General features: G+C 45.7%; 3 protein-coding genes and 3 long non-coding RNA genes across 10 annotated transcripts in view; 2 read left to right on the forward strand and 4 right to left on the reverse strand.

Moving 5' to 3' along the window:
* The window catches only part of LOC147996406 (uncharacterized), a 5,445-nt gene extending 374 nt beyond the window's left edge, over positions 1–5,071 (forward strand). The window contains exons 2-3 of the long non-coding RNA XR_015676502.1: positions 1,341–1,652; positions 3,977–5,071. This is a non-coding gene — a long non-coding RNA (uncharacterized LOC147996406). The remainder of the gene's footprint in view (positions 1–1,340; positions 1,653–3,976) is intronic.
* Positions 3,857–6,981, reverse strand: LOC147996407 (uncharacterized). Its single transcript, XR_015676511.1, has 3 exons — positions 6,786–6,981; positions 5,215–5,281; positions 3,857–4,216 (listed from the first exon to the last, which is right to left on the reverse strand). It is a non-coding gene; the product is annotated as an uncharacterized LOC147996407 (long non-coding RNA).
* A 17,604-nt stretch (positions 6,982–24,585) lies between these two features.
* Nrbf2l1 (nuclear receptor binding factor 2 like 1) lies at positions 24,586–28,624 on the reverse strand. 2 transcript variants are annotated; one of them, XM_087641831.1, is made up of 2 exons: positions 28,496–28,624; positions 25,799–28,410 (listed from the first exon to the last, which is right to left on the reverse strand). In XM_087641831.1, the coding sequence occupies exons 1-2, from the start codon at positions 28,575–28,577 to the stop codon at positions 27,662–27,664; spliced, it is 831 nt and encodes a 276-aa protein (XP_087497957.1). In that variant the 5' UTR covers positions 28,578–28,624; the 3' UTR covers positions 25,799–27,661. The 2 variants fall into 2 exon arrangements, with proteins under 2 accessions (XP_087497951.1, XP_087497957.1); XM_087641825.1 differs by having other exon boundaries at positions 24,586–28,624.
* Positions 28,625–33,324: 4,700 nt separating this feature from the next.
* Tuft1 (tuftelin 1) lies at positions 33,325–79,105 on the reverse strand. 2 transcript variants are annotated; one of them, XM_087628888.1, is made up of 13 exons: positions 79,001–79,105; positions 59,686–59,760; positions 59,216–59,317; positions 55,411–55,497; positions 54,702–54,791; positions 52,351–52,416; positions 47,490–47,603; positions 42,291–42,419; positions 41,652–41,746; positions 37,644–37,749; positions 36,455–36,538; positions 35,395–35,495; positions 33,326–34,894 (listed from the first exon to the last, which is right to left on the reverse strand). In XM_087628888.1, exons 1-13 carry the CDS (start codon positions 79,058–79,060, stop codon positions 34,831–34,833), a joined length of 1,173 nt encoding a protein of 390 aa, XP_087485014.1. In that variant the 5' UTR covers positions 79,061–79,105; the 3' UTR covers positions 33,326–34,830. The 2 variants fall into 2 exon arrangements, with proteins under 2 accessions (NP_001347679.1, XP_087485014.1); NM_001360750.1 differs by lacking the exon at positions 59,686–59,760 and having other exon boundaries at positions 33,325–34,894; positions 79,001–79,070.
* Positions 79,106–79,187: 82 nt separating this feature from the next.
* LOC120100872 (uncharacterized) lies at positions 79,188–97,531 on the forward strand. Its single transcript, XR_015676501.1, has 3 exons — positions 79,188–79,269; positions 79,373–79,417; positions 96,657–97,531. It is a non-coding gene; the product is annotated as an uncharacterized LOC120100872 (long non-coding RNA).
* On the reverse strand, positions 81,308–108,877 carry Cgn (cingulin). Of its 3 annotated transcripts, none has more exons than XM_087624013.1 (21): positions 108,704–108,877; positions 100,007–100,890; positions 99,226–99,326; positions 99,032–99,101; positions 98,830–98,925; positions 97,036–97,163; positions 95,879–96,011; positions 95,215–95,427; positions 94,724–94,872; positions 94,360–94,492; positions 91,111–91,320; positions 90,587–90,793; positions 89,960–90,217; positions 87,875–88,045; positions 86,803–86,964; positions 85,641–85,730; positions 84,395–84,478; positions 84,190–84,308; positions 83,772–83,880; positions 83,046–83,209; positions 81,308–82,774 (listed from the first exon to the last, which is right to left on the reverse strand). In XM_087624013.1, the coding sequence occupies exons 2-21, from the start codon at positions 100,859–100,861 to the stop codon at positions 82,633–82,635; spliced, it is 3,594 nt and encodes a 1,197-aa protein (XP_087480139.1). In that variant the 5' UTR covers positions 100,862–100,890; positions 108,704–108,877; the 3' UTR covers positions 81,308–82,632.
* Between the last annotated feature and the right edge of the window lie 33,947 nt (positions 108,878–142,824).

Genomic DNA, 142,824 nt, shown 5'->3' on the forward strand with positions numbered 1-142,824 from the left:
TATTTAACCTTTCCTTTCTACTACCTCTGGTGGGTGGTGGGCTAGAAGGGAAGTTGATGCATTTAAGAACCCTTATTAAAGTAAGTTTTGAAAAATCTAAGCCTGTGCATGTACCACACTGCCCAACTGTAGGGTACCCTTATGAAAAATAGTTTAATTTTTTAAAAAATGAAATGCATGCTCTAACAGGGTAAACCTTAAAGATGACGCAGAATGAAATTAGCCAGTTATAAAACACAATCCAAGTTACAGTATACAAATCCAAGTTATAGTATTATGTGATTATTTTTGTATGTGGCGTGGACAGAAAGTGGAATGGCAGTCACAAGCACTTGAGGAGAGAGGAACAGGAAGGAATCTTAAGAGGTACAGAGTTTGGAGTGGGAAAGGTGAAAGAACTCCAGAGATGGGTGGGGTGGGATGGTTGCACGACACTGTAGAAGTAATACCACAACCACACACTTAGAACTGGTTAAGCGGTAAGTTTTTTTGTTATATATAACTTACCATCATGAGAGACTTTATCAGAAGGCAGAGGCAGGTGGACCTCTGTGAGTTTGTGCTAGCCTGGACTACACCGCATGATTCAGGATAACCTGGACGACATAGAGAAAATAGTGAAGATACTTACAATGCAAAGCAAAAGGATTATGCTAAGCTAGAAAACTGTTACTTCATGGTTGTTTCTCATGGCCCTCTATGCTGAACTTCACCCACCCACATTTACCTGTGAATGGTAACCGTTTCCCAGCATCAGCCATTGCTTCTTCCCAGTCTTATACCTTTGTACCATCCTTCTCTCTTTCCTTGGCTCCTCAGTTAGGTTTCATGGGCTTTTAAATTTATTTTTTTTAAATATATTTACTGGTATAGTTTCTCTGTGTAGACTGGCTAGCCTGGAACTCACTGTGCAGACCAGGTTGATCTTGAACTCACATTGAACCTACTGCTTCTGGCTCTTGAGTGCCAAGATGTAGGGGTTCAAATCCCCAGAAAGTGTGTTTAATACTGGGTCCTCGCTTGGTGAAACTGCTTGGGAAGGATTAAGGGGTATTGTGTAGCTGGTCTTAGCCTCTGTGGGTCCTTCTTTCTTTCGTCCTTCTCCACCCTTCACTCCCTCACTCTAGATAAGAGAGAAGAAAGGATAGAGAGGAAAGAGATCCTTGAATCCTTAAAGTCAGGTGTCAGAAAGGGTATGACGTTATCGTTAGACGACTTCCTGCTGACTAGAAGCATCGAGTTCCTTAGAGGGAGTTTGAGGTTCACAGTCAGGACACTTACTTTTTTCTTCTTGTTGTTTTTTCTTGCACATGACCTACTAAACAAATTGTGGCCAACAGCAACTAATGCAACGCCAGCAGCCAACCAACATCGAACCATCAACCTACCGCCTCCCGGGGCCCTGGCATTTATCTACCCTCTGAAAAGTCCCCAGAATTCCAAACGTCTCCCAGTCACAGAAGCTCTCTGAAGCTGGCAAAATCACGCCCCTGCTAGAGCACGAGGCAAAGCTCGTAAGCCGGACAATCTGAAGCAGCCCCACATCCCACACCTGGGATTAAAACAAAAATACATTCTTACATTATTTCTGTGCTTTTTTAAAGAAATCAAAATACCCAAACCATCTTTACAGTACGGCCTTGTTCGGGGAGGTAAGTCACTGGGGATAAGCCATTCCCAGTTAGCTCGCTCTGTCTAGAGTTTGTGTCTTAAGATGGGAGCTCTCAGGGTTGGGGATTTAGCTCAGTGGTAGAGCGCTTGCCTAGGAAGCACAAGGCCCTGGGTTCAGTCCCCAGCTCCGGAAAAAAAGAACCAAAAAAAAAAAAAAAAAAAAAAAAAGATGGGAGCTCTCAGCTACTGCTCCAGCACCATGCCCACCTACCTGCCGCCATGCTCCCTGCCATGATGGTTATCAGCTCTAACCCTTTGAAGGAGTAAGCCTCACATAAATTATTTTATGAGTTGCCTGTGGCATGGTGTTCTGTCACAGCAGTAGAAAACCAACTGAGACATACGGATTACAATTATAGATTTATTTTATTTTTACTTATGTGTATGTGTGGGGTCTCTATGTGGATGACTACATGTGCCAATAGAGGCCAGAGGCATTAGATTTTCCTAGAGCTAGAGTTCCATGTGATTGTAAATGGCCAGGAATTGAACCCAGGTCCTCTGGAAGAATAGCCAGTGCTCTTAGCCATTGAGCCATCTCTCCAGCCCTAGGGTTGTTTATTAATGGCTTCAAATTCTTTGGCTCAAGTCACCCTCCTATCTAACTCTCCTATCTAACTCTCCCAGTTGTTGGGATTACAGGTGGGTGCTACCATGCTCAGTTACATTTCCAAAGTTGTTGTGACTAAAACTCAATTCAGGAAGCTCCCTTAAAGATTTTAAATCATCATCATCAACAACAACAACGACAACGACCCTAAAAGCACTGCCAGGGTTGTTGTTCGTAGAGTGGGGTCAACTGCCTTGTCTACTTCCAGTTCTCCTTGAAGGTCACCTGTTCATTTATTCCTTTGTTTCCTGTCCCCTTTCAACACCGCTGGCTCACCTTGTATCTATGCCAAGAGCCCTTGGGACAGGGAGGCAGAGAGGAAGTCTCCGAGCCACAGAGAAGCCCAGGCACAAAGCCTGGGTGGGTGTTGGCAGCTCTTGAAAAGTCTGTTTAAGGGGTTGGGGATTTAGCTCAGTGGTAGAGCGCTTGCCTAGGAAGCAGAAGGCCCTGGGTTCGGTCCCCAGCTCTGAAAAAAAGAACCAAAAAAAAAAAAAAAAAAAGAAAGAAAAGTCTGTTTACCAACAACTTACATGTAGTAATGTTTACAGTCCCTCAGAAGTTCGCATATGAGGCCAAGCAGTGAGAGCCATACCAAGAATAGCAGGGAGAATCTGACCCCATACCCACTCTGGGGCAGGAGGACACTCTAGATGACACTATTGAAACCCAGCCTGCGCTCCATGACCAGAGCTGAGCAAAAGGCCTGTCAGTCTCCAGTCTATGAACCTGGATTATAGATCAGCCATGTATTTCAATCTGGTAATTCCAGATGATTTTTCTAGAAAGTATCATTGACTATGGTCGTCCCAATCCCTCAAACCCAAACTCTGAAGCTCACCCACACTCTGAGCAAGCTCATCTTTGTATTTAATCTTCTGAAGTTAAAATAGGTTTCAGTCAGCATCTATCTTTGGTTCTGTATCTAGTCTTTGGTTCTGGTTTGGCTCGGCTGTCTAAAACCGTAAGTCCTAGCTAACCTGGAACTCACTATGTCAACACTAATGTGACACTTGACTTTGGTTTGTGACACAAGTTCTCATCATGTAGCCTAGGCTGGCTTGGAACACATAAACGCTGTGCCTCCCAAACGGCTGGGATTACAGATGCCTGCCACCCTACTCAGCTCCATCAGTTCTAAATGACGGACCACCCAGCGCACAGACACTCAGTTTTCTCTATTCAGCTCCTGGTGCCAGGCAAGTGCCCTAGGGCTCCCTTCAGGAGCGACTCTTTCCTTCAGTGATCCAGGGCAGTCACCTCATAGAACATCCCGCTAGTCACAGCAGAGTTCGCTACACTCCTACAATGTGGGCCCAGTACCCACAAGCCATTGGGCACTGGGCCAATACTGGGATCGGGAGACAGATAACCCCTGCCATTTAGGACTTCTCAGTTTTGGCTAGCGGCAGACAAGAGGACAAACGTACTGTGGGAGGCTACATACCAGGTGCTGAGGTAGCACTGTAGGGATGACTAACAGTGTCTGGCACCCCCTGAGGAGGGGGAAATGATTCACCAACAGGTATCAGGTGTGAGGGATTTCTTTGTTTTTGAAACATAGACCATAGCCTCAAATGTGTCCCATAGCTTGGTTTTTATGCAGTGCTAGGAATTAAGCCCAGGACTTTGTGCTCTAGGCAAGATAAACTCTACCAACTCCTGTAGCCACAGGCCTTGTTTTGTTTTGTTAAACAGGTTTTCACAAAGTGGAAATTTCTGGTTTCTTTGGAAACTCAGTTTGTCACGTGATGTTTTTCTGGAAGCTGTCAGAGAGATGTTTCCAGCCTTCGGTGGTCTTTGCTGGTCTTCACTTCCTAGAGAGAAACGCACAAAAGGACTTCTCATGGTATTCCAGCTGATTCTTGTCTCTTCCCGCTGACTCATGCCTGTTCGGTGGAGCATGGTGGCTTGCTATTGGACTAGACTGCCGGTATCCTGACAATGAAGATAAAGAACTACTTCTAAACAGGTCCACGCCCTCTTGTCCTATTAACCATTTTCCTCCCTTCCTTTGATCGGAGGTCCAGAAAGGAGGTTCAAGCGTTTAAGAACCCTAATTAAAAGGGGTTGGGGATTTAGCTCAGTGGTAGAGTGCTTGCCTAGCAAGCACAAGGCCCTGGGTTCGGTCCCCAGCTCCGAAAAAAAGAAAAAAGAAAAAAAAAAAAAGAACCCTAATTAAAGTAGGTTTTGAAAGCTCTAACCTTACAGTTTCACTAGCCTGAGCTAACCTCCAACTTAGTATGTAGCCAAAGTTAACAATAGAATCCTGATCCTAGTGTGTTCACTTCTCAAGTGCTGGGATTACAGGCGAGCAGCACTATCGAGTAGGGCTGTTTGGTTTTTTTTTAACTTTATTTATTTGTTTGTTTGTTTGTTTATTTATTTATTTATTTATTTGGGAAGGGGTGCTCTTGCCAAGAGCATCTTTGGAGGCGAGAAGGAAATGTATGTTTGGGGAGGGTTTCTCTCCCATATGGGTCCAAGGAGTTGAATTCCCATCTCCTGTCTTGGCAGCACCTTTACCTGCTGGCTACTTTGCAGGCCTAGGGTTCTGTTTGTTTAGATTATGGTGTGAGTGTGCAGGCTAAGGGACAGCTTTTAAGAGTCAGTTCTCCGGCTGGAGAGATGGCTCAGCGGTTAAGAGCACTGACTGCTCTTCCAGAGGTCCTGAGTTCAATTCCCAGCAACCACATGGTGGCTCACAACCATCTGTAAAGAGATCCGATGCCCTCTTCTGGTGTGTCTGAGGACAGCTACAGTGTACTTATATATAATAAATAAATAAATCTTAAAAAAAAAAAACTTAAAAAAAAAAAAAAGAGTCAGTTCTCGGGGTTGGGGATTTTGCTCAGTGGTAGAGCGCTTGCCTAGGAAGCGCAAGGCCCTGGGTTCGGTCCCCAGCCCCAAGGGGAAAAAAAAAAGTCAGTTCTCACCTGTCACATGGCAAATTCAGGTCACTAGCCTTGGCAACAGATTCCTTTCCCCCATCTCTCCTGGCCTCTGAATAGAGTTTGAAAGAAGACAAAAGCATAAGGCAGGGGAAAGGTGTCGCTGCGTCTCAGAAAACAACCTGCACAGAAGTCCAGTAACCAGGCTGAGGGGCAAAGGCTCAATTCAGCTGCCACATCTCCGTGGCCTGGGGGGTAGGAGAAGAAAAACCTGTTACCTCGTGAGCCAAATTATCTTTCTATGCAGCTGTCAGCCCCTTAGGTCTGTTCCGTGGGTCTCTACAGTGTAGTTGTGGACAACTTTCTGGAGTTGATTCTCTCTACTTTTAGGTGAGTTTGCTGCACTGGTCTCAGTTTCTCTTTCTGAGCAGTTGTTTATTATTTCTTCCTTTGTCTGGGAGGAGTCATGCAGATGTGGAGGGCAGGGATAAGTGATTTGACTCACTGAGCCCAACCTTGAACTCATTTTTCAAAACAAAAATTTTTTTTTAATATTTATGTGTGGGTTTAGTGTGTGAGTCTGTGTGCGTTTGTATCTGTGTGTGTGTTTGTGGGTGTCCATGAAAGCCACTCAAGGTGTTGTATTGCCTAGAGCTAAGTGACGACAGACAATTGTGAGTCACCCATGTAGATGCTGGGATTTGAACTCAGGTTCTGTAAGAACAGCATACAATCTCAACCACTGAGCAATCTCTTTGACCTGCCAACCATAATCTCTTGATTCTCGGGCCTTTGCCCGAGTATGTCTGTGTTCGCACACCCAGCTCAAGTCTTCAGGCAGCTTGTGATTATGCACAAGGTAACGATGATTGGAACCCAAAGAACCTGCCCTCTGAGAGAAGAGGGAGCTGCCAAGCCACATGCCTGGTGGGTAAGCCACCAGCAGCCAGCCCTCCTTACCACCCACACTGACCTTTCCCCTTAGAGTGCTCAGGCTGGTGACTGTCATCCAATGAACACATGACAATTCCAGTTACATCATCCTCTCTAAAACGGGTGGCTTGACAGAGCTTTCTGGAAACTCCAGGCCCAATTCTTTCATGACAGGAACTTATTTTTTATTTTTTATTTTTTTATTTTTTATTTTTTTCGGAGCTGGGGACCAAACCCAGGACCTTGAGCTTGCTAGGCAAGTGCTCTACCACTGAGCTAAATCTCCAACCGCGACAGGAACTTATTTAACAGGAGCAAAGGAACTGACATTTCTCCAGTGACCCTAAGAACCTCTTGGTTAAACACCAAGCCTTACACGTGAGATCTTTCTGTTGTTTTGAGGCAGGGTATCGTATAACCCAGGCCAGCTTCAGACATTTTGTGTAGCCGGGATGTCCTTGAATTCCACATTCTCCGGTCCCCACCCCTACTGCCTCCCAAGCGCCGGGATGACAGGCAGGGCTCTTCCTGTCTGGCTATAAACGCAATCTTAAAATCAGCTTTCATTTCACCAAAATGTTTACCCGCCTTTAAAATGTTCCCAGAGGTCTGCCTCTGGTGACACGAGCAAGCAACGAAACTAGAGCAGGGAGACATGTTCGGTTTTTTAAATAAATACTTACTTTCCTGTAATCCAATTTCTTTTTAGGCCTGGCCTTTATCCTTCTGGTGCTGGACCTAATTTGCAAAACAATCCCTCATCTCGATCTAATTCGGCTGTTGCCCTTTGCTTTAGAAAGGGGGGGAGGGGAGAGAAGGAGGAAGAGAGAGAGAGAGGGAAGGAATTTGGTATTTACATCATGAAAACTCCTGAGACCCAGGTGAGGTTTCCGGCTTGTCCTTCTGTGAAGCTCACAGTGGCCTGCCCTCTAGTGGTTGCAACCTGGGGTTGCTCGTATAGCTGAAAAGGACTTTAGTCTCACCCTCTCTCCCCACCATCATTTTTATTTATTTATTTATTTATTTTAAACAGAGAAACTGAAGCTCACAGAGGTTAAAACTTTCAGGTAAAGATACACTGATGTTAAGGTAGTAGCCAGGCAAGATGCACACACTCTTTAGAGAACCGGGGAGGGAAAATGGTCACCTCTTTGAATTTGGAAAGGCATTATGGCATTTAAGAACAGGCATCTTGGGGGATGGAGAATGGTTCGGTAGTTAAGAATGCTTCCTGCTCTTGCAGAGGACTGGAATTTGGTTCTCGCTACCCATGCGGGGGTTCACAGACATTTGTAACTCCAGCCCCAAAGAAATTTAATGCCCACTTCTGGCCTCTCCAGGCGCCTGCATTCATTCTCATTCTCTCTCTCTCTCTCTCTCTCTCTCTCTCTCTCTCTCTCTCTCTCTCTCTCAAAATAAAAAAAAAAAATACAAGTGGCAGAAGAAACAGATGGTTCAACTGTTAAGAGAACCTAGCTGCTCTTCCAAAGGACCCAGGTTCCATTCCCAGCACCCACATGGTGGTTCACAACTGTCTGTTAACTCCAGTTCTTCTGGCCCCTGAGGGCACTGCACATATGTGGTGCACAGACATACGTGAAAACAAAACTAACACACATAAAATGGAAATAAAACCTCAAAGAAAGCAATTTTAACGTGGACTCATTAGGGTTGCCGCTCAGTAGTAGAGTTCTGTCCAGAATGTGTGAGGTCTTGGGTTCAACCCTTAGCACTATGAACTGAGGTGACTTATGTGAGTCCAGAGGATCAGAAGGTCTAGTGGAGAACAGTGTCTCCCCATCACTCACTCTCTGCACCCTAATCATCTTCGTCCAAGGGAAAGTATTCTAAGTTACACCAGCTCAGGGTAGGGATTTCTCTCCAGCTTTGGGGTGGTCTTCTGAGAATGAGGACAAAACCCCTACTGTGGATCCTTTAAAGCAGCCCACCCTTGCCTAAGCCCACCCTTACCTTGTATCAGTATAAGAAATTTACACCAATGAAAACCTTAAATCTGCATCAGTCTATAACTTGCATGCCAATGTAAAATTAAAACTTCATTTGCATTAAATATAAAGACTTCTACCCATGTAAGATATGGCTATGCAATGTTTTGTTTAAGAGTAAATTTGATAACCTATCCTGATTTGTCTATTCCTCTAATTCCTATGATATTACTATATTCCCCCTTTTCTCTTCCACCCCCTTTCCTTTATCTAAGAAGGAAGGATAAAGAAGAGGAAAGGAAAGGCAGAAATCCTTGAGCCTAAGCTCCTTACTTTCCCCTGTGTCCAAAGCGACAACATTTATAAAGTATCCCTTAAATGAAAACATATCTTTAATCATAAAAGAACCAGAACCACCCAGCCCAACCTAAGGGACTTGGGCTGACGGCGCTCCATAACTTCTTCCTGCTGAATGGGGCAGTGAAAAATTCTTTAAGGGGGTAGGAAGGGGTAGGAAAGTTAGGAAATTTGGTTAGACTTAAGAAAGCTAGCTTTAGCATCTGTTATTCAGTCTCTGCATATTTTGGAAGATTTGGGGCTTGACTGAAGTTCTGACTAGATCCATCTGAAAGGTTGGATGAGGAAAGATGGCCTGGGATCCCAGGCCATCCCCAGAGCTGTTTTGGGTAGCAACTGGAAGCAGGGCGCCAAGCAGGTCAGCTCAGCATCTCTGAGGATGAATCTCACCACAGCTGTACATTCTGTGATCTATGAATCTCACAACCAGAATTTTAGTACCATTAAGATATTCGTATGGATTTGTGCAGGGTGCACACATCAGTTAAGGATGAAATTCTTCATGTTTGAGCAAGTGGAAGAAATGTTTGAAATGTTTCTGGTTCTTCAGGGGGTTTCCTCCTGTCATATCTGACCCCAATCACTCTGGGGTCCAGAGCCTGTTCTCCTTTCCTGTCAACACAAATGCAGAGTCTTCCTTCCAAAAAAATCTCAAGTCCTCAATTCCCAGCAACCACATGGTGGCTCACAACCATCTGTAATGGGATCCGATGCCCTCTTCTGGTGTGTCTGAACAGTTACAGTGTATTCATGTACATAAAATAAATAATTAAAAAAATAAACAAACCTCAAGTCCTTGGTCCAGTAACCAGAAATCATTAAACATTTAGCTGTCCTCTCTCCCGGAGAAATTTTAATATAACTACCAGACTCAAAGCCACACTCATTTTGATAAATAAAACAAATCAAAGCAAATGAAGCAATCTGAGCAAATGTTAACCAATGACAGTGTGTCTGCTGTCTCCTGCCCCGCCCTTCATGGGATCAGGGCCTAAATTATTATTTCATATCTGTCTACTTACTGTACAAGCCTAATTCCAGGCTCTATTTGTCATACCAGGCAAAAAAATCCCAGAAATTTCATGAGTAGACCATATTCAAAGACCTGAGAAATTGTCCTGCAAGACTTTTTCAGATCTTCCCTGAAGCATTTGTTCATTCAGTCTCCCTAACTTCTCCCTTCCTTCTGAGGAGCTTAATGCTTGCTGTATCTACCAACCGGCTGTATTTTGTCGTGCTGTCTCCTTCCCCTCTTCTCTCTACCATGGGAACCATGTAAATGTGACCCAGGTTCTAGTATTGTCTTGCCATGTCCTTCTAGTGTTGGGGGATTATTCTATTTTTTTTGATAGGGTAGCTTAATTCTTTTTTTTTATTAGATATATTTCTTTATTTACATTTCAAATGTTACTCTCTTTCCCAGTTTCCTGTCCATAAACACCCCATCCCCTCTCCCTCCCCCATACGGTTATTCCCCCATCCATCCCCCTTACTGCCCCCTCATATTCCTCTGCACTGGGAGTCCAGCCTTGGCAGGACCAAGGGCTTCCCCTTCCACTGGTGCCCCAACAAGACTATTCTCTGCTACCTATGCAGTTAGAGCCCTGGGTCAGTCCACGTATAGTCTTTGGGTAGTGGTTTAGTCCCTGGAAGGTCTGGTTGGTTGACATTGTTGCTCTTATGGGGTTGCAAGCTCCTTCAACTCTTTCAATCCTTCTTCTAATTCCCCCAAAGGAGGTCCTGTTGTCAGTTCAGTGTTTTGCTGCTAGCATCGATGTCGTTGTAAAAATATAAAAATAAAAAAAGTATAGTTGTCTCTTACCTCTCTAGGTCTGCACCTCAGTGTCCCAAGATATCTGCTAGATATCTTGGCAGAAACACATGCCAACCTTGCCGGCGGCGGCCCAGTGTCTCCAGTCACCACACACTTTCTTACACTCAAACCGTCACATAAAAGAACACACAACACAATAATCTTAGATCCAATTGATAAGATATAATTGCCCACTTAAACATACAAAGCCTGGTGCCACCCATCTTTTAAGAACATTGATAACATCCTGTAAATACACAGAGCAGAATCTTTACGTCAGCCTCTATTGTCCTGTCACGGCTCTCCCCCTCTCCTCCTCCTCTCTTCCTGTCTCCTCCTCTTCCTTTAAACTTCTCTCCCACCCAGCCTTCTTTCTCAGGCTTCCTTCTATCCTGTACTTGCCCCTCACCTGTATTTTACAAATTCAATGGGGAAACATTTCTGGTAAAGTCACCTGATTCCTGAGTATGTGACTAGACAACTATCCTTGGGGCAGTGGAATTAGCATCAAAATACAGATAACTCTAGGACAAACCACAACACATTGACCTCTGTATTGGACATGCTCTGGATCTGTCTCTCAGGAGAGATCTATATCCGGTCCCTTTCAGCATGCATTTTCTAGCTTCATCAATATTACCTATTTTGGTGGCTGTATATATATATGGGCCACATATGGGTCAGGCTCTGAATGTCCTTTCCTTGAGTCACTGCTCTAAACTTTGCTTCCATATCCCCTCCTATGGATATTTTTTCCCCTTTCAAGAAGGAGTGGGAGCATCCGCATTTTGGTCATCCTGTGGTCTGAGAATTGCATCTTGGGTAATTCGAGCTTTTGAGCTAATATCGACTTATCAATGAGTGCATACCAAGTATGTTTTTCTGTAATTGGGTTACCTCACTCAGGATGATATTTTCTAGTTCATTCCATTTGCCTATGAATTTCATGAAGTCATTGTTTTTGATAGCTAAATAGTACTCCATTATGTAGATGTACCACATTTTTTTAATCCATTCCTCTGTTGAAGGGCATCTGGGTTCTTTCCAACTTCTGGCTATTACAAATAAGGCTGCTATGAACATAGTGGAGCATGTGTCTTGGTTGTATGTTAGAGCATCTTTTGGGTATATGCCCAGGAGAGGTATAGCTTGGTCCTCAGGTAGTGCAATGTCCAATTTTCTGAGGAACCTCCAGACTGATTTCCAGAGTGGTTGTACCAGAATGCAATCCCACCAACAATGGAGGAGTGTTCCTCTTTCTCCACATCCTCACCAGCATCTGCTGTCACCTGAGTTTTTTATCTTAGCTATTCTGACTGGTGTGAGGTGGAATCTCAGGGTTGTTTTGATTTGCATTTCCCTGATGACTAAGGATTTTGAACATTTCTTTAGGTGCTTTTTTGGCCATTCGATAATCGTCAGCTGAGAATGTTTTTTTTAATAGGGTTATTTGGTTCTCTGGAGTCTAACTTGTTGAGTTCTTTGTATATTTTGAATATTAACCCTCTATCAGATGTACGATTGGTAAAGATCTTTTCCTAATCTGTTTGTTGCCATTTTGTCCTAATGACAATGTCTTTTACCTTACAGAAGCTTTGCAGTTTAATGAGGTCCCATTTGTCAATGAGGTCCCATTTGTCAATTCTTGATCTTAGAGCATAAGTCATTGGTGTTTTCTTCAGGAAATTTTCCCCAGTGCCCATGTGTTTGAGACTCTTCCTCACTTTTTCTTCTATTAGTTTGAGTGTGTCTGGTTTGATGTGGAGGTCCTTGATCCACTTGGACTTAAGCTTTGTACAGGGTGAAAAGAATGGTTTGATTTGCATTCTTCTATATGCAGACCTCCAGTTGAACCAGCACAATTTGTTAAAAATGCTATCTTTTTTCCATTGGATGGTTTTAGCTCCTTTGTCAAAGATCAAGTGACCATAAGTGTGTGGGTTCATTTCTGGGTCTTCAATTCTGTTCCACTGATCTATCTGCCTGTCTCTGTATCAATACCATACAGTTTTTATGACTATTGCTCTGTAATACTGCTTGAAGTCAGGGATGGTGATTCCCCCAGAAGTTCTTTCACTGTTGAGGATAGTTTTCACTATCCTGGGTTTTTTGTTATTCCAAATGAATTTGCAAATTGCTCTTTTTTTCTCTAAAAAGAATTGAGTAGGAATTTTGATGGGGATTGCATTGAATCTGTAGATTGCTTTTGGCAAAATGCCCAGTTTACTATATTAATCCTGCCAATCCATGAGCATGGGAGGTCTTTCCATCTTCTGAGATCTTCCTCAATTTCTTTCTTCAGAGACTTGAAGTTCTTGTCATACAGATCTCTCACTTGCTTGGTTAAAGTCACACCGAGGTATTTTATGATATTTGAGACAACTGTGGAGGGTGTCATTTCCCTAATTTCTTTCTCAACCTGTTTATCCTTTGAGTAAAGGAAGGCTACTGATTTGTTTGAGTTAATTTTATACCCCAACACTGCTGAAGTTGCTTATCAGGTTAAGTAGTTCTCTGGTGGAACTTTTGGGGTCACTTAAGTACACTATCATATCATCTGCAAATAGTGATATTTTGACTTCTTCCTTTCCAATTTGTATCCCTTTGACTTCCTTTTGTTGTCTGATTGCTCTGGCTAGGACTTCGAGTACTATATTGAATAAGTAGGGGGAGAGTGGGCAGCCTTGTTTAGTCCTGATTTTAGTGGGATTGCTTCAAGTTTCTCTCCATTTAGTTTGATGTTAGCTATTGGTTTGCTGTATATGACTTTTACTATGTTTAGGTATGGGCCTTGAATTCCTATTCATTCCAGTACTTTTATCATGAAGGAGTGTTGAATTTTGTCAAATGCTTTCTCAGCATCTAATGAAATGATCATGTGATTCTTATCTTTGAATTTGTTTATATAGTGGATTACATTGATGGATTTCCATATATTAAACCATCCCTGCATCCCTGGAATGAAGCCTACTTGATTATGATGGATGATAGTTTTTATGTGTTCTTGGATTCGGTTTGCAAGAATTTTATTGAGTATTTTTCATCAATATTCATAAAGGAAATTGATCTGAAGTTCTCTTTCTTTGTTGGGTCTTTGTGTGGTTTAGGTATAAGAGTAATTGTGGCTTCATAGAAGGAATTCGGTAGGGCTCCATCTGTTTCAATTTTGTGGAATAGTTTGGATAATATTGGTATGAGGTCTTCTATGAAGGTCTGATAGAATTCTGCACTAAACCCGTCTGGACCTGGGCTCTTTTTGGTTGGGAGACCTTTAATGACTGCTTCTATTTCCTTAGGAGTTATGGGGTTGTTTAACTGGTTTATCTGTTCCTGATTTAACTTCGGTACCTGGTATCTGTCTAGAAAATTGTCCATTTCCTGCAGATTCTCCAGTTTTGTTGAATATAGGCTTTTATAGTAAGATCTGATGATTTTTTTTAATGTCTTCAGATTCTGTTATGTCTCCCTTTTCATTTCTGATTTTGTTAATTTGGATACACTCTCTGTGACCTCTGGTTAGTCTGGCTAAGGGTTTATCTATCTTGTTGATTTTCTCAAAGAACCAGCTCCTGTTTTTGTTGATTCTTTGTATAGTCCTTTTCATTTCTACTTGGTTGATTTCAGCTCTGAGTTTGATTATTTCCTGCCTTCTACTCCTCCTGGGTGTATTTGCCTCTTTTTGTTCTAGAGCTTTTAGGTGTGCTGTCAAGCTGGTGGCATATGCTCTCTCCTGTTTCTTTCTGCAGGCACTCAGAGCTATGAGTTTTCCTCTTAGCACAGCTTTCATTGTGTCCCATAAGTTTGGGTATGTTGTACCTTCATTTTCATTAAATTCTAAGAAGTCTTTAATTTCTTTCTTTGCTTCTTCCTTGACCAAGTTGTCATTGAGTAGAGCATTATTCAACTTCCATGTATTTGTGGGCTTTCTGTCATTATTGTTGTTATTGAAGACCAGTCTTAGTCCATGGTGATCTGATGGGATGCATGGGATTGTCACGCCCACCTCAGCCGGCAAGGAAGACACAACATGGTCGGATTCTTCTCAACAGCCTTTATTGTAGGACCACCTCATTGCTGATACGGGGACCTCGAGCGGCAAAAGCGCTCGTCTTATATATACAACAGGCTGTGGCTATGTTAATTGTCCTTCAGGGATTGGTGGAGCACGAATCACCCCACTATCACCCCTGCTACTTGTCCTTCACGGATTGGTGGAGCATGAATCCCTCATTAGCATATTACCGTCCTGGCCAACTGACGCCAGGTGCAAAACCCGCGCATGCGCAGTACCGTTGTTCACCACAGGAGAGCGCCGGATCACCTCATTATCCTACGGCCGCCCTGGCAAGGGGACAAGCCTGCGCATTCGCAATAAGTAGTTTACTACCAGACAGGACTGGATGTCGGCACCATCTTTGTTTTACTGCGCCACTCTCTACATGGGATTATTTCTATCTTCCTGTATCTGTTGAGGCCTCTTTTGTGACCGATTATATGGTCAATTTTGGAGAAGGTACCATGAGGTGCTGAGAAGAAGGTATATCCTTTTGTTTTAGGATGGAATATTCTATAAATATCCATTAAATCCATTTGGTTCGTAACTTCTGTTAGTTTCTCTATGTCTTTGTTTAATTTCTGTTTCCATGATCTGTCCATTGATGAGAATGGACTGTTAAAATCTCCTACTTTTATTGTGTGAGGTGCAATGTGTGCTTTGAACTTTAGTAAGGTTGCTTTTATATATGTAGGGGCCCTTACATTTGGAGCATAAATATTTAGGATTGAGAATTCATCTTGGTGGATTTTTCCTTTGATGAATATGAAGTGTCCTTTCTTATCTTTTTAATGACTTTTGATTGAAAGTCAATTTTATTTGATATTAGAATGGCTACTCCAGCTTGTTTCTTCTGGCCATTTGCTTGGAAAGTTGTTTTCTAGCCTTTTACTCTGAGGTGTGTTTCCTGCATGCAGCAAAATACTGGGTCCTCTTTACATATCCAGTCTTTTAGTGTATGTCTTTTTATTGGGGAATTAAGTTCGTTGATGTTGAGAGATATTAAGGAATAGTGATTGTCACTTCCTGCTATGTCATTGTTAGAGGTGGAATTATGTTTATGTGTCTCTCTTTTGGTTTCATTGCAAGGAAATTATATTCTTGCTTTCTGTATGTGAAGTTTCTCTCCTTGTGTTGGAGTTTTTCCATCTATTGTCTTTGTAGGGCTTGATTTGTACAAAGATATTGTGTGAATTTGGTTTTGTCATGGAATATGTTGGTTTCTCCATCTATGTTAATTGAGAGTTTTGCTGGATACAGTAACCTGGGCTGGCATTTGTGTTCTCTTAGCGTCTGTATGACATCTGTCCAGGATCTTCTGGCTTTCGTAGTCTCTGGGGAGAAGTCTGGTGTAATTCTTACAGTTCTGCCTTTATATGTCACTTGACCTTTTCCCCTTACTGCTTTTAATATTCTTTCTTTGTTTTGTGCATTTGGTGTTTTAACTATTATGTGACAGAGGAGTTTCTCTTCTGGTCCAATCTATTTGAAGTTCTATAGGCTTCTTGTATGTTTATGGGCACTTCTTTCTTTAGGTTAGGGAAGTTTTCTTCTATGATTTTGTTGAAGATATTTACTGGTCCTTTGAGCTGGGAGTCTTCACTCTCTTCTATACCTATTATCCTTAGGTTTGATCTTCTCATTGTGTCCTGGATTTCCTGGGTGTTTTGGGCTAGGAGCTTTTTCTGTTTTACATTTTCTTTGACAGTTGTGTCAATATTTTCTATGGTATCTTCTACCCCCGAGATTCTCTTTTCTATCTCTTGTATTCTGTTGGTGATGCTTGTACGACTCCTTGTCTCTTCCTTAGGTTTTCAGTCTCCAGGGTTGTTTCCCTTTGTGCTTTCTTTATTGCTTCTATTTCCATTTTTAAATCTGAACAGTTTTATTCAATTCCTTCACCTCTTTGGTTGTGTTTTCCTGTAATTCTTTGAGGGATTTTTTGTGTTTCCTCTCTAAGGGCTTCTATTTGTTTACTTGTGTTTTCCTGCATTTCTTTAAAGTAGTTCTTTATGTCCTTCTTAAAGTCCTCCATCATTATCATAAAATGTGGTTTTAAATCTAAATCTTGCTTTTCTGGCGTGTTTGTATATCCAGTATTTTCTTTGGTGGGAGAACTGGGCTCTGATGATGCCAAGTAGTCTTGGTTTCTGTTGCTTAGGTTCCTGGGCTTGCCTCTAGCCATTGGGTTGTCTCTGGTGTTTGCTTGTCTTGCTGTTTCTGAGAGTGACTTGACTCTCCTGTAGACCTCTGTGTCTGCACTCCTGTAGAACTGTTTTCCTGGTTTCTTTCAGCCTTTTCTAAGAACAGGTGCTCTGATTTCATGTGTGTAGACACTGCTGGAGACTGTCTTTCAGCTCTAGGCATGGGCAGGAATCAAAGGGTCCTGCCCCTGATTGTTCCTAGGTCCTTGTACCCAGGGGGCACAGTTGGCACTAGACGATTCCCTCTTGGGTCTGGACTGTGGGCAGAGGGTAGTCTCCTCTGACTTCTCAGGAGTGTCCACACTTCTGAGGGTCCAGCTCTCTCCCCCATGGGATTTGGGTGCAGGGAGCTGTTCGGCTGGTCAGTTCAGTCCTGGGCGCAGACCAGAACTATGGGTACTGGCGACTGACTGTTCCTATACCCCTGTGCCCAGAGGCACTGTGCAGTTTCCCCTTGGACCTGGGATGTGGGCAGAGGTGTGCAGAAGTGGCACTCTGTCCTGCGGTCTCAGGATGTCTGCACTCCTGGGTGTTCAGCTCTCCGAGTATTCTATTTTTAATAGCACAAGAAGTCAGGATTTGTTTTACAAATGGTGACTGCATCCCAAAATTAGTGACACTTTACTTAATTTCCTCAGTTCTAACACGTCCACAGGTTGCCATTTGAGTTCCTGATAACCCTGTCCTGATCATCATCTGGAGGTCTTTGTTGTACACTAACCAGATAGACTAAAGTTTGTGTTCTAGTAACCTTTGATTGGTTTTCTCTAATTGTCGTGCCCACCTCGGCCGGCAAGGAAGACGCAACACGGTTGGATTCTTCTCAACAGCCTTTACTGCAGGACACCTTCATTTTTGACACGGAGATGCGAACAGCAAAAGCGCTTGCCTTATATACACAACAGTATGCTAATATTCTTTCAGGGATTGGCGGGGCATGAGTCACTCCACTATCACCCCACTGTCATCCCAGCTACTTGTCCTCCAGAGATTGGCGCGGCATGAACCTCCCATTAGCATAGTACCGCCCCAGCCAGACTGACGCCAGGTGCAAAACCCTGCGCATGCGCAGTACTGTTGTTCACCACAGAAGGGCGCTGGATCATACAGCTGCCCTGACGAGGGGACAAGCCTGCGCATGCGCAGTAAGTTGTTTACATTCAGACGGGGCTGGCTGTCGGCGCCATCTTTACTTTACCGAGCCGCTCACTACATCTCCCCCTTTTTTGTTTAAAAAAATGACTGGTCTAGATCTGGGTGTCACGTCAATCTTGTCATTGCTCCTGTCTTAGGTCGTTCCGGACGATGACTCGGCATTACCCGTCGCTGGGTTACCCTATCGCCACCGGGCCCCTTGTCTTAGGTTGGTCCGAGTTCCTCACATCGTTTATCCTCTAAGCAGGCAGGGACCATTCGCCAAAGAGGTTTTGGTCCGGGCCTAAGCTTGCAGTCTGTGGCTTCTCTATTCCACACAAAGAAAAAAAGAAACAAAATTACCAGCCTTGCCCACAAAGGATCCATAACTTTCGGTTTCTTCACAGTGGCTCTCCACCTAGGCCCATATCTTTCTTCCTCATATCTGGCTGTCTCTTCCTCTAATTCCTCCTCCTCCGACTCTGACAACTCTGATATTGTAACATCTACCTTATTTTTGATTTACTAGGTTTAGTAAATTATCCTCTAGACTCTGTTTCCAAATTTTATCTCTCTCTCTTTGCTGTTTAGTAGTCTGATGTATGAAATTCTGTGTATTTTTTTTGAGCATCTTTTCCAGTTCCTGTCTGCAACCTTTATTCTCCTCTTTCTGTTGCTTATCTTGACCTAAGGAATCCTGAACCCTTAGGTGTAGTGTTTCCTCTAGGCTGTGTTGCCCAGTCTTAAGTGTCTCTCTTATCTGTGCTCAGTCTCATCTGTGAATGTCTGCAGTTTTTTCTAGCACCTCTTCCAGAGTCTATTCTCCTTAGAGCATGAGAATCCTAATCTCAGGATCGTGAGCTCAAGCCCCACGTTAGGTAATAAGTTGTTGCAGTAAATCTCCAACCCCAATAAGCCCGTGCAAAAACACACCCTACTCAGTTACAGTATTTATAAGCTGCATGCCTAGGTGGGGCAGATCTACCTCTACACTGTTCCCCAGCCATGAGACCCCTTGATAGTTGTGGCTTCTCCAGGCCAGATGGTTCTGCTCCACCTTCCTTACACCTCCTCTTCCCCCATATTTTTCCTCCCTCCTTCCCTCTTTTCCCTCATCCTCTAAAACCTCCAGCCCTACTTTCCCTTCCTCTGCCCAATCACAGGCTCTAGCCTTTATTTGACCAGTTAAAATGGGGAGAAGGGTCACATGGAATCACCTGGGTATGTGATCCACTCCTCGTCGGGGCAGCCCCTCTTGAGGAGGCAGAATTAACAGCAGAATACAAACAGCACCAGGACAACCTACAACGATACTGTCTACTTTTGACGCAAGACTTCCTCATCTGTCAAATGGGAAATGATGATGCCTAGCTTACTATAGACACTCACTAAATGTTCTTACTAAGTACACATTATCATCTTGTGAAGGTTAGAGCATTTTGAATAACTTTTCCAACTAGCACAGATTGTAAAAAAGATACAATAAGCAACAAATCCAATGACAGCTCTCAGCTCTATGCTATGGGCTCATGACTGCTGAATGACCAAACACAAGGACAAGGGAGTATCAGATGAGGTTCTTTATTACTGATGCTGCCTTCTGACTCTTCCATAAGGAGTACACAGATGTCGCTTCTGTCTCCGACCCGCAGAAAAGAGCGCCGACACAGCGTTCTTCTCAAAGTGGTTTATTCAGAACCCTTACAACATGCAAACAGGAATCTTTCTTTTCTTCTCTCTCTCTCCAGCCCCCGAGCATACTCCCTTATATCCTCCCTCAACTCCGCCTCCTCAGTCCAGACTGCGTAATCTCAGTTCATAGGTTCATGTCACATAGCCTGATCTTGCGTCATGGTGTGCCTGCACAGCTCTCACAATGGATATGGCTAGTTTCAGGTGTGTGAGGAAGTCAGGTGCTAGTCATGAGACTTAGCTGCAGTCCCGGGCGCCATCTTGGGACTGCCGCCACACCCGCTCCCCACACACAGAGTCTACCTGCTCCCTATTTCCTGGGATCAACTAAGATAGCAGGTGAAGTGATGACTTGGTTTCTTTAAAAGCCACAGAAATATTCTAAGAATGTGCTTTCTTTCTAAGGTGTAGGCGTGAGGCTGTGTCACTGTCTGCAGCAGCTGACTATGATTTGCCTCGTGCTCTAGCAGAAGTGTGGTTTTGCCAGCTGCAGACTGCCACACCCACTCCAGTGGAGTCTGCGTGACATGAAGCTCTTGTGCTTTGTTTCTGTCCAGAACAGAGGCCTGTGCCTGGAATGGCTTGGCCTCCTGGAGGTCCTGGCAGTCTCCCTACAAAAAGATGATGACTGGGGTCCATGCTTGCGGTGGAGGTGCCTTCTGTGTTCTAGCCTTGGTGATCTTAGCAACTTTAAGCCTGTCAGCAATATCTGATTTTAAGAATATAGCAGTGTGGGAAGATGGTCATGTACTTTAGATGTCTCAGGAACTGAAAGTTCAGAGACAGAAATGGCTCACACCATCATGATCCTTATAAACTCAATGGCTGGGATGAATTCAACTGCTGTATCCATTAGTTCCCAGTAAATAGGAGAGAAGTTAATTGCAGTTACTAACAACATGACTGTTCCAGAAAAGCCTTACCCCCCTTTTGGAAAAGTTTTGTTTAGCATGATTCAAAACAGTAATGATTCTTTTAGAAAGATCATAGACAAGTTCCAACAAGTTGAACAAACTTATCAAGAGTTAACTATGGTTACAAAAGTTTCCTTACTATTCTGAGGGGCCATAAATATAGAGTTTAAACTTTATTAAAACAAAGATAAATGATGAATACATACCTGGTGCCCACGGGTCTGGCAGTATAACTGCAGTTTTCTAAACTATTGTTTGTGGCTGAGAATTGTTTCCTAGACTGTACGTTCTGCTTTCCTCCTTGCAAGGGACATTTGTTGGAGTGATGAATAAGACCTGGATGACTGCCAATTATGATGTACCTGTTCTAACTGCTTAAATCTATGCCAAGAAGTAAAGCTTTTTGCAACAGCACACACCTCGAGTTTGTGTCTGTCTGTCACGCCGAATCCGTTCTCTACCTGGAATCCAAGCCTTGGTCCCTCTGCTGACACACTCCCGTGGGTGGTCTACGACAGCAGACAGTTTCTTGAATTGTGTGATGTCTGGAATTCTGGGAACTTTTCAGAGAGTATATTAAATCCTAGAGTGGGTGGTGGTGGTGGTGGTGGTGGTGGTGGGTGGTGGTGAGTGGTGGTGGTGGTGGTGGTGGTGGTTGTGGGTGGTGGTGGGTGGTGGTGGGTGGTGGTGGTGGGTGGTGGTGGTGGTGGTGAGTGGTGGTGGTGGTGGTGAGTGGTGGTGGTGGTGGTGGGTGGTGGTGGTGGGTGGTGGTGGTGGTGGGTGGTGGTGGTGGTGGTGGGTGGTGGTGGTGGTGATGGGTGGTGGTGGTGGTGATGGGTGGTGGTGGTGGTGATGGGTGGTGATGGTGGTGGGTGGTGGTGGTGGTGGGTGGTGGTGGTGGGTGGTGGTGGTGGTGGGTGGGTGGTGGTGGTGGGTGGTGGTGGTGGTGGTGAGTGGTGGTGGTGGTGGTGATGGGTGGTGATGGTGGTGGGTGGTGGTGGTGGTGAGTGGTGGTGGTGGGTGGTGGTGGTGGGTGGTGGGTGGTGGTGGTGGGTGGTGGGTGGTGGTGGTGATGGGTGGTGGTGGTGGGTGGTGGTGGTGGGTGGTGGTGGTGGGTGGTGGTGGGTGGTGGTGGTGGTGGTGGGTGGTGGTGGTGGTGGGTGGTGGTGGTGGTGGTGGTGGTGGGTGGTGGGTGGTGGTGGTGGGTGGTGGTGGGTGGTGGTGGGTGGTGGTGGTGGTGGTGGGTGGTGGTGGTGGGTGGTGGGTGGTGGTGGGTGGTGGTGGGTGGTGGTGGTGGTGGGTGGTGGTGATGGGTGGTGGTGGGTGGTGGTGGGTGGTGGTGGGTGGTGGTGGTGGTGGGTGGTGGTGGTGGGTGGTGGTGGTGGTGGCTGTGGGTGGGTGGTGGTGGTGGTGGTGGGTGGTGGTGGTGGTGGTGGTGGTGGTGGGTGGTGGTGGTGGGTGGTGGTGGGTGGTGGTGGTGGTGGGTGGTGGTGGGTGGTGGTGGTGGTGGGTGGTGGTGGTGGGTGGTGGTGGTGGTGGCTGTGGGTGGGTGGTGGGTGGTGGTGGTGGTGGTGGTGGGTGGTGGTGGTGGTGGGTGGTGGTGGTGGGTGGTGGTGGTGGTGGGTGGTTGTGGTGGGTGGTGGTGGTGGGTGGTGGGTGGTGGTGGTGGGTGGTGGGTGGTGGTGGTGGGTGGTGGTGATGGGTGGTGGTGGGTGGTGGTGGTGGGTGGTGGTGGTGGGTGGTGGTGGGTGGTGGTGGTGGTGGTGGGTGGTGGTGGTGGTGGTGGGTGGTGGTGGTGGTGGTGGGTGGTGGTGGTGGTGGTGGTGGTGGGTGGTGGTGGGTGGTGGTGGTGGTGGGTGGTGGTGGGTGGTGGTGGGTGGTGGTGGTGGTGGCTGTGGTGGTGGTGGTGATGGGTGTTGGTTATGGGTTATGTAGGGAGGTTGGTTGCAGTTTGTTAGTAGCCATGGTCAAAGAAGAAACAATTCCTAAATTCAGGAATTTTCTTAACTCTTCTGTCTTTTCTCTCCTTGTTTCTCTCCTATCTAGTGTTAGGGAATAAAACTGGGGTGGGGAGGGGGAGATAAAGGATGGAAAAAATAACCCACAAAGTAGCAAACACCAGCTACAGGAGACAAAATTCTTTGTAATTTTAAAAATTGTAAGTGTGTGGGTATTTTGCCTACATGTGCTTCTTTTGCAAGCCTGGTTCTCTTAAAGGTCAAAAGAGGGCATCAGATCACCAGGGACTGGAACCGAATATAGTTTTAAGTCATCATGTGGGTGCTGCAAATCAAACCCAGGTCTTCTTAAAGAACAGTCAGTCATGCCTTAAACCACTCAGTCTGCCTTCAGCTAAACAAAAAAACTTTTTAAAATTATTTTAAAGTTCATTGGCACTTTGCCTGCATGTCTGTCTGTGTGAGGGTGTCAGGTTCTGTAGTGCAATACCGTGGGGTTGCTGGGTTTGAACTCAGGACCTCTGGAAGAGCAGTCAGTGCAGTCATTGCTGCAGTCCCAGAAGAGCCCTTTTTAAGACAAGGTATTTTTTGTAACTCAGGCTGTTCTCCTGCCTCAGCCTCCTAAGTGCTGGGATTTCAGAGCTGTGTTACAACGTCCAGCTGAAAAGAATTCTTTAAAAAGGAAACTGAAGCTGGTCCTGGCAGCACATGACTCTCAAAGTTAAGAGATGAAAGCAGGAAGGTGTTATGGGCAAAGCTATAATCTACATAACCAGTTCAAACACTGGGCAGCCTCTATATGAGATCCTGTCTTTAAAAAAGAAAAGTGTGGTGGTGCATACCAACAGTACTAGTACTTGGAAGGCTGAGGGACTTGAGGCCTTGCTGGGCGCACCAAAAGAGGAGAGGAGTTGGAGGAAGGGCAAGGAAGACAGAAGAAATGGTGCAGCTACCGAGGGATGGCTCAGCTGTTAGGAACACTCATGCTCTTGCAGGTGACCCAGGTTTGGTCCCTAGCACACACAGGGTGGTTGACAACTGTGTTGGATTGATTAGGTTTGTGTTTAAATGCTTGTCCCATGGGGAGTGGCCCATAGGAGGTTAAAGGAAGTGTGTCACTGTGTGGGTGGGCTTTGAGGCCTCCTAGTACTTAAGCTTCACCCAGTGTAGAAGAGAGCTTCCTCCTGGTTGCCTTTGGACCAAGACAGAACTCTCAGCTCCTTCAGTACTTCTGAAACTATAAGCCAGCCCCAATTAAATGTTTACCTTTATGTGAGTTGCCTAGGTCATGGTGTCTCTTCACAGCAAGAAACCCTAATGAAGACAACAGCCATCTGTAACTCCAGTTTTAGGGGAATCTGATGCCCTCTTCTGACCTCTACAGTCACCAGGTATGGATGTGATACACATACGGACATGCAGACAAAAACTTCATACATAACAAAAAGTAAATAAATCTTTTGAAAAACAACAAATGATGCCTTGGCACAGAAAAATACTGGTTTATTCTAAATCATTGTGTGGCTTGGCACTGTGCAGAATAAATATCCTTGGTCATTTGTTGTCTGCAGTCTAGTTAGACAAAGAAACATGAAAAGTCTGGATTATAATGCAAAATAGTGTGTTACTGTATTCTACAACAGGATGATAAAGACATTTTACATGAACTGAGTTCCAGAAAGACACAGCAGAGGTTTGAGGATTCTGGGAGGATCCTAAAGAAGAAAATCCAGGCCAGGCAAGGTGGAGCATACCTTTAATCCTAGCACTGGGGAGGCAGAGGCAAGTAGAGCTCTGTGAATTAGAGGCCAGACTGATCTACATAGTGACTTCCAGGAGAACTAGGATTACATAGAGAGACCCTGCCTAAGAACAAACAACAAAGAAGGAAGGAAGGAAGGAAGGGAGAAGGAAGGAAGGAAGAAAGATTGATCAGAACCTGGCATGGTACCACACACCTAAATTCAAGCATTCAGTAGACAGAGGTGGGTCTGTGTAAGTTTGAGGCTAGCCTGGTCTACATAGAGAGTTCCAGATTAGTCAGGGCTACACGTTGAGATTCTGTCTCAATAACAATAAAAAATTCTTTTTAAATGCCTAGGGATTGATGGGGAGGGGTGAATATGAGTGAAGATGGGTGGGTTTTGGCTTTCAGTGAGACAAGAGAACTCTGAAATGTCTTCATTTGCACTGATGTCTGCCTCAGTTTCTCATTGTTGAAGAGCTTTTGACCCAGCATACTTATAAGTTCAACTTTAGGAAATTATATTTTTATACTGTGTATAAATTTTTGGTTCATCATGTGACTTTTAATTTATACCTGTAATCTGACATACAGTGATAATTTAAATTGCTTCCTCAGACCATATACACATACACACACACACAACTAAAAATAAAACCAAAAAGAATTTCTCTGGATGGGAAAATTAAAATTGTAGAGCTATTGAATATTTATTATTTACTTGTTTTGGTAATTACGATAAATTATACTTTAATTCAATATAATCCTTTTAGAGTTGGATATAATTATTTAAAATTTCACCTGGAAAGAAAAAAAAACAGAAAACCTTAAAGACACTGGGACACACCTCATTTTGTAGAGCCTTTGCCTCAAGTGGTTTGACCACCACACAAAGTGCAAAGGAAGGCACACAAAACCCTCGGACAGAGCTTTACTGGTGGAGAGATAAGCTGGACAAGTAGACATCATGCAGCTTGCACATCAATTTAACACACTAGCTAGACATAAATAGACCCAATTTTAAATAAACACTGCAGCTTAATGGGAAAAACAGCATTTGAACAGTTGGTTAAAATTTTGGGGAAAAATATCCATTGTATGTATATGTTGAAATATTGTATGAAGTCCCATGATTGTATACAATTCTTATGTACACAGTACACAGAATTACTGTTTAGATGTCTGTGTGTATTATGTACACACAGGACCTAGCTTAACTGTACTCCTAAACAAACTCTAGGTAAGTTAATTAATCGTTATAATTAACTATAGAAAAGCTAAAAGGAAGTACAGTTACATATCAAAACTTGAAGGTAACATTAGAATGTTTATATAAAAGGTCACAAAGAGAGCTGAGGAGAGGGCTCAGCAGTTAAGAGCACTGGCTCCTCTTCCAGAGGACCAGAGTCCAATTCCCAGCACCTACATGGCAGCTCACAATGTCTGTAACTCCAGTCCTGTAACACCTTTCTTGTCTCTGTGGGTACTAGGCACATACATGGTGCACAGACATGTATGCAGGCAAAACATGCAAACACATAAAATGGTTTAAAATTTTTATCAAGATCACAAAGGAAGGGGTTGGGGAATTTAGCTCAGTGGTAGAGCGCTTGCCTAGCAAGCGCAAGGCCCTGGGTTCGGTCCCCAGCTCCAGGGGGAAAAAAAAAAAGATCACAAAGGAAAACATGCTAGCCCCAAACTATAAACTGAATTTTAAAATTATTTTTAAGTAATGAAGTTAAAAAGACAGAGATATTCAATCAGTAAACACAAACAAGCTGATAGAAACACTAAGGTCCTACTGAGTCAATGATCAGAGGTCACAGCCTTTTTTTCCTGCACATATTTATTAAGCTCCTCCCACTTTATGGAGCGCCATGCTTTTGAGGATTTTTGGAAGAAGCTGTAGCTGAAGGCAAGTGTGGTCTTGCCCCTGGGGGTCTTGTGTTAGGTGGGGCAGGTAGGAGACAATTCAGAGACGATGCCACTACAATTGGCCTGGTAGATGAAGGGTGCCTCACTGGCTCAGACAGAGATGCTTGAGGCTCAGTGACCTTCATCAGGCAACATTAGGACTGAAGAATTTCCATTTTATGCCAGGTACCCATCTTCAGTACCTGTTGGTCTCTGACTCCAGTCTCTGGAGGATAAGTACCCTGTAACGCTGACTCAGTGACCCCCACCAAAGATGGACAGCCAGGACTATCTACTTGTTACAGGACTAGCTGCCTTTGTACCTGTAACTTGCTTACACAGATACCCAAACATTGTTTTGAGTTGAGAGAACAGATTCCCTTTTAAAGGTCGTTCCCTATACCCCTCCTAGACGGCAGTCTCAAATTCGGCTCAAACACTGTTCGTCCTGCTAGAGGCTTATCAACAAATCTCTTAATTACAATAGAATCAAATCTATGGTCTTTCCCCCAGGGGTCACAAACTCTGTGACAACAGCTGAGGGGCTCACCAAAGACTCCGTTTCTTTGTACGTCTCTCAGCACAAGTTTGTTATGTGCCAATCACAGTAGCACACAATGGGAAGTACCGTGTTCAACAGTAAGGTAGAGGAGGATGCGCTGTACGGCAACAGCGTGCGTGCCAGACGAACGCCCGTTGTGAGGAGTGTACTGCATGGGGGGACGGTAGAGGAGGACACAGAATCTTTACTACAGTTCTGACAAGGGAAAAAGTTTCTAAAGAGGCTGAAGTAAACACTTGAATGTTGCCATGCTGACAAAGTTGGCGTGTACTGGCCCCTCAGGGCCCTGTCTTCGGTTTCCTCGTTTTCCCGGTGCTTTGCTTTGCTTTTCTCTTTCAGTCAGACTGTGGTCCCCATGCCCTCTCCATAGTCCCACTGGCACATTTGCAGGCATTGTCTCTTTCAACCGAACAGCCCCTCCCTTTGACCTATCAGTTCATTCAATTCTTATTTGTAATCAGGCATGGTGGTGTGTGCCTTTTTTTTTTTTTTAAACACAATTATTTTATTGATTTCTTACAATCAAATACTGCTAACTAGCATTACTTTCACACATGCATCATTCAGAACGAAGGAAGAGTTCCTCAGTATTTTCAAATGATGCATCAGATAACACAAAGTTAGAACTGAAAATGCACCCTGATTAATTATGTAAACTGGTAATTTTTTTTAAAGCGTAACTAATAATTTGGTTCCTTTCTTCATAAACTGGAAATTTAAATATTTCTCCTGATAGTCTTGAGGTTATCATTATGTTACGAGTAGTGCAAACTGTGGCACGTACAGTTCTGTCTGGAAGCGTGTATCTTACACACCATATCTCAAACAAACAAAATGTGCATGAAATGCATACAGTCAATGCATGATAGAAAGCATGTTCCAAATACAAGTGAGCCTCTCAGGCCACCATAGTTAGCTTTTGCATTATCATTTATGGCATTATAGATTAATTACACATGACATACTTTTATACATTTAACCCTGAAGATAAGAAAAATAAGTGTTTGAAAAATTATTCCAGGTAGCCATTTGGTTTGTATCATAAGAAAGCGACCTCCAAGAGTTCAGTGTCTGCCAAGTCGGAATCATGAGCTTTAGTCATGAAGAAGATAAGTGATGTTTCACAGTGACTTTCCCAGGTCCTGGCACCGCCACCTCTCCCACAACACTCCAGAGGAAGGAGCATCTCCAGCATGGCTGGCCTCCCCCGGGGCCTGGCTTTCCCTTTGTATTTTCTGCTGGATCAGCTGTGTGGCCAGCCTTCCATTCAGTCATTCATGAATCCTTTCAGAATGTCCTCCGAGAGCTCCATCAGAGGGAGTTCTGGAGACGGGAAATCCAGAGGCGGGAGGTTGGGTATTGGAATGTCCTTGGCTTTCCCCGTGTTAGCTGCAAACTTCTGCCAGGTAGAAGAGGCAGTGGCGGTGTCCGAGTGTGGCGGCAAGCCCCACAGCTCCGACTTCTCCACAAAGTCCGCATCGACGTCCAGCTCCTTCTCGGCTGGGCCCTTCAGGAGCCTGGCCTTTTCAGCCTTTAGCTGTTTATTTTCTTTCCTTAGTCTTTCGTTCTCCGCCACAAGGAACTCCACGTGCCTCTTCAACTCTGCAATCTTGGTTGCCTGCTCCTCTATAATCGTCTTATCATCTTTTGGGGCCTTGCTTCCAATACAGGGCTCTGACGGCTCATTCTTTTGCTGAAGTAAAAATAGCAACGTGTCTGGATCCCTGTCAAAGACCCCCTGCACCTCAGGGAGGTGCTTCTCTGTGGAAGGGATGTATGTCTGAGAAAGAAGAGGGCTCTGGCCTTCCGAGTCCTCAGAGGGTCTGTGAGATGCCTGCAGGTGGGGGACTCCATCCCGGTCTGTCCTCTGCTGCGCTTTCAACCGCTCCTCTCGCTTCGCTCTCTTCCACCTCTCCTGGATGAGGAGAAGCTGCTTCATGTGGCTATCCCTTTGCAGTTCCAGTGATAAGTGAGCCTGCTCAGACTGTGTCAGCTTCATGGCTTCAGAGAGATAGGCTGTCGCCTTTTTGTGACAAGAAATCGCTTCTTCGTATTTCCCAGCAGCTAACAAACGGTCTGCCCGTCGGCTCTGTTGGTGAGCAAGGTTGAGGGGTCCTTCCATCACTTCCATAGACCCCAGGGTGAGCAGCGGCCCGAGGCGGAGCGGCGGCGCCTGGGCACATGGAGGGGCAGCGAGGGCAGGGAGACGCGGCGGCTGGCAGAAGGCTCCTGGTGCGTGCCTTTAACCCCAGCACTGGGGAGGCAGAGGCAGGCAGATAGATCTCTCTGAGTTGGAGGTCAGCCTGGTCTACAGAGTGTGTTCCAGGACAGCAAGAGCTATGTAGCAAGACTGTCACAACAACAACAACAACAACAACAACAACAACAACAAGCAGAACATACTTTTAGCTGATAGAGTATTATGTAAGCCACAGTGGTGGCCCATGCCTTTAGTCCCAGCATTTTGGAGACAAAAACAAGTGGATCTCTGAGTTTAAGGCCAGCCTGGTCTATGTAGTGAGGCCCTGTCTCAAAAACAAAGATTAGGAGTCCCAGAGAGGGCCTGCCTTACTGGTCTCTTCCACCATTTCCCCAAAATGCCTGCAGCTGCTCTTCCTGTCCTCCAAATATGCTCACGGATTTCCGCTGCACACTTTCTTCCTGTCGTTTCTCCCAGCCTCATGGCTTCCAGGCCCAGTTCTAGTATCACATCCCTTCCACTGTCTCAGTGTGTTCATTGTCATCCACCCGTTCACAGTCCCCAGCAACCCAGCAGAATTCTGGAAGAAGACAGCCCTGTCCTGTGGGAGAGCTTGGCTGAACACTGTACAAATAACAGGGTGAGTTTTAAAAAATATTTATGGGCTGGAGAGATGGCTCAGTGGTTAAGAGCACCCGACTGCTCTTCCAGAGGTCATGAGTTCAATTCCCAGCAACCACGTGGTGGCTCACAACCATCTGTAAAGAGATCCGATGCCCTCTTCTGGTGTATCTGAAGACAGCTACAGTGTACTTATATATAATAAATAAATAAATCTTTAGAACACTGCTGCAGAAAGACTTGTGAGTTTGAGAGGTTGGTCTGGCTAGATAGTAAGACTATGTCTCAAAAAAATTTTTAAAAAAAAAATAAAAATAAAAAATATTTATTATATTCCTACACACACACACACACACACACACACACACACACACACACACGATGTAGCTATCTTCAGACACACCAGCAGAAGAAGGCACCAGATCGCATTTCAGATGGTTGTGAGCCACCATGTGGTTGCTGGGAATTGAACTCAGAACTCGCAGTGCTCTTAACCATTGAGCCATCTCTCCAGCCCCTAGGGGTGGTTTTTTATTCATTTTTTTCATTTCTTCCTTTGCTTCTTTTTCCTATTTCCTAACAATAACAATCTGTGTACTTTTCTTCTCTTAAAAGACTTATTTTTATTATTTTTAATTATGCATATGGCTTTGTGTACACAGAGACCAGAGGCACTGGATCCCCTTGGGCTGGAATTACAGGAAGCTGTCACCTGTCTTAGGCAAGAACTTAGTATTTTTAGACAAGATTCAAAGAAATCTGTGGTGGCTACTAGAGGTGCAGGGCAGCAAGATAGAGCTTCAGTGTGATTTCAAGCTTAAGGAGACAGGCTGAGAGCGGGCTGTGACCATGATACAGGCCACACATGAGCTATTTCAAGAGAGGAAACTGACAAGTCAACAAACCAGATATAATTAGGTTTAAAAAAAAAAAAAGGAAAGAGGAGTCAAAGATGCTGTCTGGTCTGAAGAGTTATAGTTCTAAGACAAAGCAGAGAAACTGCAACAGCTCGCACCGTTGTCTCAGCACATAGGAACCTGAGCCAGGAGAATCAAGAGCTCAGGGTTAGCCCGGGTTACAGAGTGAGAGACTGTCTCACTCAAAAGCAAAACAGAAAGGACTGGAGGGAGGGAGAGATTGTATAGGGAGTGGAATGAAGCAGGTTACAAGGATCCTGTCCCTGAGATTAAACACCCAAGGAGAGGAGTCCATTTCTAAAAAAGATTTATATATATATGCTCTATCTGCATGTACCGATACCAGGTGCAGAACAGGGCACCAGATCTCATTACAGATGGTTGTGAGCCACCATGTGGTTGCTGGGAATTGAACTCAGGACCTCTGCGAAAGCAGAGAGTGCTCTTTAACGCTCAGCCGTCTCTCCAGCCCTGAAAAGTTCATTTTTTTTATTGACTAATGTTTTGCAAAACTTCCCACCAAGTAGTATATATTTTACACAGCATGTCCGTTAAAACACAAAACCACACTGAAAGTTACAGGACAGAGAGAAGGGTGAGGCCGGGCCGGGAACCCCAGTAACAGGGAGGAAAAGGCTGACTGTGCAAAAGCTCACTCAACTCAGAGACTAAACATTTCCTTCCCTTCAGCATGCTGAGGTCCCTGTGGTTTAAGACTTGGTGACCAACACCCTGTCGGGAAATTAATTGTCCTGCCATCTACCCTCAATCCCTTCTCCCACGGGGCTCCAGGGAAAGAGATTTTAGCAAAAAGGCCACACACATTTAAGAGTCCTGAATCGGTCTCAGCAAGCCAGAAAGTACTTACCTTTAAGAACCATCTCTTTCATTCTCAGCCTGGATAAGCATTTTCCTTGGGAAAGGGGGTATATGTAGGTCTCCAATTTATGAGTTTCAAGGCCACGGTCTTATAATTGGGACAGACTAGAGGAAACAATTGCTCTTTGCAAAGCCAGAGCTCTAAATCAAAGCCTGGAAAAGAGGCCAAGGGCCCTAGGCTAACATCTGTTGTTGAGTCATAGCCTGAACAGACTTATGCCTTAGCTCAGCAGCTTGGCTCTGAGGAATGAGAGAACTCGGGGGATTACACAGGCCCCACAAAAACAGCCACCCAGAACCAGGAGCTGGCTAGAGAGGGAGCATTGCTTTTCTATCCCAGTGGGCATTATCTTCCTCCATTAAGGTATGGTGTCAAGCAGAACATCCTCCCAAAGGGGAAATGTTTCATGGAACAGTTCACGGTGAACAGTGATTTAAAATGGGGACGAGGCTAGGCATGGTGGGGTATACCTGTGGTCCCAGCACTTGGCCAGCAGAGCAGGGGGATGGTGACTTTGAGGCTGGCCTGAGCTATATGATGGGACTCCCAAGAAAGACTCAGACAGAGATCCAGAGACACAAAGAAAATGGACAGGAGAGGTTGGGGATTTCGCTCAGTGGCAAGCGCAAGGCCCTAGGTTTGGTCCCCCGCTCCGAAAAAAAAAAAAAAAATGGACAGGAGGCACCTGGCCTGGACCTCACTCTGTAGACCACGTAGACCTCAGCTCCACAGAATCAACCTGCCTCTGCCTCCCGAGGACTGGGGTTAGACGTGTGCCCCACTATGCTCTAAGTTCTTTTATTTATTTTGGCAAACTTTTATTTTGAGACAGGCTCTTACTAAGCTGACCAGGCTGCCCTTCCATTTTCAGTCCTCCTCCCTCATCACCAAAGCAGCGGAGGCTAACGACCTGCTCGTCTTAGCTGAAACAGGAGCTACCAGGCTCTTCTCTGCTTAGCGCAAGGAAAAATGAAGACACGGAGTATGGGCAGTTGTTGGGCAGGCCAGGAACAAGCACTCCTGTGAGCTTCTCTTCCAACACCAGGCATGCAGCCCAGGTTTATAGGAGGCTGACAATGATGGCTGCATGTCTGGGCAGCTCTTAATGCCCTCGTGGCAAATGTCCCAGAGAGGCAGAACTCAACCTCTCTCCAGTAGCACACAGGAGTTGGCTGAAAACACCACAAAACACAGGCAATAAAAAAAGGCAGAAGCCAGGAGTTACCATCTCCTCGATCCCATCCAATATCTCTGACTAGAAAGGCTGTCGAGATGCTGTGGCTTCCCACGCACTCTCCTGCCTCCTCCTTGGCCTTGCTCCTTTCCACAGTGTGCAGTGGCTTAGGAAGCAGATACCAGAGCTCCCCTCCTGTTTTGTCTTTTTTTTTTTTTGGATCCAAAGAATCTTTTAGAGCCTTGCTTCTGATCTCCAGAAAGTCTCCTGCCCACTTCCTATCTCCACCCCACATCTCTGCTCCTCCCATGTAGCCCAGCAGGCCCTGCTGGAGAGCCTCCCTTTCCTGCAGGGCAACACTCACTCCTGCATCCTCTAGCTGGGCCAGTCTTCTTGGCACCCTTGCCAACCCCACCCTGCTTCCACCCTGTTAATATTCTGAGACAAGCAGTCTGGATATACCTGTGCCAAGCAAGACTGCCAGTGAGAGAGAATCCCAGGAGTCAGGAGACACATCCAGATCTGGGCTGGGAGGTTTCCAGCACATTTTGATGCCTGTACTGTGAATACAGCTGAAGCAGGGGGAGAAAAGTTACATTCTCAATGGAAAGAGAAAGGGAAACCAGAGGGACCAGGCAACAGGACTGTGTTGTTTCCCATTTCCTTGGCCCAGAAGAGTTTGTGTAATTTCAGCTATGTCTTGTTTGGCCCTGTAGCCAACTAGCTTCCTGGCAGAAAGGGAGGGAAAGAAAAAAACTAGTGTACGAACAGAGATTGCCAGAAACTACTAAACCCTGGAAGAGAGTTGCAGTCAGCATTTCCAGAGCTTTTCACTTCGGCAAAGGATGTGAACTGCCCATGTGACTCTACTCTGACTGCAGCCCCTCCGTGCAAATCAGGACGCAAGGTGGCCAAACTCAGGGATCCCACGAGGTCACTACCTTAGACAGGGTCAAAGCTCGGGTTAAACCATGAGGCCTGATGGCTTGTAACTTTTCTGAATACCACAACTCCTGCACACTATGGTCTGAGAGAGCTGCAACTCACTGTTCACATGTTGACACAGGATGCCACCTTTGAGAGACATATATTAGGTGCTTTCCTTCTCCCCAAACAGTAAAAGGCTCACAGGGCAAAGAGACATGTTAGCATAATTTATTAAAGTCCCATACAAAGACTGTGTGTGTTACAGACAAGGAAAGAATTTGAAGGGACACAGAGATTACGTTCAACCCCCTCATTCCGCCTGAAGTCTCAGGAACTGTACAGACAAAGCCAGGCTCTGGGTCCAGTCCTGGCACAGAAACACACAGACTTAAGGCTTCTGGTTGTGAGCCAAGCAGATCTAAAACTGAACCTGTTCCTATGGTCCCACACTCAGATTCGTGAATACTCTCGAGGCTACTAGACCACACCACACTACAGAGAACACGACGAGCTGCAGGGTCATTCAGGGCTGGGATGGAGGTTGTTAGGGGTGGGAAGGTTCAGAGAGAGAAGAAGAACCAGCCTCCCAAACAAATCTTGACTGCCCTATTCCCCAAACAGCACACACCAGGCACGCACACGAGCCTCCTGAGTTCCAGGTCCACTCTGGAGAAAGAAGGGAAAAGCAGCAGCTAGAGGGATGGCATGAGGAATCAGTATGACACTGTGAAACCGACCAGGCCAAGCAGAATGCTTTCCCCATGTCCAGGTAAACCCAAATACCTTAGCAGAAGGCTGAAGAACACTGGCTCTAAACCAAATATAAGATGTAAGCAAAACCAGCAATAACTTAGCAAAATAAATACAGTAGCAGTTCTCAGCTCTGCGTTATACAGTAGCAGTTCTCAGCTCTGCTGTTATATAGTAGCAGTTCTCAGCTCTGCTGTTATACAGTAGCAGTTCTCAGCTGTTATACAGTAGCAGTTCTCAGCTCTGCGTTATACAGTAGCAGAGCTCAGCTCTGCGTTAGGAAGACTGAGGTGTGCCTCTCAGGACACCGCAGGGGAAAACCCACAGATGGGGAGCTTCCACAGCCCTAGAGAATCGACCTACTAAAACTGCTGCCCGAGTATACATTCCTTTGTCCCCCAAAAGGCAAGGCTATCTAGTAGGCAAGGTTCCCTGGCTAAGACCAGTTAGCCCCATTGGCTGCCTGTAAAATGCCCTGGTCAGCATGGCACAAGGGTGGAGCCAAGTGGAAAAGCAAACAGTTTGTTGCTAAGAACCGAGCTGTGTTTGCAGAAGGAACTTTGTTCCCCCAGGACACGCTCCAATCACTGTGCGTCTGTGCTTCTAGCTTTTGGGGCTGAGATGAATTTTGTCACTTCTCTGGACTTGATGAGGGCCTGGCTTTTGGGCAGCCAGATTCCAGTGCATACAGCAGGGAAGCTCTGTTGCATGGAAAAACACTAACTGAGAATAAGGATATTGCTCCGTTCCTGCTAGCAGGAGTCTGTCTTCCCAAGGTCTGCAGTGTCCGGAGACTGTGCTCCTGACCGTCTGCCAGCAAGCAGTGGAGAGGAGCCTGGGGCAGGAGCCCGAGACCTGGGGCCACCAGGGTAGTCAGGAAGTCAGAGTCAGTATCAACCGTCTCAGGGTGGAGGGCTTCTCTGCAAGACTGAGGCGACAGCAATGGCAGCATCCATCTCCTGGCAGCTCAGGTTTCCACCACGCGGATGAGAGGCAGAGGCTTAGGGCTGGGAGGCTTCGATATCCTGACACTGGAGAGAAAGGAGTAAACGCTGAGGAGAGCGGCTGTGCCCAACTCCAGAGAGCCTCCCCTCCATGGTGCCTCTGGAATACTACACTGTGGGGCTGACTTATCTCTAGAGAGCTCAGTAGTGTGGAGGACAAGCTGTGGCCTGACACTTCTCTCTGGTGTCAAGGGTGACAGACAGGAACAGTTACATATCCAAGAGGTTGGACAAAGCTGGGTTCCCCCCAAGATTTAAGGCCTTTTTTTGACTCTCTTAGAAACAAAAGACCCTTCTCTAGAAATACACGACTATATGTATAAATTTGTGATAGGGAAATATTACAACTGTATCTTACATACAATCTTTGGGGGCTCATAACTCCCAGAAGCCATGCATGGTCCTCCCAGGCTACAGGGTAGCCTGTGGAACTTGGATGGGAGATTGGGGCAGCAAGCCGGGTTTAAGTCTTCCTCAGCAAGGAGGGCTCTCCTGTTCTCCTGGGCCCACTCTGCACACGTACTTACCTGCCCAGGTTCTCTGTCTTGGCCCGGGTCTGTGTACTGAAGTTTCCATGACTGACCTGCTTCTCTATTAGATGCTCCATGCGGTCATGCATCTCTAAGTTCTGAAAAGTGAATGTGGGTTACAGCGGGTCTCTCTGGCTTGCTGCATGCCCCATCTAGCCTGCATGGATGCTCCTGTTAGACCCATGTCTACTAGCAGCCACGGGTGTCCTCTCCCTTCATCAGACGGATCATACTCTGCCTCAAGTACCTGCCCTTCAGTAACTCGGCAACACTAGTCACTCCTGGTTCCCCTCCATATACACTTCCTGGACGGGCTTCTTGTCTTCAATCAAAATCGTTTTATGTCTTTGTCAGCAGCCTAGTTTTTAAAGTATCTGTAGTTTTGTTTTTGTTTTTACTTTTTGCTTATATGTATGTCTGTGTGAGTGTATACCACATGCATACAGGTGCCTTCGGAGTCCAGAAGAAAAGTGTCAAATGCCCAGGAACTGGATATACAGGTGGGTGTGGGCAGCCAGGTGTGGGTGCTGGGAGCTGAACTCAAGTCCTCTGGAAGAGCAGCAAGCCCTTAACCTCTGAGCCACCTCTCTACCCCATATTTTTGCTTTGGCTTGATTTTTCCTGCTATTTTTATCTTTAACTCTAGACCATACTTTCTCTAAATACCCTGTCTCTTATCTGTCTCTATTACACAGTGGCTTGCAAGGGAGTCAACAGCTGTGCAAAGCAGGAATGAGACTAGGAAGTCACCTTGATAGCCGACTGCACCCATTACCAGAGCTATGAGGAGATGCCAACCATTGCACGTGCCCTCTTCCTTCAAACCACTGTCGCAAAGCTCCAATGGTTGAAATGAGCCATGGTAGTGGCTTGTACCACAATGCTCGCCCCGAATGGCAGGGATAGGTCTTACCAGTCAGCTGCTCCCTGGAAGCTCTCCACCACCAGGGAACAACGCCCCCAGATACTTCCCCCCAAGCCGCCGCTAGACAGGACCAGCGCCTCCTGCCTATGCTTAAGCGCCCAGCTCTGTGTTGGGGACTTCCAACACACAAACCTCAGCCTCCAAATAGGCAATTTTCTCCTTGAGCTCTTGAATGGTGGCATCCTTTGACTGGATCACAGCTTTTGAATTCTGGAGCTGCAAAGATGTATAGATGTAGAGTTCATTTTGCAGAGACTACCCAGGCACTCGTCAAACTCTACACTGGTTATAGGGCAGACGCCAAAAGGGCAGCTCTGCCCCCTCACCGTTTCACTGGTGTTTCTACAAATCCTTTCTTTTTTTTTTCTTTTTTCTTTCTTTCTTTTTTTTTTTTTTTTCCGGAGCTGGGGACTGAACCCAGGGCCTTGCGCTCGCTAGGCAAGCGCTCTACCGCTGAGTTAAATCCCCAACCCCTTAAATCCTTTCTTTTCATCACTAATGAACCCAGAAGCAGGAGGAGGAGAGGGGATGCCAAGCTCAAAGCCAAAGTACATAATAGGTGAAGCAAAACCCTTAGTTCTGGAAAATGTAAATTATTTATTCGTTTGTCTAGGGAGCATTTACTGAGTGCACACCACATCACAGATACCGTTCTAGACAACGAGAAATGGCAGCAAACACGACACAAGTAAAGGGAGCTGGCATGAGGGGAGGAAATGACCCCTCCCTGTCTGGGGAGGGAAACTTATGGTCTCAAAACAGTTTTGCAATTGGGGCTATTCCAAACACGTTACTCTGATGCTCAGGCAGAACAGTTAGGCAGGAGATCTGCAGGAGGGACAAATCCTCCTTCATCTTCACCGATAACCGGATTTTTTTTTTAAAAGATTTATTTATTCATTTATTATATATAAGTACACTGTAGCTGTCTTCAGATACACCAGAAGAGGGCATCGGATCTCTTTACAGATGGTTGTGAGCCACCATGTGGTTGCTGGGAATTGAACTCAGGACCTCTGGAAGAGCAGTCGGGTGCTCTTAACCGCTGAGCCATCTCTCCAGCCCGATAACCGGATTTATTATGATTCCATTACTCATTTACCAAAAAGATTTAGAGCATAAGTGAGACCATTGGAAAAGCAGAAACTCAATGTAAAATCAGTGTTAGGGAAGGACTGTGGAAAGCAATACCTAAACTCGGCTAACTGGCAGCCTTGATGCTCCCGGGACCCCCTGTTTTAAATTTAATTACCCAGGGGAATAAGTGATGGACACACAGGCTTGGGGTACACACAGGGCAGCTAAGACGGGACCCCTTTACCTGCTCTATCATCTGCCGAACTTTCCGCTGCTGGCTCTTCAGCATGTCATCCAGGTGGTGGATCTTCTCCCGAAACCCAGCCACTTCCTTTTCTAGAGAAGCAGACCTGGAGATAAAGACCAGGAAGCTGAGGTGAGGTCACACTTGCCACCAAGGGTGAGTCCCTGTGCTCCAGTGGCTTGCCCTAAAGAACAAGTTACCAGGCACTTTAAAACATCACTGACAAGAGATGGGTAAGTCATCTGCACGCCATTAGGGGGCAGCATGATTTGTTTGTTTTTCCAGCTTTTCTGTTTTAGGTGGTAGCCCCAGCTCAAAGGCCTCAACCTCAAAAGGCCTCACCTGCTAGGACTGCAGGCAGTACAATCATGCCTTGCCTAGGTCAGGGTGATTTGTTTGTTTGGTTGGTTGGTTTTGGTTTTCCAAGACAGCACTCTCTGTGTAGCCCTGGCTGCCCTGGAACAGACCAGGCTATCCTCGAACTCAGAGATCCACCTTCCTCTGCCTCCTGAATGCTGGGACTAAAGGTGTGTGCCACCACTGCCTGGCTTCTTTTTTTTTTTTTTAATATTAACATTGGTATTAAAATTTTTCAGTATTAAAGCCAGGAGAGGGCTAGACAGATGGCTCAGCAGTTAAGAGCACTGGCTGCTCTTCCAGAGGTCCTGAGTTCAATTCCCAGCAACCACATGGTGGCTCACCACCATCTATAAGGGGATCTGATGCCCTCTTCTTGCATTTAGGTGTACATTCAGATAGAGCACTCACACCTATAAAATAAATAAATCGTAAAAAAAAAAAAAAAAAAAAAAAAAAAAAAAAAAAAAAGCCAGGAGAAAGTTGGCTGCTTTGTGTGTTGTAAGTTTCTGATTACTCCAAAGATTTAGGTAGAAAGTAGGATTATTCTAATCAAACAAAGCCAACATCTTCAATAAGAAATATCTGCTCTCTGTCCTTAATTTTTTTAATTATTTATTTTTATAATTTTTAATTATTTATTTATTTTTATTCTATGTGCGTTGTTTTGCCTACACATGTATCTGTTGGATCCCCTGAAACTGGAGTAACAGAAAATTGTGAACTGCCTCATGGGTGCTGGGAATTGAACTCAGGTCCTATAGAAGAGCAGCCAATGCGTTTAACTGCTGAGCCATCTCTTCAACCCTTCTGTCCTTAATTCTTTTTTCTTTTTTAAGATTTATTTATTTTATGTTATATAAATACACTGTAGCTGTCTTCAGACACACCAGAAGAGGGCATCAGATCCCATTTCAGATGGTCCTGAGCCACCATGTGATAACTGGGATTTGAACTCAGAACCTCTGGAAGAACAGTCAGTGCTCTTAACCACTAAGCCATCTCTCCAGTCTCTGTCCTTAATTCTTAATAGAGAATTCCTCAACCCCTTGTAAATCTACAAGCACAGGAACGATGGCGATGTGTTTTACTGTATAGAATTTGGTCTTTGGGTTTCTAGCTCCTGATAAGATGTTTGGAATCTTCAGGAGGACTAAGGAGGTCTTAAGTACACAGAGGAAGTGAGTGTTGATTGGGTTGTGTAGACGACTGCAGGATGGCCTAGTTAAAAACTTATATACTTCAACCCCTCTCCAACATCTGGGGGAGAAACCAAACATGCCTGCACATTGAAACATTCCCCACATCCTGAACAAAATGTTCAAAGACCTGTCAGGACAAGAAATGCATACACATGTCAAGAGAACAACATTCACCAACTAGACCTCACCCTACACACTATTTCATTGACTGTTCACTGGATCCTTTAAGAACCTATAATATTAAAAAAAAGAAAGAGGGGTTGGGGATTTAGCTCAGTGGTAGAGCGCTTGCCTAGCAAGTGCAAGACCCTGGGTTCGGTCCCCAGCTCTGAAAAAAAAAGAAAAAGAAAAAAGAAAGAAAGGAAGAAAGAAAGAAAGAAAGAAAGAAAGAAAGGAAGGAAGGGAGGAAGGAAGGAAGGAAGAAAAAAGAACCTATAATATTGCGTTAGCAGTTCCATGAGCCACTACAATAAACTCTTGAACCTGAGGAAGCAACTGGGTAGAACTCCCCCCCACCTCCCCACAAATGGGAAAGATGCATGGGCACACTTGAGCACACTAATTGGTAGAACTGAAGCCTTGACATGTGGGGTCCACATTAGGTCTCAGACTTGAATTAGACAGCGAGACCCACAGTCAGTGTCTGGAGAGAAGCAGAAGATTGCTTTGATGCTATGATGCTGTGAGCAGAGAGCAATTTCCCTAATCGCTTTTGAGAATGCCCAGAGATTCCTGAAAAGCTCTGGTTATTCCCAGTTCTGCCTAAAAGTATCAACAAGCACGTGCTGTCAGAAAATGGTAACACCCAGGCAGTGGTGGCGCACACCATTAAGTCCAGCACTCCTGAGGCAAAGGTAGGCAGATCTGTGAGTTTGAGGTCAGCCTGGTCTACAGAGTGAGTTCCAAGACAGTCTGGCTGCACAGAAAACTCTCAAAAACAAAACAAAATAAAACAAAAGTGGGCAGTACTCAGGGTGAAGTGGTAACAATGCACTGGTGCTCCAACATCCTTCCTGAAGGTTCTAAATCCCACCCTCAGTTCTCCACATGAGGTGAGCAGTGATCAAACACTATTCCAGAGCATTAGTTTGGGATTACCTCATCTTTTGTTTCTTGTCCTCTTCCTTTTTACTCTGCCCTTAGTACCTCCCACACAGAGGAAGAGCGAGGTCTGTATGCAGTCATCCCTCAGCACCCAAAGAGGATGATTATAGAACCCCTCAATGCATTTGCACATGTCCCTCGAATGCACACCCTCCCTTACACTTTACCTAATACAATATAAATGCCACTGAAATAACCGCTTTGTTTGTCTGGGGGGCCAATGGCAACAAAATAAGACTTCAGATATTCAGTAAAGAGAGAACTTCAAATTTCCTGGTTTTGTTTGTTTCCTTTGAGGCAGGGTCTCACTCTGTAGCCCTGAATGACCTAGATCTTGCCTGTAGATTAGATTGGCCTAAAATTCATAAAGATCCACCTGCATCTACCTCATGGGTACTGGGATTAAAGGCATGAGCCACCACTCCCAGCTCCAACTGTTCTTTTAGTTACTCAGATCAAATAGAAAGGAAGGTAGAATAAAAAGATGCTGTACTTTCCTATGCCGGGAAGGTCAAACTTGGGTTGTCCTAAAGAAGAGAAAACACCCTCTGGACACAGAGGAGCAGTGGCAGACGGGTCTGCTGATCTTGGCCCTTCAAGGAATGTCTACCGAATGTGAAAAAGATCACTGATGACCAGACCCACCGTGGCTTACTGAAACTAAACGATTAAGTTGCACAGGCTGGCCTGGATCTCATGATCCTCCTCCTTCTGCCTCCTGAGTCCCTGGAATAATAGGTTCAGACTACCACTACTGCATCCAGAAAGATCGTAATCAGTTCCACTCTGTAGCACAAGCTGGCCCTGAACTCACAGCAATCCTCCTGCCTCAGCCTTCTACATGCTGGGATTATAGGCATGTGCCACCATGCTCTGTCAACGTCTTGTTTAGTCTTGAACATTCAGGAGGCAGTCTTTGCTCTGAGGAGAACTGATCTGCAGCCTCTGATCCCCTCTCCTTGGAGGAACTCTGCCAAACCCTCTAACCTGGTAGTTAATACGCTCAACAACCCCTGTAGACCTCTGAGGACGGCAGGCGGTTCTCGGTTTCCATCTGAACTGCTTAGAGCAACAAAACCTCCTGCCTTGAGAGCCGTGAAGCCCATGCTCCTCAGCTCTGCCTGACCTTATAAATCCTTTTCTTTAGGTCACTGGCCCCATGTTAAATGAACTCCCTGAAGGAGGCAGTCCTCGGAGCAGTATCTGGCTGGGTGGGGCTCCACCCTATGCAAGCACATTGAGTTAGAGCTGGAAGATCTGACATCAGCACCAGCTTCCTTCCAGAGGGCACATAGCTCGCCCTCTCTTCCCTGCACCCAGCTTTACAGTGAACAAGGGCCCTTACTTTTCTCTTTCTGCTTGACAGTCAGCGTTCTTGATCCGAAGCTCTTCTAGGGCCATGTCTCCTTCCCTGACTTTCACCAGTAAGGCCTGATGCTCCTGGGTGGGACAAAAAAAAAGGCCTGTAGCAAGAACAGACATCAACACCTTGGGGTGAAATGGGTACCTGAACAGGGGCTTGGCTGCTACTGGGGCTGGGACTGTTGCCAAAGAACAGCAGGCCAGGCTGGTTTGATGGGTGGCCTCCCCTGTCAGGGGATAGCCCTTCCCACTCTCACATACAGAGCCTTCCCAGCCTCACCCAGCGGCCTGAGGGAGAACTTGGCCCGGCATTGTGCAAGCCCACCTGCCACCTCTGGCTAATCCTGAATGAAACACTGAGTGACTGTCGGCTCTGAATCCGAGGCTGCAGAAACCCCAAGGGGCATCTATGTGAGAATAAGGCTAAGGTGGGAATAGTTTCACCTGCAGCAGAAGGAGACTGAGGCTGGATGACAGACCCTCCGTTCCTAAAGCGCTGGAAGGTATCAGAACGTGTGTGCATGGCTGCTAAGAAGGGATGCTTTGGGGGCTGTTAAGGAAAGAAGCCTTAGGCCCCATTCTGCCCCAGGGCTGAACTCTGAAGCCAGAACATCACCATTACCGCCTCCATCCCCAACAAACGGCTCTGCAGCTCCCCGATTTCTGCCGCTTTCTGTTCCACTCTGTCCTCCTCTCTCTGAAGGGCCACATTGCTCTGCTCTGCTTCTCGCTGATACCGGCTGAGTGTGACCTACAATGCAGAAGGGTGTGTTCAACGGTGAACGGGAAAAGGCAAACATAGATAAACCTTGGAAAGGGAACCTGGCTGGGGTGGCTTCAGGGAAGGCTGGACAAAGGAAGCAACCATACTGGGCACACTGTCACTTCCCATCCCCTCGGGACTGTATGGAGACTAACCGGCCCCTCCCAGACTAACTCCATCTCCAAGGTCAACTGGCACACAATTCATCAGGACCCCCCAGCTGACACCCTAGAACACCTCCAAGACACTTGTCGGGGTGACAAGCTTAACCCAATGCTGGGGCTTCTGTGCTGGTCAGAAGCAAACAACCTAGGAGACACATTCCCATCTTTGCATTTCCCCACTCTGCCACCTCCAGTCAAGCCAACAGCGTCTGCACAAGGTGCTGCGGCAGGCGGTCTGTCCTTTAGCAGCCGAATTGTTAGAATGGGAGAGTAAGGAAAGACCCTGCCTTGTTTCTCTGCTTTCATCTCGCTAACGCCTGCTTACCCTTCAGGTCCCACAGACATCCCCCCTAAGAACCCTCCCAGCCCTGGGAAGGTTCTTCTCAGGTTCCGAGCACCCATGAGCACAGTGCAAGCTCATGGCAGACAGGCCTTGGGTCCTTCCACGCTGCCAAAGAGCCGCAAAGTTCCCTGCATACAGCCATTGCTGGACAGGTCTCAGTGGAACTGGCACTCACTTGTTTTTTCCCTTCTTGCCCCTCACAAATAAAGCCAGGGAACAACGGCAGGGCCCATGCTACCACCAGGGTACTTCGCCATTTCACCGCTTCCCACTCACCCCAGACACCTGATCGCTTGGTAAAAGAGACTCCAGATGAGCTCCAGAAGGCCTATTTCTCTGCCTATTCCTAATCTCAGAATCAGGGCGGAAGAGGCCCGATGCAGGAAATGTATGAAGGGACCTGTCTGCATACCACCTGCCCTGGCCAAGCAAGTTCAATGCAAATCTCTCCTGACAGCAGGCAGAACACGAACCCATGGTTAACGACAGACGATATTTATGATAACCGTCCATCTTGCCCTTCATACCCCCAGGTTCAGAAAACCAGACCGCACAGTCTTATTCACCAGAGAGCTTAGGAGACAATGATATGTATTGGCCTCCTGAGCAGGTGCTTAGAAAAAGGGGCTCTCATTTCAGTACACAAATACCATACACAGTGAGTTAAAGCCTCGATCTAAATTTCCAATTAGAATCGGAGATGCAAAAGACAAACATAAAAACCCAACAGGCCCAAACAAACAAAGCCAGACCTCCATGTCCAGTAGACTCCCCTGTCCTGCTCACAGAAGAAGCTGACAAAAGGGCGCCTGCTGCAGGTGGGTAAAGAATAGCCCACTGTCCCAAACCATGGTGTCTGATCCCGGCCTTGTGCCTGAAGTTTACGTTCAGGCAGCTCTTCCTTAGGAGCAGCTGGTTCCACCACAGGCATCAGAAACGACCAGTGTGTCTGGAACATCACAATTTCCCAAGGCTTCCAACACCCTGACCCTGCTGGGGTTGCAGCTTTAGTCTCCTCTCCTTGTAGCTTTTGCAGAGAACAGAGGACTAGGTGGTCACTGGATTGGTACATAAATACCAGATTCTCTAAACTGTGTCATGGAAAAGGGACCGGGAACACCTTTACCAAACAGCTGCTTTGAGCACAAACTGGTCTTCAAATTGTCCCAAGTCAAACTCCAAGAAAAACAAAGCCTCGCTCCCTCTTCTCAACCCAGGGAAGACAGTGCTCACACACAGCCTCCCACAATCCAGACACGGTGTCCAACAGCTCTCGGGGAAGCTGCGTCACAGGCTCAGCTTCCCTAACCTTCAGGGCAGTTCATCATCCTCAGTGTTATTCTTCATCCTCCATCTTCCTCTCAAAACTTCTCTTGCCTAGGGTCAGTAAGACAGATGCACAAACAAAGGTGCTTGGCGTTGAGCCTGGGGACCTGGGTTTGATGCTCAGGAGCAATAGAGTGACAGGAGAGAACCCACTCCAGCAATACAGTGACAGAGAGAACCCACCCCAGCAATACAGTGATGGGGAGAACCCACCCCAGCAATACAGTGATGGGGAGAACCCACCCCAGCAATACAGTGATGGAGAGGACCCACTCCAGCAATACAGTGACAGAGAGAACCCACTCCAGCAATACAGTGATGGAGAGAACCCACTCCAACAATACAGTGACAGAGAGAACCCACCCCAGCAATACAGTGACGGAGAGGACCCACCCCAGCAATACAGTGATGGAGAGGACCCACTCCAGCAATACAGTGACGGGGAGAACCCACCCCAGCAATACAGTGATGGAGAGGACCCACTCCAGCAATACAGTGACGGGGAGAACCCACTCCAGCAATACAGTGATGGAGAGAACCCACTCTAGCAAAGAGAAACTCAACCTCCACACATGCACTTCGACACACCACCCATCCACAATGAAAAAAAAAATCTCTTTAGTTCCATAAAAAAAGAATTCAGGCTGGCTGTCCTCCTGCAAGATCCCAGTATGCCTATGAGGAAGAGAATCCAATCATAACATATTTTATTTGTGAGTGAACAATAACAGAAGGGTTATTGTTCTAACTGCACACAGAACAGACAATTGCTCAGTGCACTGTACTTAGCTTTTGCTACTCTGTGAGTTCTTCCTTCCAACATTCTCCACCCCTCTTCTTCCACCCTTTCAACCCCCTAACACTGGATAAAAGAGAAAAAAGGATAGAGAGAAAAGGAAAGAGATACCTGAATAAAGTCAGGGGTTGGAAAGGGGGCAACATTATAGTTAGACTACTTCCTGCTTGTTGGGGGTTGGTTCTAATGCTTTGAATTAAACCAGCCCCCAAAATCAGGAATCTGCATGTCCAAACGCTGAAGGTCCTTGTTCCCAATTGGTTTTTGATTGATTAATAAAGAGCCAATGGCCAATGGTGGGCAGATAGAATGAGGCATGACCTTGAGATTGGCATAGCTAGGGACTGGGATGAGGAAGAGAAAAGAATCGCCATGATTCGGAAGGAGATGGATCAGATTTAGTGCTGCAGAAGGAAAATCATCCAAATACAGGTAAGAAGGAGGAATGTGGCCCTCAGAAGGGCTGCCCAGAAGCATCTTGGATAGCAAAAACTAGGGAGTCACCCAGAAGGAGCCAGGGCAACAAAGATAAAATACAGAATTAGATGGTGTCAAACCAGGATTACAGGAGGGAAATGTATGCTAGCTGAGGGGAGGATTAGAACTGCCCAGCCTTTGAGCTAGCCAAGGGGTCGGTCGGTCGGTCGGTCTGTCTGTCTGTCTGTCTGTCTGTCTGTCTGTCTGTCTGTCATTCTTGAATCTAGATAGCTCCTGGGCAGGTGCAGGCAGCTACACCCGCTGATGAGATCCTTGGGCAAGTTTGATCTTTCCTGTCAGGATACCTAATTTCTTCTTGTTTCTTCTCTGTGTACAACTACCTAGGAAACGACAACCAACAGCAACCAACAGCCAACAACAACCCACCGTGCCTCTCAGGAGCCTAGCATTTATGCACCCCCTGAAAAGTTCCCAGAATTCCACAATTACAGAAACTAGCTGCAGCTGGAAAAATCACACTCCTGCTAGAGCACAAGACAAATCACAGTCAGTTGCTGTGAACAATCTGAAGCAGCCCCATATCCCACACCCAGATTAAAACAAAAAACATATTCTTATAATATTTCTGGTTTTTTTTTTAAACGAAAGCAAAATTCTAGAATTCCCACTACAGTACACTTCATTTTATACCCAAAGAATTTTCCATAGTGAACTGAAGATCTTGCACACTCTTAATAGATAGAGGGTTTATATTTACAGACTTTTAAAAAAATTCTTCTAAAACAATCTAGATTACTGGAGGGAAAAAAATTGGGCTAGTAAAATGGCTCAGCAGGGTACTGCCACCTAATGTGATGACCTGAGTTCAATCTCCAGGAGCCTCATGGTGGAAGGAGAGAAATGACCCCTATAAACTGTCCTCTGACCTCCATGTGCATGCCATGGAAGAGGCCCACACCCACCACACAAATAAATGAATGTAATTTTTTTTAACAAAATCAACTATAAGGCTATAAATGTAGCTTAGCTTCCTGGCCCTGTGCCGGTCTGGTGTGCATTCAATCTCCAGGACCTCCTTCTTCCCCTGCTCCCTGCCACGTACACACATAAAATCAACCAGGCATGATGCCACTGTCCTATAATACAGCACTTGGGAAGGTGGAGAATCAGGGATTCTTTCAAAGCTACATGAGACCCTGTCTCAAATACAACAGGGGCTGGAGAGGGCTCGGGGTTCCAGAGGACTCAAGCTTGACTCCCGTCACCCATGAGGCAGTCACGACCATCCAGAACTCCAGTTCCAGGAGATCGAATGCCCACTTCTGACCTTCTCAAGCACCAGGTATGGACGTGATACACATATATGCAGACAAAACAGCTATACACATAAAATAAATACAATCTAAAGATGACTATAACAATAATTAAGACACACTGCCTGTGTATCTACTGGCAGTTATTTCTTGACAAGACAGATTTATTCAATCACTGTCCACATTTACAAAATACCTACCTTATGCCATGTATTATGCCAGACTCTGGGCTTCTATGAACATGATAGCAACGGTCCCTGCCCACAAGGAACCTTTGACCCCATGATTCTTATAAGTGGGAGACAGCGATGACTTCTGAATTACCTGCTGTTCTAGACTAGAACTATACTCAGCTTCAGTGGACTAGAGAATCCAGATCTAACCTTCAAGGACTAGCCATGTTCAGTGGTAGAGCAGGGCCTAACATGCACAAGGCATGGGCTGTTCTGTCCTCAGCACTGCAGAGAAAACAAGGACATGAGCTTCACCAGATTTGGGCAGCAAACACTTAACATCTAAGGAAAGCAAAGGCAGGCAAGTTGAGTAATGCTTTGTAGCACTGCACTTCTTCTAGGCTGGCATCCACCAGAAAAATGAAGTCCATGCTGAGAAAATCACTGGCCCTTCATCCAGGAGCCAGTCCCCCAGGGCACCCTCTCTCCAGATGCCAACTCTTACCTCAAAAGCCACACGGTCTGACTGGTGTCGCTGCTCAGCCTCCCGCAGCTTGGCAAGCAACCCCTGCACAGTCTTCTTCAAGCTCTCAACATCTTCACTCATGCTGGGGTCCACCTAGAATCAGTGCAGAGACAGGAAGGGAAAGCTGCCACATCTGTGACTTAGTGAGAGGAGGTCCCTCCAAGCCACCTGCCACACTGAGATTTGGACTATCTTTGGGGACCACCCTCACAAAAAATTAGCATAACACAAGAAAGCACAACCAAACACGCAGGCATGCACACGAACATACAACACTCACATACAAAAATGCACACACACACACAGTCTCCCTTAATCCCTAAGGGACTTGTCTAGTCTCAGATAACCCAACTGTTTAGGACACAGTAACTTTTAAATACATCAAGGGAATGGTTTCTCTTCTTTTGGGGGTGTGGGGGGTGCATTCAAGACAGGGTTTCTCTGTGCAGCTCTGGCTGTTCTGGGCTGGAACTCACAATGATCCTCCTGCCTCCTCCTAAGTGCTGGGATTAAAGCCGTTCACCACTACCACTGACCAGGAATGGTTTCTTTTAAAACATTTTTACATGTATTTTATGTGTTGGGGTGGCGGTGTGTGTGACACAGAACACGTATGGAGGTCAGAAGACCACTTGCTGGAGGTAGGTCTCTCCTTCCACCTTGTGGGTGCCAAGGACAAACCCAAACTTGGCCACAGTCACTCTTACCTGATCATCTCAGTGGCTCAGTGGATGACTTCTCAGCGTGTGTGCGTGCGTGTACATGCATGGGTGTGCGTGCGTGTGCTGTCTTTATGGGCATGCCCTGCTTCCCTCTAGATTAGAACTATCTTTGCTGTTTGGACACACGTCATTCTCTAGCCCAGGCCGATCTGGGACTCATTATACATAGTCCCAGCCTGGCCTTAAATTTGTGGTCATTCATTGGCCTTTCCTGGCTCAGATTAAAGGTATGAACTACCAGTCCCAGTTTCAGATTAGAGCTGAGAAAAATGGCCTTGCCTCCCTTTAAGACTAGGCTCCCCAAGGACAGTGGCTATTTGACTCCCATCTCTCAGAGGGCAGCAGACCCAAAGCCCAAAGGCACATCTTCTGTTTTCACACCTCACAGGGGATGCATAAATAGGGCTGCTTCTGGATAGACAGGTTTAGAGCAAAGGCATGAAGACAGGGATCTGATGTGATGAAAAGGGTGTCTCACTGAGGCGACTGCTAGCTGTCCCTCCCAGACACACCCAACTGTGGGCTGGTGGTAAAGGCTGAGCAGACGTGTAGGGTCTCGCTCTCATTTTTGCTGTAAAGGCATGAAACACTGCATAACTCCCTGAGAGTCTGGCATGGACTCTGGGTTTTGCACAGTAGGCAGTGGCAAGACCTCTGCCTCAGCACAGAACCCTCAGCTGGGTGGAGAGAGGCATTTCCCAGCCTTCGTAGTCTTCTGGCTCCCGTGGGCCTCCATTTCTACATATATGAGATGGGATGGCTCCTCACCACGCCAGATCTCACAGGCTATGTCCAAAGTCGGAAAGACAATATCTGGTACAGTCTGGAGTTTGTAAGAAAATCTAGGCAGACATTGCCGTATAATTTATTACCAACAACTTATTTGCCAAATGCAGTGTTCTACGGAAAAAGAACAATCCGAGCTGCACATTTAGCATTAAGCACGTGGCTCAAACCATTCTGAAATCTGAACATTAATTAAGTCACTTGTCAGTTCCTCTCTAGTGTCACTGCAGCACCTAGGCCGAGTGGAAACACTGCAAGAGGATCCTGAATGTGTCTGTGACACATTTATTCAACGAGCCTTCTCACAAGACCCCTTTAATGACCTGACTTTTTTCATTAATTAAAATACATCAGCGTTTAAGCTAAGTAGCAGACTGTGTTTGCTGTAAGGCTTTGAGCTTTGTTCCCAGCACTACAGAGACGGGGTGGGGGAGGTTATAAAATACATGTGAGAAAAACAACTAACAAAGTAGACTTCGAACTGACATTCATCCTCCTGCCTCAGTCTCCCAGGTCCTGAGACTACAGGCAGGCGCCATCATTTGTGACTCTACAAACCAGACTTCATACAGTAATGTACATAGACCCTAAAATGTATTTTGAGAAAAAAATATTTTTAAAACAGGAAAAGAGATATAATCTAGCCATATTTAAAGTCATATAGATTAAGTATTTTATAGTTAGTGGGAAAAGAAGAAAACAGTCTGATCAGTGAGAGGCCTTGATGAACCATGACACACTGTGACTAATGAATAGGTGTGATTCAGTTCCACACTTGAAGGCCAAAACACCCAACCCCCAAAAATTGGCCTTGGGGCTGGGTGTGTGGTTTAGTGGTAGAGGCCATAATTACAGTTCTCAGCACCGAGCAAACAGAGCCCCTTAAAAACAAAACAAAAACAAAAAGCCACCCACCAAAGAAACAGGAGACAAAGAGATGTGGTGTGAGGTGCATGGATGAAAAGACACAGAAACTTCATCCGAGTGTAACTTCTCTGAAGACGAGACAGGGCAGAGAGGCAGGAAAAATGAGGGTGCTTACAGAGACACTGGCTTTCCTAAAAGGGAGTTAAATAGGATGCTAAAAGTAACAAGAGACCTCAGCTTACTTTGGGCCAAATGTTTGTAAAGGTGACCATAGTATTGCTTCTCTCTCATCCCAAATACCCAGACAACATACCTCATAAAACCACCTTCCAAGGTGATGGGATGGCTTGGTGATAAATGGGTTTGTGACCAATCATCAAGCTTGATGCCTGGAACTCACAGGGTAGGAGGGAGCCATTTCCCTTAAGCTGTCTTCTGGCTTTCACACACACGTGGGGGCATTCAAATGCTCATGCATACATATATGCACACACACCAGAGTGTATACACACACCTGAGTGTACACGCACACTTGAGTGCACACACACTTGAGTGCACACACAATAAATAGGTGCAAAACACAATGTTTTAAACCAAACTACCTGACAATTTCATTTACAAAAGGAAATTCTTTAAGACAAGAAATAGACTACCTCACGTATTTTTTTACTTAATTTTTAAAAAAGTTTTGCTTAGTCTTCAAAACATGTTGTAAATTATGTCCGTTGAACAGTGTAATTTAGAAAGCCACAAGATCACCATCCACCACTGTAAAGACACCTAGGTTGACTGCTTGTCTAGGGAAGCCTGTCCTGCCATGTGTGCTCTTTTTCCTAAGCCTCTCGATTTTCCTGATGTGCCCCCCAGTCTGAAATGTGCACAATCCTGCATCTTCCCTTCATTCTGACTGGTCCTGGAGTTATTCTGCAGGACAGTCAGGAATCTGGCTTTTCCTCCTCAGCGGCAGTCCCTCACGGAGACACAAAGTCCTTACGCTGTCTACAAGCTGCCACCACCACTGATGCTGAGACTAAAACTTTTAACATTTTCTTGGTTTACTTTCTGTGTTTCTAAATTTCCAAGATTTTCTACAGTTAGTATATCTGACTATTTAATCATATAAGGCAACAAATATCATTTTTAAAAAAGGACACCCACCATATGAAGCTCTACGAAGCAACACGATGTAAAACTCAAATAACGTTGGGCGTGATGGTGCACACCTTTAATCCCAGCACTCCGAAGGCAGAGGCAGAAGGATCTCTTGTTAGTTCCAGGCCAGCCTGGTCTACATAGTGAGTTCCAGGCCAGCCTGGTCTACAAAGTGAGTTCCAGGACAGCTGACACTACATAGAGAGACTCTGTCTTTAAAATAAAATAAAAAGGGTTGGGGAAGGGGTTGGGGGTTTAGCTCAGTGGTAGAGCGCTTGCCTAGGAAGCGCAAGGCCCTGGGTTCGGTCCCCAGCTCCGGAAAAAAAAGAAAAAAAAAACAAAACAGTAAAAAAAAAAAAAAAAAAACAAAACAGTAAAAAAGGGTTGGGGATTTAGCTCAGTGGTAGAGCACTTGCCTAGGAAGCGCAAGGCCCTGGGTTCGTCCCCAGCTCCGAAAAAAAGAACCAAAAAGAAATAATAATAAAATAAAATAAAATAAAAAGACTTAAATAAAAAGCCAGGTGTCTGGGGATGTGCCTTGGGAGTAAACGTACTTGTAGAGCATACAAGAAGGAAAATAAGGGGTTGGGGATTTAGCTCAGTGGTATAGTGCTTGCCTAGAAGCACAAGGCCCTGGGTTCAGTCCCCAGCTCCGAAAAAAAGAAAAAAAAAAAAAAAAAGAGGGAAAGTAAACAAAACTGTGCTTAACTCGACCCTCAATTATGCATGCACATATGGTGTGTTTAATAAGCACAGTATTTAAATAAGTATCTTTGCCTAGAAAACAATGGTACTAGACTTTGGATAAATATTAGAATCATTTAGAGCTCTCAAAGAGCCCTGATGCTGGCTACAGAGATGGCTTAGTAGTGAAGAGTTCTTCCTGCCCCTCCAGAGAAGGCAGGTTCAGCTCCCAGCATCTACCTGATGGTTCACAACTGTCCAAAACACTAATTCCAGGGGATCTAACACCCTCTTCCACCCTCCGTGCATGGGGCATACATGTGGTACACATATATACGCACTGGGAAAACACTCATGAACAAAAAGAAAGTCTTCATGCTCAGACCACACCTCAGAACAGTTATTCCACATCCCCCATGAGGGGACCAAGGTGTCAACTCCTTTAAAGCTCTTAGGGTTCATCCAAGGGGCAGCCAATCAGAGACACTGCTGTAGGAGGATCCACTACCAACAGTAGTTGCTTCTAAGCAGTTAGCTTAGGGTATTTTTGCCTTTTTTGTCTTTGTTGTTTACTTTTTATACCAAGTAAGTATGAGGTGGGATGGCCAGGTCTCTTCCCTGTTACCTACCTCAGGTGGGCTGCTGTAGAGAGTCATGGGACTCTGACTAAAGCCATTTGGCTTTTCTAGTACCACCTGTTTGAAGAAAAATAAAATCAGGAGTTAAAAACAATTTAACCGGGGTTGGGGATTTAGCTCAGTGGTAGAGCGCTTGCCTAGCAAGTGCAAGGCCCTGGGTTCGGTCCCCAGCTCCAAAAACAAACAAAAAAAAAAAAACCAAAAACCAATTTAACCAAGCAAATAATTTTGAAGCATTATATTTTAAGATGTCAAATGGTACAGACCAACAAGATGGCTCAGAGGCACTTGCCACCAAATCTGACAATCTGAGTTCAAGCCCCAGAAACCACCTAGCAGAGGAGAAAACTTGCTTCCTACAAGTTGTCCCTGGCATCTACATGTGTGTTGTGATGTAAGTTCATGCACATATGCATTCACATGCATGCTCATTCACATGCAAAATAAATGTGAAAACACTTTTTAATCTTATAGGGAAAGAGAGAGGGGAAAAGGAGGGAAAGAGGAGGAAGCAGGAAAGGGGTGGAATAGGGACAAACAGAAGAGAAGAGAGGAGCAAGGCAGGGAGACAGATTTCCACTGCTCCATGAGAAAACAGAAAGAGGGCTGTAAAATGGCCTTGAGGGAACTATAACCTGTGGGGTGGATCAAACAGACCTCGGGCTAAAGCTGTGTGGACTGGAAAACGTGTGAGACACATCCCACCCAGGAGTACAAGCCGTCACATGCCATATACACCACGCTCTCTTTGCAGTAGGGATCCTGACAGGTTTTGGCCAAGCATGAATCAAGAAAGGAAGAAGCTCTTCCATGATCCCATCTAACCCAAAGCCAGACCGCTCACCACGTGACAACCTGCTATTTGTGCCAACAAGAGGCCTGGACACTGTGGCCCGACTCTTGACTGAGCACAAAATGTTCTGGTGCCTCCCACCAGACAACTGGCCTCCACAGTCCTGCTTCAGCTAAAGCAAAATAAATCTGGAAATGATCACAACACAAAACCCAGTCAAGCCCACAAGGAACTGGGCTGGAGAGATGGCTCAGCAGTTAGGAGCACTGACTGCTCTTCCAGAGGTCCTGAGTTCAATTCCCAGCACCCACATGGTGGCTCACAGCCATCTGTATTGGGATCTGATGCCCTCTTCTGGTGTCTCTGAAGACAGTGACAGTGTACGTACATAAATGAAATATATAAATCTCTAAAAAAAAAAAAAAAAAAAAAAAAAGACTACAAGGAACCCATCTGGCACCAGCTACTAGGCCACTATTCCCTTCAGAACAGGGAGGGGGCTTCTGGAGAAAGACCACCTGACTCAAAGCAAAAGGCAAACAAAGGAGACAGAAGTCTGCTCTCAGGAGCCCAAGTGAAAGGTAGAGAAGACATTCCCTACTTCTGAGAACATTCCTTTCCTGGAACTTTGAAAAAGCTAGAATCCCACACTACCTTCTCAGAGATTTATACAGTATTTGCTCCTACACTATTGCTTCTGCATCCTGCATCGTAGGCCAGGCTAAGCACAGGGACAGGATGGTGGACCCCTAAGGAGTTTCCCAGCCCAGGGCTGAGACAGGACTGGATCGAGACTTTGGACTGAAGAGGGAGCAGCACTTGCAGAGGATCTGACTTTGCTTCCCAGCACCCACACGGCAGCTCATAATCATCTGTGACGTCAGTTCCGGGGATCTAACACTCTTTCGGCCTCCTGGGAAACTAGGCACATGCATGGTACATAAACACAGGCAGGGAAACACTCATACACATAAAATAAAAATAATAAATCTTAGCAGGGTGTGGTGGTGCACACCTTTAATCCCAGCACTTGAGAGGCAGAGGCTAGTGAATCTGCAAGTTACAAGCCATCATGGTTTACACAGTAAGTTCTAGGATAGCTAGGGCTACAAAGAAAGACCTTGTCTCGATAGATAATAGATGATAGATAGATAGATAGATAGATAGATAGATAGATAGATGAAATGGAATAAACACACAAGCAAAAATCCTTGTTAAAAAAGAGACTTTCGGGTTGGGGATTTAGCTCAGTGGTAGAGTGCTTGCCTAGCAAGCGCAAGGCCCTGGGTTCGGTCCCCAGCTCAAATAAATAAATAAATAAATAAATAAATAAATAAATGAATGAATGAATGAATGAATGAATGAGACTTTCATTTTACTTAGGGTCACCCAAGTTCAGCAGGATCAACTTATAAGAGTTTGGATCCATGGCTGATTGTCTCCGACTATGTGCTGGGAAGCCTGTCTCGGAGAATTCTCAGGAAACCAGATCCCTGATCCACTCTCCCTTCCTTACCATGTCCTGAGAGTCAGCACCATTCGAAAGTACCTGTATCTCCTGCTGATGCAGGGGGCCTCCTGGACTCCTGTCAAGCTTGCTACTTATATCCTCCCGGAGCTTCTGCAGGCAGTTCCTGGCCTGGGAAAAGAAGGCCAGACACTTGAGATTCAGGGCAGGGAAAGTAAACAACCTTTGGGTCACTGGCTGCAGACAGAGGAATTGTGTTCAACTGGGGTGACAACCCAACCTGTCTTGTACAAACAAGATAAATTAATCCCCTCCTCTGGCAGCACTGTCATGCTAGTTCAAAAGACATGTGATACAAAAGACAAATAAGATGTCTAGTATGGAATCCAGTGGTAAGTGCTAAGGAGAGGAAGAAGCCAGGCAGGGGCAGGGAAAGACTGAGGAAGATGGGATTAAGACCAAACAGATCACAGAGTTGGCTAGGTACAGGATACTTAATTATTTGTTGATTAATGGGTAACAAAATCAGATCTCTATGAGGTCAAGGCCAACCCAGTCTGCATAGAGTCCCAGGACAGCCACGGTTCCACAGAGAGATCCTGTCTCAAAAAACCAAGTAACAAATAGAAATATAGAACTAAATATAATTTAACACATAGGAAGGTACGGGGGCACTTCAGTGACATCAAAGGAACAGAAGGAAAAACTATCAGAACCCATAAAAGAAGGTAGCCCTGAAAATCTAAGGCTCAGGGAATCTAGGCGTTCCCTCCAAGGAAAGGGTCCACACCTCCTGGATGTACTGGACCTCACTCTTCAGCTGGTTGATGTTCTTCTCGTGGATCATCTTGTCCCCAGACCTCCCTTTCAAGTACACCTGCAGAAAGGATGACACTGCTCAGTTAAGAAACACACAGCCCGGGGGCTGGGGATTTAGCTCAGTGGTAGAGCGCTTGCCTAGCAAGGACAAGGCCCTGGGTTCAGTCCCCAGCTCTGAAAAAAAGAAGAAAAAACAAAAAAACAAACAAACAAACAAACAAAAAAAAAACCCCCCACAGCCCATACCCAGGAGGGAGGAAGGAACATACTGTCCCCACCTATTTACCTGGTGACTATTTGGTGATTTGACTTAGCAGAGCTAAAAACAGATTCCTATTACTCTGTGTGGCAGTGCCGGGGACCAAATGCAGGCCTCACTCATTCCAGACAAGTGCACCAACTGAGAGAGGGACTTACTGCTCTGCTCAGCATTTTCCAGCTGAGGAGACATCTCTGACTGTTAGAATACACCTGTGTTCAGGTAAGTATTAGATATGGTTGCAAAAGAATAAAAATAAACTCAATATCCAATGACAGGCAATTAACTCAATAAATTATAGTAGGTCTTTAATGGACTATTATGCAGCCACTAAAATGCCAGACGCAGACACAAAAGATGTTACAATGTGTCATAAGTATGGGAGAAGATGTCCCAACAGAGTATAGTTACATAATTTGATTTTCTTTTTTTTAAAAAAAGGTATACCTTTCTAGGAGGGTATAAAACAAGATGTTTACAATAATTACCCTGCTAGATTATGGGATAACACTGTCCTCTAAAGTAAGTAACGGCACTCGGTTTGGGGAGGAAGAAATGTGCCTATTTGTAGATGGCAGAACCTTCCAGAGAGAACAGCCTAAGAAGCCCTATTGATGACAACTTTAGAGTAGCAAGGCTAAAGACATGACCTCAGTGTACACCAGGCGGTCTCCCTACATTCTAGCAATTAGCAATCCAAAGATGAAATCTCATTTACAGGAGCTGGAGAGATGGTGACTCAATGGTTAAGAGCACTTCTCTGAAACCATGAGGGCTGGAGTTCAGATTCTAGCACCAAGGTGTCAAGCTGGCTTCCCCACAAGGACCTGTGACCCCAGCTCCAAGCAGGCACAGAAGGGAAGATCACCAGGGCTTGCTGGCCACCCTTAGCTGAGAACGCACAGGCCTCAGGCTTAGGGAGAGACCCCTGCCTCAAAAGAAAAGGCAGACAGTGGCACCCAATGGCTTCTTCTGGCATTTGCATATGTGTGCAGGTACAAAAGTACATGCATCTACATATGGTCACACTGACAAGCTCACACAAATAGATACATAAAATAATATGTTTCATTTACAGCTGGGTGTGGGAGCTCACACTTGTAATCCTATCACGTGGTAAGTTGAGGCAGGAGTTCTAGGCTAGTCTGAACTACAAAGTGAAATCCTATCTTAAAAGTAGATTCCAACACTGGGTATGGTGGTGCATGTCCTTAAACCCAGCACTTGGGAGGCAGAGGCTGCAGAATTAAGAGTTGAGGCCAGCATTACATAGCAAGTTCCAATCTAGCCTAGCCTATAATGTAAGACCTTACTTAAGAATACAGCAAAATGAAAAAAAAAAAAAAAAAGAATATAGCAAAAAAGGGCTAGAGAGATGGCTCAGAGGCTAAGAGCACTGACTGTTCTTCCAGAGGTCCTGAGTTCAATTCCCAGCAACCACATGGTGGCTCACAACCATCTGTAATGGGATCTGATGCCCTCTTCTGGTGTGTCTGAAGACAGCTACAGTGTACTCAAATAAATAAAATAAATAAATCTTTTTAAAAAAAAGCATATAGCAAATGAGGGGCTAGAAAGATGGACCGACAGTTAACAACACTTGTTCTTGCAGAGCAGAGGACTGAGGTTTGGTTCCCAGCACCCATATGGCAACTCACAGCCATCTGTAGCTCCAGTTGTAGGGGATCCTGATGCCCTCATCTGATATATGTGGGCACCAGGCCAGATATGCACTTGGTACACTGACATAAATTGGAACAAAACAGTTGTGCACACAGAACAAAATTAATAAATCTAAAATAAATATTTTTAAATGGTAAACGAAAGTTTTCTAATTTTGAAATTTATGAATTAGTTACTGTAAAAAAAATTAAAGAAAATCTTAAAAAAAATTAACTTCATTCTTTATCCCATCTTTTTGCACAGGAAGACTCAGATAGTTCCCTCCCAAACTGAACCACGGATTCAACCCATCTTTATTAAAACTCTAGCCAGCTCCTTTTAAGAGAGATTTACTTATTTATGTGTATAAGTGTTTTGTCTGCATGCATGTCTGTGTACCATGTGCCTATGAAGTCAGAAGAAGGCGTTGGCTCCCCTGGGACTGTGAGCCACCATGGCTTCAGGGAACTGAACCCAGGTCCTCTGCAAGAACAAACAGTTCTCTTAACCACTGAGCCTTCTCCCCATCCCCTCAAGCTGGCTTCGTTGCAAAAACTGGTAAACTGAGCTTAAAGTTTACAGAGGGATGTTAGGAACCTTGAGCATCAATCAAAAAACCTTAAAGGACAATTTCAAAATTAGCCTAATCAGGATGGCACTGTCATATGGACTGATGGGCAGATTAGAAGAACCACTGTTACAAGCAAGAAAATATGCTAAGTGCACGCATGGAAAGGTCACACTGAGTCCCATTAATTAACATATTAATTAAAAGTAGACATTTTTAAGAAGGAAACAAACTGAAGAAAATAGGTGTCACATGTTATTGATTCCATATATAGAAAAATCCAAAACGGGCAAGAATAGAAAGATATTATGCTGCAGCCAGAGCTGGAGAAATAACTGGAGATGATTCTGAACTGAAGCCAAACCTCGTGGCATACATCTCAAGCAAGATCCAGGACTCAAGAGGCTAAGGCAGAAAGGAGACTGAAAATTTGAGGCAAAAATGAATTACACGGACCTAGTCTTTAATTAAAAATAAAACAAAACCCCTGGAATTTAAAGTGATGATATTTGAACAACTCTATGGCTATACTAAAAACCACTGATTGACTATTTTAACTAAGTTCACTGTGTCACATGTAAATTATCTAACTATATATTATAAAGTTATTTTTATTTAAAAAATTATTTTTTATTTATATGCATGTTGGGGTTTTGCCAGCATGTATGTCTGTACACATGTGTCAGGTGCCCTCTGAGGCCAGAAGAGGGCATTAGATCCCCTGGAACTGGAGTTACATACAGTTGTTAGATGCCACATAGGTTCTGGGAATTAAACCCAGGTCCTTTGGAAGAGCAGCCAGTGCTCTTAACCTCAAAGCCATTTCTCTACCCACAGATTTTTTAAATTTTAGCCACATGTATATAATCTTGTGTCTGTGTAGGAGTCTGTGCACATGAGTACAGTTGCCCAGGGAGGCCAGAGGAGGGCATTAGATTCCTTGGTGCTGGAGTTACATGCAGTTTTGAGCTGTCTGACATGGGTGCTAAGAACTTAACGCAAGTCCTCTGCAAGAGCAGTAAGTGGTGAACCACTGAGCCATCTCTCCAGCCTCCTCTAAAGCTATTTATGAAAAAGAAGGAAAACTGTTCATCCCCATGCCTGGGGCCAGGTTCAGCCAAAGTCACTCACTGTAGACTCTGGATTTTGGGTGTTAAAATCCCTGAAGACGAGCAGGAGCACCCTCCCTTCTCTCCCACCTACAAGCTCTCTGTCAATCAGCAGCTCCCTCTGTGCTGCACCTGAGGGGTAAAGCAGACAGAAAAAGGGAAAGTGGCCTGGGCTCACCTTAATAATCTCTTCATGGCCATCGTGGGACTCCACCAGTTCTGAAGCCAGAGAATGACCTGAGGAGTGGCCAGACACCATGGCATAGGTCTTCTTGCCCGCCTGCCAGAGAGACAGAGAGAAGTGACTCAGAAACCACACAGCAACCAGGACCTCCTGCCCTGACCCACACGACCTACAAGAAGCTTCAGTCTGACTTCTTTCCCCTCCAAGAGCAGACAGCCACACAGCAACAAGGACACGGGACAAGGAACGTTAGTAGAAAACCTGGGTTAGCTTTCATTTTAGTGGGGGAGGGGGTCTCCCATTTCCCGAAGCATGAGGCTGAGCTAGCTGGGTGTGTCTGAAAGGAGATGCTCTCAGGCTTGCAGCAACAGAGGTGGGTGGCTCCAGGCAACACCTGGGTGAGGGATCAGCAGCAAGAAAGAACTGGCTGAGAGGCCTTGCCCTGCCCACAGACACCTTGATACCTTCTGGGCTATGTGCTCAAGTTCATCTCCTGTCAGTTCACTCTGGAGAGGCAGCCTGAGAATGTCCACGCTTTCCTAGTAATAACAACAACAGCAACAGTGACCCCTCACCTTTCAAGCCCACAAGAACAGCCAGCCCAAGTGTTCTCTTAGCAGGCCTGTCTATCCCTATCCAAAGACAGTCCTAGAGCAGTGTGCTCAGCTTGTCCAGTTTCAGGTCGCCCTGGGTAGATAGGTCTCTAACAGGTCTCTGTCCACACAAGCCCATGGATACAAGCCCATGGCTCCATGTGGCTCCTGGGTATACCTCGATTCTCAGATCACAGGAACACAGGGCATAGATTACTCTTCCTCAGTCAGTGGAGAAATTATTCCTGGACTGCCGTCTCTAAGCCAGTAATTTTTTTGTTTGGAGCTTGGGTCTCATGTTGCCCAAGATAGCCCTGAGCTGCTGATTTTCCTGTCCCCGCTTTGCCAGTGTTCAGTCTGCAGGTGCACCCTACTGTACTTGGCTCTTGACACCAGAATGTCTACTCCTGACAACCAGCCAGGAAGTTTTTGAAACCCAGGATAAACCCTAGAACCAAACAATAATGTACTAAATCCCAAGTTGGAAATGAACACACACACACACACACACACACACACACACACACACACACACACCCTATGATTTTAGCGTTTAACAGGCTGAGGCAGGAAGATCATCGATTCAAGGCCAGCCTGGAGTAACACAAGAGAGACATATCAAAAACAAAAACAAAAACAAAAACAAGGCAAGCAAACAGCAAACAAAGAAACAAAAGCCTGACTCCAACAGAGCCTCTATTAGCCATACGGAAGTTGTACAGATTACAGACCGCAGGATAATGAGTACTGATTCTGAGATCGCCTAATTTCAAAGGATGAAGGAGAGTTTCCAAACACCTGTGGGGACAACTAAAATCTCAGAGAGGAAAACAAAAGTGAGAGAAAAGTAGGCTAAAAATTTAGGATGCATGAGGGACTTAGACACTCTGAACCTCAGGTCCAATAGGAAAAAATGAGGGCTTGAACGGTCAAAGTGTGACAGCGAGAGGGTGGGAGGAGAAAATGGAAAGCCCTGTTTCCTTTCTTTCTGTTTTCCTTGCAGTGCTGGAGATGGAACCCAGACTGCCTGCCTATGTTAGCCCTCTACTACTTGACTGCATCCCAAACCTCAGAAGATGGGTGCTCTGGGCATCCAGGGATGAAAGCATCCTTGAACTAGTGTCGGAGGCACAAGCAGGTAGATCTGAGTTTGAGGTCAGATGGATCTACATAGAAAGTTCCAGGCCACAGAGCTAGCTAGAGTGAGACCCTGTCTCAAAATAAATAAATTAAATAAAGAAAAATAAAAGATATTTTAAAAAGAAACAGATTTGCAGACCCAGTAAGATTGACCAGCATATAAAGGCTCTTGTCACCGAGCATGGTGACCTAATTCAATCCCCATGATCTCCATGGTAAAAGGAGAGAACCAGTTCCTGCAAATTGTCCTCTCACCTCCATGCATGAACATACAACCCCCCACAAATACATAAATTAAAAAAAAAAAAAAGATTAGCAGAGGGGTTGGGGATTTAGCTCAGTGGTAGAGCGCTTGCCTAGCAAGCACAAGGCCCTGGGTTTGGTCCTCAGCTCCGAAAAAAAGAAAAAAAAAAAAAAGATTAGCAGAATAGATGATAGTGGTGTGTGTGTGTGTGTGTGTGTGTGTGTGTGTGTGTGTGTGTGTCTGCATGTGTGCGTGCACGCAGGAGTGCATTTGAAAGTTCAGGTAATTTCCTCAACTACTGCCCACCCCCATTTTTGGGAGTCTCACTGTGTAGTCCTAGCTGTCCTGAAACTCACTATTTAGAGCAGGCTGTCCTTGAAGTCACAGAGATCTGCCTGAGTCCCCCTTATTTTTGGGGTCAAAGGTAACTCAGTAAGCCTGGAGGTCACCTACTTGGCTAAGCTGGAAAGCCAGCAAAGCACCTCCGAATCCTCCGGTCCCCAGACTCGAGCACTGAGACTACAGGCAGGTACTGCCATCAAGAATCAAACTCGGGTTCTCCTGATTGCCTGGCAAGTATGTCTCCCCTGCTCCAAGAGGTGTTTTTTGTTTGCTTGTCTTGCTTTTAAAGATTTTTTAAAATTGTATGTGTATGAGTGCTTTCCTTCACATGTGCGTGTGCACCATCTGTGTGCAGTGCCACTGGAGGCCAGAAGAGGGCATCAGATTACCTGGAACTGAAGTTACAGAGCGTTGAGAGCCACCACGTGGGTGCTGGAAACCAAACCCAGGTCTGGTGCGAGAGCAGCCAGCGCTCTTAAACTCGAGCGTCTCTGCAGCCTCCCTGTCACAGGTTTTCTAAAATGACACATTCCCACCAGCAGTGATAACTGTGCGGCACACGCTGCCTAGTGTTAGCACACGATTAGCTGATTATCATCTCACACTAATCACATATAACAATTTTATCTGTCCTTTAGAAAAACCCGGTATGTCAGGGGTGGTAGCACTCGCCTTTTTGAGACGAGTTCCTACTATGTAGCCTAGAACCTGTTGCACAGACCAGGCTGGCCTTGAACTCACAGAAATCTGTCTTTGTGCTGGGATTAGAAGCACACACCACCAATCTCAGTCAAGGGAATTAAGACAGTTCTTTGATACACATTGATCTTACCAGTTAGTTAGAGAAAGGCAGACTTGTAAACTATAATGGCTGGTTTTAATTGTCAGCTTGACACAATCTAGAACACCTGGGAAAGGATAACAATGAGAAATTGTCTAGATTAAATGGTGGCACACGCCTTTGGCCAAAGAGTTCAGGATGCAGAGACAGGAGAATTGGAGGCCAGCCTGTCCACAATTACAGGACAGCCAAAGCTACACAGAGAAACCTTGTCTTGAAAAAAATAAAAAAAATAAAAAATAAAAAAAACCCACCAACAACATAGTATTTATGTACCGAGATATAGCTCACTTGTTAGAATGCTTGACAAGCATGGAAAAAGTCCCAGGTTCAGTTTTCAGTAATACATAAAACCTGACGTGGTGAAGGACACCTGTAATCCTCGCACCTGAGTAGTAGAGGCAGGAGGATAACAAGTTTGAGCCTGGACTACACAGTAAAATCTAGTTTTAAAGCCATCCCCCACCTGCAAGATAATGAAATGGACATTTCTAAAATCCCTGTAGCTATCAAAAGAATAAAGCAATACTATGAACAACTCTGAGCATAAACTTGATATTTAGATTAAATGAACCAATTCCTAAAAATGAGAGGAAAAACAGTAAGTAAAAACCTTCTACCATGCTTAAGAACACTGGCTGCTCTTCCAGAGGACCTGAGTTCAATTCCCAGCAACCACATGGTGGCTCACAACCAACCATCTGTAATGAGATCTGGTGCCCTCTTCTGGTGTGTCTGAAGACTGCTACAGTGCACTCATATACATAAATAACTCTTTTTTTTTAAAAAAAAAAGCCTCTACCACTATGAGCCACCCAGTCCAAAATGAGTAATGTGAGACTCTAGCTCCTGAGGACATCAGGTTATAACCTCGCCAGGCCTGGGGAGTTCTCTCCACGCCATCAGCTCATGGGCTGTTCAGGAAGTAGTGCCAGTTCTACACAATCCCACCCAGAGAGCAGGTGACAGTGCATTCATTCACTTGACGTTGTACGTATGGTGTTCTGCCTGCCCCTACATCCGTCTACCATGCTTGCATAATGACCAAGGAAGCCAGAAGAGGTCACTGCCTTGTGTGCTCGGAGTCAAACCCAGGTTCTCTGGAAGAGCTGTGCTCTGGCAGCCGAGCCATCTCTAGCCCTGTGAACTGTTAAATTCATAAATCCATTATGACAGAACCTTATTCAGCAATAAAAAGAAACAAATACTGATAGATGTACCTGAAATCTCCGGAAAGTCACAAGTATAAAAAAAAATAGAAATAGGAAGGTAGGTGTTATACAAGTCCATATATGTAATATTCTTGAATGAATGAGAAAGAAACGGAGGCACCCTCTTCCTGTAAGCAGCCTGCGATGACCTGTTGAAAATGGTTCACTACTCTCTTGATTCAGACATCTCTACAAAATTGGGCAAACCACGTGGTTTAAATCTTTGTGTTAACTTTAAGAATACTATGAAACTGTCCAGGCTATCGAAGGTTTGCATGTCCAAAAGCCATGGGAAACCGTGAAGTATCTGAAAGAGTCACTTTAAAGGGGCAATGTCTGCCACTCTGACATTACACTGCCGGAGTCAGTGGATGTGCCCAGGCTGAACAGTGGGACTGGGCAGAACTGGTGTTAAAAATACTGCTTAAGTTTTGATGCACATGCTTAAAAATGTCAGAAGTAACGCTCAACTTAAAGGTTTAGCTGTGGATTCTCTAGTCACCGAACATATCCATGTAAACAAAGCGCCCAGTGTCATAACTCATGATCTTATTAATCCATATATGAGCTGCCCTGTCACATGAGGTGACCCTTCACTGACAAGGAACAAACTGTCTCATCCAGAAGAGGAGGGTGCACAGAAGAAAGAGACTTACAGCCCAGGAATGAAGTCAGCCAAAATAAATGAGAGAGACAGAGAGACAGAGAGACAGAGACAGAGAGAGACAGAGACAGAGAGAGAGGAAGAGGGAAGATAGAGAAAAGATTACTGGGAGCTAACGGAAGGGTGGAGGCAGGGGAGCAGGCCTGACTCTGAAGCAGCAATGTAAGGGATTCTTATGGCTCAGTCAATTGGTTTCCATGTCAATACCCTGTAATACACTGTACGGAATTTGAAATGAGTAGTAGTTATAGGGGATCCAATCCTCCATTTTTGTAAAACAGGCTCTCACTTGGTGGCCCAGCTTGAACTTGTGATCCTACTACCTCAGCCAAAACTATTTTAAAAAATTTTATCATTTATTTTATGTATGTGAGTACACTGCAGCTGTCTTCAGACATATCAGAAGAAGGCATCAGATCCCATTACAAATGGTCGTGAGCCACCATGTGGTTTCTGGGATTTGAACTCAGGACCTCTGGAAGAGCAGTCAGTGCTCTTAACCACTGAGCCATCTCTCCAGCCCCAAAACTACCTTTTCTTTTTTTCGGAGCCGGAGACCGAACCCAGGGCCTTGCAAGTGCTCTACCACTGAGTTAATCCCCAACCCCCCAAAACTACTTTTAATGGTAACTAACATTCTATTATTTGTAGATAAATAAATTTACTCAAACTAACTCCTATGTAGGTTGTCAGTTTTTATTCTCTCTCTCTCTCTCTCTCTCTCTCTCTCTCTCTCTCTCTCTCCCTCTCTCTCTCATGCACATACACATTAAAAAACATCTCTGGGGCCACAAGATGGCTCAGTGGGTAAAGGTGTAAAGAGAGAAATAACTCTACAAAGCTGTCCTCTATCCTACACACACACACACACACACACACACACACACACACACACACACAATAAAACAGGCTTTAAAAGAAAATACTGTGGCTGGAGAGATGGCTCAGAGACTAAGAGCAAACTCGGGTTTGGTTCTTACATGCATGCAGCAGCTAAGAACCACCTGTAACTCCAGTTCCAGGGACCCAGTGCCTCCTTCTGTTCTCCATGAGCACTAGGCATGCACTACATGGTGCATATACATGTATATGTATAGACAAAACACTCATACAGATGATATAAAATATATGGCATTTTTTTTTTGGTTTTTTTTTTTTTTTTTCCGGAGCTGGGGACTGAACCCAGGGCCTTGCGCTTCCTAGGCAAGCGCTCTACCACTGAGCTAAACCCCCAACCCCCAGATGATATAAAATAAATAAACCTTAAAGAAAACCTTTCATTTGATAGAGAGACATGATCCATGACAGTACCCGTACCTGGATCGCTTTCCATCTCCTTGTAAAAGGAGATAGCATTTGGAAAAGGCATTTGAAAAGGCATATCATTTGGAAGAGTCCCTTGCAACTATACCCACCCCAACCCCATCTCCTTAGAGAATTCCTACTCAGCCTTCAAGGCTCAACTTGTGGGTCAGGGATATAATTCAGCTGGTAGAAAGCTTGCCTACCATGTGTGAGGCCATGGGTTTGATCCCCAGCACCACATAAACCAGGTGTAAAGCTACACACCTGTAACCAGCACTTGGGAAATAGAGACAGAGGACAATCAGGAATCTAAGGTCCTCAACTAACTACACAGTAAGTCTAAGGCTAGCCGGGGCTACTTGAGAACCTGTCTTTAAAATATAAAATAGAGTGTATAGACTGGGCCTGGTGGCACACGACTTACATTTTTTATTTAATGTGTATGGGTGTTTTGTCTGCATGTATTTACCTGTATCACATGTATACAGTGTCCAAAGAAGCCAGAAAAGGGTGTCAGATCTTCTGGAACCGTAATTACAAACACTTGTGAGCTGCTATGTGGATCCTGGGAATCAAAACCAGGTCATACGGAGCAATCTGTTTAGACTAGGGCCCAGCTTCAATCCCAGCACTTAGGAAGTGGAAGCAAACAGAGCTCTATGAGATTAAGGCCAGCCTGATCTACACAGCAAGTTCTAGGCTACCCAAGGCTGTATAGTTAAGATGGTGTCTCAAAAACAAAAATAAATAAATGAAAATAAAATAAAATAACCATGGAAGAGGCAGCAAAAAGCACATAAGCACCAGAGGATGGGGAGGAGTGCCACAAAATACTGTCTTCAGGACACGATATGCATGGCCTTTGTGCTCACGATCTCACTGCTGCTGCGGTCACCTGTTATGCGACCAAGGCAACAAGATCAGCAATCCAGGCAGCAGGCAGCGCTAATTAGGCTCACTGGGTTGAGGAAGGTATGAAAGTGGGTGAAGCGAGGCTGGAGAAATGGCTCAACAGTTAAGAGCACTGGCTGCTCTTCCCGAGGACCAGCACCCACATGGCAGCTCACAACTGTCTGTAACTCCAGTTCCAGGGGATCCCACACCCTCACACAGAGACATACACACAGGCAAAACACCAATGCACATAAAATAAACTTTAAAAAAATTAAGGAGGGGGTGTCGGAGTTAGAGGTAGACATGTTCAAGACACAATATATACATATATGAAATTGTAAAAGAATAAATAAAAAGCCCTATATGGAACGTGATGCCCCTTCCCCACCAAGGCTCACTGCAGAAAAGAAGGTGGCAACTCCACGACTGATATGACATTGCAAGCACTTGACTGTTCTTTTTTTTTTTTTTTTAGATTTATTCGTTTATTATATATAAGTACACTGTAGCTGTCTTCAGACACACCAGAAGAGGGCATCAGATTTCTTTACAGATGGTTGTGAGCAACCATGTGGTTGCTGGGAATTGAACTCAGGACCTCTGGAAGAGCAGTCGGGACTCTTAACCACTGAGTCATCTCTCCAGCCCCCTTGACTGTTCTTTTTTTTTTTTTTTTTTTTTTTTTTTGGAGCTGGGGACCGAACCCAGGGCCTTGCGCTTCCTAGGCAAGCGCTTGACTGTTCTTTTATAACCTTTCGCACATACTGTCCTCAAACTCTCAAGAGATGTACCTATCTCAGCTCCCAAGTACTGAGATTAAAGTATCCCAGTATCCCAGCATGCCTGGCTTCCTTTACAGATCCTTGAACAGTTTACTTAGCAGTGACAGGATGGAGTAGGGGCTCTGAAGACACTTGAATGAATTCTGGTGATCCACCCAGGGATCTTCCTGATGCCCCTTCTTTGAGAAATATTGAGGGTGGGGGTGGGGAGTGTTGTTTGTTTGTTTATTTGAGACAGGATTTCTCTGTGTAGCCTTGACTGTCCTTCTGAGTGAAGGGATTAAAGACATGCTCCACCACTGCCCAGCCCAGCTCTCTCATTTAGAGAAAACAGTCAGGGACACTAGATAAGGCCAACGGACAGTGGCTGAAGAATATCATGAAAAACATCAGCAAAAGCCAAAACAGGCAATCTTAAGAAGGATTACAAATGACCCATAGATACCCGAAGGATGCTCTTCTGGGACAGGCACATCAGTGAGACTCAAAACACAAAGGTGTGTGGTGGGGTGGTGATGGAGAGATGGCCCAGAGGTTAAGAGCCCTGGCTGCTCTTGGAGAAGACCTGATTCAGTTCCCAGCACCCACATGGTGGCTCACAACTGCCTATAACTCCACTTCCAGGGCATCAGACGCCCTCTTCTGGCCCCGGTGGGCACTGCAAGCACATGGGCACTGTGGTGCAGTCTGTATATACAGACAAAACACCCATATACATAAAATAAAATTTAGAAAAATTTTAAACCACAAAAACAAAACAAAAAAGTGGTTTACAGTTGTGATCCCAATCCTTGAGAAACTGGCTGACGAGAGCCTGAAGTCAGCTTGGGCTACACGTGAGTTCCAGGGAATTTGGGCTTTTAAATTAAAGAAAATAAATAGACACTAATTCCCAAAACATGGCTTTTCATTTATTTAAGTACATGAACACAGCAGTAATTGCCAACTCCTACACACGGCAATTACTATGTGTGGGTCCCTATTGGGCTCTGTTCCAAGGACTTTACATGTGCTAACTCATTTAATCCTAGCAATATCATATATAGTAGGCACCAACGTTCCAATTTTAAAAACAGGTTGAGAAGTTAAAAGTCTCATCATGCAACTAATCAGAGACAGAGCCAGGATTCAAATCTAAGACCTGCAGCTCCAGTCTGGGCTGCTAACCAAGATGCCACATGGCATTTGTGCTACATAAATACACAAGAAAAGCACCGAAGACAGACAGACAGACAGATACACACACACACACACAGTCAGGTCAGGGGAGGATCAGAAGTTCAAGGTCACGGGTTGGGGATTTAGCTCAGTGGTAGAGCGCTTGCCTAACAATCGCAAGGCCCTGGGTTCCGTCCCCAGCTCTGAAAAAAAGAAGAAGGAGGAGGAGGAGGAAGAGGAGGAAGAGGAGGAAGAAGAGGAGGAGGAGGAGGAGGAGGAGGAGAAGGAGAAGAAAGAGAAGAAGAAGAAGAAGAAGAAGAAGAAGAAGAAGAAGAAGAAGAAGAAGAAGAAGAAGAAGAAGAAGAAGAAGAAGAAGAAGAAAGAAGTTCAAGGTCATCCTGACAACACGGCAAGTCTGAGGTTAGCCCCTAGAAAGGAAGAACATCAAAGGTGAACCAAGGGAAAGAACAAGAGAGGAGGGGAGGGGTGTGAAGGGCCTTTTCTTACATATACTTCCATAGTTTCGGGTTTGTATGTGTACATGTCTGTGTGCATGTTCATGTAAGTGAGCATACCCATAAGTGTGCCTGCATGTAGAGACCAAAGGTCAACCTCAAGTGTCATTCGTCAGTAGCCATCTACATTGTTTCTTCTAAACAGGGGTCCCTCCTTGACCTGGAGCTCACAGAGTAAGCTAGACTGGCTGACAGTGAAGCTTTGGAAGCCTCCTATCTCTACCTCCCAGCATTGGGATTTCGGGGTCCTGTCACGATGCCTGGGTTTGATACACAGGGGTCCTCAGCCTACCCAGCAAGTACTCTACTGACTGAGCCACCCCCAGCCTCGTCTGGTGATATTCTATACTGTAATGGACATGTTGCCTAACACTCCTGTAATAAAAATTACAGGGGAGAGGAGAGGAGAGGTACTAAGCAGAGTCAGAAGTGGAGCATATAATTCCATCCAGCATCCACTAATCCTGCAAGCTGCTTCCTCTCTGGACCCTGTTTACAGTCTGGAGAGTGGGGGTGATTATAGCCATCCAGCTCAGTTTGAGACAGAGTAGGAGGTATGCAAGGACAGTGTGAAAGTACTCATAACCCACAGAAGTATGGCAGCAGCACTGTGCCCAAGCAGCTCAAAGGAAGCGTCATTAGCACTGTCAAAATGGCCCTGGAGAAAAGTTCAGGGCTCTCTGACAACACTACAGAGCCACGAACCTCACCCCACAACTCCAAACCAGTGTTAAGGATGGAAACCTAGGGCTCTTCTCTGCTCCATGAGCCCAGCTGTCCTCTGGGGCTAGAGTGGCTGCAGGGCTGTGCTCTGGCAGGAAAGACCTTTAGAAACACCCCAAAGTGTCTGGTTGGATGGTCCCACTGGGGCCTCTGCAAGGCTACATGGGAAGTGGAGTCTTCTCTGGGGGAGAAACAGAGGCACTAATCACAAGGTGAGCAGGCCTCTAACCTCATAAACACTCTCTGGAGAAGCCCAGCTACCTCCAATTACAACAGCCTCTCCACTGTTCAAACAAACCAGCAGCATGACTCACTCCTCAAAGCAGGGAGGGGGTAAACACATAGCTAAGGGCTTAATACATCAAGAAGCTCAGCAAGAGGTGATAGGAGATAAATAGGGAGGCCCCAGGAGTTCTCACACCACAGGCTTATTGAATGGGGAAAGATCCATGGGAACATCCCATTTCCCTAGAACCCACTCTCCAGGTTTCTAGGGAGCCACTAATACTAGGAGTGGGGAGGTCCAGGGTAGAAAGCCAGGGTCAAAAAGGTAAAGGAAATAGAAATGGTGTCTGGGTTGAAAATCTTTGAGTCACCTTCACCGTATACCCAACTTCTGGAGGCATGTGCAGTCTTACAAGCTGCTGCTGTAGTGACCACCTTAGTCACTGCCAGCCCTGTCTGTAGCTGGCCCAGCTTATGCCCACCTGATAACTGACAATGTCTACCTTCTCATAACACTGGCTCCCCGAAGGCCAGCAAGAGGAGAAGCCCCATAAAGTCACAGAAGAGGATGGGATAAAATGGGATGGCCAGATGCCCACAGTCTCCTACGGAAGGTTCCTGGTGTGACTTGTCCTCCAGAAGACAAAGACTCTCCCCTCCCCCCTCCTCCTTCCCCTCCCCCTCCCTTTCCCCTCCCCTCCCCATCCCGGCTAAACTAACAGAACAGTTTACCATTAATCTGGATGCTTACCTACAGCATGGACTAGGCAAGCACCACAACAGGGGAAATAAAATGAGAAGAGGAGACTGGGTACAACATCCTATTGAAACATCTATTTCTCATAATCTGTGGCCTGGCGGTGAGTGAGAGTATGTACATGGGGGGGGGGGGGTGTCCCAAACCCCAGCTCCAAAAAATATACCTGCAGATCTCCCACCTGCCCTCTGGGCTGCAGGAAGGAAAAACTCACTCAGACCAGATACCACCAAGAGCTGAAGCTTCTCTAGCCTCAGACACTGCCTTGTGATTTGGTTTTCCTGGTCTCATACTCTTTCATTTATCAACTCCGCACTACTCTACCCTACTCCATAGTCTCCTCTCTCTGCCTCTGCTGCCCAGGCTTAAAACTGGGCCGACAGTCTTCCTGGCACACGTCCATTCCCCCAAGTAAGCCTGCCCACCCCTAAGAAACAGGTGTTTCACAAGACTGCACCATGACCCAAAGAGGCACATGCCATAATTACCAACAGGCGGGGAAGCTCGTCCCACCCGATCTGAGCATAGGTTCTGGAACCGAAACCATCCAGTACACACCTCTCTCCACCCCAGAGAAATATGGGCAATGTTAGTGCCACATGCCTAAGGATTAAGTAATCTTCCTCCCTCATAGCCTCCCTTCCCTCCCCAGGCAAGAAACCCAAGCCCTCCCCGAATACCTGGCAGCCTTGGAGACCTCACTGAAAAGTCAGAGCTGGCAATAAAAGGGATAGGGGCCATGGTGTCAAGATAAACTTACCAGATGAGTCTGGGGCAAAGGCAGGGACAGAAACAATAGTCTCCAAACCTGAAAGATTCCTCCACCCAAGAGTTTCTTCCCCACCCAGGTGACACGGAGACTGGCCTTCAATCATTTTAGAATTCATCTCATTGGAGTAATCGCCAATGATCAAGGAGTGCCCTTACTTTGTGTTCTCTTAAGCTGGCTTCAATCTCACAATGTAGTCAACGATGAACTAATCAGCTTGCTTCTACCTCCCATGCTGGATTTATGAGGTTCTAGGAATTGAACCCAGAAACTCCGTGCACACTAGGTAAACATTCTAACAACAAAGCTATGTCCCCAGCCCCTCACTCCTCTTTGAATATCCAATTCCATTCCCATGTATTTCACTCCCAAGTAAAAAGGAAAGGTAAGAAGTCCACAAAAACTTATAAAACTTCATACCAGTAATATTTACAAGAGCCAAAGAGTAGAAACAACTCAGAGGTCCATGATGAACATATATCTATGATAATATAGTTAAATATGGAATATCATTCAGTTCTAAAATACGAAGGCTGTGGTGGTGCATGCCTTTAATCCCAGCGCTTGGGAGGCAGTTTTAAGCTTAGAAGCGAGCTTGGTATTCACAGCAAGTTCCAGGACAGCTAGGGCTGTCACACAGAGAAACCCATCTTGAAAAACCAAAATAAACAAGTAAAACGAATGTAGAACTAACATGTTACATGTGTGTGAGCCTTTAGAGCAGCATGCAACCTGTAAGCAGCCAGTTGGGAGGACCACAGACTGCACGACTCCACTTATATGAAATGTGCACATGAATAAGTAAAATACAGACAGACAGGGGTTGGGGATTTAGCTCAGTGGTAGAGTGCTTGCCTAGCAAGCACAAGGCCCTGGGTTCGGTCCTCAGCTCCGGGAAAAAAAAAATATATATATATAGACAGACAGACAAGTAGGTGCCTGGGCTTGAGAGACTGGTGGGGATGGGGAGTGACTGACCGTGGATGAAGATTTCTCTATGAAGTGAGCAAAAGGTTCTAAAGTTGCCTCAGTGGTGACCATGTAACACTGAATACACTAAAAAACGCAGAATTAAATACCTTAAACTGGTGGTGAGTCATGTGGCACAATATTTTAATAAGGCTTATAAAAATGGTTGAAACTCATGGTAAACTTATAATAAATCACATCCCAATTTTTAAAATATTTATCTTTGTTTCATGTACATAAGTATTTTATCTTCATGTATATCTATGTAATACATGTGTGCCTGGTAACCAGAAGTCAGAAGAAGTTGTCAGATCCCCTGGAACTGGAGTTACAGATGTTTGAGTTCTGTCATGTAGGTGCTGGAAAATCAAACTCAGGACCTCTAGCAGAACAGCCAGTGCTCTTAACAACTGAGCCATTTCTCTAGCCCCTTTCAGCTCAGTTTTTAAATAAAGAAAAAGTAGCCTCAGGCATAAGCTACTTAGCCTTCTGAAGTCTTACAGGAAACATCTGATCCACAGGAAAGACAAAGGCTCGGCCTACAGATAAAACAAATCCCAAACCTACTCAGGTTTGCCAAGAAAAAAGGACAGGAGGAGGAAGAGGAGCGGGGAGGAAGAGAAGGGGAAGAAGGAGAAAAAAGCCTTGTGTGGTGTGCTGCATGTTGTTAACCTCAGCACTTGGGAAGTAGAGATAGGAGATCTCTGTGAGTTCAAGACTAGCCTGATCTACATAGCAAGTTCTAGGACAGCCAGGGCTACACAGAGAGATAATCTGTCTCTAAACAGAAAGGAAGGAGAGAGAAAGAGAGAGAGAGAGAGAAAGAAGTGAGGGAGGAGGAAGGAGGAAGACAGACACAGGGAGAAGGGAGGGAGGGTGGGAAGACTGAGAAAAATGTGTAGTGTATAAGGAAGAGTAACACTGAATGAGGAAGAGAAGAGAGCCTAGAGTACACCAGCTGCTTTGCCCTCAAGAAAAAGAAGAGGAAAGGAGTCTACTAACCCTCAGCCTCACTGAAAACTCAGCCCTGTTGACTAGCAAAGGTCACTCAGCTCTCCATCCTGGGTCTCCCCACGCCCCCCCATTACCAAAGTCAGGCCAGGCACAGTGACACATGCTTACAATCCTAGCCCTTTGGAGGCTGAGGCAGGAGGATCACAGCAAATCTGAGACCATTCTGGGCTACATGAGTTCTAGGCTAGCCTGGGTGACACTAGGCTAGCAATGTGAAACACTGCCTCAAAAGGGGGTGGGATGTGGTAGGTAGAGATGTAGACAGTTCAGTGGACAAAGTACTTGCCATATTAGCATGATGCCTGGAGACTGAGAAAGAAACCCTGATGTCAGCATCTGGCCTGTACATATAACCACATAGACATAGAACCTTCAGATTTACTCCACCCCCAGTGTGGTACCCAGATGCAGTTAAGACAATCCAGTCCATACCAGTGGCAAACAGAAAATAAAGCTAGCACCTGAGCATTTACCACGTGCCAAGCACCACGTTTAATGTTTCCTACATATTATCTTACTTAATCCTCATAATGATCTTATGAGAAGGCATGATTATTGTATCCTCTTACGTATGAGGAAACTGAGAATGAAGAAATTAATTACCAAAGTGCTCTGGCAAAGTATTTAGTCAGAATCACAAAGTTATGCTGCTTTTTTTTCTTTACTTTGAATTATTAATTTATTTTAAGATAAGTTCTCATGTATCCTAGACTGGCCTTGAACTCCCTGACCAATCTTCTGACTGCTGGGATTACAGGCATGTGCCAATATATCCGGTCAGTATAATCTGATCTGATCCAGGGCCTTGAGGATTCCAGACAAGCAATCTAACAGCCCCAGAGTCATGCTCTTAAGCGCAATGCTATTAATGGGAATCATGGGTTAACTAAAAATTGTGATTACACTATAATTACAAGAAAGGAGTCTGTAAAAAAATGAGAATATTAAGCTCCCTGTAATTCCTACAGTAGGAGCCAATAACTGCCTAGAATGGACCCCCCCCAAAAAAAAAGCTTAAACAGAAGGCACAACTCTGTGGTACATCAATTGCTTAACATGTAGGAGGCCCAAGGTCTAATTCTCCATACCTCATGTTTCCCTGGTGGAGAATGGGTGTAGATTGGGCTGGGGTACAGCACAATTAGAAGCTTGCCTGTCATGCCCAAAGTACTAGTTTTGACCCCCAGCACCACCTAAATCGGTGACATTGTCATATGATTATAACCTTAACAATCAGGAGGTGAAGGCAGGAAGATCAGAAGTTTAAGGATATTAACATTGGATTTGAGGCCAACCTCAATACAAGAACTGAAGAAAAGGGGGAGGAGAGGAAGGCGAGGAACGGGAACTAACTAAATGGCTCAGGAAAAGGGTGTCTGATGCCAAACCTGACCACCAGACCCACGTGGTAGGAGAGAATGGACTTCCCTGACATGTCCCCTGATTGCCACACTTGTGCATGGCATGCCTGTGTTACTGCCCCCAAGTAAATAAAAACTGTAACTTTCAAAAGAGGAAAGAAGGGCTGGAGAGATGGCTCAGCGGTTAAGAGCACCCGACTGCTCTTCCAGAGGTCCTGAGTTCAATTCCCAGCAACCACATGGTGGCTCACAACCATCTGTAAAGAGATCCGATGCCCTCTTCTGGTGTATCTGAAGACAGCTACAGTGTACTTATATATAATAAATGAATAAATCTTAAAAAAAAAAAAAAGAGGAAAGAAAAATGCTACTAGAAGTATTTTATTTAGAAACAGAAGCGCACACCAGAACAAACAGCTAAGATTTCAGAGTGGCCACTTCCATGTAGCAGAACTTAAAAAGTAGAAAACAAATACATTCTTTCAAAACCAGTTTGATATTAGTTTTTTTTTTTAAATCATGTACAAGAGCAGGATGCAGTATGGCAGCACATGCTTTAGTCTGAGCATTTGGAAGATAGAGACAGGGACAGGAGTTCACTGTTAGCTTAGGGTACATGAGACCTTGTTTCAAAATGCCGAAAAATAAACTATGAACAAGTATTGATCACATTTCATTATTTATTTATTTAATATGTATGATGGGTTTTTCCTATATGTATGGATACCACACACACACACTTAGGGCCCATGGAGGTTAAAAAGGGCACCTGATCTCCTAGAACTGAAATTGTAGATGGTTGTGAGCTACTATGTGGGCACTGAAAACCATACCCAACTAGCGCTTACAACTGTGAGCCATCTCTCTATCCCTCTAACATATTTTCATTTACAAAGTCAAAGGGAGGGAGGAAACGAGGGAGAGAAGGAAAAGGCGGGCAGATAACACTCATGCCAGAGACTCTATGTGTACATGTGTTCTTCTACACACTGCCTCTATGGTCCTCGAGACATTTGGATTTTGCTCTGGCACACTTCACTAGGCAATCTTTAAACCTGCCAATCAAGGAACTCTGTCCATTCCCAGTTAAGGATAATCTCAGGGGACAATGGCCCCTTTCCCTGGAATCTCAGGAAAATGGCAAAATGATGTAAGATGGCCGGAACCACCCAGAAGCAGGGATCATCCACATTACTTCCCAGGACTCCCTCGGTTCGGACCTTTAAAGCTTTAACTTCGGGGCGCTGTTCTTTTCCCTCTGATAAATTCCTCTTTTGCTAGTTAGGTTACCTTCTGTTGTTTACTTTAACCAAAAGACGGTAATAGACTTGTCTAATGAGTTTTGAGATTTATCTGTCCTTTATACGCCAATATAATTTACCAAAGCCACTTTTTTTTTTTTTTTTTGGTTCTTTTTTTCGGAGCTGGGGACCGAACCCAGGGCCTTGCGCTTCCTAGGCAAGCGCTCTACCACTGAGCTAAATCCCCAACCCCTAAAGCCACTTTTAAGCAAACATTTTTGACATTAAAATACATTTTACAACCAGATGCAGTGGTCTGCACCTTTAATCCCATCAAACATGCCTAGAGCTGACACAAAGCTTTTGTCAGAAAGACTATCCTCACCAACTCTCTAGGGATTTTCTTTTCTTTTCTTTTCTTTTTTTTTTTTTAATGCTATTTCTCCTCCACTAAGGTTTTTGTTTTGAAACATAGTCTTGATATATAGTCATGGCTGGCCTGAAATTTACTATGTAGACCAGGCTAGCCTCAAACTCACAGAGATCTGTCCACTTCTGCCTTCCAAGTTCTGGAATTAAAGGCTTTTACTACTATGCTCAGCATTTCCACTATGTTTTTGTTTGCTTAGTGACAGGAATAGAGACAGTTAATTATGGAAGAAAAAGGCACTCCCCCCAAAAAGGTGGGGTACAGTGCTGGGAACAGACCAAACCTCAAAAGTTTTCTGCCCCACTATGTTGATATCAGACCCACTAGTGAGCTATAGTCTGCAGTTTTAAAAAACTCTGTCCTTACATTTGTCCAACATTAAAAGCACTACAATGTATTAGCTGTACTCTCATATCAATAAATAAAGCACTAAAAGACACATGGCCTGGAATACATGGTCCCAGGATTCTGACTCCTACCATCTATACTGCGAAATTCTGGGTACTAGCAAGGGGAGGGGACGCATGAAGACCCAGGTTCAATCCTCAGTACCTATAGTGTTTTCCTGGTTGGGATGGGTTGGGGATGTAGCTCAATTAGACAAATGCTTGCCTGGTGTGGCCAAAGTCCTGGGTTTGACTCTCAGCGTCACATAAATCAGGCATTCTTTACTCACATGTTTTGCACCCTCACTGAGCACTGTTCAATGGTCTGAGTAGTAGATGACTGACTATAGTTCCCAGGGACTGTCCAGAGCCATAAACTCTATCTACAAGTTGGCTCAGAGGAAAAGAATCCAGGACAAAGCCTGTCTCCTGACTGACTGACTGACTGTTTACTCTGCCTTCCTCCTCATGAGCCCAGGAATGTCTCCAAGAGTAAACCCAGGCAAGGGTTATTTCATTCCCCGCTTTATCATAAAGTCTCAGGGCTAGTCTGTCTCCTCTCTGATATATAGCTCTCTAGTTAGCCTTGCTATTTTCCACCTCTGCTTTCTGTCCCAACAAACAAGAAACAAAAGTATCAAGGGACAGCAACCGGTGACATCTCCTTCTCTGTACTGTTGATGTTGTAGTTTTAAAGATCTTTCATCTATATGATGTGGGTCTTTTTTCTACAGCAAAAAAAGAATCAAAAAGAAGCCCACGACCCTCTTATTCATTCCACATTCTTTCCCTGACTCAACCACTCCAAAATGTCAAGAGCATGGAGCACTTGAGGCTGGGACAATAGGATATGACTAGTTGTTGGTTGGACTTCGATTCTGTCCACTTTGGTCAGCCTCTCTTACCTGGGGTGGGGGTGGGGTAAGCTGGGTTTTGAGCAGTGTTAAGACTTGTAATGTGAAAGAAAAATTCCTATTTCTAGGTAAAAATGTCAAGGGGACAGTAAACAGACTTCAATGATCAGCTGTACTGTAAACTTCAAATGAGCACCTCTTCTACAACTATTCTTTGAAGAGCCACAATCCAGCTATAACTGGCTTAGCTTTGCCTCAGGAACATGCTGAGACAGGCAGAAGCAAAGGAATCAAATGGGGGGGGGGGGAGGCGCAAACTCCCCATCACTTTGGCTCTCATTTCATTCTCCCACAACGACTTGGAAATAAATTAATTAGCACAGATCTACGGTGTATTTGGATTCCCCCCAGCAACGCCTAGAAGCATTCAGCATCAAATTACAGGCCTCTCCCTCTGGAGAGAGAAAAATCATGTGGTCAGCTGAGGGTGGTGGAGTGAGGAGGGCATAAGGGGAGCAGGGCAGACAGAATTACACAGGAAAACGATCTCTCTCTCTCTCTCTCTCTCTCTCTCTCTCTCTCTCTCTCTCTCTCTCTCTCTCTCTCTCTCTCTCCCTCCCTCCCTCCCTCCCTCCCATTCCAGGTGGGTTCGGATCTTCACCGGAGTTCCGAGGCACCTCCTTCATCCCCTACCAGGACTTGGCATCTGGACACGGAAGCAAAACCAAGGAAGCTACTGATTGGACGAAAGGGGGTTGGGGATCAGAAAAGCAAGATTTAAAAAAAGGAGACATCTGAAAGAGGTGACCGTCGAGTGGAGAACTCTGTCCATCCTCTCGGCCAATGGTAGAATCTGGGACCAATTCCGTAGTTGTCTGAGACCTAACCGTCCCTCGCACGCTCTCCCCTGTCCTTTCCCAGCCCTAGGATTCCATCCTCTGCCCCCTTTCCTAGTTAAAGGATCGCCATAACAGAAGTCTTTAAAGGGCTTCTGAAGCCATCGGGAAATGCTGAAATGCGTAATCCCCTGAGCCGGCACACCGTCTGAAACAGCGCTGGGATCCGGTCCCTCGAGCGTCTTCCACGACCCAATCTAGCTGCCCACGAGACTCCTGAGTAACGCTCCCTATCCCCGGGCCTGGGCTGCAGTGTCCTCGCCAAAGACAGGTTCTCCCCAGCCCTGAAGCCGCCAGGGTTTCGTCCCGTGCTTCCCACTCCACAGTCCGCCACAGGGCAAAGGAAAAAGCCCACGGGGCGACCCGGAGCTGACCACACTGAGTCCGGTGTCAGGCTACCTCAGCGTGAGGAACTGGAAAGCCACGGTGCCTGAGCGGGAAGGCGGGGTTAACATGACGACCTACCGCGGTCTGGCTCTCCGGGTGCACGTCCACCAAGGTACACCAGCTCCGCGTCCCGTTCATCTTCCCGCGGAGGTCGCACGAGAACTCTGAGGTCCAGGAGCAACTGGGCTGGCGCGCACGGAACCGCCCCCTAGTATAGACGCGTCGGGGGCGCGGCTTAAAGTGGGCCACGCCCCGAGCGGTATTTGTCAATGAGCGGAAGCGAGAGGTAGGCGGTGCCGAGAGACTTCAGGACTCGCCTACCCGCGCTATGGACGATTTACATAAAGGTGGGGCTTGGGAGTGAGGGTGGGGTGGCCACTTAAGAGTTTTACTTAGGGCACAACAAGGTGGTGTCTTGTGGTATTCTTCATTTGTCTTGTCTCCTTTCAGTTCTCCAGGTTCTGTGCAGAAAAGAATCGGTCTGGTCTTCTGTAGGTGAGTTGGGGCTTGCACATGCTTCTATGGTTTTTCCTCTCCCTAAATGAAAACCCAGCCTGTGGGCCTTTTAGAACTGAGTAAATTTTCCCTCAGAGTTCTGCCACAGAGGTAGAAAGACAGGCACCAAGGACCAGCTCACTCAGACTAGTCTAAGCCAGTCTGGCAGGTGCTTTTCCCTGGCAAGTGGCCCAGGTCGAAGTCAAAGCCAGCTAAGCTCTGGGTGGGGCTTGCTTTGCAGAAACTAGCCTTATATGGTTGGGAGAGGCGGGACACATAGCCTTAAAAGGAGTTTGCACCCTAGAGAAAAGAGTCTCAGAGGCACCAACGCATTTGCTTCCCAAGCTTAGGCTGGATCTGGAGGGCTGACCTCTGGTAGATGGCTATCAGCACTGTGTGATGGTCCACAGGAACAGCAGGCACAGTGTGTAAGGTCTCATCAATTTGACTAGGCAGTACCACTGTAGCCAGCAATTCGTTTTGGTGAGCAGCCAGGTCCTTAAAGTGTTAGGTTGAGGAGGTGGGGGTGGGGAAAGAGGAGGTGGGCAGGGACTGGACTGGACTCTGAGTCACTTGTCAGCTATAAATGGATATAAAGCTCTGTCTATACCTGGAAGATAAATACTAGGATATCAATGACCCAGAAAAGAAAAAAACAAAAAAAAAAAAAAAAAAAAAAAAAAAAAAACTCATTTCTGGCTTTTAGCCCTCAAAGAAGGAATCTGTGGTGCTTTGAATGAGAAAGTCCCCCACAGGCTCTGTCATTTGAATACTTGGTTCTCAGTTGGAGGCACTGTTTGGGGTGTGGGAGTGGAAATGTGGTTTTACTGGAGAACCAAGTCACTGGGGCAGGTTTTGAGAGTTCAGACTCCCACCATTCCTAGTTTGCTCTCTGCTTCCTGCTTGCAGTTTGAGATCTGAGCTATCAACTTTCTGCCTGCCTGATGCCATGCCTCTGGCCATGATGGTGATGGCCTCTTACCCCTCTGGAACCATAGGCTCACATACACATTTCTTTATATAAGCTGTCTTGGCCATTGTTTTATGTCACGGCAACAGACAAGTAACTTACACAGCACTCGTGCTACTCTCAGAAGTTGTTAGGACAAAATGGTTCTACCATAAGTAGTCTGTTTCCTATATCCCTTATCAGCCATAAGAGCCCTCTGAAAAGTGAGCTAAAGCCTCATTTTAATGTACAGTTTAAATGACTTCATGAAAGAGGGCCTGCTTAGCGGGGAAAGGTGCCTGCAGCCAGGCCTGATGAATTGAGTTCAATCCTAGGACCTACCCTGTGGAAAATGAAAATGTTGTTCTCTCTCAAAAGTTGTTTTCTGGGCTGGAGAGATGGCTCGTGGTTTAAAAGCACTGACTACTCTTCCAGTGATCCTGAATTCAATTCTCAGCAACCACATGGTGGCTCACAACTATCTTTAACATGCATCTGATGCCCTCTTTTGTTGTGTCTGAAGACAGCGACAGTGTACTCACATATATACAATAAATAAATCTTTTTTTAAAAAAGTTTTCTGACCTCCACAAATGTAGCATTCACATGTATACACACACACACACACACACACACACACACACACACACACACACACAAATGTTTTAAAAAGTAAAGAAAAAAAAAAGCCTTAAGAGTAGGCCTTCTGGGCTGGAGAGATGGCTCAGTGGTTAAGAGCACTGACTGCTCTTACTGAGGTCCTGAGTTCAAATCCCAGCAACCACATGGTGGCTCACAACCATCTGTAATGAGATCCGATGCCCTCTTCTGGTGTGTCTGAAGGCAGCTACAGTGTACTCATATACAATAAAAAAATAAAAATCTTTAAAAAAAAAAAAAAGAGTAGGCCTTCAAATTAGCCAGAAAAATGAGGACAAGAATTTCATATAGATATGACATTTTTAATATTTAATTTAAAATAAACCAAGGCTGGATTGGGAGAAAATATCTGATTTGCAGAATATCTTTTTTAAATCATGAAATTACAAGTCATTGATGAGAACAAAACTTACTTTAAAGATAAGAGGCGAACCATCCCCATTACCTTCACCCACCAGAGCTTGGCACACCCCAAAACCCAAAGGAGGAATACATTCTCCATTACCCCTTCCCTTCTCTACTGAGAGTCAGCTTCTAACCCCAGGCAAAGCTCTGAATCAGGGCCTACTTCCTGAGAAAAGCAAGGATCTGTTGGCTCCCACAGAAGCTGGGCACATCTGGTCAGAGAAGCCACAAGGAGGCCACCGGGACTAGATGTTTGACTCTAGAACCTGTATGAACAGTCGTCATGGTTCCCAGGTACAGCCACCTCATGGCAGCATCCTCAGTCACAGAGGGCGAGGAAGATGGAAACCCTGAGCAGAACCAGTCCCCACCAACTTACCAAGGCCTATCAAAGCCCTTCTCCCAGGGGCTGGTTGGCAGAGCAGCCTGGAGCTGCTCAGCCACTGGGGTCTGGACAGGCTGAGGGCCCCCAATGAGGAAAGGCTGGTCTTTGGAGAGGTATGAATGTGCAGGTTTATAAAAGGCAAGAGCAGCTTCCTCATCCATCTCGCACACTGGTAAGGCACTGAGAGTAAAGCAGCAAGGCAGGGATGGAAAAAAAAGACCAAAGATCCCCTGGACCCAGTGACTTGGGGAAAACAAAAATATTGCAACTCAAGAGATGCTAGGACCTATGACTGTGCAAAAAGAAGCATCTGAGAAGTGGGTAGCGCCATGCCTACATGTCCATAATCCATAATGTTCCCTCCCTGCTCCAGAGTGGGAGGGGGAAAGGTTGCAGGCATCCAGGGAGAGGGAGCAGAACAACATTGGGTTATTTCCCTGAGCTGTATGATTAAATATTAAAGAAATAAAGCTTTACAAACATGGCAATATCCATCCCTTCCTGTCCTTCCCAGTCCCAGTCAGTGTACATGCTGACCATCGGCCCTACCATAAGGGATGGTAGAGAGGTCCTATAGGAAGGACTCGGCAGGACTAAACACCTACTCCTCCAGTGAAAAGGACCAGTCCACCCACCAGCTCATTGCTAATGTTCATCACCATCATTCTGACCCTTCCCAGTCTTAAGTCTGAACTGGGTCACTCATAGGGGAAAAAAATAAAAAAGACTCTGAGGCAGGCAGGATAGAGCAAAGCAGAGCAGGGCTGGCTGGGACAGGCTTGACCACAAGGCCGTTTGTGGTCCTTAGAGCATGAGCTAACATGAGCTAGTCTGCAGGTTGCTCTCAGTAAGCAGTGATGCAATGGATGAGGGGTCGTAGACGCTGTCAAACTCCTCATCGGAGCTCAGCCCCTCTTGTTTGAGGGCTGACTCAGCAGCTGACCGGGAAGCTTTTCGCCTGAGTCAGAGAGAAAAAGAACAGACTAAGACAATCGTACTTTCACACTAAAGAAGAAATTCTTCTAAGACCTCACACTACTCACACGGTCTCCTACTGCTCAGGGATCTAGAAGACAAAGTGAAGGACAGAAGCTAAGACACTAAGAACTAACCATACTGGCTTCTAGGCAGGGTACGGGACTACATATTTCTCCAGCTTGGGAGGGACCATCCCCTACTCCCCAAGAGCGTGGTGCAGAAGGAGGTAGAGAAGGGCTGTCATGTCATACCAGGAGTCCTTTTCCAAGGATTTGATCCGGGCTTGGAGCTGTTCATTGACCTCATGCTGTTCCTCCAGTTCCCGCTGTGCCTTCTTCCTCAGGCTGTCCAGTCGCTCAATTTCCTCTTCCGCTTCATCCACCTGCCGCTTCAAAGCCTTCACCCTCAGGGTTAGCTAAGCAGGATACCAAGTCCGAACAGCACATTAGGAAAGCATCCAAGGGCTGGGACCTCCCTGCAATGACTCTGGCAAGAGACAATCCATACACTCTCCCACCTTCCTAACTCCCCAAGGTGACCTTGTATGTGTAAATTCTCCAGTCCCTGAACTGCTGAGAAGAGTTAGGGAGCTGAGGAGATAGTGCAGACAATAAAATGCTTGCCAGCAAGCACTGGATCTTGGTTCAGTCTCTCTAGGGCACACTCGCCAGCCACGCAACCCTAACCTATTTGGCAAATTCCAAACCAGCCTCTGTACAAATGTGCACGTTCATTCACGTACATACACATATACACCCCACATAAGAACAAAACAAAAGTTATTTGAGGTTCCGATGAACTAATATGAATATAGTACTTAGAAAAGCCAGCACACTTAGTATAGAGGCCATGACTCCTCTTGAGCTGGACCTCTCAGACTAATTTTTGTCCTTACAAAAGCAAAATGGAAGTGTCGAGACTTATGGGGGAGGATGGCCTGCCCTGGCCTAAGAGAACACTGTGTGTCATGTCCTCACCTGGTCTTTCTGGTCATTGACATGCTGCCGTTCATCATCAATCTGGATAGAGAGCTCCTTAACCCTCCGTTCTAGTTTCCGATTGGTAGACTGCAGAACTGTCTTCTCTCTAAGAGGGGGACAGGGGAGGAAGGTCTATGGCCATTGCTATTTCTAAGGGAGCATTTTAGCACTGTACTGCCTCCAAGGACTTCTCTGTCAGGGGCTTCACCAGTAGATGGGGAAGATCCAAGAAGACAGAAACCATTCACATCCCAGAATTTCCACAGCTCTACTCTGTATCAGAACCAAGGGGGACTCCCTGAAGATGAAGCCAGATTGGCCAGATGTGAGGTAAGACGATAGAGAAAGACCCAGAGAAGAAAAGCTCAGAGGAAGAAAGGGAGGGTGAGAGGACTGAGTGACAGGTTCATATCACCTCTCTTCAGCTTGGAGCCGCTCTTGCAACAGTTGATTCTGGGACTCAAGCTGAGAGAAACTAGCACTGGGTTTCTGTAAGCCTTCTGAACTGGCCAACCGGGTCTTCAAATCCTTGTTCTGTGAGAGACAGGAAGATTCCACGGTTAATGCTCCAGTCGGTCCTCTGACTGGTCCCCTGCTCTATCCCCAAGACACCTTTTCACCTGTCTCTCTAAGGAGATTTTGTCACACTCCAAGTCCTGCCGAGCAGATCTCTCCTGCATGAGCTCTGTCCTCAGTTGATCCACCTATTAGGGATGGGCGAGGGGAATCAGACTTGGAAAAGACAAAGGCTAAACTAGCAAAGTGAGTCAACAGAAGCAGTTCCCTGGAGGACCCTCTGAACCACCAGTCTCCCAAATTCTCAGGTAACTAAGAACTCTCATCCTAGAACCCAGCACTCCTCTCTCCATGTTTCTTGGCCTAACTAGACTTGAGGAAGCCATTTCCACTGTGTCAAAGCTGCCTCACTATGATGGATTGTATCCCCAAAACTCAGTTAGATAGGTTTCAGGGGCCCCTGAAAGGCTACTGCACAATTGTGAAAGTGAAGCTTAAGTTGCACTGGAGACCCCAAGACGTCTAAAGTACTGAGAACGTGGGACATTGGCAGTAGAAAGATGGGGGCAGCTGCTGAGAGAGGAGAGGGTATGTGTGCTGCAGGCAGCAGATCCTGAGGAGAAGGGCTGCCCGAGAACAACAGAGCCAGATGATGTCACCAGGAGCCTTGGATTCTAGACGTGGGTGTGGAACTTACAATTAAAAGACTGCTTTGAGTCTCTGAACAGGTTTTGAACTCTGGATTCTGAAGAGGGACTTTGGAAATTGGATTGAATGCATTCTGCATTATGATAGTGACAGAGGTTTTATGGAAGGGGAGACAGGGGTAGACTACTCTTAACATGATGTTTAGAGGTAGGCATGGTGGTGCACACCTTTAATCCCAGCACTTGGAGGCAGAGGCAATCAGATCTCTGAGTTTGAGGCTAGCCTGGTCTACATAGCATGTTCCAGGGCCAGTCAGATCTACCTAGAGAGACCATGTCTCAAGAACAACAATAACAACAACAACAACAACAACAACAAAACACAAAAAGTGATTGAGTGTCAAGTTAAAAGAAGAAATTCAAATGGAAGGGGCTATTTGAAAGAAGCTGGAAATCCCACAGCCAGCACTCCTGAATTGAAACAGTCCTCACTTCGTTTAGAGCAGCCTAGGCTACCAGGACTCTCTCTAGACTCCAGTTCTTGGCTTCCTTCCACCTAAGGAAACCTGTCTACCTGTTCCAGAGCAGGAGCAGATGAGAGCCTGAAGTACACTCTGCCTTACCAGAACTGTTCAGGATTATAGGAAAGCTAGGTTGTCTGTGAAAGAGAGCGCGCTGGGGTGTTACGGTGAGGAGAAGTCACCTGATCCCGGCCACGGTTCACCCGATCTGTTAACAGTTCCACAGTGTTCTTTTCTTCGTCTAACTCTGCTTCCAGCCGTGAGACTTTCTCCTGTGGTAGAAGAACAAAAGGTCAATTCTCTTCCCAACTCGGCGCCCTGGAATGCCAAACTCAGACCAAAGCCCTTTCTCCCTGGCATATTCCAGAATCCTTCTTCTGGTCCTTGCTCCAGCTTGCTCAAAGCCGCCATGGAGCCAGCGCCCTCTGCTGACCAGGAAGGCAAACCCTAGAATCTGTTCCTTCTTGGAGAACTATTTCCTTAATGGAAAAACTCAAAGTGAAATTCACGTTTCCGGGCAGAGAGAGGCCAAGGTGGAGGAGCTCAGGTGGCATTCCAAAGTGTGGAGCAAACTCAAGACGCACGGTATGAGCAGAAGCTAGGCCTGGAAATGAGAACTACTGCTTTCTAGTAGTAGACCTACTCCACTGCAAAGTTACTTACTCTGTGCCTCAGTTTCCCTTATCTGTAAAATGGAGACAAGACTATCTACCACACAGGGTGATGCAGAGGATGAGATGAGTCTTACATGCCACACCCACAGTGCACTATACCCTTGTGGCTATTAGTCTCACTTTCAAGTACAGCAAATTGACTACCATTCACTCTGAGGAAAGCCACTCCTCAGTTCTAGCCAACTGCTGACATGCAGAACTCAGGTCTAGAAGGTCAGTGTTACTACTGTCCAAATGCAACAGATGACCAAAAAAAAAAAAAAATCCAAATTTTTTAGGACATCTATAAATTTCTTTTTTTTTTTTTGATTTATTTATTTATTATATATAAGTACACTGTAGCTGTCTTCAGACACACCAGAAGAGGGCATCGGATCTCTTTACAGATGGTTGTGAGCCACCATGTGGTTGCTGGGAATTGAACTCATGACCTCTGGAAGAGCAGTCGGGTGCTCTTAATCGCTGAGCCATCTCTCCAGCCCCATCTATAAATTTCTTAATACGTTTAGTTCACAGTTGCTAAAACTCTGTAACCTAGCAAAAGCATCAGTTGTGGCTTCTCTAGTACAGAAAAAGGCTTGGAATAAACCAGCTCCTCTCCCCACATAAATCTCACCTGCACCAGAACCAGAGCCCTGTGTCCCTCCGGAACCTGAACCGGTGTCTTTACCTCTAGGCTCTTCAGCTGTCGCGCCTTGTCATCCTGGGAGCGTTTCTTGTTTTCAGCCTCTTGCTCCAGCCCCTGCAATCGCTGGGCCAGCAGCTCTTTGTCCAGCCTTGCTGTGTCCCGTTCAGCCTGGGATGTCTGCAGGGCTTGCCGCAGCCTTTGCAGCTGGACACGAAGATAATGTACAGCTCAGCCTAATTGAAATGTGGGGGGTGGGAGTGCTCTGCCGGAGGGGAGAAATACCTCACTGCTGACACTCATTAGAGCCAGGCTGGGACCACAGCTTAATGGGAAAGCCTAGAGCTGCCAGCTTCAGCTGCCGGAAGAGTCATTTTTAGTTCATTTTCTTTATTGTCTTAAAACTTTCTACGCAAATGGGAATGACGTGAAAGTTTAAATAGGGAGCAGGCATAACTGTGCCTATTTGAAGAGTTTTTTTTTTTTTTTTTTTTTTTTTGGTTCTTTTTTTCGGAGCTGGGGACCGAACCCAGGGCCTTGCGCTTCCTAGGTAAGCGCTCTACCACTGAGCTAAATCCCCAGCCCCAAGAGTTTTTAAAACTACCAATCCTTCCAGGCGTGGTGGTACATGCCTTAACTCCCAGCACTTAGCCAAGTAGAGATCAAATAGATCTCTGAGTTCAAAGCCAGCTATAGTAAGACTCTCCCTCAAAACAAACACACACACAAACAAAAAATATCTACTGATTCTAGGTCCCAAATTGTGATCTAAGTAGTATGAGATGATGTTTAGGCAGTAAGATTTTTAAAACTCTCAGCCTCAAAGTGGCGGTGCATGCCTTTAACCCCAACACTCCCGAGGCAGATCTCTGAGTTCCAGGACAGTCAGAGCTACAGAGAAATCCTATCTCAAAATAATAGGAAAAAAAAAAGCAAAAAAGATATTTAAAACTCATCCCAGGTGACCCTAACGTGCAGCAGAGGTGGAAAGCCCCAGAGACAAATGCTCTCATCTGTGGTTCCGCCTGAGTCTGGACCCTGGCACTCCAGCCATAGGTTCAGTGAGGAGGCAAAGACCTTCAAACCATGGACAGGTTCCTGTTGCCTAGGTTCCTACCTCATCCTGAAGCCGGCTCAGGCCCCCTGAATTCTTTTCAGCCTCACTGGCCCAATCCTTGGCCTGACGCTGGGCATCAGCTACTTCCTTCCGGGCCTTTTCCTTATAATCTTCCATCTGGGACTGGAGCTGCTGCAAAGCAAGCTTGGAGTCATCCCCAATCTGCTCCAGCTGAAATGCAGAGAAAAGGGTTCCTGTCAACACTGCACCTCTGTAGTACATGTTCTGTCCCTTCTCTAGACCCAGCTTCCAAGAGTCTCCCAAGAGCCAAGCAGCTCTCTCTAGCTTGCCTGGTCTAGATCCCTAGTATAGCTAATAGTATATATTCAAATGTCTGGACATCGTAGCTGTAGCCCTTACTTATCATCTCTGGTCTCATTTTCCCATCTATAAAATGGAATAACAACAGCACCTACATTGCTGAGTTGATGCTGGATTATGTTAATTATTTAAAATACTTATAAAGACTCGCTGATACTAAATAAACCTTCAATAACCACATTTCTGCGAACTCAAGTTATAAGATATACTACACTAAGACAGAAAATCTGCCAACTAAACTACGACAAACCCTCAATTACTATGTCAGAGAAAATAAGATTATGTATCTTTTTTCTAAATTGACATTGCCAGTAATTGGCCTTGTTTTTTAAAATAAGATTGGGAGAGGGGTTGGGGATTTAGCTCAGTGGTAGAGCGCTTGCCTAGCAAGCGCAAGGCCCTGGGTTCGGTTCCCAGCTCCGAAAAAAAGAAAAAAGAAAGGAAAAAAAAAAAGATGCAAGGGCTGGAGAGATGGCTCAGTGGTTAAGAGCACTTACTGCTCTTCCAGAGGTCCTGAGTTCAAATCCCAACAACCACATGGTGGCTCACAACCATCTGTAATACTCATATAAAAATAGATAAATAAATCTTAAAAAAAAAAAAGATTGGGAGGGAGAACCTTACCAGCTAAAAACAACTCAACTTCCTTGTTTCCCTTGCTCTCCCTACAATTTAAATCTTTAATAATGCAGGTTCTTTTTTGTAGGTTTTGTGCTTTGAGACAGAGTTTCTCTGTGTAATAGAGGTGGCTGCTCTGGACTTATTCCATAGACCAGGCTTGGCCTCTAAGTCAGAGATCCACCTGTCTCTGCCTCCCGAGTCTGGAATTAAAGTCATGTATCCCATACCCAGCTACTAATACAGATGCTTATGTTAGGTCTTCTAGACTTCGAAAGCAAACACCTAGGACTAGGAGAACGGAGACCGCAGGACGAAATCACTGACACATAAGTAGCCTATCACAATCCTGGCTGGCATGGTAGCACATGCCTATGAAAGCTGTTTTAGCTACCTGAGATTTTTCTCAAAAAAAAGGGGGCGGGGGGGCCTAAAGAGATGGCTCAGTGGTTAAGTACATAAGTACATACTGCCACTCCTGGGCATATACCCTGAACCACAGGGACATCTGGTCAACTATGTTCATAGCAGCTTTATTCGTAATAGCCAGAAACTGGAAACAACCCAGATGTCCTCAACTGAAGAATGAATAAAGAAAATGTGGTCCATCTACACAATGGAGTACTAGTCAGCTATTAAAAACAAGGTCATCATGAAATTTGCAGGCAAGTGGATGGAACTAGAAAATATCACCCTGAGTGAGGTAACCTAGACCCAAAAGGACATGCATGGTCTGTACTGACTTATAAGTGGATATTAGCCATAAAGGACAGGATACCCACACCACACTCCACAGAGCCAAGGAAGCTAAATAACAAGAAGGCCCAAGCAAGGAAGCCTGAAGCTCACGCAGAAGGAGAAATAAAACGACAGCCAGAAACCTGGGGTAGGGGCGGCTCCGGGGTGTCTGTGAAGGTGACTCTAGCTGAGACTCCTAGGAGGAGGGGATGTGGAGCCTGAAGTGGCCCCATCTTGTGAGACAGGTCTCCCAGTGGAGGGATAAGAAAGTCAACCCACAAAACCTTCATCCTGCCTATAAGAAATACTGTCTGAGGAGAAGAGATGGTACACATCCTGACCCACCTCTAGGGTTAGCTTCTGCAGGGCTAGCACCCCTTCCTAAGGGTCCACACTCCCTACATTCACCTCTTTGTTGAGTCGGTCCACAGTCCTGTTCAGCAAACGCTTCTGCTCCTCCAGCTCTGCCTTACTCTTTCGGAGAGCCTCCCGCTGCTTCCCCTCTTCCTCTAGAGCCCGGTTCAGTGCTTGCTGCTCCTGCCCGAGGCGTGCCAGCCCCCGCTGGGCCTCTTCTAGCCGGATCTCCAGAGCCCGCTTGGCTGCTGCCAGGCTCCCCTCCTCCTCCTGGGCAACGTTCAAAGCCTCTTCCAGCTGCTGTTTCTCTACCTGGGAGGCAGGAGAGGAGGAAGGTGGGCTGAGAGAAGGGAAAGCTTAGGCTGAAGCACTGGAGGCAGGCAGATGGAAAGGGTAATGTTGGGTGTGGTGACACACATCTCTAGTCCTGGAACTTGAGGCTGACGCATGTGGACCTCTGAGTCCAGGCCAGGAGGGAAATAGATACATGAGGGATAAGGACAGTCAGTGCACACTGGCAGTAAAACCGACTGCTGCCGCATACTGAGATGGGAGCACGGCGCATGGGGGCATTCTAAACCTATGGCTGAGTACTGAGGGGTCGCAGTGCACGAGGGCACACGACTGAGAAAGTCCCACCACCACTACCACCCCACGTCCGGAGGTGAACAGGAATGTTACCTCCAGCCGATGCACTTTGTCCCGAAGCCGTGCCTCCACCGCTTCCCCACCTTCCACCAGACCTCGGGCCTCCTTCAGCTGCTGCTCCAGACCCAGGATGCGCCTTCGAAATTCGTCATTTTCCTCTTGGGTCTCCCGAAGTGTGGTTTCCACTGTTGCCTGACGCTGCCCCAGTACCATGGCCTCTGTCTCTGATGCCACCTTAGCCTGCGGGCAGTTGGGAGAATCGGCTCAGACCGTGGGGCTCAAGGGGGTAAACATTTACATCCAGGAAAAGGGGTTAGCCAAGAACCCACTAAAAGCTCACAGGCATAGAGAGGTGGTCCTAGCCAGGAACCTCCCTGATAAACTTACCCCTACACAGATGCAGCCACCCTGCCAAAATCTGCTATTCACCGCACACATGAGCCTCCAGAGCTCCTCAGTACATACCCAGCATAGGTTAACTTTGCAGGACCTCTGGCTTCTCAGCCCTCCTGACCCCTCAGCCTCCACCTCCTGAGCCCTGGGCCCACTCCCCTTGCCTTGGAAGCCTCTTCACAGTCCTGCCGCAGTTGCTGCAGGGTCTTTTGTAGCTGGAGGTTCTGCTCTTCCAGATCTCGGCTTCGATCAGCCTCTGCCCGCAGCACCGCCAGCTGCTTCTCTAACACCTGGTTCCGGTGTCGCCCAGCCACCTCCTGACTCTGCCGCTCTGCCTGAAGCTCTTTAAGCTCCCCCTGGGTGCGTTGAAGTTCCTAGAGAGGAAAGAAAACAGTGGCGAGACTCAACTATAATGAGTGTTCTGGAAAGCAGGGAAAATAAGACTTTACATGTGGAAAGAAATATGAATGATAAAGTTTGCTTTAGAGAGCAACTGGGCAGACTCAGAAAAGCTGAACAGACTAACCATGTGACAAGGCCATCCTATTCTAAAGCAATATGCCTAAAAAAAGTCACAGTCCTCACAAAAACTCGTTTATAAATGCTCATAGCAAGATCAGTCACTGTATATCAAACCCAGAAGCAACCCACATGTCCTTACATCGGAAAATGGACAAAATACACTAATGATGAACAGAACATCATATATCCATAAAGCTGGATGGAGCCAGGTGTGATGGTACACACCTATAATCCAACACAAGAAGGCAGAGGCAGGAGGATCAGGTCTTCACGGCATCCTCAGCTACATAGCAAGTTCCAGGCAAGCCCTACAAAAGACCCTATCTCAAAAAACTGAAGAATACATAAATGAACAAAAAAAAACCTAAAGATACTTGTTATACATAGTTGAATCTTGATTATACCAGATGAAAAATATCCAGAAATAAAAAGTCATATTATAGAACTACAATTATATGAAATATTCAGTTTATGCAAATCTGGAGAGACAAAGTTGTCAGAACACATAGGGAAAGACCGCCCATGGACATGGGGCGCTCACTTTCTGGGGTTATTAAAACATCCTGTAACTAGAGAATGGTGATGGTTTCACAGCACAATGAATATTCTAAAACCCACCAACTTTAAAGGGAGAAATTTTAGACCAAATGTGGTAGTGCACTAATCCCAGCATTCAGGAAACAGAGGCAAGCAGATCTTTGTGAGTTCAAAGCCAGCCTCGTCTATGTACTGAGTCCTTGTCTCAAAAAAACTAAAAATAAAGAAAAATTTTATAGTATATAATTTTATAAAACAAAACTGACTGCCAAAAATAAATAAATAAATAAATAAAATATCAAAACACAAAATTATGATACAATAAACACTAATACATCTTTTTTTTCTTTTTCTTTTGGTTCTTTTTTTCGGAGCTGGGGACCGAACCCAGGGCCTTGCGCTTCCTAGGCAAGCGCTCTACCACTGAGCTAAATCCCCAACCCCACACTAATACATCTTAAATTTCTTTTTAAAGGGTAGTTAAAATATAAATTATGGTTCTCTTAGTTATAGAACTATAAATAGTTATTAGCACTTTTGAGATTTAGAAATAGCCAATAAGACAGAAGACTGAAGAGCCAGGCAGGGAGCATTCAGTGACTAAAATGTAGACACTAACAAATCTCCTCACAAAGAACCAGGGCTGCTGGCCGCTGTCTCTTCTGTGTCAGTCTTCCTTAGTCTGCTTCCCTAATCTCTATGTTGTTTACTCGGGTTTTTTTTTTTTTCTTTTTTTTTTTTCTTTTTTTGGAGCTGGGGACCGAACTCAGGGCCCTGCCCTTGCTAGGCGAGCGCTCTACCACTGAGCTAAATCCCCAACCCCTGATTATTTTTTTTTAACTTTATTTATTTATTTATTTATTTATTTATTTATTTATTTATTTATTATAGATACACTGTTGCTGTCTTCAGACACACCAGAAGAGGGCATCAGGTCTTATTACAGATGGTTGTGAGCCACCATGTGGTTGCTGGGAAGTGAACTCAGGACCTCTGGAAGAGCAGTCAGTGAGCCATCTCTCCAGCCTTCTCTATGTTGTTTAAATACTTGATAAAATATACCTCCTATCTGAGGCATAAGGATTTATGAGCTTATCTGGAGAGTTGTGTCAAGTTGGCCATGTCAGCTAATATATTAATAGACTTCAGACCCTTCATTGTATTCCTAACTTCACAACAACATAGTTATTTATATGTTACCCAAAAACAATTAGCTGTGTTCTTTTTTGATTTGGGTTGGGTTTTTTTGTGAAGGGGTTCTTTTTTCTGGGAAATGGGGTTGAGACACAGTCTCTCTTTAGAGCCCTGCCTATCCTGGAACTCACTATGTAGACCAGGCTGGCCTTGAACTCACAGAGATCCATCTGCTTCTTCCTCCCAAATACTAAGATTAAAGGCATGCACCATCATACCTGGCCTATTAGCCATGTTTTTATCCTTCATAAACTATAACACCAAGAGTATGAAACTGGGTTTATTTTAATTTTTATGACTTCCTGGGGCTGGGGATTTAGCTCAGTGGTAGAGCGCTTACCTAGGAAGCGCAAGGCCCTGGGTTCGGTCCCCAGCTCCGAAAAAAAGAACCAAAAAAAAAAAAAAAAAAATTTTTATGACTTCCTCATGACTCTTTTATGAACTATCATCCATGCATGATTAAAAAGGATTGACTTTAGGAAAAAAAAAAAAAAAAGAAGTAGGAATCTTGGAGTGTTGTATCACCAACCAGCAAAACTGTGGCTTGGGATACTGAGTAGGTGCACATCATACACTGTGCTCCTTGAGCACCATGTCCAGACTGTGTGCTTTCCAAATAGCCTTCAGATTACAACTTGGTTTCCACAAGTAGGTCAGCTAGCCAAGCAGATACCAACATCCCAGTTCAGGGATTATATTTCTCAATGTAAATTAATAAACAGGCATTCTAAAAAAAAATATTTGTTTTATCACATAGTTAACGAATTTCCCCTTGAAAGAGCAGGTTTTGCAGTGCTGACCAAATTAAGGTTCTGAGCCTGCAAAAATGACCCTGGAGTTTTACAAATCCATCTGTATTCAGCTTCCTAGGATGTCGTCTAGGAGGTAGTCAGCAGCAGCTTTTGTCTATACCACGAACTGGCTGCTGATAGCTGTTTGTTTGTTTGTTTGTTTGTTTGTTTGTTTGTTTGTTTTCCCACTAGAAAACTCTATAACCAACAAGGAGACTGGCCCTGCACAGCTGTAAAGCCAAAACTGAGCTGCTAGGATAACGCTTGAAAGTCACACTCATGGAGACAGTCCCACTATCATGGGCAGAAGTGTCTCAAGTGAGGCAGGAGATCATCCCAACCTGCCATTCTACACCAAGTGCCAAGTACCTTTTTGAGCTCCTCAACCTGCTGAGTATCTCTTGTACTGGCTCGGGCTTGCTCTAAGTCCCTCTGTAAGATCTCCATCTTCTCCCCAAGTTCCTCTTCTATCTCCTCCTTCTCCATCCGCAGCTGCAGCAGTCTGAGTTCAGCAAAGTTTTAAACAAAGGATAAAAGGTCAAGGTCAAACGTCACACATAGGGGAGATTCACCAGACAGTGGAAACCAGCCCTCTGGAGGCCACTGCCATAGACACTAACTCAAGGAGAACAACCAGCTTAGGAAATAAAAGTGTGAGAGAAGGCAGCGGTGGGGGTACTAGAGGGTCCAAGAGTCAGGTTAAGTGCCCCTGCAAAAGGCAGGAGGGTCTTACTCCTGCTTGGCAGCTCTCAGCTCCTCCTTGTTTTTCTGGAACATGTTCTGCCAATGCCCTGTCTCCTCTGAGGTCTCCTCTAGCTCTTTCTGCAGCTCCCTCACAAGGGAAGACATCTTCTGCCTCTCAGCCTCCACTGCAGCATGGTCCTAGGGAAAGAGAAAAATGAGCACCAGGAGGCTCAGAGGGGAAAGCTCACTTTTGAGGCAGAAGAAGTATAATGCTCAGAAGCTGCAGCCCGCCTCTCTGCCATCTGTAACAAGACTCCCTCCATTATTTTCCTATGGAGTTTGACCACACTTAACACACTTAAGGCCTGTAATGCATCTCCCTGCCCTGTAGGTTTCCTAACCAAGGCTTCTCACTACATCTCACATATCCTTTAAAGAAGACTCTTAGTTGCAACTATGAAAAGTTCAAAAATACACTAATAAGGCAGCCCCATTCCCTGGCAGCATCTTCCTTCTCCAGCTCCAGTTCCTGTCACATGCCTGGGTTGCATCTTGCATGCTCCGGCGAAGCTGCTCTGTGTCTCGCTGGTATTGCAGCCGGACATGTTCCACCTCCTGGTCATGGGAGGCCACCTCCTCTTTCAGGGCCCCCTTAAGGGCTGTCAGCTCCCGTTCCCTCAGCCGAAGCTGCTCCTCTACTCGTTGTTTACCCTCTAAGAGCTCTTCCAGAAGTTCCCGGGTCTCTAACAAGTCCTGGAGGATAGGAAGGTAAAAGCAATATGGTCATATTAGGACTCATTCAGTCTATTAAATAGCTCACCCATTTAGCCAAAAAATATTTATTGAGAGCTTGGCAGGGAAGCATATATGTCTAACTCTAATAATTAGAAGGCTGAGACAGAAGGATCACAGGTTGGAAGCCAGAATGGACAACTTAGCCAAGTCCCACCTCCAAAAAGAAAATGTATTCATACTTTGTATTAGTCTGGTATTAAGTGCTTCGTGCCCTCTAAGCTGCCCGTAGAATAAAGGAAAACTTTCATTCTGGCCTCCTGCCTCACACTGCCTCTGAGTCTGCCTGAAGGCACACAGAAAAGCCCTAGAGAAAACCTACAAGCTTTTCATACTTGAAGCAAACAGTGGATGAGCAGGCCTGAAGATGCTGAGGGAACCGAGAATCTACACCCTACACCTCTTGTCCTACCTTCAGGAGACTCTCCTTTCCGGGATCAAGATTCTGGCTATGTTTCAGCTTGAGCTGTAGCTCCTTCACCTGGGTCTCCAGCCCATGTCGTAGTCCTTCTTCCTGGCCCAGCAGGAGCTTCATGTTCTGAAGCCTGACAATAGATGATAGCATTACTGGATACTATGTTAGGCAGTTACACATCTGCCACACATTGACTCATTTAAACTTCCTTTAAATATCTATTCTTTGCATATTTTGTTTTGCAGTGTTTGAGATAGAAGGGCTTTGCCAAACTGGCCAGCACTTCCCCAATGAACTACACCATGTCCCTATTCAAATCTTTTTTTCTTTATTTTATTTCCTTTATTTTATTTGTTTACTTTGAATATATGTATGAGAGTGTGACAGTCAGAGGACAACTTGCAGGAGTCAGTTCTCTCCCTCCCAATTGTGTGTCCCAGGGACTGAACTCGGGTCCTCCGGCTCTGTGGTAAGCGCCTCTACCAGCCGTGCCAGCTCTAAGCCTTAAACGAACTTTTTTTTTTTTTTTTTTGGTTCTTTTCTTCGGAGCTGGGGACCGAACCCAGGGCCTTGCGCTTCCTAGGTAAGCGCTCTACCACTGAGCTAAATCCCCAGCCCCCTTAAACGAACTTTTACACCCAACTTCAATCAATACTTAGAGCTGTCTTTGCATGAGCCCCTCCTGCTCTATCTTAGCCTGCCATCCTCACCACCTTCTCAAGTGTTACAGTCACTCACACACTACACTTCCTCACTGGCTGTTTCCTATCCCCAGGAGCTAAGATTCTAGAGTGGAGAGCCCTACCTGTAAGGTTCACTGACGGACCTCGTCACAGCCTGTCCCATAAACAACATCACTCACAGACAGAAGACACCTGCTGTACCAGTGAGTAAATATCCTCACGATAACCCTGTGAGATAGCTTTTGGGCCATTTTACAAACTAAGAACCTTGACCGGCATTCTCAGGTAACCTATCTCCAGATCGTGCACTATCACCATTACCACAGAAAGGGAAAGAGAAAACAATCCCCGCTCCTTTAGCTTCTGAAGATTTCCCCTCTGCTTCTCTCAACTCTGGGAGGATCCACCTCTAGGCCCAGGCCCCAACAACCCACATGGCCCACATGTCACATGACCCATCTGCACACTCACTCCTTGGCACTCTGCTGGACCTCCCCCTTTCTCTTCTCCAGCAGCTCCTGCAGTCGGTGGCACTCTTCAGCCTTCTCCTCCAGCTGCCTCTCTAGCCCAATCCTGGATGGTTCTAGCTTTTGCCGCTTCTGGAAGAGAGATGGAGAACAGGAAAAGCTTGTAGAAAGATCTAGTATAGCTCTGCACAGTAGCACAAGACTGTCATCCTGTCCTTGGGGGGACAGAAGCAGGAAAATCACTGTGAACTCAGGCTAGCCTGGGCTACAGAGTGAATTCCAGGCCAGTTTGGCAGTTTAGGCTACAGAGTTGAAACCTTGTCAATCACTCAATCTACCAAACCTCCTTAAGTCCCCTAAATGTCCTAGTAATAGCAACCATGAGTTGAAATTACTCAGCTAGGCTGATCCCTGATTCTTCATAGCAGACATTGAGAAATGTTGTTTTAAGATGTTACATTTTGGAGTAATCTCTTTTGCAACAAATAAATAGAGAGTATATTATTATCTTTACTTTCTGAGAAGGAAACAGGATTGGAATACTTGAAGAACTCAACTAAGATTAGTTCTTAGTTGACTCCACTTAACCATTAACCTTGAATTGCTTTCTCCTTAACAAGAGGACTTCAAACCAACACAAGCTGAACTCCAACTATGTACAAGGCAACACTGTGAGAGGTGGAAGAAGCATTTATAAGGGGTGTGGGGCTAAGGGTGTGGCTAGATGGTGGGGTGCTTGCCTGGGTTCCATCCCCAGCACTGCATAAACCGGGCATTGTCATGGACATCTGTAATTCAAAATTCAGAAGGTAGGGGCAAGAAGATTACAAGGTCATTCATGGCTAACAGTGAGTTCAGGGTCAGTCCTTCTGAGATCCTGCCTTCCTAACTCCAAAAACAAAAGTAAAAATTAAAAGGTGTAAGTTTTAGAGAAAGAATGGCCGTGTCTTTTCATTCCATCTCTGCAACTTACTGCCACAGCAATTCCCTCAGCCTCTCTTCCGATCTTCAGATTTCTCATCAGAGAAGGAGGTCCTAGTACACTTTGCACAGCCACTGAAATGATCATGTATTACCCAGGACAGTATCTGCCATAAAAATTACACTCAACGAATTCCACTATTATTGCTATCATGATTATGAGAAAAAGACTTGAGACACATAGAATATAAGTAATTTTTTTGAGATATGGTTTCATGTAACTCAGTCTGTCCTCAAGCCTGATAAATAGACAGAGATGACCTTGAATTCCTGATCTTCCTGTCTCTACTTCCTCAGTGCTGGTACAGGCAAGTACCACCACAATTGGTTGCATTCGGTACTAGGGACTGAACCCTGAGCTTGACGCATGTGAGGTGAGCATTCTATGAACTGACTAGCCCACTAGACTAGAGAACAAAAGAAAGCAAGTTTCTCAGGCTTTATATAAGTAGTTAGTAGCAAGCCCAAGATAAGGACTCCTGGGGAAAATGAAAAGGAAGTAGTTAGCTTTCTAATGTGCTCCACCCATCTTGAATCCAGAGAAACTCAAAGTCCTTGGCGGGATGAGGACACTGACTTCTTGTCTCGTGTAATACAGATAGTACTTGTCCTACTACATAGAAGAACCAGTCCAGCTAGGTATGGTGGCACACATCTTTGATCCCAGCAAAGTGAAGAAGAACTCTGTGAATTCAAGCCCAGTCAGGGATATTCACTCAGTAAGACCCTGTCTCAAAACAAACAAAAAGGAGCCAGCTCCATCCATCCCCAGGACAAGCTAAAGGCATCCTCCTGTATCTTTCGTCACCAGCCTCACCTTCACCTCTTCATCCAGCTTTTTCTGAAGCTCCTCCATTTTCCGGGTAAGTTCAGCCTGCCCTACCAGGGCCTTAGTAGAAGCAGGAGAAACCATCTGCCAGAGGTATTAGGAAATAAGGAGTGGAAAGTGAGCCCGCAATCTCATCCCAGGAGGCCTCAAGACTCTGACCCTTGCTGGGACCCCACAGAAGGTCACTCACCCCCAGAGGCTGCATCTGCTCCAGCACCAAACTAACTTTCCTCCTCACAGATGCCTCACTGTCAGCACTTCTGGAGGACAAAAGGATAGAAGCAAGGGTGAGTAGAGAAAAGGGAAAAGCAAGGAAGATGGGAAACAAAGCCAGAGGGACCGGAGGAAAGTGTATGCTCCCACCATCAGGTGGACCTCACTCACCCCTCCCTTAGGATGCCATAGATGGTGGCCTTCATATGGTCCGCACTGCCTGGTGGTGCTGCCTCCCGCTGGTCTCGGAGAAGGTCTGGGGTGGATTTGAACTGGGGGAGAAAAATGAAGACAAGGAGAAAGAAAAGGAAGAGGAGAGGAAGAGAGGGAAGATTAGGATATATATATATAGTGTGTGTGTGTATGTGTGTGTTTTGAATGGAACGGGGGTGGCAGCTGAGAGACAAGGCCTCTCAGAATGAGGAACAACACTTCGGGCCTGAGAAACAGCCCAGAGGAAAATGTCCAAAAGCTGGTAGATCTCTGCAATATTGCTGCAGACGAGACTTTTCTCAATAACCATCTGTGAGCTATGTCCCAAGTAATTTGTCAGTAATGCCAACAGATTACTAGAGTTTATAAATGCACAGAGCTGTAGAATGCACATGTGTTTGTCTCAAAGTAAAGATGCTCCCCACTTAGTTATGCCACTGAGTAAAAAAGGACAAAGCGTAGTCTTCACCAAGACTATCCAAGGGGCTCTCCATATCTTCCTGCCTAGCAGATTAGCATTTGCTGACGACTGAAGATTGGCTATCTCTCCATGCTCATTTCCACTTTCCTTAGAATTTTACCCTTGAAAGTCTGTTGTGTATGTGGATATTTAGTAGCTAAAATGGAGAACGAACAAAAGACAAAGACCTTCTCTCCTATTTTATCTGAGTTAGCAAAGGAGTCTGTGGCATGATAAAAAAGCCAGGGAGGTTGGAAATGGGGAGGGATGACATCTGACCTGCACCATGGCGGGATCCTGTACTTTCTCCCGTGACTCCTCAAAACTCTGAAGCACCCAGTCTTGAGTCTGACGGGAACGGCTAAAGCTGCTGAAAGGGCTCTGCTTCTGGGGTAGGGTCTTTGAACTGTCCATATGGTTGTCATACTTTGTTCCACGAGCCCAGTGGTTGGTTGACTGGAGTTCCCGATCTTCACGTGTATCCCGTGAGAGCCTGCTGTCCAGACTCTGGCTCCGCTTCCGCTGCTGCTCTTGGGGAAGAGTCTTTGTGCGGCGGCCTGTGCGGCCCCGGACCTGGCTTCCCTTCTGACCATCGAACTTGTTGATAAGCGAGTCCACTGACGACAAGGGAGCAGTGTCAATGGTGTTAACTGAGGGAGTCTTTTGGGGGGCTAGTTCCAGCAAGCTGGTGCTCCTATTACTAGGACTCATAAGAGCAAGCCCTGTCAGAGAGGCTTGCGACTGGGAACGGAGTAGTTTTCCATTCAAGTGGTCCCTGGGCTCCTCATCAGATGTGCTGCCCTGAGAAGTGGCAGGATATCCCTTGACTTGAGAGTAGGGGTTCTCGGGGAGCTCTGAATCAGAGCTCAGAGCACCTGGGGACCCCCGGTTGTTGCCCCCTTTGATTTGGACCCCAAAGGAGTCAGCTCCTTTCTCTCCGCTGTTGAGAACCACAAAGGGTTGCCCGGCGATGCCCTGCACGCGCACAGCGACCCCATAGGTGCTGGCTCTAGCATCCTTAGCAGGCCGCCGCCCACTCCGACGAAGGGTGCCCATCTCAGCAGCACCCTCTGGCTCTGTAATAAATCGAATTTGGACTCCATGGTCTACAGGGCCCCGGGGATCAGCCATCATGAGTGCCAGCTCCACATGTAGGAGGGCTCCTAGAAGATGAAGAAAACAAGTTTTAGCTCAAGAGCCTCAAGTAGAAACGTAGCTTCAGGGAAGCTGGCTGCCTAGTCAGTTTCTTCCATAGAAAATGGTTCTCATATCTTATCTGAGCAGGAGAAGAAATGAAGGGTATGGGAGTCTACGCCCAGTTTCTGACTTATTAGTCCTGAGAAGGACCTAAGAATTGGCATTCCTCAGCAGCTTCTCCTGGGTGATGCCGATATTCTTGATCCAGATAGCACACTTTGAAAAGGCTAAGAAGGAACAATGCCAACCAACCAGAGCGTCCAGGGACTAAGCCACTACCCAGACACTATACATGGACTGACCCTGGACTCCAACCTCATAGGTAGCAATGAATAGCCTAGTAAGAGCACCAGTGGAAGGGGAAGCCCTTGGTCCTGCCAAGACTGAACCCCCAGTGAACGTGATTGTTGGGGGGAGGGCGGTAATGGGGAAAGGATGGGGATGGGGACACTCATAAAGAAGGGGAGGGGCAGGGGTTATGGGGATGTTGGCCTGGAAACCGGGAAAGGGAATAACAATCGAAATGTAAATAAAAAAATACCCAATTTAATAAAGATGGAAGAAAGGGTTGGGGATTTAGCTCAGTGGTAGAGCGCTTGCCTAGCAAGTGCAAGGCCCTGGGTTCAGTCCTCAGCTCCGGAAAAAATAAATAAATAAATAAAATAAAGATGGAGGAAAAAAAAAGAAAAGGCTAAGAAGATAGTTCATTAGTAGACAGCTTGCCAAGTGTGTACAAGGCCGAGTCTGAACCCAAACATAGGAAGAAAAAAAAAATCAAAATGAAACATAACACACTTTGAAGCCCACATCCGCAAAATAATTCATTCCCTTTGATGCAGTCCTGAGAATTGTGGCTTATTAAGACTTTGAAGATAATTTCTGATCTTTACCTACAACAAATAGCCATGGGGTCCACCAGGTAAAGGTGAACCCCAAAACCTGCCTATCTCATTCTTCTACTGCCTTGAAAACGGAAACCGCTGACTGCAGAAGTTTATTAAAATAAATAGATTATAAAATGTGGCATCCCATTCTGGGGAAGATACTTCAGCTGGCAGCGGTGATGTCTCTGCAGTAAGGGTACTGAGGGCTAGACAGTGACATTAGGGTTTCTACTCTCCAGGATCTCCCCTGTTGCTGTTTGACCCTTTTGACCTTGGTACCGTATACATGTACTGCCTAGCTGAGAAAGGACTTCAGGCTGGGCTGTGACTCAGTGGTAAAGCATCTGTGAGATCTGGGATTCAGTCCTCAGCACCAAGAGAGGGAGGGAGGGAGGGAGGGAGGGAGGGAGGGAGGAAGGAGGGAGGGAGGGAGGGAGGAAGGGGAAGGGGAAGGGAAGGGAAGGAAAGGGAAGGGAAGGGAAAGGAGGAAGGGGAGAGCAAGCAAGCATGCATGCAAGCAAGCAAGCAGGAGAGAAGGGAAGACTTTCTTTCCTTCTTTCTCTTTTAAAATAAAGTCGTATGTGGCCAAAGCTGGCCTCACACTCCCTACGCTACTGAAGATGACCTTGGACTTCAGTTCCTTCTATTTCCACTCCTTGAGTACTGGTCTTACAAAGGTGAGCCATTGGGCCTGGTTTTATGGAGTTTTGGATGGAGCTCAGGGCTTCATGTATGCTAGGCAAGCACTCTACCAAACAGAGCTTCGTCTCCAGCCCTTTAAATACAGATTTGAGCGTGCTAGTTTGAGTGTTCAAGAACTTGTGAATAGGTAGGCTTCAGGATAAAGCCAAGGCCCTCCTCAGGTCAACTTCCTGATCCACATTGTTCACGCTTAGAGTCAGCAAATGGAATGTGTTCCAGGTGTGCTCTGGCTCCAGGAACTTGGGAGGGAAGTTTTGTTCCAAGCAAATTAACATCAACAAATGTAGATTCCCTGCTCTTCCTGATAGTTTTTAACAGAGCCCAGCACCAAGCTGGAAGGAGTCGTCTCAAGTGTGCCAGACAGAAAAAGAATCTCACCCAATTCAACCTCCCTGTGAGGTTCTGGCCAAGGAAACTTGGCAAGGTTCCTCTCAGAGATAGTAGAAGCTCTAGGAAGCCAAGAAACTGGGCAGCTGAAGGGAGGAGGGGCAGGAGGGGCAGAGTCCAGGTGAGAAAGGGTTTCGGGGAGAAATGGACACTGAGGGCATTCTTAGCATCCCTAGCCCTTCCCAACTGGAAAAAGGGATGGGCAGGGAGAACCCCTTCATTGAGAATGAGTAACACTTGGGGTCATGAGACTGAAAGCAGGCACCTCCTCAGGGCACAGCCCACACAAACTTCTAACACAGAATTAAGTGTGTGAAGGCAGAGCCCAGAGGTTGAGAGCAGTGGTTCTCAACCACTCTGGGTTCTCCACCCTTTGGGAGTTGATGACGCTTTCCTAGGGGTCACCTGAGACCACTGGAAAGCACAGATATTTACATCACAATTCATACCAGTAGCGAAATTACAGTTATGAAATAGCAATGAAAATAACTTTATGATTGGAGGGTCACCACATCCTGAAGAACTGTATTAAAGGGTCACAGCATTAGAAAGGTTGAGAAGCACTGCACTAGAGTGAGGATCTTACTTGGGAAAGCATGTACATATAATCCTAGCACTTGTAAGGCTGAGGCAGGAGGATTGCTGTGAGTTCAAGATCAGTTGCATAGCAAGATTTTTGTCTCAATAAAATAAGTAATAAAGACTGAAGCAATGGCTCGGTGGTGAAGAGCACTGGCTGCCCTTCCAGAGGACCTAAGTTCAATTCCCAGCACCTACATAGGCAGCTCACAGCTGTCTGTAACTCCAGTTCCACGGCATCTGACAGAGAAGCGGGCAAAAAAAAAAAAAAAAAAAAAGCACATAAATAATAAAAAGAAATTATAAAGGGGGGTAATAAACAGACTGTTTGCCTTCATCTTCACATGCAACAATTTTATAACATTTAATTTTTTCTTTTTTTGAGACAAAGGTCTATGTAGCCCAGGTTGGTCTTGAACTCACTAAGTAGCTAGGGACTGCTGCTGAGGAAATCGAGGTTCCCTCTTTGGGTCTTAAATTTCATTAATATAAGAATTTATAAATGGGACTGAGAAGGAAGCTTCGATACAATTTTATTAGATTTTGAGAGAGAAACAATAGGGCAGACAAACTGTCAATCTCAGCAGTTGCCAGGAGGCAGGAAATGGAAAAAAGTTGCCAGAAGCAAAAAGGGGAAAGCCTTGATTTAAGAAAAGTTTGCAGGTTTAGTGGTGGGGGTCAGCATCCAACCACATGGCAGAAACGCAGCTGCAGGGCAGAAAGGGAAAGGGCTTCAGAGGAAAATAGAAAGCCCCGTGTATGTGTGGAAGCGCACCCAAGCTTCGGTAGAGATCTGAAAGAAAGAGAAATAGAAAGAGAAGTAGAAGAAAGAGGCGCCATTGTGTTTGTCTCACTGGGAAAAGCAGATAGTTTCTTACAAAGCTTCCGTCATTAATTCATACTCCCAGCAGGGCTACCTCAGTTTACCTCCACACATTTACCTAAGAGAGTGTTTGCTGTCTCCTCCACTAGACAATAAAGTCCTACAGGACAAAGTCGCTCAGCTGTCCTCGGCCTGGAACACGGAAGCACACAAATGAATACTTTTGGAAGGCTGTATCCCAGGACTTTTGGAAGGCGCCTTCCTGGACTCTCTGCCCTATGCAGTCCTGATCTTACAATCAGGTGTGCCTAAACTGCCAGCTCTCAAGAATCACATGATTTATTCATGATAAAGTTCTGCCCTGTCAGGGATATCTGCAGATCTTCCAGCTCAGGTCAAGGAACTCCAGTGGAGGCACAGCAAAGTGCCCAACCCCTTGGGCCAGAGGTCCAGACAATGCAGGAGTGCTCTCCATGATCCCCTAGGTTCTGAAGACCCCCTTCCTCTGACTTCAAGCACTATCAGATCCTCGACCTATGGGTCAGAGGCCAGAACTGAGAGATCTTTAGGGTGGGTCAGAAAACAGAGCTCTAAATGATTCAACACGGAAAACCCGAAACCTACCCGCCTTCAGTTACAGAGGACAGTGGGGTGGGGCCACGGGAGCAGGGCAGCTCCAAGAACTTGCATAAGCCCTAGGCAGGTAAACAATGATCAAGACCAACACGAAGTCCAGGCCTGGACTCTCACCAGATGCCTGACCCTCTTTTCCCTCCCTGGCACATGCCCAGGGCATTTCTCACCAACTGTACTCTGGGAAAAGACCAGGACAGAAGTTAATTCAGCGCCATCTGTCTGCCTCTGCCCTTTCTGCCTGAGCACAGGGAGAAGGCACACTACACCTGTACCAGACAGCCACTTCTTCCTGAGTTACTCATTAGCCTGCCCTGCCCCAATTCCATCACCTCTGGCCCAGCCATACGCATCTGGCTTCCAACTAGGAGTGACAGGGTCCCTGGACTTCTGGCAGGAAGTGAGTGAGGATGGGGGATGGGGTGTTTCGGGTGTATGGAGGAAGGGCTGATAGACACAGGGCCAGGCAATGTGCAGATATTGAATAACCAGAACATTTACAAAGTGGACAAACTAAAACAAACAACAACGAACGGCAATTAGAACCATCTCAGTGGTAACAAGAAAGCAAGTAAATGGTGAAAATAAGAACGGAACGCTCAGGGACCTTATCATTTGATAAGAAGGCTCCTTGTAGGCACAAACAGAACTCCCAAGTGGACTCCAGACCATATTCACTGGAAAAGCAGAAACCTGAGAGCCAACTAGAGCTGCTTGGCCAGTGGGGGTAAAACACAATGAAGAACTGGGCCCTTACAAACTGGCTGAACTGGTTTGAGAGGCAAAGAGAAGGGAGGGCCCGGAAGGCTACACTGGAACCTTGCAGGTCCCCACTAAAGTCAGAGGGACAAGACCAAGAGTGGAAGCTCGGTCCAGCCGATAGGCCAAGGCCGAGGTTCTGGAGGAGGAGGAGGCAGAAGGTGGGGAGGAGACAGGAGTTACAGATGCACAAAGAACTTGGTGACAAGCCAGTGTGTGACAGGAACTTTATCTCCCTCCACCACTCCCTCTCAAGTTCCCAAAGCAGCATTCCTGGTCTTACACTTACCTCCGTCAACTCCCAGGCCCTTGGTTCCCCCCTCCCTGGCACAAAGAGAAGCAGCCCTACCCCCTCTTCTCCCACAAGGGTAAGGGCAGGCAAGCCAGTCTGGGAACCACAGGAAGCCAGAATCCTCTTAGAATCAGGCAAATCTCTGAATCGGCAGGCCCCAGAGCCAGACCCATACTCCCAAATACTCAGGATGAAAGGAACATGTAGGCAGCTTGTCTACAAACATAGCGGTTGCTAATTATTTCCCAATTATAGCAACTGTCTTCAGACAGAGCATCAAAGGGGCCAAGCTAAGGTTGACTCTGCTTCCACTGCTGCCTAAGGCAAGGAAATTCACCTCAGAAGTTGTCTGGTGCCCAATATATACCTCTTATGTGGCCTAGGAATGTGGAGGTGTAATTCCCCTAGTCTTTTGGTCTCCTAGGGAGTTCTATGTTTCTGTATCACTAGTACTAGTCTGCCAAAGATCATGAATCAGGGATGCCTACTAGGGTTTCAGGGAATCAGGATTCTGTGAAGCGGCAAGGAAATTAGCTGCACTCCCAGATCTCACCAGTGTCCCCCAATCTGGAGGAGGAGAAAGAGGAGGAGGAGGAGGAGGAGGAGGAGGAGGAGGAGGAGGAGGAGGAGGAGGAGGAGGAGGAGGAGGAGGAAGAGGAAGAGGAAGAGGAGGAGGAGGAAGAGGAGGAGGAGGAGGAGAAAAAAAATATATATGAAAGATTTTACATCAGCCTCAAGAAAGAAGACTATTTCTAGATGGGTGTGGTGACATAAACCTGGCCAGGGTAATCCTGGCCCTGGGAGCTGAAGCAGACCACCAGTTCAAGGCCAGCCTCAGCTATACGGCAAGTTCAAGGCTAGCATAGGCTATGTGAAACCCAGTATCAATCCTCGTTTCACATCCCCGAGAAAGCAAACATTTTCAGCTATTTTGTGGGTTCAGGGATTTATGCTTCTCCATTCCCCTCTCTTGAAGATTACACGCAGTTCTTTCTAGAGGAAAAAGGAAAAATTTTTCCCTGGCATGAAAGCAAAGAAAGAAACAGCCTTAAATAATCTCACACCTAGGAAAGAGACTGGTGCCCTCGTATTCTGACCTAAGTGTCTTACTGGCAACTGCTTTCACCTGTAGGCAAATGGTCAGCGAATTATCCCACATTTCAGAGCATTTCCAAAGCCAGAAGGAGAGTGTCAGAGACCAGTAAGGTCTGACAGGGGGTGGGGGTAGTCACCCCCCAAATCAAGCACATGCGGGTATCATCATTTTAGTATCTGAACCTCTGGCGGCACTTCCATTTGCTCCAATAGAATGAACCCTCCCCCGCCCCCATGCTGGTCTCCAAGAGAAATTCTGCCCCAAGGGCTGGCGCCTGACCTCCAGAGATTGTAGCGCTGAAATGCATGCATGCCCTGGGAATAACCTTACCCTCAGGTGCCTCACACCTGGCACCTTCCCAGCCACTCGTTTCTGGCACTGTGGAGTAGGGGTCAGCCCGTAGTTCTGCCACCGCACTCTGACCGCCCTTCCTCCTAAACTCAGCACCTGTGCCCAGGAGGAGGGCATTTGATGCCTCCACTCCGCCCCTCAGGCATACTCCTGAGGGCTCACCCGCATCGCAGGTGACCTGGCTCGGGGCAGATTCACTCACCCGGGTCTTGATCGGTACTCCCGGGCTCGCACACCCCGCAGGGGCTCGCGCTCTGTCCTCCCGAGCTGCACGCGCCGCTGCAGCCCAGCCCCTCGGAGCTCTGAGCTCCCTCCTCTCCCCCGCCCACCAACCTGTTACTCCTCAGGAGCTCCGCCCCATTGGCCGTCACCTCCCGCCCCGCCTCACCCCTCCTTCTATTGGTCAGCTTCCCGCAAGGGGCGGAGCAGACACCGCGGGAACCCAGAACCGGGGTCCCCAGCCCGGTGGACGGGAGGGGCGGTGGGGTCACGTGGGCTGGTGGGCGGGGGCGGGGCACGGGGGGACCTAAGAGGCCATTTTGGGGGCGTCGGGGCTTTGCGGACCCTGGTAGCTTAGCACCAGAGCATCCCCTGGGTTCTGTGGGAAATGCCTACCGAGTGCTCTTCTCAAAGCAAATCTCGGTTCACAGCCCTTTCTGCCCTTCATCTGCCTCCGCATAAGCCGGAATACTGTTCTGTCGCTTTCCGCAGAAAATTTCTTCGTAGTCTCCGGACGTCAGCACGTCCTGCATCTCTGCTCGCCTGCCTTATCAGCAATCTGAACCAGAACCCCAGTCCTGGATTCTCATCCTCGGGCTCCTGGCCTCCACAATCATTTGCACCCTTTTTTCTTTGTAGTATGAAATCACCTAATTTACATCATCCTAAAAATCATTTTCATCGTTTTGTCTCCCTATGAAAAGCTCGGCCAAAGCCGAGAGCTTCATTTTCTTTTGTTTTGTACGCTTCATCTCAAACGCCTATAACAGAGGTCAGCACTCTTGGCTCTTAATAAAATACGTGTAGAATGAATGACTTGGGAACCTAGTGCTGTAAATTTATACGCATCAGAATAACCTCTATAAGCAGAAAGGGACTCAACCACAGATTGTAAATCCACCTTTTTTGAAAGCCTGTCAAGTAGGGCTTTTGGTCCCACTACACCGAAAAGACTCTGGGGTGCTTTTGCCTGCAGACTGAGGCAGGTAACATTAAAGCTGGCTCCTAATGTTAACCGCTGAGGTATGTTAAAAAGAAGATTGGCTTAGCTTACCTTGCTGGCCTCTGAATAGTTCTCTCCTTTATTTGTTCGGTAAATATTTATTGTAATATATTGAAGAGGAATCTTCGATACAGCTAGCATTTCCGTGGCGTTAGCTGGAGATCATTCCCTTCCCCTCCCCCAGCCTTTAGATGCTGGGCGTGGACCCTGGAGGGGAAAGTCCACCTACCTGTTCTGTAGCTGGGTTGCTAGGTCTCTGCATTCCAAGAGAAGCCTTCTATAAGGGATAGAGCCCTAAGGAAGAACAAGGAGGGAGAGGGGGTGGGGGGAGTGAGAGAATGAGAAAATGTGCAGTTTGGCGACCTTCTGCAGAGGTGGTGTCCCTCCTGGATCAGGTTACTTCTAGACCAAAGAGTGGTTTGGAAAAGAGGTTTTAAAAATAACTAAACAAACAAACAGACTGATGAATTGACCCAAAAGAGAGAGAATCTATCCTGGTGCACACCTTTGATCCTAGCAGAAAGTTTAAGGCCAGCCTGATCTTCAAATTAAGTTCCAAGCCAACCAGAGGTACACCATAGGGGAGGATGTCACAGAAAGACACTAAAATGATACCCCCCCCCGACTTAAATAAAAGTGAAAACCCCTTTTCTAGAAAAGTAGTTGTGAAAGAAGAGAGAGTTGAAGAGAGAGTAGATAACTTTAAACGCCAGGTTGCTGGACCTACCTGCCACAGAGAAAAGTGATTTATTCTCTTCGAGGCTGAAAATACAAAAATTTTGGAGCTGTTGAAATTATCTATAAGCCAGGAGTGGGGGGTGGCATGATAGGGGCCAGGGGGAAAGCACAATTTGCTTACTGGAAGGTCTCTTTTCAACCCAATTGAGGTGTCACCCAATGTGAACTTTTAGAAAACAGGTAAGGTTTTATATACATACTTACAGGGATCATTCCTATGTTCATACTAGAGAGATTTCTCTTAATTGTGCAGATCAAGAAAAAGAAAGGAAACAGGGGGGTTGGGGATTTAGCTCAGCAGTAGAGTGCTTGCCTAGCAAGGCCCTGAGTTTGGTCCTCAGCTCAGGGGTGGGGGTGGGGGCGGGGGTGTCAGTGGTCTTTGGTTCAGAAGTGTTTGCCTAGCATGTGTGGAGGATTTCTCATTAGAGAGATATTACCTGACATGTCTAAGGCTCTAGGTTCAACCAGTTGGAGGAAGGGTGTCACAGGGGAGCACCTGCCTAGAAAAAAAGTAGCTGGAGAAAGATGCATGGAGACAGGAAAGTGTCCGGTGGCCAGGAGCAGGAAAACACACTTGCTGAGGGAACCAGAAGGAGTGGGAGCCCATAAGGTGAGCACAGAGACCAGGACATAGTGGGAAGATAAGGGGTGTTAAATACTTAAATAGATAAACTGTACAGTTTATATGTAGCCCAGGATGACCCTCTCCATCCTCCAATCTCAGCCTCAGAGCCATGAAGTTGCAAGATTATACCAAGACACCCTACTTACTGAAGGCTTCGGAGCAAGACAGCTGAGGCCTGGCAGAAGGGTAAGGTAGGGCTATATGACATGCAATAGTAAGACTTGATTGAAGCAGCCAGCCTTGTCCTAGGGCAGTGCAAATCGAAGATGGGAGGAGAAAGACCACTGACCCAAACCACCTTGGCTAAACTAATTAAAGCAAGCTTTTTTATTCGTGGACATGGACTGACTCCCCTTGGCAGGGTTTGAGAGGTCAACATTGGATGTGGGAGATGAGACAATGCTTTTTATAGACCAGGGGCAGGGGAGTCCTAAATGGGGGATTTGGTGGACAAAATAGGCTGAGTTATGGGAGCAGAACATAACAAGTTAGTTCCTTCTGAAACAAAGATGTGGTTGCAAGGTGGGCATAACAAGGTCATCATACAACCTTACAAAACAGAGGTAGGGTTGCAAGATGGTTATAAACAACTTTTTGGAACAAAGGCATGATTGCCATTCCTGGAGCAGGCAGTACAGAACCACTAGGGTTGTGGGGGAGGGGGGCATACCCCAGTCCTTGAGAGACAGATTTAATCATAAGCAGGAGCAAACCTAGTTTGTCTTTACAATGAGAGGGCTTTCAAGCCCGAGATGGAGGCAGGATGGTTCCTCGGGACAGGAGACCACTACTGAGAAACATTTTCAGGATGTTTATCATTGTTTGTTCAGCTCTTGAGTTTTACTTACATAGTTTATTGTGATTATTATTTATTTATTTTTTGGAAACAAGAGTCTCATGATATAAGGCAAGCTTCAGACTCACTATGTAGCTCAGGCAGGTCCTGACTTCATGACAACCCTGCCTCTTCCTCCTGGGTACTTGGACTACATCATGCCTAACTAAATGCATAGTCTTTAGCAATAATAGTTTATTAAAACATGCTTTTCCTGATGGAGTGAATTTCTATTCTTGGTGTGGCTAGGAAAGATAATTAAATATGGTCACAGATGAACCAGGCACATAATCCTACCAGGCAGGAGACTGAGGCAAGAAACCTGCCACAAACTCAGTGCCAGCCTGGATTACATAGTAAGCTCTGGGCTAACCTGAGCTCCAGAGTGAAAATGTGGTAGTTTGAATGAGAATCACCTCTGTAGGTTCATATGTTTGAATACTTGGTCCACAGTTAAGTGAAACTGTTTGGCAAGGATTAGGAGGTGTGGCCTTGTTGGAGGAAGTGTGTCACTGTGGACAGGGTTTGATGTTTCCAAAGACTCTGGCCACTCCCAGTGTATCTGTCTATGCTTCAAGCCATGAATCGAGATGTGAGCTCTTGGCTCCAACATGGTGCCTGCCTGCCACCATGCTCCTCACCATGATGGCCACACTGACTGACTTTAACCCTTTGAAACCGTAAGGTCCAGATAAACTCTTCAGTAAGTTGCCTTGGTCATGGTATCTTATAGCAATAGAAAAATAACTAAGGCAGACCCTATCTGGAAAAATAAAGGCAGGAGGAGGATAGAGGAGTTGGGAAGGAAAGGAAGGAAGAGAAGGAAGGGGAAAGGAAGAACAGGTCACAGTAGTACTTCATATGCTCCTCCAACTTTGGGGTCCAGGACCTCCAAGGGTCTCCAGATGGCATTTCCTCCCCCTCACCCATTTCTCAAGTCTTCTCAGCTTAGCCTGGGAGGCAGAGCCATGGAGACCAGTGACCTCCTAGCAGAGCCCTGATTCTGGAGGCAAGACGCCACGTTCTAACCACCTCTGGGAGAGCTACAGTTCCAGCCAAGTCACCTCAGCTCTTCACAGTCTTCATCCTGAGCTTCCCCTGAGAATTAAGGTGAACCCAGGCTGGCCGTGCGTCACACTTCCCTTCCCAGCACTCAGGAGGAAGATGAGCTCTGTGTTCCAGGCAAACCAAGGCTCCACCGGGAGACACAGTCTTTAAAAAAAAATGCATCCACATTTTATATCCATATTTTTATTCATTCATCTATTTGTTTATCTTTGGCGTCATGGCCACTCCCCTTCCTCCGTATCCTGAGTGCTGGTATGACAGCTTGTCAGCACACCTAGCTCATAGTCATGTTGTTCTCATGAACTCCTAAGGGCAGGTGTGTCATGTTCTTTCTTCAGCTAGCAGCATGAGTAAACACAGCCATAGCAAGATAACTCTTCAGAACAGAGAACCCCAAGCCACTCTTCCCACCACCATTCCCGTCAAGGGAAAGAAAGACCCATCTGGGAGCTCCTTGCTTCGCCCCATCCTCTATCGCCTTTGTCCTCCATCACCTACCAGGGTCTCTCTAGTAGCCTGGGCAACTAAATCCAGTATCTTCAAAATTGCCAGTGTGAATTGAAAATAAGGATGTCCTTTGAAGTGAAAAAGGCATAACAAGAAAGTCACATATCCCTAATTCTGATGGAATTAAAAGGAACAGGCTCCTTCCACGTCGTTTTTTTTTTTTTTCTTCTTTTTAAGAGTTGTTGAAACAACACTCTGTGCAGAGAACCAGCTCCTCCCCACACACCACACAGTCAAACAGCAGCTGATCCCACCTCCCGTCTCTCCCTTCTCCCTCAGTGAAGAAGGACAAGCCTGGCAACTGGAATCCATACACACATCCCCAGCTCCTCAGGGCTCCTCGTCTTCCCTGTCCACTACCTCAGAGTTTTGACAGAACTGTACTGATTGATTGGTTTGCCTCAATTCTGCATCTGAATTTTTTTTCCGAAGTTTACATTTCATACTGCAGAGACCAGTGGACAGGCAGAAATAATCAAGACTGGGATGAGATGAGAACTCAGTCAGAAAAGCGCTTACTTTGCAAGTCTGAGGCCCTAAGTTCGATTCCCTGGAGCCCAGTTAAAAAGCTGGGTACAGTGTGTGTGCACACTTGTAATGCCAGAAACAGACAGATTACTGGAGCTTTCTGGCCAGCTAGAGCAGCCTACTTGGTATTCTAGGTATTCGGGGGCAACGAGAGACTTTGTCTCAAAAGACGAAGGTGAGGAGGCTTCCTGAAGAACCACAGCCACGGGCACACATGAAGGCACAGACACAGAAAACACATGAGAAGGGGGAGGAGGGGGAACTGGACTCAGAGATGAGACACCTGACAGAGCAGCCTTGGCTCCTTTAAAAGAGGATCAGCTCCACTGGCTTTGGGATGTGCCCCAGTGTCAGAGCTAAGACAGCACTTTTCCCAGAGGCCTCTAGTCATTGAGCACAGCATCATGGGGGGGGGGGAGACACAGCAGTTTCTGCTCACTGCTGGACTGGACGCCCCTTAAGGGGAGCTCCAGCTCTCTCTGCTTGAGAGCTTCCCATTGGTAGGATTTGCATTGTGGCTTAAGGTCCACCTTGCCTGATTTTGTTTCTCATGTCCATTTCAGTGAAGGGTATTGGGTCTGCGCCAAAGACTCTCTATATCTGTTCCTGCTTCCTCCCTGTCCTACACAGACATTACTGCCCCAAACAGCTTTGTCTTAGCACCTGCTTCCAAACGACCACTTTGAATGGATTCTATTGTTCCAGAGTGATCTTAAAAAAAAAAAAAAGCATTATTTACCTGGTCTACCTGGTGAGTTCCAGGACAACCAGGGTTATGTAGAGAGACCCTGTCTCAAAAGAAAAGAAAAAAGAAGAAAAGAAAAGAAGTGGAGCCCCTCCTGATACACTTATTGCTAAACTACTCAGGAGGTTGAGGCAGGAGGACCCCTTAAGCCCAAGAGTTCAAGGTCAGCCTAGGCAACATAAGTTAGGTTATGGGTAACAAACAAACAAAAAAATCTTCAGGATAGGGTTAAGGTACAGATAGATTCTGGAAGGAGGTTGGCCCATGTGTTAACTGTGTCCCTGAAGGTGAAGTGGGAGAGCCCTATCAGAGCCCACAATTCAGGCCTCTGAGCTAGGCAGAGAGATAGTGGTGAACACAGAGAGCATGGAATCAGCTGGCTGTTATTAAGTTGCTTTGAGCCCTGCTAGGAGATAATGAAAAGCTGAGCGCAGCTAACAAACATTGAGAGTTAACTGTGAAGGCCAGAGGGCCCCTTTGATGGCCTACAAAGAGGCCTTTATCTACAGCAATGTGTGACTGCAAAATATCTGAAGACCAAACTCCTGACTCCAGAGTTCCCAGAGGCCCATCTGCAATCAAGCGCAGGGTCCTGGGTGGGAAAGCCAGGAATCCATAAGAATCTAGGAGGGCACTGAAAAGGATTTGGTTGCCTATACTTCTCTGAATCGTCTTAGTCTTAAGAGGGTGCCTACCCTTGTCTGTTAAGAGCTAGCTCTCCCTCCGTGGGAAGGAGACATTGCAGAGGCCTCTTCCTGCTAGACTCTCTCTGGTCCACCAGGATGCTAAGAAGGCTCAGTTGCAGCACAGTCCTGTGAGGCTATAATGGGCCCTGTAAGGAGAGAAAGGGACTAGGCCTCAAAATATCTGAGTGATTCAAATTAAGAGGTACCTGGGGACTCTGATGGGAGCAGGGCTAGGTCTCCAGAATGCTGTGAAAGCAGGCTCTCTACCTCTGGACAAATGGCTGAGAAGGCTACTTAACAGATCAAAGGAACACTGACTACCAGGTTCTCCCAGCAGCTCTCAGTACCTTTTACAGAGTCATCCTGACTGGCATACCCTGCCCCTACCCTAACCCCTCCCCTCAGCTTCTCTGATTTCTATATAATTTCAGCCATTTTGGGTTGTGAAATCTCTTGGACACTTGTTCCCCACTCTCCACTCCTCTTTTAACCCTCTTCTCTTCACTCCCCTTTCCTCCCTTTCCCTCCCCTCTTCTCTCCTTTCCTCCTCTCCCCTCCTCTCTTCCTCTCTTGCTCTCCCCTCCCCCATCACAGCCCAGTTCATTCTGAATCCTTTGAGATGTCTCTGCCTCATATCTACAATAAACCTTCTCCTTCACTTTACATAGGAGTGTCCTATTCTTGGATAGTTGTGTGTGTGTGTGTTTTTTAATTCAATAAGGCCCTGAGGTTGTTTTTTATATATTTTTTATTTTATCTGTATGTGTATGTGTGTGCACACACATACCTGTGTACCAGAAGAGACACCAGATGCCCAGAACTGGGGTTGCAGGTGATTGAGAGCTACCATGTCCGTGCTGGGTTAGGATGGCTCCTAACTGCCAAGCCATCTCTCCAGAATCTCTCGGAATAGATGAGCGTAATTTAGAGAATAAAATGCCTGAGGGAGAACTGATATCAGCATAGGCCACACTTCTCTTGTTATTGGGCCTGTTGGTTTTGGGGTTTGTTTTTTTGTTTGTTTGTTTGTTTGTTTGTTTTTGTTTTTGTTTTTTTTAAGACCAGGTTTTGTGTAGCCCTGACTGGTCTCAAGCTCACTAAGTAGCTGAAGATGGCCTTGAAATTCCAACCCTCCTGCCTCCACTTCCCAGGTGCTGGGATGGCAGGCATGGACCACCAACCCTGGTGTGGACTGCATCACTTTCTTCACAGCCCGGTAAGGACATACCCCCAGGGAATCCTGCAAACAGAGCAAGTAACCTCTCTTGCTGAGAGACAGTCAAATACCTGAACATTCTAGTAACTGGGGAAAGAAAAGACTAAATACTTCATGGAAGTATGCAGACCAGAGTTGACCTTAAGATGCCAAAAGCCCTACCAAAGAATGCTCCACAGAAAGCCCAGTTGTGATTACTAGTGCCCCAGGAATGCACTGGGAAGAGAATTATCAACAGCACCAAGAAGCTTAGAGAAGCCTGGATCTGCAGAGCAAAGAGAAGATGGCACTGTCTCTAGCCTGGCCCTTTTGTAGCAGCAGAGATGGTCTGGTGAGATAGGGGCTGCTTGCAGCATTTAATTACCAGGACCCCGGGGTGGGGGTCGCAATTACTGTAGTGATTAGTAAGACTGGACGGCAGCCAGAGGAGTCTGACACTGTGAATGGAAACAAGTGGTTAATAGAACCATCTCTCACAGCAGAACAGATGGGAACTAAACAAGGAGTTTGCTGAAAATGCAAAGTGCTTGCCACACAAAATTGAGGATCTTGGTTTGGATCCTTGGGTCCCAGAAGAGAAGGAAAACAAACTGGGTACAATGGTGGGTTGGTGGTATAGTGATGAACCTTGCAGCCTTCCAAGCACTCAGGCACAGCAGCAGATACCTACTATCCCAGCACTGTTGGAGCTGGGACAAGGACCATCCCCGAGGCTTGCTGGTCAGTCAGCCTCAATTAATTGGTAAGCTCTAGATTCAGTGACAGATGGTGTCTCAAAATATAAGGTGAAGAACAACTGAGGAAGGCGACCTCTGACCCCTGTACACACTCATGTGCACCCCCAAGCACACACATTAAAACAAGCAAGGACGAGTAGAAGGGCAGAAAGCTGAGGAGAGATCCTGAGTTTTTGTTTGCTTAATTTTTAACTCATACTCCCTGGATTAGCTTCCTGACCTGAGCCACTTTTCAGATCTCAAACTCATTGACTGGTGGACTGTTCATGAAGTCTGGCAACACCAGTAATGTATGAGCAATGCGTTACTGATTTGATCTCCATCCTTCCAAAATGGGGCTTATGATATTCCTCCTCTTTAATATACAAAGGAGAGGAGACATAGGCATTTGGAGGGTTGGTGGACGTCTGAACTGTCACTGATACCTAGAAACCCCCTGGGCATGGTAACAAATAGCACCCTAGCCAAAGGCCAGCTGCCAGGGAGGCTACCCTACTTAGAACAGCCTGCTAGAACATCCTGTGGATGGCATCATACTAATGAGTTAGGCTGAGCAAAAGTAACTGGCTTTGTAAAATGTATGACCTCCTGGACATGGAAGTAAGTGGGGCCTGCAGCACCGGTCACATTTTTAAGAATCCAGTATTTATGGGACATCTGTTCCAATGTAAAAGGCACCATTGCTGTCGGGCATTGTGGTACATGCCCGGAATCCCAGAGACAGAGGCAGGAGGGTCTGTGCAATCTCCAGGTCTTCCACAGCTACACGCTGAAAGCCTGGCTCAATCAAATCCAACCCCACCCCACCCTCGTCAGAAAAAGGAATTCACAGTGCCTGGTAGGGCCCTTTCCTCACCAGAAACACTGCTCTGACCCATATACCTAGGCACCCAAAAGACTGACACTCCGGGAGCAGTGAAATGGCTGTGTGGGTAAAGGTCTTTGAAGCTTGGCAGACGAAGTTCACTTCCCAGAACCACAGAAAGGTAGATGGAGAGATGGAGAGGAACCCTTCATGAAGCTGTCCACTGACTTCCTAGGGGATTTTGTGCTTCCTGGTTCTGCAGGGTTAGAAATTCTAATCCCCAAAGCCTTAAATTCCTTTTAGCAAGTGGCACGCGTTGAAAGACATTCTGTGGCTGCCACTTGAGTGCTTTGAACTCTGTCTCGGGCAAGAAGGAAAATAGCCATGTTGTCAAGAGTGAGAGCCTCTCACCAGGAAAGAAAGAGAAAGAGAAAGAGAAAAAAAGCAAGGCTGCTGGGGTTGGGGATACCACTGAGCTAAATCCCCAACCCCCACCTCTTGGTACTCTTATGCCTAAGTACGACCATGAACGTCAACCTAAGTAGCAAGTTCAGGCTGCAAAGGGGACCTTAGACCCTCAGGAATTAGTTTTGACCCTGGTATCTGATACATGAAGGCAAAACCTGGGTTAAGGAGACTTTAGAGAAATTAATGAGGAAGCTGGTTATGGTGGCATATGCCTGTAATCCCAACATTTAGGAGACTGAGGCAGGAGGATTGCTAAAACTTTGAGGCTAGCCTGGGCTACATAGTAAGTTTCAGGCTAGGTTCAGCTAGGCATGATAATCAGTTGTTGCTCCCCCACTCCCCACTACCCTCCAAGAGAAAGAGGAAAGATACCCAACAGTCTACTAACTTTCTTCATCTCTCATCTGTGTTTTCCCGCAAGAAGAGAGAGTCAGGAAATCCTTATCAAATACGTATGGAGAATTGAACTCCCATAACACACGGGGTGGACTGGAGTAGCCAGAGTTATGCCCCAATTGGATTACCAGTAAGAGAGGACATAATTTGGGGGCCAGCAAGATATCTCACCAAGTAAAACTTGACGACTTGAGATTAATCCTCAGGACCCACGTGGTAGGAAGAAAGGACACACTTCTGCAAGCTGTCTTCTGACCTCCCTACATGTACACGGCACGAACACTCTTCAGTTCACACACACACACACACACACACACACACACACACACACACACACACTAAATGTAAAAAATATATAAGAGAGAGATGTGCCAGGAGGTGGTGGCCCACATCTTTAAGTCTAACACTCAGGAGGCAGAGGCAGGTAGAGCTCTATGAATTCGAGGCCAGCCTGGTCTATAGAGAAAGTTCCAAGACAGTAAGGGCTACACAGAGAACCTCTGTTTTGAAAAACTAGAGGGGGGGGTTAGGGTGTGGTGGAGCGCACTTGTAATTCCAGCACACTTGTAATTCAGTGTTTGAGGCAGGAGGACTGTGAAGTCAGCCTCCCCACCCCGCCCCCCACCCCCATACACCAAGGAGGACAGTACTCTTTGTTTGGAATGTCCTTATCTTGCTTCTTCCAAAGCGACTCTGTCCAAATTTACTATCACGTTCAAGTCAAGACTGCATTCTTCCCACCCACACCCTAGAAACGAATAGAAAATGGTGTGCACACCCAGGCCTGGTCATTTCTGAAGACTGTGAGACTGACTACTCTGGCAACTTTGCCCCATTCCCAAGGGGTTGCCTGAGACCTTGTCAGACCTTCATTATTCTCTGCCTTATCTGGCTGCTTTTGCTCTTAGCTATCATTCCGTGACTCCTAACAAACCTCTTTCTTGCTGTTTTCCAGTGTCCCAATGGGAAAACAAGTGAAATTCCAAAGAGAGAGAAAACAAAATGATATATATTTTTTTGTTTTGTTTGTTTTGTTTTGCTTTTGAACAGGGTTTCTCTGTGTAGACCTGGCTATCCTGGAACTTACTTTGTAGACCAGCCTGGCCTTGAACTCAGAAATCTCCCTACCTTTGCTGGGTTAAAGGTTTCTGCCATCACATCAGCCTAAAACTACACCTATGTATATGTGTGCACACGCAATGCAATTATGAGTCTGTATGTGTGTGCACATAGTTTAGGAGTAGGGTATAGCTGCTTAGTGGTAGGGCTGGCTCTCGCTCACATGCTCAAGGTCCTGAATCTAGTACATAGCACCAGGGGGAAAGATATGTATATAGATGAGAGCTAAAAGAAGACAGGCATAGTAAAGGAACCTGGTAGCAGGAAAGGACTGTAAACCAGCTTTTCACCTGTCCTTATGGTTGGTGTGGGATAAAAATAAAAACAAGGAGGGCTGGAGAGAGGGCTCAGTAGTGAAGAGTACTGTCTAATCTTCCCAAGTACTTGTGCTTGGATCCCAGCACCCGTGATGGCCTGTAACTGCTGGTAAGTCCATTTCCAGGGGATTTTACGCCCTCTTCTGGTCTCTATAGATACTACATGTGATGCACACACAGATGCATATAATACAAGAAAATTAGGAGCCGGAGAGATGGCTCAGTTAAGAACACTGAGTGCTCTTCCAAGGACCTGGGTTCAGTTCCCAGAACCCACATGGCAGCTCACACCTGTTAGTTCTGACATGCTCACACATACATACACGCAGGCAAAACACCACTGCACATAAAATAAACTTTGTGTGTATGTGTTTAAAAAGAAAAGAAAATGAAAGAAACTTGGCAGGGAATGTATCTAGGAGAGTTATTTAAACATATTACCAAATTAAAAACAATGGTATTATTTCTAAATGTACTACCTTCTGCCCCTTTTTGTTTCATTGTTGTTTTGAGACAACAAAAGACTATCCTTTTGTGAGTTCCAGGACTGGCAAGGCTACACAGAGAAACCCTGTCTCGAAAAATCAAAACCAAAAGTTAAATGAAAAAAAAAATCTTTAAGGTACTGACTGAGGTTCAAGATACAATGAAGGTGGGGGTTGGGGATTTAGCTCAGTGGTAGAGTGCTTGCCTAGCAAGCGCAAGGCCCTGGGTTCAGTCCCCAGCTCCAAAAAAAAGGAAAAAAAAAAAAAAAGAAGATACACAATGAAGGTAGTCAAGAAGCCGTGTTTGTGAGGGAGGGACCTTCTGCTTGCTGGGGACCGCGTGCACATTGGTTTTCTTTAGTTGCTACAACAAACCATCACAACTTTAGTTGCTTTAAAAACCCACAAATTTATTATCTCACATTTCTGGCCAAAAATCCTGACTTCCCACTCTCAGCAGGGCTCTGTGCAGTCTGAAGGTTCTGGGGAGGACTGGCTTCCTTGTCTCTCCGCATTCCTTGGCTCCTGGCCCTTTTAAACATCTTTAAAGCCAGCAAGGTAGCACTGTTAAATTAAGGAGGAGGTCATTAGCCTCAGGCTATCTCCATATTTCAAGTTCCTATGTAGTAACAAACTGTAAGCTAACTTAGCATGTAAGCAAACTGAATCCTAATTTAGGAGAACGTAGGAGTCCAGTCTCAGTTAATCACAGGCTACCAACTTGTCACACCATGCCCAAAAAAGGCAGGCACCTGCCTCCGGCCAATCAAGTGATTTTTCTAGTTTGCTTCTGTGTGCAGCCTATAAAAGCCTGAATGTCTTCTAGTCCTGAGTGCTTCCTCATTCACAAATTGGTCTTTGCTCAAATAAACTCTGCTAAATTTAATAGGCTGATATATTCAGAAGCATCCTTAAATTTGACTGAGCCTTCTCTGAGTACAAAGTTCTTTCCTCCTTCCAGAATAATCTCCCCATCTCAAGACCCATTTCTTTCTTCTTTTTTTTTTCTAGATAGGGTTTCAAATGTAACCTGGGGTTGCCATGAACCCACCACATTTCCCAGGCTAATCTTGAACTTGTGGCAATCTTCCTGCCTAAGTCTCCCCAGTGCTGAAATTACAGGCATGGGCTACCAAACCTAGGTTCAAAATCCTTAACAATCACACCTTGGCAATGCCTTTTGTCTTGTAAAATAACAAATAAAGGGCCTCCGGGGTTTAGGATGGTGACAGCTTTTGAAGGACAGTATTTTATACTACTGTTGTGATACAGAAGATAAGATCTCAGTTCCTGGTTGTGTGGTGGTGCAACCTGAAATCACAACACTTGGAAGGCTGAGGCAGGACAATTATAGCAAATTCGATACTAACTTCCTTCTGTCTCAAGAGCAACTTTCTTCTCCTCCTCCTCTTCCTCCTCCTCTTCCTCCTTCTTCTTCTCCTGCTGCTGCTGCTGCTGCTGCCTCTACCTTTTCTTTTTCTTCTTTCTCTTCTTCCTCTTGCTTTTCTCCCCCCCTCATGGTTGTGTGTGTGTGTGTGTGTGTGTGTGTGTGTGTGTGTGGTCTCACAATGTAGCCCTAGCTGGCCTCAAACTCAGGGAAGGGGCGTGTCACATGGAGATCGTATTATAAAAGGCAAGACAAAAACACACGTAGATTAATGAATATATTCAGAGACTGATAATAGCAATAAAGGTATCTTTAAAAAGTAAGGTCAGGAGGACCAGATGTAGAGGTGGGGGTTTGGGTAGGGTGTCCCTCTGTGGAGGTGGCTTTGAGCCAAAGCCTGAAGGATTGGGAGACAGTAACAGGTACCTTTGGCCCTATGCCTCCTGTAGTTTAGGCCTGTTGATTCAAGAAGATAGTTCTACCTAGAGCTCAGCCTTATCCTCCACAATCATGAATAAGCTATACGAAGCAGACTAGCTCCAATGTACAAAGTAAATATTAACTTATTACCCACCTCCCCAGGCAGCTGAATTTCTCAAGACTTTTTGAATTTCAAGTCAAAACCCAAGAAGCAGTAGGGTGTACCTAATTTTAGCAGTCAGGAGACTGAGGCAGGAGGATTGGTACAAGCTTGAGGTTAGGTTGATCTACAGAGTGAGACCCTAGTTCAAAGAAACAAAGCAAGCAACAGTGAAAAAAGCCAAGGCACTCAGCTGCCAAACCTAATGACCTGAGTTTGATCCCCAGGACCCACACTGTGGAAGGAGCAAACTAAACTTCTACAATTTGTCCTCTGACCTCCACATGTACATGATGGCATACGTCCTCCTTAAAATAAACCCATCTAGCCCCCTGCCCCTTTAAAGTAGAGCCTTTTGTTTTGGGGTGTGCAAGAGCAGCCAGGCTGGAGAGATGGCTCAATGGTTAAGAGCACTGGCTTTTTTTGCAGAGGACCTGAGTTCAGTTTTCAGCACCCACATTGCAACACACATCATCTGTAACTCCAGTTCCAAAGGATCTGATGCGCTCTTCGGGCCTCTGGCTTCTTTGAACACTTCATGCATGTGGTGTACAGACATATCACAGGCATAACATACACACACACACACACACACACACACACACACACACACACACAAAATCTGGAAGAAGAGGAGGAAGAAGAGGAGGAGGAGGAGGAAGGAGGGAAAGAAGGGAGGAAGAAGGAAGGAAGGAAGGAAGGCAGGAAGGAAGGAAGGAAGGAAGGACAAACAAACTAACTAACTTACTTGTCTCTAGGATTAGAAGCAGAACCCAGAAGTGTTTGTGTTTGTGATCTGTCAGTAAACCCCAAAGACCAAAATGATGGAGACCCAACTAGGAGCTGTTTAAAGCTTGGTCACTGGAGAGAATGATTTCCAAACCCTCTTCAGAAAGTCCCATTAAGCTTTCCTCTGCTGAGCTCTGATTACGTGCTACATTCTAGACGCAGGAAAACAGAACTGAGCGCTGGATTCTTCTAGAAGGTGGGTGGGTTAACATGCCTTTCACATCCTATACACACCTACAGCAGTGGAACCCTGGGGCAGCAGGACAGCAGAGTAGCCTGCTTTCCTGGGAGAAAGTCATCCCTTCCTTGGGGCTGTAACAGGGAGGGTTTTCTGCAGATTAAAGACAAAGATTGGTATCAAGGATGAAGCCAACCAGTTAAATAAAAGTTACAAAAAGTTCGCAAAAGCTCTCAACCCCACTAACAAAATACTTTTCTTCTTTGATTCTCAGGGAAGGGAGAGGTTCTTCTCCTGGAATGTCTAAAAATGCCACAATGGTGTGCTTTATGCCTTGGATCTCTGAGCTGTCCTTTGTTTTTCCTGAAAATAATTACTTAATTTTAGGGCTATGGTACAGTTCAGATGTAGAGCCCTGTGTATCACGGGAGGAGGCCCTGGCTTTCTTCCTTTGCACCAGAAAGGGGGAAAAAAACCTTATTTCAAAACAAATTTATTTGAGCACAAACATGAATTAGATGAATTTTATATACAAAAGGGCATATACATTAAATATCTAAGTTGTGTGGTTTAAAATTTTTACTTGGAATGTTTTTCTTTTTGAAAAATAGCTTATTAAAGTATGTTGGACATATGGTAAACTTCAAATGTAAAGTGTACTGTGGGAAAGTTCCCATGTGTGCATGCATCTATGGAATCCCTCCTGCACGCAAGATAGCAAGTGTAGAAGTTGAAGTGCAGGGCAGGTCTGTTTTCCCTGAGTTTTGACCTCTTATTAGTTCACAAATTTGTACTCTGGGTAATGAAACAAGATGAGTCATTTACAAAAAAAAAAAAAAAAAAAAAAAAAAAATTCTGCGAAAGTAGTCAGGAAAGAAAACCAACGTGCTACCCACCCGCTTGGCAGGTGTTCTCTAGCTCATTAACAGCAATCTTGTCACTACACGGCTTTCTCTCTCTCTTCACTGAACACAGGGCTCCACGGGACTGCAGAGGCCTGAGAAAGTGCTCTGTGGGGATTCTGGGCCAGCGCGCAGCAGTGTGGCTGCTCAGTCTGGGCTGCTCAGTGTGGAAGCAGGAGGGATTTCTGCCCTTGGCTCTGGCTCTTGCTTGAGGCTATTAGGCATGAGGTCTTTGCTATTTCAATATTCCCTGTGTAGTAGGAGAAAAAGACCTCCTTTGTCCTGCCAGCCTATCCTCGCATCTAGATTGAAGTCCTGTTTTTCGCCACGATTCACCGGTCTTTATTGAATGACTGCTACCTGGTGCCACACTGTTTCAGGCTCAAGGTATGGAACAGAAGTCGGAACAAATAGTGCGTTTTGCCTGCCTGGATTGAGTTCTTCTGCTTCTTTCCATGGGGAAACTAAAAGTTAGACTCTTGATGCCGCCCGGCAGTAACTTGCGGGGTTATTCCCAGGTGTTTGTCCTCTTTTCTCCTTGGCTTTGCCACTGCTGCGATGTCTATAATCTTCGCCAGCTCCATGCCCTCCCCTGAACTATTGTGGGTGTTTCTTCCCTGTTCCCTAACCGTAGGAAAGGTCTTTCCTTTCTTGTGTCCCTGGCTCCTCTCCCTCAGGGGTTCGTTCGCATTCATACTTTCTACTTTTGCTTCTAAATCTAGACAATTCTCAACTCTGTCAACCCTGGCTTCTCATCCATAAACCAAATTTGTTCCCGCTTTCCCCCGGACGCTGCACCTGTGCATCTCACCTCTGATTAGGGCACAAAGTAGGTAGGTGCATGAGCTTCCGCAGCACATCACCTGTGTCCCAGAGTTCCTGCCTTCACTACTCACAGCCCTCAATCACCCAGATATGAGGAGTGACTCTTTGCTTAAAATTATACTAGAGACTAGCAATTAGGAAAACCAAATGGGCATTGTGGCTCACACTTGTAATATCAGAGGACTGCTGTGAATTAGAGCACTGAATGGAGTCCTGTCCTAAAATAACCAAACCAGAGGGGCTGGAGAGATGGTTCAGTGGTTAGAGTGGTTGCTGCTTCCCAGGCTCGCTTCTTTTTTCTAAAGATTTATTTATTGTTTATTTCATGCATGTGAGTACACTGTCGCTGTCTTCAGACACACCAGAAGAGGGCATCAGATCTCATTACAGATGGTTGTAAGCCACCATGTGGTTGCTGGGAATTGAACTCAGGACCTCTAGAAGAGCTGTCAGTGCTCTTAACCGCTGAGCCATCTCTCCAGCCCCCTAGGCTCGCTTCTTAGACCCACACGGAGGCTCACAACCTAGAATCTGGGACTCTGGTTCCAGGGGATCTGATGCCCTCTTCTGACTGACTTCCTGGGGCATCAAGCATGCAGACATGCAAACGAAACATGCACACACATAGTAAATACATTCTAAAGCAAACTAACAACAAAACCAACTATAACAGGAAGACGACAAAGTCTTACGAGTTCACCAGAACAGATTTATCCACCAACAGCATAGACTCAGCCCCTCGTTCAGGTCACGTTTATAAAGTACCTACCACAATTCCATCTGACTCAGTGCCCTCTTCTGGTCTCTGAAGGCACCAGGCACGCATGTGGTCCACAGACATACCTGAAGGCAAAACACCATAAACATCAAACAAGATAATGATGGTATTAATAATAAAACCAAACCCAGGCTGAAAAGACGGCTCAGTAGTTAAAAGAGCTTGCTAATCAATCGTGAGAGCAGGATTTGGATCCCAGTACCTACAATTAGCAGCTCACAGACTGCCTGTAACCTCAGATAGCCTCATCCAGCCTAAAGGCACCTATGTGTGTATGCATATATACCCCCAACCCCTGACACACACATGCACAAATAAAATCAAAATAATTTTTTTTCAAAATAAATTTTTAAAACTCAAAAAAAGAGAAACAAACCAAGCTAACAAACAACCTGGTGCCCACCCTGAATACGGAACCTTGAAAACAAATAATTAAACTCGGTGCAACTTGATGGACTATTTGGAGTGGTCCAGCCTTGGGCAAAGCAGGCTGGGAAGTAACATCGACTTTGGAGAAGATGGGTCACTGCTAGGCTTAAGTCAGATTGTGCAGGGCACAAAAATAGGAAAGAAGGGAATCTCTGAGAGCCTAGAGAGGAGGGAGGAGGCAGCAAGGGCTAGCAGCTTGGATTCCAGTTCTGGCGATTCTGTGACCTGGACAGGGCTGATACAGGAGTTTCACTCTGACCACGGGGCAGCAAGCTGATGAGAAATGACAGCTGTGCACAAGCTGCAGAAATTCCTCGGCTACAACCGAGCAGTCGAAACAAAATGAATAAGTAAAATGCAAAAAGAAATACATGGTGTCCTGGATAGGATCCTGGAACAGAGAGAAGACACTAAATTAGAAATGAAGGAGGCTGGAGAGATGGCTCGGGAGCTGAGAGCACTGGGTGCTCTTCCAGAGGACCAGGATTCGATTCCTAGCAGCCACACAACAGCTCAAAACTGTAAGTCCAGTCTCGGGTATCCGGTGCCACCTCTCGCCTCCACAGGCACCAGGCACACAAGTGACGCACAGACATGCACGCAGGCCAAACACCCACACATAGTTTAAAAAGAAACTAAGAAAGGAAAAGGAAGTTTGGCCTTTAGCTAATAGCAGTAATTGTTATGCCATAGTATTGATATTCAGACATAAAGAATTGGAAAACTGATTTTGTTATTAGGTTTAGATTTTATTTACTTTTATTTTTTTTTAAGTGCATGATTGTAAGACTTTGGCATCCTAAGTTCAAGGAGAAGGACCTTGTTCCTTCTAGGAATTTCAACAAAAATTGGTACACGCTGTAATACCAGCATTCAAGAGGCCAAGAAAGGAGAATTTTCATATATTCAGGGCAAGATTGGGCTAAATAATGAGGCCTTGTCTAAAGAACACACACAACTAAGTGATAATAACCTTGGCATGGTGGCACACAGCTATATTCTCAGCACTTGGGAGGTAAAAGAAAGACAATCAGGAGTTCAAGACCATCCTCGGCTACACAGAGAATTCGAGGCCAGCCTGGGCTACCTGCTCTAGTTGCTAATGAAATTCTGATTGTAAGACTTTGGCCCCCTAAGTTCAAGGGGAAGGACTTTGTTCCTATGAGTAGTTTCACAAAAAGAACACAGCCAACACAAAACAGAGGAAAGCACTCTGCTTCACACATAACCAACATGCAGATCTGAGCAACTCCAAAACATCATATTTTTGTCTATCAGGTTGGCAGGGTTTTGTTGTTTTGTTTGTTTGTTTGTTTGTTTGTTTGTTTTTCGGAGCTGGGGACCGAACCCAGGGCCTTGCGCCTGCTAGGCAAGCGCTCTACCACTGAGCTAAATCCCCAACCCCTGTTTGTTTGTTTTTTAAAGATTTATTTTATTTGTATATGAGTACACTGTAGCTGTCAGACACACCAGAAGAGGACATCAGATCCCAGACGGTTGTGAGCCACCATGTGGTTGCTGGGAATTGAACTCAGGACCTCTGGAAGAGCAGTCAGTGCTCTTAACCACTGAGCCATCTCTCCAGCCCTCAAATAATATTGGTAGGAGAGAAAAATTTCAATCTTGTTGGTGAGCAACCACCCAATAACTGTCATTTGAAACACAATTATGTTTTAACTCAGTGACAAACCCATTGCTACGTCAGGTGTGAGAATAATTTTGAGGTCACAATTATGTTTTAACTCAGTGACAAACCCATTGCTACGTCAGGTGTGAGAATAATTTTGAGGTCTGACAAAGTGCATGCTGTGTGTGAGGAGGACACATTTCTTCTTTTTTCTTCCTTTTTTTTTAAGGAAAGATTTGTTTTTTATTTTTATTTTTCCTTTATGCACACGCGTGTTTTGCCTGCATGTATGTCTGTGTACCATGTGCGTACCAGTTGCCCATGGAAAAGCAGTATCAAATTCCCTGGTACTAGAGTAATAGACCATTGTGAACGGCCATGTGGGTGATGGGAACTGAACCTGGGTTGTCAAAAGAGCAACCAATGCTCCTGACTGCTTAGCCATCTCTCCAGCCTCCCATGCTTTTTTTTTTTTTTTTTTTTTTTTTAATGGCACGTCCCTATACAATGCTGGCCTCATATATTAGTCTGCCTTGAGCCCATGCTGGTCCTCCTGTCTGCCTCTAAAGTGCTGGGATTACAAGATGATTGCTACCATGCGCAGATCAATAATTTCTAAGAACCAAAAAAATTTACGCATAAAGTAAGGAGAGTCAATACGCACATTATAGTACACCTACCTGTACTGTGGGTGTTGGGCTGTTAGAAGGAAACAGATTTGTATATGTCAGTAAGAGAAGATTGCCAGAGTTCCTTAAAGAAGGAAAGGACAGAAGAACACACAAGGGAAACAAAGCTCAGAGTGATATGGATATGGTCTCGTTCGTGAAATCACAGACACACAGGGGCAGGTCCATAGTTGATAGCTCGGTGCAGAATTAAATGACAGGAGCCCTTGTTCCCAAGAGTTCCCACTCAGTAGCAACAGGAAAGCAGCAAAGCAAGCCTGGGACCCTGCAGAGTAGGGTGCTGTGCAACAGCGCAGGTCACGGAGCTGGGCTCTCTTCACAGCGGACTCTCAGCATTTTTTTCTGCGCTTGCCTGTTCATCTGACTTGCTAACACTGATTTGTAATTGCCCCAACAAGATGCAGAGTGTGTGCATGGTCTCTGATGGACATGCAGAGAGCAGGGGGAAAGTCACTGGTTATTATATTACCAGCTGAGGCCAAGTGAGGTGACACTGCTTCTCTTTGGCCCCTGGCTTACTCCATAAATAAGCATCTCTTTCTCTAATGTATTATATTTAGTGTGACACATGGCTGGCAGGGCTGTTATTTAACATGATCCTCAGAATCATGTGGAAGTGATGTCTAGAATTCCTGAGCTGGAGAAGGCTTCGGTGTATTAGATAAGCTTCCTTCAGGCATGAGTTACCTGTGAGTTCAGTGTTAAGGAACCAACAAAATGCATTCCAGAAAGCGAGACTAAGTAGACACATACATAGAGCAGCTTCCATACTCTTCAATTGAAAATACCCTGTACACTGTGATCCCAGCACTCAGGGGGCAAAGGCACAAAGCATCTCCAGTTCAATGCCTGCTTGAGCTACAGAATGAAACCTTGTCTCAAAATTAATTTTTAGTGTTGCTGTTTTTTGAGATGGGGTTTCTCTTGCTATCCTAGAACTCTGTAGACCAGGCTGACTTTGAACTCAGGGACCCACCTGCCTCTGCCTCCCCAGTGCTGTGATGCCACCACATCTGGCTTTATTATTATTATTTTTTTACTTACACATATTTGTGTGTGAGAGAGGGAGAGTGTTAGATTATGCACGTGAGTGTGCTCACAGAAGGCAGAAGAGGGCCTCTGGTCCGCTGGAGCTGAAGGGTCCTCTGGAAATTCAGCCAGTTCTCTTAAGTGCTAACCCTGCTTTTCCTTTTCTACCTCAATATGCTATTCGATGTTTTTACTCTAAGTGAACTTTCTTTTCTGAAAGTAAGTGTGAAAGCATGCATTTATCAGATTCGTTCCCTCTCCTGTATGTCTAGTGTAACATAAATAAGCCCCCAGCGTCAGAGCAGAATTACTTACAACCTCCTAATAACCCTCCCTCCTCATCCTTCCTGTTCTTTCCAGAAGAGCTACTTCCAGAAGGCTCTTCCTAAACCTCCACTTCATCGTGTCATTTACCTCTGGGAAGTCTCAACAGTTCTCCATCACCAATTTATCAGCTCCAGCTTGCAAAGTCTCATGCAGTCAGGTCTCCGTCTTAGGACTTCATATTCCCCATGTGTCTCTGTTCCCACTATGTTTCTCTCCTCTCCCTGCAGCTACGCATGTCTGAGCCCTGCTCGTCTCTGTCTGCACATTTGCCTATTGGCCTCCAGGACGGGTCCTCCCGTTGACCCCTGCCCATTGTTTAGTTTCACTGGATCTGTTGCATTCTTTACCGTGTTAGCCCACACCTGTTAGTACAAACCTGAACCCTCATCCCGACTATTCTCATTTCTGAATTCTTCATGAGCTAAGACACCTGATGAGTGTTATTTTAGAATCTCTAATTGCTCTGTGTTCACATATTAAAGTTTAAGTATTTGCTGGTCTGGTGGTGCATGCCTTTAATCCCAGCACTTGGAACTCCGTGAGTTCAAGACCAGCCTGGTCTATATATACAAGTTCCAGGATAGCCAGGGCTACACAAAGAAACCCTGTCTCAACCTCTACCCACCAAAAGTTAAGAATTTGCTATTTAATTATAATTCTAATTACTTCATAAGTACTATCTCTTTTGATTTTCTTTATGGCCTTATAAGGTAGATAGTATTAACCCTATTCTTCTAAAAATGTGTGTATGTATTATTTTAATATTTATTGTGTTTTTTTTTAAAGATTTATTTATTAATTATATATAAGTATACTGTAGCTGTCTTCAGACACACCAGAAGAGGGCATCAGATCTCATTACAGATGGTTGTAAGCCACCATGTGGTTGCTGGGAAGTGAACTCAGGACCTCTGGCAGAGCAGCCAGTGCTCTTAGCCACTGAGCCATCTCTCCAGCCTGCGTTGTTTTTTTTTTTTTTTGTTTTTGTTTTGTTTTTTGTTGCTATTTTGGATTTTTTGGGGGAGGTTGTGTTTTGTTTTGTTTTGTTTTGTTTTGTTTTGTTTTGTTTTGTTTTGTTTTGAGACAGGGTTTCTCTGTGCAGCCCTGGCTATCCTAGAATGTGCTCTGTGACCAGGCTGGTCTTGGACTCACAGAGATCTGCCTGCCTCTGTTTCCCAAATCCTGGAATCAAAGGCATGTGCCACCACCATTTGACTTCAATTAATTTTTTGTATGTATAGGTGTTTTGCTTGCATGTATATCTGTATACCTAGTGCCCACAGGCACTAGAAGTTGGCATAGGATCCCCTGGAACAAGAGTTATAGGTAAGGCTGGAGAGATGGCTCAGCGGTTAAGAGCACTGACTGCTCTTCCAGAGGTCCTAAGTTCAAATCCCAGCAACCACATGGTGGCTTGCAACCATCTATAAATAAAATAAATAAATCTTAAAAAAAAAAAAAAAAGAGCACTGACTGCTTCCAGAGATCCTAAGTTCAATTCCCAGCAACCACATGGTGGCTCACAACCATCTGTAGTGGGATCTGATGCCCTCTTCTGGTGTGTCTGAAGACAGCTACAGTGTATCCACATACATGAAATAAATAATAATAAAAAGGTGTAGATAGTTATGAGCCACCAAGTGGGTGCTGGGAATTAAACCCAGGACCACCTAACTGCTGAGCCATCTCTCCAGCCCAAAACCATCCCTGCTCCCCTCCCCCCTTTAAAGACAAGGTCTCACTATGTACTCCTGGTCTGCCTTGGACTCACTACATATAATAGGCTGGCTTTGAACTCAGAGATCCACCTGCCTCTACCTCCTGAGATTAAAGGTCTGTATTTTCCTACCCAGCTGAATCAACCCCATTTTAAGAGAAGAAATGTGTCTGTATGTATGTTTGTTTGTTTGTGTTTACTTATGATGCTAGGATTGAACCCAGAGCCTTGTACATGGTAGGCAGATGCTCTGTCATTTGATCTCAACAAACAGGGTCATTCTTCAGTGACAGGTCCAGTAATAGCACCAGGCAATCAGAAGATAAGGAAGTACATAAATTTGGGATGAGAGGTCTTACACAAGCTGTATCTTATGCCAAGCAAGCTTATTGAGAAGTAAATCATCTTATATACTATGTACAGCTGAGAAGTGGGACAAAGCCAGCAGAAACTGTCATATAATGGGATCAAGTCAGAGGGAAGTTAAACAACATTCCACAAATGGAACACGGGATATCTCAAGAACATACAGACTGAGCCCACTGCAGCCTTGGGACTGATAACCATAGCCCCATACAGAGGGAAGCCTGTGTTCTCCTGATCTGAAGCCACAGCTTTCCCCAAGGCCCTGGCCCCAGGCCATTACCGGTTCTGCCTAGAACAGTCCTCCTTAAATCATGGCTTCAGGGAAAGCCTGGACTAGCCAGACCAAAACAGTCATGGAACTACAGCCCCAGCCCCTAGGCGAAGGCAATCGTAGTGAAGGGTCCTGCCCCAGGTCACACAGAAAACGACAGCATTCACACAGGCTGGCTCCAGCCAGAATCTGCTTTTAGCCACACATCTTTCTGCCCCTTGATTGCTCAAGTAGATTCGTTCTGTGGTGAGTTCTGGAGGGAGGAGCTAATTCCTCCTTCTGAGAACCCCATGTGATCCTTAAGAAAACCTTATCAACTGCCTAGACTTTCCTGGACTTCATTTTTATGGCAGGTTGACATGACACTCCTAGCCCCATAAGTGAACTTGGGACTGAGAAGTTGGGCACTGGGGAGGAACAGTGGTAGAGTGTATGTCCAGCCTGTGTGATGCCTGGGGTTGGGTCACTAGCATAAAGGAAAGAAAGAGGGGGACGGAGAAAGAAGTATGCAGTACGCACGGTCCCCTTGAACTTGTTGACTGCCCTTCTCTTCTGGTACACCCCAGTCTCACAGAGGAACAGAGTAACCCTGGGTTACCTATTCCCTCTGGCTCTTCTCTAAAAGCCTAGAGCCTACAGCAAGCCCCATGGCCACAAGAGGGCGAGAGGGACAAAAACTGCATGCACAGGAATGAGAGATGTGAGATGTTTTGTTCATTCGTTCCGTTATCATCAGCTCTCTCTACCTTGAACTGGGTTCTTCTGGGACGCAGCGTGGAAATGCTCACTTTCAAACATCGTACAGGGCCAGAATCCAGCCCTGCTTCTTAGCATGTGGAGAGCAGAGCATGAGCCAGTTCTTTCCTCCCACCGTATGTGTGTGTGTATGTGTGTGTGTGAGTGCATTCTGTGTGCATTTGTGTGTGTGTGAGTGTGTGTGAGTGCATTCGTGTGTGCATTTGTGTGTGCATTTGTGTGTGTGAGTGTGTGTGCACGTGCGTGTGTGAGTGCATTCATGTGTGCATTTGTGTGTGTGTGTGTGTGCAAGCACGCACGCACGCACACACGCTTGTTCACAACTGCCTGCCTGCCTGCCTGCCTGCCTGTCCTGGTTTGAACTTAGGCTATTACACTTGGGAACAAGTGTCTTTACCACCCAGCCATCTCACTGGGCCCCACTGTGGAGTCTGAACAAGCTGCTGAGCTGCTGAGCTGCTGAGCTCCATCCCGGCCTCTGAGCACGACCTGCTGCTGCTGAGCTTCAGTGGCCAACACTGAGCACTCAGTGTGCACCAAGCCCAGCTCCAGCGAATGCATGTGCAGATGTGCGTTTCCACAGCTCCATGAGCATGGAGTGTTACCGTCGTCTTCACTTTACAGATGAACTGAGGGATAGGAGGGTGAAGTATCATAGCTACTACTGACACCTAGCTTGTAAGGAACAATCTGTCCAGCTTTAGTGCACTGTCACCAAGGTAAGAAGAAGTGCTAAGTATACAATGCCTGGTAAGAGGGCATTCTGAGGGCTGGAGAGATGGCTCAGCGGTTAAGAGCACTGACTACTCTTCCAGAGGTCCTGAGTTCAATCCCCAGCAACCACACGGTGGCTCACAACCATCTGTAAAGAGATCCGATGCCCTCTTCTGGTGTGTCTGAAGACAGCTACAGTGTACTTATATATAATAAATGAATAAATAAATCTTTAAAAACAAAAAAAAGATTAGGTTTGAACAAATTAATCTGAAAAATGTGATAAAAAATAATTTAGGGAGTGGAGAGATGGCTTAGTGGTTAAAAGCACTACTCTTCAGGAAGACAGTTCCATGTCAGTTGGGACTCAGGCTCCTTCTAATTCCTTGTTTTAGCTAGTTCATGACTAACTGCCAAGATTTGCAACTGCAGATCCCATAACCGTGTTCTAGATGGCAGAAAGGAGAAGGCAAAGTTAGAAGGGAGGCTTCTGAGCTCCTGAGTCTTTCTTTCTCTTTTTAGACAGGTTTACTATGTAGACCAGGCTACTCATCAGGTAGATCCCCCTGCTCCTGCCTCCCAATGCTGGGATTCAAAATATGTACCCCCAGGACCAGCAAATCAGCCTTTTATAATTTTCCAAGTGCTCCCACCCACCTCCCCTTGTTCCTCCCAACTACAGCGGAGTCTAAGAGATACAGTGTTTCCAAAGCAACACTGCCAGTAACATGAGGAAGCTAAATTATTAAAAAAAAAAAAAGCAAGAGGGGCTGGAGAGATGGCTCAGAGGACTGGCTGGTTTTTGCAGAGGACCAGTGTCCCATTCCCAGAACCAGCATACCTGCTTATAGACACCCTCATCCGTAGTTCCAGGGGATCTGACAACCTCTTCTGGTCATCTCTGGCAGTGCATGTATGTGATGCATGACATAGACAAAGGCAAAAGACTCATGTGCATAAAATAAAAATAAAAGAAAGCATCAAAGAAATGTTGAGCAGGCAACTAGCAGCCTCCCTTCTCTAGACCCTGAGTTACCCCATCTCATACTTAAAGAGTCATCATTTGACGGTCTTTCTGAGGTCCAGCTTAGATTTCTTCTGCTATTCTCTCTTTTTGTACCACGTCCTTCAAGCTTTTGCTCTTTAGGAAAGCAGTGAGAAATAAGGACTCTACCCTACTCACAGCACCAAACTTGAAAACTATACTTCCATTCACTTATAACTATTCACTGGATACTAAATATTGGCCAGAAACATGAGGTACTTTAAATATCACTTAAAAAAAAAGATTTACCCCATTGTTTGCTTATGTGTAGGTGGGTGCCTTGGTGCCTGCAGAGGCCAGACGAGAGTGGAACAGGCATTTGTCAGCGGCCAGATGTGGGTGCTAGGACCTGAACTTGAGCCCACTTAGAAGAGTAGCAAGTGCTCTTAACTGTGGAGGCTCTCCAGCTCCAATTTACTTTTATTTTGTGTGTATGTGTAAATGCCTGCGTGTGTGGATATGCACCTAATGGGTGCTTGGTACCAGTAGAATTCAATGTCAGGGGTGTTCCTTGGTTGATCCCTACCTTATATGTTGAGAAACAGTAGCTCCCTTGAACTTAGAGAGCACTTATTCAGCTAGCCTAGTTAGTCATCTTGCTTTGGGGAACCCCTGTATCTGCCTTTAGGGCTCTAGTATTACGAGTAGGTCAGCATACTACCCAGCACTTATGAGAATACTGATAACCTCAACTCTGGTGCTGTCATCACTTCAGTCCCGGGAAATACATATATAATGATACGTACAAATCATATATGTGTGTACATGCACATGCGCGTGCGTGCGTACACACACACACACACACACACACACACACACACACACGGTCTTATGTTGTATTCCAGCCTGGCCTCCAACTCTTTATGAAACTTCTGGTCCTCCTGTCTCCACCCTCCTTAGTGCTAAAATTACAAATACCCACACCCCTCGAACTGTTTTTTATGGTGCTCAAGATCAAACCCAAGGCTCTGCTCATGCTTTGCAAGCACTAGACTAACTTGGTGTACAGATATACACGCAGTTAAACACCCGGGGCAGTGGTGGCCCACCCTGTTCATCTCAGCGCTGGAGGGAGACTCAGGCAGATCTCTATGAGTTCAAACCAGCCTGGTCTACAGAGTGAGTTCCAGGACAGCCAAGGCTACACAGAGAAACCCTGTCTCAAAAAACAAAACAATAACAAGACAAACAAAACAAAAAACATCTATACATAAAAGGGGGAAAAAGAAACAACACATGTCTCTAAACTCTAAGCCCACCCCCAGTGACATGCTTCCCTCACCTCCTAAATGAGAGACCACACCTCCTAAATGACCCCCAAACAGCTCCAGGACTGGGGACCAAGTATTCAAATGCCTGAGACTATGGACGACATCCATCATTTAAGCCAGCACATTCTGCTTTCTGGGCTCCATGGCCTTGTGGTCATATCATATTGCATAATACAGTCAGTCCAATTTCAAAATTCCCCTAGCCTCTTACAGTTTCAATGCTGTTTAAAAGTCCAAACTCTCTATTGAGATTCAGGGCAATCTCTTAATTGTAACTCCGCGTAAAACAAATTACATACTTCCAACACACAATGGTACAGAATCTACATTATCATGCTCAAAGGAATGATTGGTGGCATAGTGGAAAACCCTGAACCAAAGCAAGCCCCAAACCCAGAAGGCAAACACCATGTCTGCCCTATCAGCATCACCGAGCCATTAAAATGGCAGCAGGATGTTTCTCCTTCTCAAAATGCACCTGAGTGTACCTGGTTATATATTCTTGCTGCCACAATTCTCCTGGCCTAGATCCTCTTGGGGTTCTTCTCCTCCCTGTTCCCACCTCACCTCTCGTAGTCCATAAACCAGTTGTACAGAGGCCAGGTACTGTTCACCCTGTCCAGAAGTATCTCACCTCTCCATCTGGCTGATAAATCTTAGTGCTGAGTGTCTGGAATGCAAGTTCCAGTCCTTGCATGCAGCTGTCTTTGGCAGATGTCTCATAACTCTCCAACATTTGATGTTTCCAACAGGCATCACTTCACTGTCTTAGTTAGGGTTTTACTGCTGTGAGAAGATACCATGACCAAGGAAACTCTTATAAAGACAACATTTAATTGGACTGGCTTACAGGTTCAGAGTTCAGTCCATTATCATCAATGCAAGAACATGGCAGCATCCAGGCAGGCATGGTGCAGAGGAACTGAGAATTCTACATCTTCATCTGAAGGCTGCTAGGAGAAGACTGGCTTCCAGGCAGCTAGAATGAGGAATTTTTTTTTAATATTTATTTATTTTATGTACACTGTATCTGTATCTGTCTTCAGAGACACCAGAAGAGTTCATCAAATCGTATTACGGATGGCTGTGAGCCACCATGTGGTTGCTGGGAATTGAACTCAGGATCTCTGGAAGAGCAGCCAGTGCTCTTAACCACTGAGCCATCTCTCCAGCCCCTAGGCTGAGGATCTTAAAGTCCACACCCACGGTGACCCACCTACTCCCAAAGGGCCACACCTTCTAATAGTACCACTCCCTGGGCAGAGCATATATAAACCGCCACACACACAATGGCCTTTCAGGTCAGTCACACGTTACTTCAGTAGCTCTCTGAAACCCCAGATTCCACAATCCCTTTACTCAGGAATCGCCATCACTTTAAAGGAACACTGTGTGGACAATACTGAGAAAATTGGCTGCCAGCATGGGATGGAGCCTGAACTGTATTAATAGCAAGTTTTTTTTGTTTTTTTTTTTTTTTTTGGTTCTTTTTTTCGGAGCTGGGGACTGAACCCAGGGCCTTGTGCTTCCTAGGCAAGCGCTCTACCACTGAGCTAAATCCCCACCCCCCCTAATAGCAAGTTCTGAATGCAGCAGCTTTCCACTAGCGTTGGAATCCTAGCTAGTAGAGGGTCTTGCCCTGAGGGTGCCCCTCCCTTATTCTAACGCAGATCAGGAGTCTCCTTAAAGAAACCAACTCCAGAACAATTACCACGTTGCCCCAGTGTAAGCCTTGATGGTAATACTAAACTGCCAAGGATCTTCTTTTTTCTCCCCAATCTACATTTTACATTCCTTTCTTCCCTATTTGCTCTTTTTCACTGTAGCCCTTCATAAGGGTGGTCATTAATAACAGTTCAATAGAGTCAATATAAGGCTGCCTTGAAATTGCTGTCAAATAAATTAATCCGTGACTTTAAATTTTAGACTTAGGCAAGTTCTTAGGATGAGAACAGAAAGCAACCCCATCCTTTGCCCAAATATCTCAAGAATGGTCTCTAGCCAGCTGCTAATAGTGATCTTTTCTCAAACATCTTGAGCTGGGGCCTCCATAGTCTCCATGGCTCTCAACACTACTGTCTTCTGTTAGGGCTCAGGAATCACCAAACTATACAAACATTGATCTCAGTTAAGCAAGAATAGTTTAGTGAATACACACCCCAATACTGATCAATCGAGACCACAGAAAGGACTCAGGAGCCTAATTTTATGGTACCAGTCTGTTCTCAGGGCAGGTTTTTTATAGGAAAAACCAAGTTCAGAAGTTCAGAAGGTAAGTACTACATTCTAGCTAACGAGACAAAGTTTTATCAGCTAAACTTTAAGCTGATTGGTCCTAGGTGAAGCCAGAGGGGTGTTGGATGGGTGGTGAACAGGGGAATTTCAGAACACTGAGATAACAGAGCATAAGTATAATAATAATATTTTTTGGTTTATTAGTACATTCTTCAGTGTTAGCTATGGATAATTACTTCTGGGAAGTGGAATCTGAGATCCTGAACTTAATTTCACCTTATGAGTAAAATGGAGACTGAACACAAAATGGCCACAGTTATGTTAAGGAGCAGACCTCAACATTTCCCCCTTGAACCTGTACCTTAGGTTCAAATCGTTGACTCTTAATTTTTGTCTGAGGGCAGGGGTACCAGTTAAATAAACTTTTACACCAGCCTTTGTTGGCATTTTGTATTTCTGACAGGTATTGATCAATTTGATCAATGAAATTTTGATCTCCCTTAGTAAGTGCTGCTGCTCCCTTGCTGGCAGACCCTGCTGTGCCCATGCGTACTAAGAGAGGCACTAGTACTGGGGCTGCCCTGGCCATCCAGGACCTGTGTAGAAGTCCCAGGTGTCCCCAGCCTCCCTCTCTAGAATAATGGTACATCTGAGGCCATAGATTACAAGCAAGCAACAGTCAGAAGTCTCAGTGAGGACAAAGGGACTGACATAGGGAGTTAGTCCCCAGGCACAAGCAAACCAAGTGCCTTTTGGAGGTCCTAAATAGTAAGGGGAAACTCCTGCAGTTAACATCTGTGGGTGAATTGTTACACCACAGTGTTGAGGTGCTCCCATACCCCACCCCTACCCCTCCAGCTGAGGACCAAACCCAGTACTCCACCACTGAGCTAAATCCCCAGCCCCTGATAGTTTTTATTTTAAGTTTAATTTTACTCTTTTACTTATTTACTTTACATCCCACTCACTGCCCTGTAACTTTATATCTTTTTTCAAACCTTATTTTTTAATGGTGGTTTTAAATGCTTTAACCTCCCTTGTAGCCCACCACCCTCTAGAGGTAATGGAAAAGAAAGGATTTGGGGGTTAGGTGGGATGGACCTGTTTAGAAAGGTTCTTTGGAGCAACTCCCATCTTCGTTATCTGGAAATTGGCAGTTGAGTTCACAGGATAGCACTGTCCCTCTCCCAGTCACCCACTCCCATGATCCTTCCTCTAACCTCCCCTTCTCTAAGTAGGTGGGGGCATCTGGATCTCACCCCACCCTGGCACTTCAAGTCTCTGCAAGGCTAGGCGCTTCCTCTCCCACTGAGGCCAGACAAGGCAGCCCAGCTAGAAGAACGTACCCCAGAGACAGGCAACAGCTTTGGGAATGGCTCACATTCCAGGTGTTCGGGACCCCATGAAGACCAAGCTGTGTTTCTGCTACATACATGATTTAGGTCCAGTCCCTGTATGCTCTTTAGGGGGTGGTTCAGACTCTGAGAGCCCCAAGGGTCCAGATGAGCTGCTACCTGACTCGTTAGTCTCCCTGTGGGGTTCCTATCCCCTTTGGGCCCACAATCCTTCCTCCTATTCTTCCATAAGAGTCCCCAAGCTCCATCCACTGTTTGGCTGTGGCTGTATCTGTCTGAGTCAGCTGCTGGGAGGAGTCTCTCAGAGGACAACGTGCTCCCATCTGCAAGCATAACCAGATCATTAATAGTGTTAGGCGTTGGTGCTTGCCCTCGGGATGGGAGACTCTGATATCTTAATGAGATTTTGTATAAACAGAGGCTTTGTCCTTCAATCCTCCCCAAATCAAGGTGAGCTCATGCCCCCAACAGCATAGTTGGCCTATTTGTGCACCCATTCCTCTATAGTTAGGAGCTTGTGCTCCCAGAGATTAGGGTTAGGGTAGTTGCAATTTCTACACAGTATGGAGGTCTTGGATCCAGCTATGGCCAGCAATCAGAAATTAGGTCAGAAATTGTGGAACTAAAGAACTGATAAGTATCTTCTGTGTCTAAGGGGGACTTGTGGAGTCAAGGGAGAGATAACCAGGTTTGTGGAGAGGCCCATCAGTCATGTAGTGGCAGAAACAGATTGCCGAGCAGTTAGCTCTTGCTTTGAGGCTGTTCTTCCTAGGTCAGGGAGAGGGTTTAACACTTTGTTGGGACCAGTAATGTCTAAGACCCTGTTATTGGTGGCCTGGAATCTCTGGATGGAGAACATCATCCCAGGTTCCTTATCAGACACATAAAGGTGGAATCCCCAAGTCTTCCCTGTGCCCCATACATTATTTATATCATTTTTTTTTTCTTAATTTGAATGGGGTTGATTTTTTTTTCCAGTTTTTCAGAGTGGTTCTCAACCTTCTGTAACGGAATATAATTATCCTCATCGATTACCCAGTTGCTAAGGTTTCATAGTCCCATACTGCACAGAAGTATATATCTTGTCCCCCATAATCAGGGTCTCCATTTGAGGGACAGGCATATATCTGAAGAGTAGCTAAACTGTTTCCATACTCTGGATCCCGTATCCAAAAAGACCTAGTGAATGAGGGAAGCTAGAGAATGTTTGCAGTCTTTGGGTGCCTATTCCATTTTGGCCCAAACAATTTACATTGGTCAAAATTGAGGGTGGGGGAACCATAGGCAGTAATACTAGTAATTAGGCTCCTGCCTGTGGTGCTAATCAAAGTCCATGTGTGTTGTACTGGAGCCTGTGCCTCAGCAGCTCAAGGAAACACAAAATAGGAACTAATCTCCAGAGTGTTTTACCAGGTTGATTTTTAACGGGGCCTGTGGGTGTTGACTGATGTCTAATCACTGGTCCAGTCCTGATGTTTCCCGATGCGAACTTCAGATGACAGTCCAGGATTGGATCCCATCTATCTTCACGGCCATCAGGATGCTCAGAATCACAAAGCAGGGTCCTTTTCAGCACAGGCCCAGGGGCATTCCTTTTTGACCTAGCATTTCAGCCTTTAAGGTGGGACAATGGATGTCATATTTTTCTTCTGTAACTTCTTCCTGCTGACATTAGGATGTTGTATTAGGGACCCTGGGAGACTGAAGTGTTAGTCAAAGGCTGGACAGTGGAGCATTTATCAGAAGCATCAGCTGAAAGCCAGGGAGTCATCGCATCCAATGGACTGGTTAACACCAGCTTTCAGCAAGTCCAGACTCAGCAGCTCCATAGGTGATCCCTGGATGAAGTCAGTTAGCCAGGTGAAAACCTACTGAGATAAATATAGACTAGGGACAGAGGTTAACATTGTCTAGTAATTGGCGAAGGTGAGAAATCTCAAGACCAAGGGAAAAATCCTATTTTCAAGAATAAGTAGGTATACTTATCTGAAGTTCATTCGATCTGTGGCAGGTGGATCCAAATGACCTTTTGATTCCCTGAAACGTATGTGAACAATAGTTTAAAAAAAAAGATGTATATTAGTTTTACCATTATACTGAAATCCATATTTTAGAAAGAGTGGTTAACAGGTATCTGTAAGACGACAGAAGATTCGTGCCTTTGAGACCTAGTAAAAGGTTTAGATTAAAAGGCACAGAGCATTCTTTCTCAGTCCAGAGAGCGAGATAATACAGATTGGACAGAGATGTTTTTAGCATGATGAGAAATACCTTTAAGTCTATGTTCAAAAGACAACCAAAAGAGAATTTAAAATCTTGAGTTTGTGACAGAATTGTAAGCAACCAGTGCTCCATCAGCTTAACAAAACCCAATTGATCGATATTAAAATTCGGAGCTTTGAAATCTTAGTATAACAATAGCATGGGGGGTATGGAACACTTCCTCCTTGTTCTATGCATCTTACATCATTTCTTATATCTCCTTATATCATATTCCTAAAACACCTTCTTAGACCCTCCAATCTTACACACCTTTTTAGTCTCTCCAACACTTATAACTTATATTTACCAAACTCAAACATCTTTTATCTGAAGCATTTTTTGTTTTTATTTATTTATTTTTTAAGATTTATTTTATGTATGTGAGTACATAGTTGCTCTCTTCAGACACACCAGAAGAGGGCATCAGATCCCATTACAGATGGTTGAGAGCCACCATGTGGTTGCTGGGAATTGAACTCAGCCTCTGGAAGAGCAGCCAGTGCTTTTAACCGCTGAGCCACCTCTGCAGCTTGCATTTTTTTTTTTTCCGGAGCTGGGGACCGAACCCAGGGCCTTGCGCTTCCTAGGTAAGCGCTCTACCACTGAGCTAAATCCCCAGCCCCGCAGCTTGCATTTTTTATTCTTAAATCATTTTTCTATCATCATCCAAGTTTCTTTTTACATTCTCTAACATTTATCATTTGTATTTATCAATCACAAACATTTTCCTAGGCCCGCATTTTTTTATATCCTTAGACATTAAATAAACTTTTTCTATTTAATTCTTTATCATGAGACATAGGCAACTAATTATTGAGAGCAGTCATTTAATATGAAGCCTGTGGCCACGGCAAACCTCTTTGGCCTTTTGAATAAGAGACCTAGTAGTTTTAACTAACTGATGAATTGACTAATGAACTAACACAGTGGTAGATTACCTGGGATAAGGAGCTAGCTGCCTGTTGTCCTCTAGCTGTCAAATTAGTTAGCTTAGCCATCAATATGATCAGAGATATGAGAAGGATAAATTGTAATCTAAATGATGGAGATTAGTTAATTTTCTTCTGCCACCTGCTGAATCCCATCTCACAGGCACAGAGATGTAGCAGAAGTAACCAACAGCTTTCTTACCAAAGAAGCTGAGAAACTCCGGTGCCGCTGGCTTGCTGCCAGCTTGTACACATCAAGCCAGGCAGGAGGCCCGGCTCCTCCCGCAGCGCCAGACTCCAGCTGCAGGCGCAGGGCTTCAGGGGCAGCACCAGTTTACCAGCTTTTGTTGTCTCAACTCGACCACTTGTTCTAAAAATCCTTGAAATGAGTTAAAACTAAGTCAAGGGGTGAGCGGCCAAAAGATGAAGTTTTAAC

Source organism: Rattus norvegicus, chromosome 2 (assembly GCF_021556685.1).
Source record: "Rattus norvegicus strain SHRSP/BbbUtx chromosome 2, alternate assembly SHRSP_T2T, whole genome shotgun sequence".
Taxonomy (NCBI): Eukaryota; Metazoa; Chordata; class Mammalia; order Rodentia; family Muridae; genus Rattus; species Rattus norvegicus.

Bases quoted from the DNA above. Each gene is read 5' to 3' on its own strand.
- Nrbf2l1 (XM_087641825.1), bottom strand. From the start codon at position 28,525: ATGGAAGTGATGGAAGGACCCCTCAACCTTGCTCACCAACAGAGCCGA.
- Tuft1 (XM_087628888.1), bottom strand. From the start codon at position 79,060: ATGAACGGGACGCGGAGCTGGTGTACCTTGGTGGACGTGCACCCGGAG. The intron at 52,417-54,701 runs GTACTTTCGAAT...TTCTTCAAACAG, and splicing joins TGCATCAGCAGGAGATACAG to GTGGTACTAGAAAAGCCAAA. The intron at 42,420-47,489 runs GTAAGAGTTGGC...TCTGCATTGTAG, and splicing joins CAGACCGTGTGGCTTTTGAG to GTCACACTCAGCCGGTATCA.
- Cgn (XM_087624013.1), bottom strand. From the start codon at position 100,861: ATGATGGCTGATCCCCGGGGCCCTGTAGACCATGGAGTCCAAATTCGA. The intron at 91,321-94,359 runs GTACTTGGCACT...TTTCCTCTCTAG, and splicing joins AGGTTGAGGAGCTCAAAAAG to GAACTTCAACGCACCCAGGG. The intron at 84,479-85,640 runs GTGACTTCTCCT...CATCCCTAATAG, and splicing joins TGAACCGTGGCCGGGATCAG to GTGGATCAACTGAGGACAGA.